Here is a 144,179-nt window from a genome sequence, read left to right as displayed (position 1 = left end):
CATCCTTAGGATGAGTGTAATGGGCACAATTTCTGCTTCCACAGGGGAAGAATGTACCTAAACTTCTTTCTCCCCAAGAACCTGCTCCCATTCTGACAAGTCCTCCAGAAAACTGCCAGACATGCATCAATCACAGAATGGTAGAGGTTGGAAGGGACCTCTGGAGGTCATCTAGTGCAACCCCTCAGCTAAAACAGGGTCAACTAGGCAAGGTTGTACGGGACTACGTCCATTCAAGTTTTGCGTATCACCACATAGAGAGCCCGCAACCTTTCTGGGAAACCTGTTCCAGTGTTTGACCACCCTCACAGTAAAAAAGTGTTTTCTTGTGTTCAGATGCCATTTCCTGGTTGGTTTTTTTTTTTTTTTATTTCTGCTCATTGCCTTTTTTTCCTGTCAGTGGGCACTACCGAGAAGTTTGGCTCTCTCTTCTTCATTCCCTTCCATCAGGAATTTTTAAACTTCCCCTCTGAGCCTTCTCCTCTCCAGGCTGAACAGTCCCAGCTGTCTCAGTCTCCTCATATGAAAGATGGTCCAGTTGATGGTCCATCATATGAAAGATGGTTCAGGAAGGGGCAAGGGGAGAAAGATGACATCTCAATACGAGAAGTGCAAGAGCTGGATGCTGTCTATGTTTATTTATTTTAAAAGATTGATTGAAAAGCCTTTTTTCTTTCCATTACTATGGATTGAAGAAGCCAAATGAAGCTCTACCTTGCTGTTTGTGCATGCTGCTCTACGTACTGTGTTCTAACCAACATTTTTCCTCTGCCCATGTTCATGCTCCTAGTAAGTGATTAAATGTTTTCAACCAAATATAAAGACTGTATTTGTGTGTGTGTATTTTTTTAGTAGATCTGAATCGCTTTAACTGTATTTTTGGCAAACTTCATTCACTTCATCTTCTTGGCATTTCATTATATTTTACGATCACAAAGTCAACTCTCCAGCAACAAAGCGAAACACGGCTCTTTGAAATAAATGTTGTCATTAACAAGCCATGCCAGGCGCAGTGACAGATTTGCAGCTGTAATGAATAACATTTCCCGCAAAGTTCTCCTGTCTGACAGAAAAGCTGTGACATTACTGCAGGCAACAGTGTTGGAAACTAAAAGATTGATTGATGCAAGTAGATAATTGAAACCTCAGTACTGTCACATGGATGTCAACCTAACAACCAAGCTACTACTCTGCGATAACATTTATCATGCAACAACCTCTCCATGAATAACATACACACACAGAGAAAAAAACATGGAATATCTCTTAGTGAACATGAGCTACTTGCTGATAATTTATCCTAACTAACTGATAAATCAAGCCTGGATCTCTAAAACAAAAATTAGTTCAGTTACTTCGGGTATCTTAAGTTCCTGGATTCAGTTCAAAGCTCTTGGCAAATGCCAAGGATATTTAATAGGAGTTAGAGATGAGTAGCAGTGGACCTTTGACATAGTAAGCGATAGCATCATTGTCATGTCTGAGTGCCCGAAGTTAGACACAATAATAAGTTTAAAAAAAGGGTAGATGGGGCACTTAGGGACATGGTTTAGAAGTGGCTCTTGTCAGGGTAGGCTAAGGGTTGGACTCGATGATCTTAAAGGTCCCTTCCAACCTCAACAATTCTATGATTCTATGATTCTATCCATATTTATTCTTGCCTAGATAAGTGACTGGCTTTCAGAGATCCTGGGATTCTGAAAGTTATGAGTAATGAGTACCTATCTACACAAAAATGCTTAATGCGATGCATCTAAAGGATTGGATAACAGTTTTATTATTCATTTCAATGAACTTCATCATCTCATGCTCAAATTTGTTGTCACAGCCAAAATTAATTTCGATTCCCTATTTGAACCTGTCTGTAAGGATACTTTGAATAGTTTTTAATTATTTTTTTTTCATAATCCTATTAAATCTTGCAACAGGTATTTGCTCATTTAAAATAATTTTTCCTCTTTCACATTAACAATTAAAGAATGTTTTTATTATATGTTTTTCTCTCCAGAAAACTTACAAACCAAATAAACTCTAACATACGTCACCTGTGGAATGACAGGTGTAACATGTGGATCCTTTGGTTTCAGTAGGATCACACTGGTTTACATCGTTGAACTGTAATTTATATGTCTACCTAATCTTAACAAATGACTGATGAAAAATACATTTATGTTTACAAAAAGAAAATTAGCATATGTGACATTAGAAAATTACCATGTAGAAAAAGATCTAATGTAGAAAAAGTCACCAACAGAAATTCCAGGTAAAGAGGACCGAAACCATATCTGTAAATCAGAAATCAATTTTTTAAAAAAATTGCATTTTTTGACACTTTTACAACAAATCTATTAGTTAATACTAATAAAAAATTAATTAAAAATACTAACTTGTTATGTTTTTATATCAGAAACTAAGAGTGATTTCCGTAATAAAATGTGTCATGAAATAACACTCCAGATCAGTTGTATAGATTTTACGCTGCTACTGATGCTAAATGTAATATATTTTACCATTTGTCATGATTCTATCATTTATTTACCACTATTCTACATACAGCTCTGACAAGAATATCCCATAAGATGGGTTAAATTGTCAGCCTCTGCTGAGAACCTGGCCTGTCTCTTTCTATTTTTGTCTTTTACTGATTCTCTCTCTTTCCCCAAGTTCCCCTCAGGCTTTTTTCAATCTCCTTAAGTTTTTTTTCTTTCTCTTCTCTCCATGAGCTTTGTTTCAACTGTTCCTACAATCTGTGGACTGATTCCTGCAGTTCTTAAGCATTCATCATGTTCTCAGAAGCAGCTTTGGTTGACTTCACCAGGGGCAGCACAATTTCGCCCGTGGTTATTCACTTTTCCTTACGTCTCTTTTCCATTTCATTTCATTCACTGGAAATTCGATTCAATTTTTTCTGCTCTGGCCTGACTTCTTTCATTCCTGCAATTCTTTTCTGCTGCCTTTATTCTTTGTTGTCTCTCCTCTCCTACGGGCAGAGTAAGAGAAGAGTAGTGAATTAGGAAGGAGTCCTTTGCTTGGGTAGGGCCTCTCAGCTCCAGAGACAAATGCTGCCTGGACTCAGGAAGGACTGAAGAGCCATAAAGATATTTCTTTCAATGACATTTCTTATCTTCTAACTCTAAAAGCAGTTCAGCCATTAAAATATTTAATACAATGTTCAGTGTGCTTGCTTTTTAAGGATTTTTAAATTTCTTTGCTTGTTATTGCTCACTATCTTATATTACAATCAGGGAGTTACATCTGTATTCACTTTGACTCTGTTTATATTTCATTTCATTCAGCAGGTTTTAGTTCATGCTCAGCTAGAAACTTCCCTGAACTTAAATAAAATGTTAGTATTAGAGAACTAAATTTAAAGCTGACAACTGATTTTTTTTTAATTTTTTTTTTAAAAAAAGCTTCTCTTTTTTTGATCAAATATTCATCTAGTAATTTTGCACTGCTTAATTTTCCTGGAGTTTCTGTATGTCAGAAAACTGTCAGAATCTTGGGGTTTTTTTAATGAACAATCTATTTGAGTTAACTCAGATTAAATCTCATAGCAGGGTCGAGGTACTGCTGCAGGGCTCGGTCTCAGCTGGCTTTGACGCTTCGCTGGACGCGGCTCCCAGCTCCCTGTCTGGTCCTATTGTGCACTTGCAAATGCGCAGGTGAAGCGGGGGCCATCCTCCTGAGGCCACCAACTCCCAGCTTTCGACCTCATGGGAATCTCCATTTCCCAACCTGATAAGCACAGACTGTCTCTTCTCCCTCAGTACAGTTGGGGGGTTCAGACTCCTGAAGCTGCAAGGTCTCAAAGGAGATCCGACTGCTGTCTTTCTCGTCGTCTCTGATACTGCACAGTGTGCTGACCTCCTCCCACGGCTCCTCTTCTTGGTGGCAGAGATCCGCCACCAGCAGCACTCAGTCACACGAATCTGCAGGGAAGGTAAAATAGACAGCAACAGCTGAGGCAAAACAGAAGATGCTATGTGTTTTTCTCAGCAAAGGGTAAAAAACTTCCCTTGAACTCTCCTCTCCTCTACAGAGACTCGTTATATGGACCCACAGGATGTGCTGTGGAATATCCTGTTCGTGCGTGTACTTTAATTCTTTAATTTCTATGCAAAATAGTTTCCAAATGGCAAAAATACATGAAACTATGATTGGTAGTTCATATTTTTGAATAGGACACTGCAAGTGAAAAAAAATAATTCTATGCAATTGCTATTGCGTAGCAATATTTATATTTATAAATAATGCATTTGAACACATAGTGGAATAGTCATTAGAAAAGCTCATTTCCTAATGTGTCCCTATCAGAGGCAAACTATGAAAAGGTAAGAGTAGGAATCTGTCCTCTTTGCCTTCCTGTAAAGAGGCTGGTTTGACCTCAGTCTTTGTATTCCCCTTATATTTCAAGTGATTACCCAAATCTTCCACCATCTGCTCATTGCCAGCCCTCAAACTGGTAAAAAGCAGCCAGCTTTCCTAGAACGAAACCATAAAATGCCAAATGCCGTCAGAGATGTAATGCACCTTCATGAAAAATGCAAGGTTATATACCAAGCAAAGTAAGACAATAAAATAAATAAATAAATAACTCTGCCAGAAATTAACTCTTAATGCCATTAAAGTAATGAGGCATAAGGTCAAAGGAAAGGAAACGGGATTTTAAATTAGTATTTTCACTGCGATGATGGAACCACTGCTGAGACCCCTAATCCGTTCATGCTGACAGACCCATTATCTGCAATTATTCTTTATTCAAGTGTAAACCACCATTATGCACGGAGCTGTTGCTGCTGCAATAAAAATTTTAAAAAGCCCTGTACTGTAAGTTTCTGCTGACTTCATCAAGGTGCAGGGGCCCACTGTGAAAATATATTCCTCCATTTGCAATTGTAGCGTGTCTTATTGTGTGCTTCTCGAGAAATGAAAGTAAAACATTTGAAGCCTCTACTTGAATCACAAATCTGCACCTGGGGTTAGGGTCAAAGTTTATTTATATATCTATCTCTATATCCATGTATATAGATAACATTTCTTCTGTAATGAGTGTCTTCACGTAAAGCTCAATTTTTGAAGAAAAGTAAACAGAGATGGATTTTGTGTTTGTGGTAGACATAATGCTTTCGAGAGATTTCAGTTGAGAAGAGCTGATCCTGCCTTCTTCCATCTCCTGCAGAGAGGAGAAACAGCTGCGGGTTGTGCTGCAGAATGAAAGCAAGGCTTCTTCAAATTTTCAGTAAGCTCATTAATTCCCAGACCTGACCTCAAAAAGATAATTATTTTTAAATTGTTTGAAATCAAGGGGCATATTCTATGTGAAAATTATTCACACTTCAATACCAAACGTTTTACAAACTTAGGGGAGATGGAAGAAGTTTGCTTTCAAAGAAATTGCTGGCCCACGTATCTAGCGGAATTGCCAAGCATTACAAAATATATTAAATTTAAAAATAAAATAAAATAAAATAAAATAAAATAAAATAAAATAAAATAAAATAAAATAAAATAAAATAAAATAAAATAAAATAAAATAAAATAAAATAAAAAAAGGAAAAAGAAGAGATATTTTCTTCTCCCTGTCACTCTCACACTCCTGATCATCTACAAGTAGGGTAAAAGATGCTGATCTGGGAGTCCTTTCAGATCTGCTCTACACACTGGGAGTGAATTGGTTGCCCATTGCAGGGACGGATGTCATTGTGGACACAGGATAGAGATGTCACCGTGGCCCACCTGGTAGGATCAGCCGATAGGTGCCGGCAAGAGCTACACTAGGACTCTTTAGGTGGTACTGGAGGAAAACAAATGGAGAAGTAGAATAGAAAAGGAAGATAGCAATGGCTGCAATATGATCCATACCACACAGGCCTGGCATCTCTCCCTTTTCCTCTGGAGAGAGCCTGCTGGCTGCATGCTCTAGCATATGTCGCATGACATAAACATGCCCTATGAATGCTCTAACATATGTGACATAGCACAGACATGTCCTATGAAGCTATTTCAATGCTTATTAGGTGGTTATCCAGGTAAAAACATTTTGTTAAAGAAACCAGAGTACATTATCAGTGTGTTATACTTGCATCTCCAAGATTGGGCTAGTTATGTAGAGGAAGCTCTGAATCCTCTAACCTACCCAGGTTAACCCAAACCACCTGTTTTACGACAAAAGTGACCCTTCCAGCAGAAAAAGGATAAATTCTGCTTTTTCTTGGTCTAAAGCCACAATTACATGTGGATCACGTTTCCAGAAGGACCTGTAAGAATCTGGAGTGGATATTGTAGCTCAAGAATAACAGCTGGCAGCCAGCACAGGGATTTCTCTAAAAATTCATTCTAGTAATGATCAAAAGACTTCATTATCAATTTTGCTGAATACTACTATAAAAATGTATTAAAAAAATAAATCAGAAAAGTCTGCATTATGCCCCTTGTACACATCAAGATGTATTCTAATTTCTGGTCCCACCACTCAAAATTATTTATCTAAACTGGATAAACTAAACAGCTTATGTTAACTTCCTCATTTCTGACTTCATTCCTGTGAAACACAGAAATAAGCACCAATAGGAAAACAAAGGAAGTATAAAAACCATTCCAGTGCAGAATTGTTACCAGGACTAAACAGATATAGGCATGATTATTGAAAATTTATAAAAGTCATACATATTCCAAGCTGTAAAATAGTGTAAGTGTAAACAATGTCAGAAAAAAACACCTACATTTATCTTATATGGCTTCGGATCTCATGAAGAGTACTCTGCCCTGTTTTTAATATTTCTCAAGTCTCTCACAGCGACATTATTGCATTTTTAAATCTGAACTCAAATCCTATAATAATCTATTAGATATAGACTTCCTCCCTGATACCAGAGGTGTCCTGTCTAAGCAGAAGTCTAGCTCATATTAGGCCTATTGTGTAAAGACATATTGCATCAAAATTAATACAGGTAAAAGGATTGTAAGCAACCTCTGGAAAAGTAATAAACTGAACAAGTAAGGCTGCCATTTGCCTGGTTCAAAATTCCAGCTTTATGACACGAGGTTTTAACTTTAAAGTCTAAAGACACAGCCTTTGCCTGATTTTAGCTTTATTGAGTCTGAGGGAAGGGTGAGGATACTAAGAGTGAAATGACCTGTTAATCCTGTTTTCTTGTGCCCAGCACAATGGCAGCCCCAGCAGCAAGACCCTTTCAGTCGCAGAAAGGCACCGAGGCACCTCTGTGGGAAGAATGGCATTCACACACACAAATATGCACAGAGATTGTCCTTGGGTAGAAGCGGTGGAAAGGTGATGCGGGCTTCATGAAGATGGTGACTTACAAATGTTGAGAATTCTCACCCAAGCAGCTTATAACTTAGTCATATGCAGCCATATTTTCACCAAGTCATCAGAAACCCCATCCAAGAGTCCAAGGCATCCAATTTCCTCTGCCAGATCCAAGTACATTTGAGGCACTAAAGATTTTCAACGAAACAAGTAAGAATAATTTAACAAGCAAAGCAACATACGCTTTTCTAAGCATACTTTGGAAAAAAACATAATTTTTTGTGGAACTGCTTCCAAAAAGTTCTGTTCTGACCTGACACTAATCATGGAGGGTTTCAGCTCAGATTTCAGTCTAAGTTTAGCAGAGTTGAAGTAAACTAAACATGGGGCTTTGCACTGAAAAGTGTTAGTCAGCCTTAGCAGGCTGAATCTCTGTTTCTTCTGTCAAAAACACACTATCAAGGTAAGAAACCAGAAGGAGAAAACAAAGATAATTATGCCTAATAATACTTTTGTGCTTCTCAGGCCTTCTTTTCTGGAATATATGGCCCTAAGCATGACAGAGACATTTGGACTGTAGTGTAATGTACAGCCTGCAATTATTAATGTCACCTACTTAAATTTCTTCATCATACAAGGGTAATGGACAGTGGAAATAGGCAGGCTATTCTTACGATGTTCAGTATGCCTGCTTTAAAATATCTACAAACACTATGTTAAACATGATTTTTATTTAATGAATGTAGATCACACCCATCTCCCGAGCACCTTTGCTGACAAGCAAATTGCTTGTACTGCCTTCTCACTGGAAGAAAGGCTATTGCTGTAGTAGCCACGCTGACATGAGATATCATTTTAAAGGGAAATAGCCTGTACAGCAGGTGCACTTTGAATTGTTCAGTTTCATTTTTCTTACATTTCCAGATGATAAAGGCATTGCTGGCAGTGTTAAATGTAAATGATTCGCATAAAGGAATATGAAATTCAGTCCACTTTTTTGCATAATATGATATGATTTCCCAATTCTTTAAGCAATGTCTAAAAGGTCAAGCAAGTGTGAAAATTGTAAAGGTAACTCATGAGAAATAGGAGTAACAGTAGTAGCCAAATGGAAAAACAGCAAAAAGATATAAAAGATGCACTGGGTAATTTATACGCTAGATATAATTTCTGGCAGATTAACTGAGTAATGTATACATGCAGCTCTGTGAAAATGCAGAGTAATCTTTCTGTGAACTTCAAAATTCTTTTTTGAAAACATTTCTGCAATAGTTTTTAAACAATTTTGCAACTGTCTGTTGCATGTTTCCCTCCCAGTCATACAATTAAATTACATTGCATTGGAGCTATTAGTATTGTTCTATATTGAAATGTACAATATGGAAATACATTTTTTATACTGAGGGGTTATACAGTGGAAATAGAATAGAAAATTTCAGAATGTTGCTTTCTTACAGAATTGTTTCTAGTAGAAGTGTTGCACCCTGTCACCTGTGTGACCTGTGGTTGAGTTTTGGACCCTGCGGGGTGTGGTTTCACACAACAGGGATTGGTGACGGTGGCAGGGACAGACTCCAATGAGAGCTTGATGGAGTCGTCACAGCTGTGTTTGTAACACAACGAGTGTAGAACAAACGGAACAAAACTAGAGAAATGACAGGTTTGATGACAAATAAGTGCATGGCTTTCATATTTATAAATTCTTTTCTTAAAGCTTTTCCTATCTCCCGTCATCTCTTTCATTCACCATCACCACTTGGCTATTTCCCTATCAATCAAAACCTCTGGATTGGCTTTGGTTTAGCATCTTTCATCTTTTTCTTGTAGTGCAGTTTGATCTTCTATCCTAAGAAATAGTCTTGTTAACCCATGTCACCTGCTGTTAGATTAGTCACAAATATATTGTAGGGAAGAAGAAAACACAAACTCTTATTCCAAGGACTTAATATTTCATTGATTTTACTCTCACGGTGTAAACTGGGAATATTAAGATTTTAGGGAGCTGATTGCTCAGTACAGCAGTTTATTATTTGCACATCTATGATTTATAGTGCCTTCTTATATCTGCTGTGCTTTTATTATCAGTCATTCTCAGACAACAGCTTTTTCAAAATGCTCTGCAGAACCAGGTTGTTTTCTGAAACACAGTCAGCTGTGGCAGCTGAGAGATCGAATCTGACCAAGACATTTTCCAAATTAACAAACACTGAAGTAGATGCAATTCCAAAGCAAGTTAGAGGCTACTGTGCATGCTAAATATCCAAAAAAAGAATGTGATTTGTCTGGTAATAAGATGTGGGTGAGCCAAGTGAGGGCCCAGATGATGTTTTGCTGCACAGGTAAATGTAGTATGCTGGCCTTCCCTATGCCAGGGCTTCATCATCTAGAAGCACTTGGTCTCCAGGGGTCTGCAGGACGCCTGCTGTCTCCCAGCAGCCACCGGCACACGCTTGGATGCTGCAGAGGCTGCCAAACTTCAGCTTCACCTTCAACTGCTCCTCACCTCATCCATGTACCTTGCTATAGCCCAAAACTCTGGAAGAACAACAGCATGCTGTAAACATCCTTTTAAACATCTTCTTGCTCAGCCATGTGGAGTTTCCACAGCCTGCGCTGCCACATCGGGAGAACGGGCCTAAGCATGAACAATTCCCCCTCTTTCTTGTGAAAATGACAAACCTGCTGAAATTAAGGAACTTCTTTCCACGCCGATGGCCCAGAATGCCTGATAGCAACAGGAGAGAGTGAAGTAACTGTCTGCCAGTAACCTAACAGAACTGAGAACTGTTGCTGAATAGCTGAAAACCGTTTCTTTTCCAAACATGGAAAAGTAACATGAAAAATGTTTCTTTTCTAAGAATTGTATGACAGAAGAAGAAAAACATTTCACTTCACTGTTGTATCTCAGAGGACTGCCCTGATATTAACCATTCTGGCAGCCTTCATACTCTGTGTTCTCATCCAACTTAACCTTAATTATACATTTTAGCTATGCAGCTTTAGAGAGAGGTGACTAAAAGCCATAAATCTTGTAGAACAGCACAAAAAAGGGTACGATTATGTGAGCTAAATACTGCTTGAAAGTATTTGACTGACTGATATTCATTCTCCACCTGGGATCTGAGAGCTTCTTTGAAGGAAGATACAGTCAGTCAATTTGTCTGGCACCCTGTTTTATTCCCCTTCTCCACTTCAGTCTCAGTTGTTTCCACTAGCTGAAGAAATAGAAGTTACAACACAGTTGCTTAATGCCTAGAACAAAAAGGAAAAAAAAAAAATCACTTAAACTTTTTCTTCGTTCCTTTTTGCCCTGCAGGCAATGAGGAAGAAGGGATACCCTACAAGCCCCGCAGGTAACTTCTTTTTGAACCAATAGAGGCAGAGATATAAAATCTTGGTAAAGTCACAGTCTACAGGGAGAAAATCACTCTCTCCTCTTAGAAAGTATGGAAATCCTACTACATCTTCACAAACAGCCTATTCTGGAGCAGTCTTCTAAGAGAATACTCTCTCCCAGGCTTTTACTTTTTGAAATTCCTCCAGGGCACTTCATTAACTTGGCTCTCTCCCCTTCCTGCAATTCATGCATCGATTGCCGTCTTATACTGAATAATTTTGTCCTGTTACATGTTTTCTCATTTGGAATTATCTTCTACCATAATCTGTGTTAGTTTCTGCGAGAATCTGCTGTACTAAATTGCTGCTGCGACACAGTCTTTTTCTTGTTAAATGAAGGTCAAGAACAGACTCATTTGGTTTTTTTTCTAAATGACTCTACTTAATTGTTCTTCCTTAGCACATTGATTCTGTAACGGGATTCCAATTACATCACCTTATTGTGGCACACAGTGCGGTGGATGGCAGAGTCTAGCCTTGCAGGTATCCTCTGGATTAGTGTCATCAATGACATCATCAACGTAACTAGGACACAGTTTTCTACAGCATAGTTCAGATTTACAGCAAGCTAGCAGATCAGGGATTGAAGTTTTGGGGTAATTTTTTTTCAATCATAAGTTTACAATTGGTTTACTTTTGAATGAAACTAACCTGGAAGATGACTCCCAGGAGTGCAGTTAATAATGGATACTTACTGTACAGTCTCAGATTAGAGAAAATCTGCAGTAAAGCCCCCAAGTGATGTGGAGGTCAGGTTCTCAACAGCAACGGGTTTAGTTTCAGATCGTCTTGTCTTGCACCACCCAGCTTACTAATGTAAACACAGGCCTTTTTGTGCAGCTGTTTAACAACGTGGTTAATATTAACTGTTAAATTTAAAAACACAGGTGCTACCTGAACAAAGCTCGCTGTACAATTTCCATAGTGCTTTCACATTTACACATCGGTATTTGATAAGAAAAAAAGGAGAATAAATGAAGCGGTGGGGAAAGAAATTACAGAATCGCAGTTGGGCTCCACCTTTGTGGTCCAGGCAGTTGCTTCTCCCTGTGCAGAGCTCAGTAGAAGTTTAACTCATGAAATAAAATCAGATCCAAAATGTCTAATATTTTATATAAATTGGAAAGGAATCTCATCTCATCTATAAAGAAAGGAGACCACAGGAGAAAAAGGAGCATCCAAACATTACACAAAACTGCATTGTAAGGAGAGAGCAAATAATACATACAGCAAGAGGTTTTTAGCTTCCATGAAGTACACAGTCCAAAGTCAAAACACTTGCAGTAGCCTTTCTTTTGAAATGCCATATTGTTTTCTAGATCAGTGTTACTCATCTACATTTGAGAAAAACACAGGAGAGGAAAATTGAGAATGCAGATGGTGCAGAGAGTTGGTTGGTGGTCCTTTATCAGCTGAAAAGTGAGTCTAAGCCTCTGCAACAATTAACTGTTCGATCAAGTGAAACCCCTTTCATGTGGTAAAATCATTATAATTGCAAATCCTAATCATAAAATCAGACAGTAGGAGTGACTGTCCCACAGAGGACTTTAAATACAGCTTTTAATAAGTGCTATATCCGAATTGCTAAAACCATAAATCATTGTGGTCCCCCCACTGGTCTGGTAAAAAGAAATGGTGAACGTCATGAATATTGTAATAGAGATTTATTTCTAAATCTTTACACTCGTATTTACTTTCTCTCTCAAAGGACTGACAAGCAATATAATAAACAATTTTAATGCTGAAAGGTTTTTGTAAGTAAATAGAGCAGGAAAAACCAAGGACTCTTAGCTGCTCTGAAGTAAAGGTGGAGTTTCTTAAGGCTAAAGGTTTCATACATAGGCCACAAAATTGATGTCATACAAGGAGGATTTGAAAAAGAAAAGGCTTGCTATTAGCACTGCCTCGTGCTGAGATCAGGTCTGCACATGCTTGGTCAAACCTCTAGTTGCTTTTGGTTATTCTGACAACTAACCTATAGACTTGTTTTAGAGACTATGAATACTATTTATCTTTCTTATGGGTGAGATCCCAAGGACCTCTTACATCTTGGAGGGATTCCCATCAAGCTATAAAGAATATTGCTGGTTCAAATGTCTTGAACCTAGAAACTGGCCAAAGGTAAACAGTGAAATTATATAATTGTTAGAATATAGAATTAGAATGTATTTTTTAAATCTGTTACTTGCAATTTAAAATAAATTTATTAAAATCTATGCTTTCTATGAAATCTTATTTATTTGGTTTTAGACAGCATTTAAGAAGTACATCTAGGAACTCATATGCAAACATGTAAAGTAGACACGGTTTCTGGCCTGAAGATCAGTTGATGTAAACGTCTCTTGAAAAATCTAACATGATAATGGGACAAGGGGAAAGAGAGAGCAGAGCCCAGCAGAGCCACCCACCCCAGGTCTCTTTTCCTTAGGTTGGACACAGCTCTGATCGTGATACTACCTCCTCTCTCAGCTTTGGTATTTGACCCTTGGGACCGGTAAGGACCGCTGTGGCATGAGACGTGGGGCGTGCTTAGGCGTGCTCACCAAATTACCCCTGTAATTGCTCTGGAAGCAATTAGAAACTTGGATGCTTGAAAGCACGTGGCAAGGCTAGGCAGACACCACTGAAATCTGGCAAGAAGCTCTCACGGCAGGCTCTGGCCAGGGTAAGTATTTTGAGTTCATCAACGAAGAAGCCATTAGGATCACTAATTAAGAACTTCATTATTGTTTTAAGTAAAATAAAATGAACACTATATTTTGCTTTTCATTTACATTTTTGAATAATGAAACTAGATTTAAAAATTGGCTGTTATGCAACACAGACTAAGAAGATTAGCATAGTTATCTAGAGAGGCTTACAGATGCTGTTTTGTTTCAGCTCTTCGGCAATGATAAATTTTAACTATTTGCAAGTAGTGGCACTCACTTGTCTTGTGTAGCACAATTTTGTTAAACTTGCCAGAAATTCTGAAGAAAAAGGTCAGCTCTATCGCAGCCATTAATGTTGCATTGGGCAGCCCTCTGAGATGACTTTTAATAAAATCTTTAGATGACACTACAGACTCCAGCTGTCAGATTTCAAGGTTAAAGGAACTTAATGTTAAGGGGCTTTGACAAAGGCTTAATTTTTACTCACTGCTCCAATTTAAAACAACAGTCTTCATTCATCTCTCTTTACAGATGTTTCTGTTAATATTTTATGACACTTAACAGAAGAAGGATGTAGATTCTGATACTTTTTTTTTTTTTATGCTTAGTTATATTCATCTATCACTTATTACATTTCAATACTGACTTTGTAAGCACTTAAAAAAAATTCTGGCTTGGCCATCATACTTCCTTTCTGTCTTCTTTTGCTGAACTGCTGTGTTTGCTTTTTCTGAAACAGAACACATGCTTCTAACTGTTGCCACAAAAGACAGAGGAAGTGCCAACCACATTCCGCTTTGTTAGCACCCTAAGTCAAAACCATTTTAACCTGCTGTTGAGATTCCAAGCTATGATATGGAGTTTTTAAAAATGTTACATACACTGTATATTATCTTATCCTGTTTTTGGCTTTTTTTTAAATAATTTCTTGCTTCTCTAATTAAGTGAAAGTAGAGAACAATTGGGAAGCTTGCAGATTACCTTGAGGTCTCAGGTCACTGTCACAAAGGCTTCAAAGCTACTGCGGATATCTGGAACCATAAATCTCGGCTGTTCTTGCAGAACGTTTGTAGTTTTTCAATTTAACTTTTCAAAGTCATGGTAGTCATGTCATTACATAGTCAAAGTCATTACATTTTAAATATGCTTCTAAATTCTAAAGTCTCATCAAGATGTTTTATAGCTTAATTGGGGAACCCGGTGTTGTGTCAACAGGCACAACGAATCTGTTACCATGTTGTTATCGTTGCTAAGTCTAAAAATGACAAAAACTTTAAAAGGTTCAATATGCTCCAGATTTGCTAGGTTACGTTAGAATAGAGGAGAATAACTGTTCTCTTTCTTTCAGCTAGGGATTGCCAAATCCAGTAGCCTGGCAGAGGTGAGGTTGCCGCAGCTCGATGTCCCCAGGGCCAGCCAGTAGTGGGGCTGAGCATGTATTCCCAGTGGGCGCCGACGCACGCATGCACACAATACATGGATACACCTAGAAGCAGCCAGTCTCACAGAAACCAGACAGAAACATTCAGCGCTCACCCAAACACAAACAACACCAATGGTTTCATCCTGTTCCTTTCTCCAATCGAAAGCAGTGAAAACCTATTAGTGGAAAGTATATACATTGCCTCATGCACCCACACACATATAAAAACAGGTCTCTCCAGTAGCTAGTCCAGACTCATGACCTTATCAGTAGCTGACCACCAGGCTCCATGGTCTCTCCAGTATCCAGCCTGGGCCTCTTGGACCCTCCAGTAGCAGTCACACAGACCCTCTGTTCTCTACAGTATCTGGCCCAGACTTATGGGTCCTCCAATATTTGGCTCTCAAGCATCTTACCTTACTCACTGGCTAGCCCTGTTTGATGTTTGTCAGCAGTCACGCAGTGGCCTAGACATCCCCAAAATTCCATGTACCCCAGTGTTGGGTGCTCCGCCCTGGGTGCCTGGGAACCTGTGACCTGATTTTGCTCCAGTGGCTGCACGTAGACCACACACACACACACAAACACATGCACACAGAGTCCCTCATCCAGGAAAACAGGTAGAAATGGAGTTTTATGAGAAGCCACGACCAACTGCAGGCAGCAGGTATAGGGCATGGCCAGACAAGTGCACTGATCTGTCAACCGTTTACACCAAACAAACCCCTGTTATGCCATTTCCTCTATTTTCCCACATTTTTCCCTCCTCAGTCATCCCTGATCCCTCCCTTTCCCTGCCTTTGGTTCCTCCCTAAATATCCCATAAATTTTGTGCAATCCCCTAATGCTCTTTCCCACTTTATCAGCCCACACGCCCCTGCAGTACTTAGGTAATCCCAGGCCAGTGTCTCCCAGGAACTCACAGTGGTCTGGTGCCCTCCCGGGATGCCCTGGGGGGCCAGAGTAAGGGCTTGTGTCTCTGACTGGGTTATTGGTGTTCACCTGTTTGGCACTGTGCTGCTCTGCTCCTTCATGTCTGTGGTGACTAGAAGGCAAGTGTCGCTCCTGTCTTCACAAAGAGCAAGAGGAATCTCTGGGAAACCACAGGCTGGTCAGCCTCACCTCAGTCCCTGGGAACATGATGGAGCAAATAATTCTGTAAACCAAAATATATGAAGGATAAGAAGGTGATCAGGAATAGTCGACATGGATTTATGAACGGAAAACTTGCTTAACCAACTTGATAGCCTTCTACAATGAGGTGAAGAGTTTGGTGGATTAGGGGAGGACAGTGGATATTGTTTACCTCTATTTTATTGAGGTTTTCAACACTATATCCTGTAAAATCCTCATAGACAAATTAATAAAATATGTCTAGAGAGTGGACAGCGTGGTGGATTGCAAATTGGCTGAAAAGCCAGGCCCAGAAGGTGGGGATCCATGGCAAAAAGTTCAGTCTCTAGTGTTGTACAGGGGTCAGTACTGGGGCTAGTAGTACTTTTTAAACTCTTTATTATTGACTTGGATGATGGCTGAGCACACTCACAGGAAGTTTGCACATGATACAAAACTGTGAGGAGTGGCTGATAGACCAGAGAGCTGTGCTGGCATTCAGAGGGTCCTCTACAGGCTGGAAAATTGGGCAGATGGGAACCTCGTGAAGTTCAACAAAGCGAAATGCAAAGTGCTCACCTGAGAAGTAATAATCCCAGACAACAGTACATATTTAGGGCTGACTGGATGGAAAGCAGGTCTGCAGAGGGGGACCTTGGGATCCTGGTGGATCCAAGTTGGCCAGCAATGCAGCCTCAAGGCAAACAAGGCCTGGTCGCGTTACCAAGAGTGTTGCCAGCAGGTCAAGGGGAGGTGATCCTTCACTTCTACTGAGCACTGGTGAGGCCACACCTGGAGTGCTGGGTCCAGTTCTGGGATCTCCCATACAGGAGAGACATGGACATACTGGAGTGAGTCCAGCAAAAGGCCACAAAGATGGCTAAGGGACTGAAGCACCTCTCATATGAGGAAAGGCTGAGAGAGATGAGACTGTTCAACCTGGAGATGTGGAGATTCAGAGAGGATCTTATCAGTCTGTATAAATACTCGATGGGAAGTAATGCAGAAGAGGAACCAGACTTTTTGCAGTAGTGTCTGCTGAGAGCACAAGAGCTGATGGGCACAAATTAAAAAACAGAGTATACTATCTGCACACAAGAAGACACTTCTTTACTGTGAGAATGGTCAAAAATTGTAATTAGTTGCCTAGAAAGGTTATGGAGTTTGAACATCTCCATGGAGATGTTCAAAACTCAACTGGACACGGTCATGGTCAACCTTGTCTAGATGACCCATCTTGAGCAGGAGGTTGAACTAGATCTCAAGAAGTCCCTTTCAATCCACATAAATCTGTGATTCTGTGAGATGAGGCTTTATTCAAGAAGTCTAACACTTTTAAATAATAATTTCCAGCTTCCTGGTGCAGAAAATTGTTACAGACTTCAGAATTCCATTTTCATAATCCAGGTAATTTTAATTCATAATCCATTAATTTTAAATATTGTGGTACTTGCACAATTCAGGCCCATTCCTTTTACAGTGCTACTGAGATTTACAAATTAGTGTACTTTAGACTTTTAACAGTACATATTCCTCTTGGAGAGTCTATGGACTGTGTGGATTTGGTTTTGTATGTATGTACAGCTTTTAGGAAAAGAACCCGTGGTTGAAATGGAGCAAAAAATAAGAAAAGGTGACAGATTGCTTTCAAGAATTGTAAATTTATCTGATAGCCCTCCAGAACCAAAAGCATGAAAGAAAAAGCAAAAAGAGACACAAAGGACTGAAGAAGGGGAAATGTTTACTTAACTGCATTATCCCGGCAACATCCCAAGAATACTCTAAACTGCCACTCTTGAGACCCCTCTGCTTCTCACTTTCCTCACAAAAGTAATAATTTCCTGTGGCCTGCACTAGTAATAGCTTAATATTCACTTTCAATGCATTTACTCATCTCCTCTGAACACTATGTCCTCTCATTCCCACATACTACTCACATGGTTGTTTTTCAGGAATCTCACTCCTCACTACGAGAGCAGAGGAAACATCTTCCTCTTCTGCTTCCCTTCATAGGACAACTATCTAAATCAAAGTTAGCTTTCAGTAATCTGAAAATCCTACCAGTTTTGTTTTGAAATTGTATTGGAACAATTGCAGGCTATCCAGATAGACCAATCTTAAAAGCTATTTTTCTGTCACCTGGGTGTTATTACACCCTTCACTGAGATACAAGAACTGTCCTTACACTTAGCAGTGTAAACTTAGCGTATAGACCACCAAATGCATTGCAATACGAAGCAAAGAAGTTAAACTAAAGGTGCCACTGATAATGAAGTAGTTCACGCAAAATATTGATAAAAAAATCTGGAACTACTACACCTTTTATTATATTATTAACTAATTTCAACTGATTTGTAAGGAAATTTTTTTCTTTTATAAGTCTGAATCAGTATGAACTCTGTACTGTATTCTGCTTGGCAGAATCATGATAAATGCATGACCACAATACATTAGTATAAATGTTTCAACCTAATGGATGTATAATCCATGAACCAAATTTCTTTGAGATATCATGATCTTGGAAACGTTAGATATTAATGGTACCAAGGGAGTTATTATGATCTAGTTTGCTAAAAAGAGCATTCAGATTAATCAGATTCAGGGCCATTCTACTGTAAAGAGTGACTTATACTTGAGCTAATATGATACTCAAACTCCCCTCACATGAAGTTAATTTTGGATATTGCGGAGGTGTATTAGAGACTTTGGGTATATAAGTATGGTGAGGACAGCTACATGCTTTGTATTTTTTAGCTAAAATAACATATGACAAGAGGATGAAATATGAGTATGAGCCATTTATAATTTAATTCAATTACTATTTTGACTTTTATTTTATTCTTTTTCCTGCTGCTTTAAACCATGTTTGGGGAAGTACTTAACATTTTGTCAGTGAAGCAACACTTTATAAATACCACTATAGATTAAAAATTCGTATAATGCATTTAATAACTGATTTGCAAACAGTCTAAGACATGCTTTGTATAAAACCCCTTGCATTACATCAACTGTGCAAGAGGCTGATTTCTGGAAAAGGGCTATAAAACCCTGCAATTATAATCAGGTTATGAATGATGTTCTCACTTAATTACAAATCCTGATTAGGGTCTTCTATGCTAGGTTCTCCTTAATATTAAGATTAAATAATGAGCTCCATAAAAGCTATCCAGTTTGCCTGACCTTTATATAACACGGGGTCAGGTACAGCTTATTGTAAGTATGCCTTTTATGAGTCTGTTAGCTCAATCTATGTGTCGACTGTATTTGAATTCCATTAATACATCTGCTGCCAGAACACAGTCTAATAAAGTAAGAGATGGGCATAGACTGGCAAAAAAGGCTATTTTCTCAGTCTTATGACCTAGAAAAGTATCCTAAGGGAAGGCTACTGAGTAAATTAGGGAATTTTCCGACATATGCCTAGGACGCCTAGTCAGACTCAGAGATGCTTGAATTTAATGCCGAATAAGGAGGTAGTGCAGAAAAGTATAATTATTCATCTATAACAATCCTCTTTATAATTAAAATCTATTTTTAATCCGCTTAAACTCATTGGTTTAATTTTAAGATTCATAAATTTATACGTTTTATGAAACCAAAAAAGTTAATACTGTCATCTATCTACCGGAAGAAAGTATCCTTGGGTATTTTATGAGCATTCATAGGATAATATAAGTAAAAAAGTCATTGAAAAAATGCATATACTCTAATTGTGCCGTTTTTCACAACCATTTCAGTGACAAAGCTTACCTTGCAAAATGAATTGCTAGGTCACAGACTGGCTACAAAGTTTAAACAAGCTCACATGGGATCTGCCTGAAAAGTAGTAGTATTTCATAACATAGAAATATTAATAACACTGAATATTGGGAATAATTCTGCAGAAAATGTAGTGCTTTTAGGTGCAAAATGAACTGCACTATTCCAACATAAATCTCAAATAGTTCTTTTCAAATGCTACTACCAGATTTTTGGAGGATTGAGATTAAAATTGTTCTTGCTCAGTTTCTTAAGATTCTCTGGTCTTGGCTTCTCTCTTCATCAGAAAGAAGTAGCAATTAACGAGTTTATTTGTGAAGTCTGGCCAGCAAAGAGGAAGGGCAACACAAGTCACTGAGCTGCATTTCCCATTAAGTATCATTCAAAGATGTTCAAAACTGCAACAGTTATTTTTTGCCAGTTCATTTTCAGCAGAAATTAAAATATTTGGTTTAAATGTGTTCAATGTTTTCAATAATAATCAAAAAATAAATCTATACTTTTTTCATGATAGCTGGAATTTTAAAAACAAACAAAAACCAAAAAAGCTCATTTGGTGAAGAGCTATAAACTGGCCGTAGCATTAAAAACTTGATGTTAAAAGAATGGGATTCTCAAGGTCCTGTTGCAGAAAGTGATAAACCAAGTAATTCTCTTATTGTACCCAGCAGTAGACAGAAAGTGGCCCAAAACACAAGCTGCCAAGTAAGGACTTGTAAAAAACAACATTTATGATAGCAAGATTGGCAGTAGAAAACATAAAACTGTTTTTCCCATTGATTTAATATTGGTTCAAAACCACTAAAATATGAAAAATTAAAGTGTTTTCATCATGACAACCTGTGCCAGCCATTTGCTTAGGCACAGAATATTCACCGTAACTAAACCTTTTATATCAAAACATATTTGTGGTTGTAAAAGTTTGCAGTGCCTATTGCAATTTTAGCCTGTCGTTCTCAAGATTTATTGTCAGATTTTATATCTTAGCTGAGATGTGTTCTGGAAATCTGATCCTGCTATAAAATTCAGGGAAAAAAAAAAGATTGTATAAACAGACCTTGTACCTGTCTGAATGGTAAAGCTATTAATGAGTTCACTTCTGAAATTTTTACTCACTTTTGAGTCTGTCCTATTTCAAACTAATCTCTGCCATATTCCCTCAGTAATGATTTCGCTTCATTAAGGAACTGTGATTTTGTCCCGAATAATCTTGTGGCTGGAAATATATAATCTGACTTATGATGACATTACTGAGGTTCCTTTCACGTCTTTCAATATGTTTATCCCACCGAAACCTGCAGGAATAATCACATCAGTAAAGCAGCTCACCCCGGAGTTCCATGTCAAGCTGGAGGTTCAGAGGGGATTCTGGGACTGGGTGCCATTTTGATGAATCGCTTGTTGTAAACATTAAACCTGACCCAGGAAAACCTGCCTCTGGAACTTGTTTTCCTCCTCCACAGTCTGTAGTCTGAAAAAACAGACTAGTTACCTGTCTTCTAAACATCTACTATTAGGTGAGATGACTCCTACTTATAAAAAATGAACTGCTTCTCTCCAACCCCTTTTCTCTTAGGCCAGGTAGCATGTCTCCTTTCATTTCATGCTCTCCTCATACCCTTCCCACCTTATTCTCCCTAGCAAACTATGTGCTAACTCAACACCCATATTCAAGGGATTCAGCTTCCAAGTCCTGTGAAACTAGGTTGTAAGCTAGTTCTCTTAAAATCGTTTTTTGGAAACTTGCAGGATCCAGTTTTGGAATTATGTTCTTAAACTTTATAGCGGGTTTTAAGACATTTTTCTGACATTCTACCTGCCTCAGAAAAGCTTAGTCAAGCTTGGAGATGTTCAATAGTTTAAGAAAATCCACAGGTGGATTTAGTGCTGCCATGATCCTATTTACAATTTCCAGATTCAGGGCTGCTAGTGTCACCTGTGCGGCTTATAGGAAAGAGCAATGGCAAAGATGCCACTACACACAAGAGATCTACTAATATCGTAAAGACCCTTTCTGGCTCTCAGCACTGCTCTAATTCTATATAGAATTAGTCTTGCATCCATGTAGCCTGTGATCAAAAATCAGAAAAGGAAAGTAAAACCACTTTGCAACTTACCTGGCTCTGGTGTGTTTGTGCAGACGAAACTCATTTACCAGAAGTAAACCTGAAGAAAACTGCTACTGCAAAGAAATAATTTACTTAGGGTGGTTTTCCCTCATTTTTGACCCCCACCACTTACAGAGTTTTCTCCTCTTTTTTATAATTTACCTGTCACAGAGTAAGCATGCATACAATGTTGAACTACTTTGCACATATACATTAGTTTGCATCCTCCTCTTGCTGCTCATGGGTAGACTGTTTGGCACATCCTAAGTAGTTCAGTCCAGTGACTCAGAGGTATGAACCTCTTCTCAAAAAAGAGGGGAAGCAGGGAGAGGTGACAGTCTTCAAGTCATCTCTTCTTCTCGCAAGTGAAGGTGATGACGAATGAGACCTCCTGTGGACCGCAATATTATCATAACATCTTACTAGATGAGTGAAAGTAAAAGAGATCCTTGAAACTCCGAAGGGGTCAATATTCTTCATGAGTGAATTGATGAAGTAGGTACCGTACCGTGACAAAAACATGGGGTGAGCTTTGAGCACAAACTGAATAAGATATCTAGATAATCTGGGAAAAGCTAAATGCTATGATGTTGAAACTCCTACATGTTTTCAAGATTGCAAATAAGATGCAACAGAGTCTTTATAATTAGCAATCACAGTGGCACCAGAATCAAGTACAAAAAGAGAAGAATGACTATTTGTTTTAAAACAACCTTGCTTAATCATCCTGTGATCGCTCAAAGAATGATGAGACCTTTTAGAAAATCATTACCAGTGCTGTCTTGGCCAGCACCTTAATTAGACTTTCTGTGAACTTGAGAATTTCGGTAAAGGTGACATTTGCATCAAAGGATTTTCCCTTTTGTTTTTCAATGTAAGATCGTTTAAGAGAATACAGATCATTTATGCTGGCATTAAGAGCTTTTCATTCTTCTCCAGATTCCAGGTATCATTCATGCAAATTAATTCATACAGCCATTAAAAAGCCTATTAATCTCTTTAATATCCAAGAGCCCAGTAGCTTAATCATTTTTACCTTTTGCTGTGTTATAAGAACTTGCCAGTTTTCTTGCTATTAACCTACCAATTTTACAATTGCATTGAGGTAAAGCCAGTTCTTCCAGGGAGAAAAGCAAGAGTGACACAGATAAGTTAAATAATTTCCTTCTTAAGTTATTGATCTTTAATTTGAGGTCTACTTAAGTTATGATAATCTTTTTTCCTTCTTGCCGTAAATGACATTTCTGTCATTGCACTTCTGATGTAGGATCTTCAAATAAAATAACAGCCTTATATGAAAGAAGTTTACTTTTGAAAAGAAATTCCAGGCATTAGAACAGAATGGAAACATATTTCCTTCTTCGTATGTTCTGATGGAAATAAATTGTTATTTTGGTGGGAATTATCAGGATGAAAAGGAAAAAAATATTAGACAGATTATATATGGAGGGAAAAGTCGGACACAGAAAGCATCAAAAAGAAAATTTTCAGAGATGTTTGTCATCTTAGATTTCTTCTCTGCCTTGTCTTTGTCTAACACTAATAAGAATAACGCACCACTCTACACACAGCTCTGTTGCATAGAAGAGGTTATTAGTGTCTCTGTAAACAAGGCCTCATTTATTTAAGTGCTTAAATACAGATTTATGAATTTTTCTTTGGGCATAGGGTTGTAAAAATATTGGTTCAAATAAAACATTGTTCTGTCATGGTAGGTGGCTGGCTACATTTTCTGATCATGAGTTCATAGTACTGTTGAAGTTTTGTGTGCTAAAGAAAAGCATTACCTGAAATACATGAAGAGAGATATAATGGGTTATACATATATTAACTAGTGATATACGGCTTCAATATAGCATAATATGAGCTTGAAGTAACTACCTTTATTGTCACAGGAAGATTCATTTAAAACACTGTCCCCTGCCCCCTTCTTGGTAGGTTATGATAGATGAAGATTGCTTCTCAACAGTGTCTATATAAAAGGTATAGAAAATAACTTTAATACGATGATAAACCTCCTGCCAGTGACCTATATGCAGCATGCTTTTTTCTGTCCTTAAGGCTGCTTTACAAGGCTATCGAACCCCTACAATTTCCAGGAGGAGGTTGGTTCACTGTATCCAGACATACCAGTTTAACACAGAAATGATGAGTGATTCATAGCGCTACAGGACATCCCACTCAAATCAAATACCAGGAAGGTAACTGAATGTATCATCGGCATAGGAAGGTTAAAGCGAAAATTGTTAATGAGGTTCGTCATGAAGTTATAGTATCTAAAACAAACTGAGAATGAATATTTGCTTTTTTATACTCTGTTCACCAATATGCTATTCTCACATGAATGGAGTGATGGCATTTTATTCACAGTTACACTAGCATCACAGTACATAACAGTACAAGAAGGCAGAGAACAGTGGAGCACTAGCCTGCAAAAATAGGAGCCCAGATGATTTCACAAACATTACCTTCTTTTTTCTGTTTTTTTGTGGGTTTTTTTCTTCTTTTTTTTTGGGGGGGTCATTCTTGCATAATCCCATTATTGCCATGTTTGAATATTTATCCTCAAAACCTCCCTCTTTGCTCCTGTTCTCTACCTACCCTGCCCTCTCTCAAGAGAGAGAAACACACATCCTCGATCACTTGGCAGCTTGAAGAATGGAGATACAGGGGAATAGCAATTTGCCAAGGGTCAAACAGGATACCTGTCGTGGAGCAAAGAATCATATCCAAGTCTTCTTGGAGCCAGATTAATGAGATAAACATTATCCATTTTCTATGAAGAAGTTTCAAGTAACTTATTTTCGGTGCCAGAATTGTTCTAGCACAAAAATACAGCAGGGCTAGATGCTCAATAATAATATAAATAAGTATAAAACAAAATGAATGCGTACACATATTTATATACCCATACATATATATACACACACACGTATACACACACATAGAAGAAGACAAAGATGTGTTTATTTAAAGAAAATAATGTTAAATAGAGAAGTAACTAGTGCTTCTGAGTCATTAATCCAAATAAAAGTACATCTAAAATAAGACTTAGCCCCCTAATATCAGGCGAGGGCGTATGAATAAATTCCATGTATGTTGATTTAAATCTGTTTGTAACTTGAATGAAAAAGAATGCACGCATTTTGTTTTGTTTTGCTTTGCTTTTAATAACAGTGAATTCATTTATTCATGTAAGAAAAATCCCTCTCCATGCAGTATAATAAAAATAAATAAATTTTGGATTCTGAGCTCCAGAGCGTATCAAGCTTTCAATGGGCAATTGCGTTCTCACCTTCCAAGAACTATAAAAAGTTTTATGGCATATTTGATGTAACTGAATGTGGCAAAGACAAACATTTTGATTTACAGTAATTCCAGTGTTGTTAACCTGTTCAGCATAAAAAAAGACATTGCTCAGATACACACACCAAAAAAAAAAAAAAAGGCAATAAATCAGAAAAGAAAATAAAAGTAAAATTCTATATGTAGTAACAGTCTCCCATGAAATGTTGCCCAAGGCACTAAAGCAAGTGTCGTGTCTGATTAAATAAATGTGTAATGGTTTTTAAGGTTTCTTTTCCAAATGATCCTAAGATTGCAGCGAGACCATTACCTAACTAAGTCCTCTAGGTTTTTTAATCATAGTCTAAAAATCTGATTCAGAGTCCCTTGAAACCTATAAAAAGAAGATAACTGATTTCTTTGGGCTATAGATCTAGGTCAGGATCTTAATACTAACAGGGATTTCATTCCATTATTATTGGTAATTTCCACATATATTGACACACTTTGTCAAATTTTCATAACCCATTGAAATATCTGTGCCATGACAGATATACTTCTGAAGAAATTAGAGGTAAATATTAACGTTTTGGTTGTCATTATGACACTAACATTAAGCCTTTAAGATACCCAGAGAAACAAAAGGAAAGTCGAACTTTCTCATCAGCTTTTTTTCTCTGGAACAATTCAAGAGAGAAAAATGTCACCACAGTTAATAGTGTAAAGTCTCTGAGTGGCCTAAAGCAAAAGGACCTGTCAAAATTGCAATCACAAAAAGAAAGGGTCACCAGAAGGACAAATGTTGTATATAGCTGTATAGCGGTTCCCTGAAAAGCAAGTTCAAATATGCTGTAACTTCACTATTATACAAGTAAATCCAAGGGTTGTTTTTTTTTTTAAATATGGAAACAAAGAATATCACTATGGATATGAAGTCAGTGGGACTTGAATTGAAAATGATTACACAGTAGGCAAGCTACTTACTGAATGCCCAGTTGCAGTATTGAATTTGTGATTAAGCATGAGTTAAAATGAAAAAAATGCTTGTGGAATTTTAAGCTCCCATGGCAAGGAATTAGATTGTTTTCCTACATTTTAATTCCATCCTACCTAATGGATTCACTCTTCTCTATTGTGAAATTCAAAAGACCAAGAAAAGAATGTGCTTTCAGCAATAAGAGAAAAATGTAGAACAAAAAAGCTTCTCCACAAAAATCCAAAAATTCAAAATTCCACCTTGACTGCTTGCGAATAAAGGATTTTACTAAATGGAAAAAGCTGGTTTATCATAGCAGTGGAAGGAAACTGTGTCATTTTAGCTATAGCTGGGCTTGAGAACTCAGTCTGCCCAGTAGCCACCCTAGTTCCCTGTCATCCTGATGGGTACCACACCAGGACACCGGGGCTGAGGCTCTCCTGGGACAGCCCTGAGAGAGGACCCAACAGGGCGTCCTTCCTTTGAGTTCTTAACTGCTCCAAGGTGAAGGGACCAGGAGGCACGGAGACCCGCTTTGTGATGAACGGGCTCACCCAAGGCGCAGATCCCAGCTCTTCCTCAGACTGTGTACATCTGTTAGCTGATGGAGAACTGAAGAATTGAAGCAATTGTGTCACATAAGTACTTTTGCTGTTTTTTTTTCTCTTTCAGAGAAATTTTTGAGATATATTAGGTTGAAGTGGTGGGTCAATCAGAAGCCAACCGCTGTGACAATATCTTTGAAAGACTCTCAGGATCTGACTGGGTAATGTACTTCTGTTGTTCACAGACAAAGCCACTGGGAAACAGAAAGTTTTGACAAGTATTTAATCCAAACATTAATCTACCTTCAAAGTATTTAAATACTGAATTCAGTTATTGATCTAAAATAAATTTCTTTTATGGGAAAAATTATTTCATGTAAAATAGATTAATAACTGGACCAATTCAATGCAAGATAAACAAAGTAATAGCCATAAAATAAAAAGTTAGGAAATTGTGTGACAGCAAGAATTTACCCACAAAAGCAAACTCTGCAGAGAATTTTTTCAGTAAAGACTAAATTTGCCTTGCTATGTGAGGCCATTTAACCCAGGGCCCCAAGCACCCTGAGAGACTGCTGGTCCCCTTCTCTGGGGGTCTGGACACCCATGCCCACAGCCAGGTTTGCTGTGTGGTTGCAAGGTCTGGCTGCTCAGAAGGAGCCAGGGGAAAGATGGCTACCAGTAGCCCCACTGGGCTCCCTCATCACTCAGGCGCTGCATTTCAGCCCCAGCCCTCGCCCTTGGTCCTCGCCTGAGCTGCACTGCAGGTATCCTGGTGCTTCATACCCTTAATCTGGACCCTGCCTCTGACCCAGTGACGCAGCTTCCCAGCTTGACCTGAGACCTGTCTTGGCACCATGGACTTGTCTGGAGATCCAGAGCTTTGCGCAGCCCTGGTCAGTGTCTGCAGACCTGCCCCGCTCCCCAGTTTGGGTACTGACCTCCCTCGATTGCTCCCGCATCAGTGAGGCCACTGCCCTGTGGACCTTGTGATCACACCCTTGCTGTAGCGCTGAGCCTTGTGCTTATGATACAAAACCAAATTAGTTGTCAAGAAAATTAAAATCATAGCCTCAGAATTTTCTTTTTCTTAGAGTTCATGTGCATCCTTAATGATTAAAGCTTTTTTATGCAACAATATCTGATTACACTATATTCACAATCTGCAATTGCTCCTTGACATTCTTCCTTTGCCTAGATACTGTGTTATTTTTCTCCCTTATAAGATAAAATAATTTCTTTGTTGCATCATGCAAACTCTCTGCATTCATACTTTGTCTGAGAAGTTCTTTTTACTAGAAAATCTTAAAAGCTTTCTTTTCCTAATTAATCTTTTTGTTTCTTGTTAAACTTCCTTCTTGCATAAAATAAATTTATATGCACAAAAGTTGCCAAGTTGAAATAGCTGACTGTTCTCATAGTTTAGTGCTTTAATCTGAAATTCCGTCTGAGAATCTATTACTAGATTATTCGATACAAGATATAAGGAGGTGCAAGGACTGAAGCATATGCTTAATTTTGGCCTCTGGAAGTTGGAAGTTAATGCTACTGTTCTCAGCCTGCAAATTTAAAAATATGCTGAAATATTTAAATTTAAGCACACCAATAGGTCTTGTCATGATTATTTGTGTGGTAGTACATAGCTGGCTATCAAAATGGATGGGGGAGATCAAGCTGTATGAATAAAGATTGTTTCCACTGAAATTGTTTCCATCTATATATTTCAATCATAACATGACAGGTTATTTGTATTACAAGCACTTTATGATATTAAAATTAATATATTTAGTTTCACAATTCATTTATCCTCAGTCATACGATGATAAACTTCACCACTATCCAGATTAACAAATCAGCACTAATAAGAACAGAGATCCCAATCCAGTTTATTGTCCTCAAACATGACATCCCCAGAAAGTTAACATATCTGTTTTAAGAGGAAAATACTTTCTGAAAGGGTGACAGTCATAGGCTACATTACACCACTACTAACTACTCTGTAAATGATAGATGTGCTAATGCTATAAAACAGCAGTTGCGAAGATTAGACTTTAGAAATAGTCTGAGTATGCAGCCCCTAGAGAAGAAATTGGAATAACTTAATGAGGAAATTCACAGATAGCAGTGGTGGTGTCCAAGTGTAAGAGGGAATATCAACTTCTTCTAACCAAATGTACCAGACACTTTTGGCCATAGCTGTTACCTCCAGTGCCAGGAAGCCTGTGATCTAATAATGGCCAATCATTGCATTGTGTCGCATTTGGCAATCGCATCCTCTGGTTACAGGTGCCAGTTCTGATTGTTTTGTCCAGTCTCTGGCATCAAAGCAAGATTAACTCTAGTTTCTCTGTATTGCAGAGAAATTAAATATTTCAGTGTGAACTAACATTCTCACGCTCTCCCAAGAAGACGAAGAGGGAGGGATACTTGGTAACAATCCCATATCTTCTTGTTAAAGAACTGCATATATATTTAAAATACTATATGCATCCGGCAGAACCAAGGATTAACAATAGATTAAAATAAATAAATGCAGGCGGTTTATCAACACCCTAAAGAGAAGGCCAATAAATGCTATGGGAACAATGGGTTTCCTGTTCCATAGGTAGATCTAAAACCTGAGAGTTCAAACATGAAAAAGACTGCACAAGCCATCACACTCTGACAGCCCTCTATCATTACTTGAGATCAAACTACATGTCATAATTGAATCTGTTGCAGGGGGAAGTTCAGAAGGGAGACTCCAACCTCCCTGTAGTGAAGCAATGACAAAGATACCCAGCACTATTGCCAGTGCGTTCCCACTTCTCTCCTGGCAGTATAGGTAGAGAAAATCTTTATCAATTACAGCACACAGACAATTGCCGTGCTATTGCCTGACAGCGTGCCAGACACCTTCTCTCAGAGTTCAACCCCTTTCAGTCCAGCGAAGTGAGAGCTCTGATCTTCAGCACTTCTTTTAAAGTTGAATGTCACAGACCAGGTGCACAAGGACTAGATCTCCAGGTGGCAGCTCCCCTGCGTCCATAAATCTAACTGCACTTCTCAAACTAACCGACGCTTTTCTCTCTTGCCACTGTGAACAGTGGATGATTGAAAATGACCAAAAGCAAGCACTTTAGAGCAAAGTGCTTTCTAGCAATTTACCCAAATGTGTACCATCCACAGAGAATCAAGTAAAATATAGGCTATTTGTATATTTTCCTTCCCCTAAAGCCTAGTCTTTCCTTGCATGCTCAGTAATTCCCATTCAGCCTACTTACATCCAACTTTTGGCTGAGACAAGCAGACTGCTTTGCTACTTTTTCCAAACACCCCTTCAGATGCTCCTGTTAGTCACTGCATTGTGCCGTCCCTTCTACTGGGAACTTTTTGAAGCAAGGGTTTGTCTTCTCTCTATTTTCAGCCTTGGCTAAGTAAATGTGTAACTCTGCCCTGCACCTAGAAAACAGCATTTTCCAAGTTAACTGTCTAGCTGCTATAATCTGTCTCCAAATTACATACCTTGGTTTCCTATCTAGCTAAAATTTCATTTTCTGTTTGCTCTCCATTTAATAGTGTCCTCTGAATTTAATGTCAGTAGCAAGGATAGTATTAAACATGCAAATTAAATTGCTTTTAATAATAATTTTTTTAAAATCTTGATTTTACAATTATTGTCTACATGTTTATATCTAGAGTGTTTCCCTCGTTGTGCAAGGCCGTGTTTTAATTATCTAAGTCTTCCTTAAACAGGCATTTATTATGGAATACAATGGTGAGTTAAAACTAAACCAAATTGGATTTCCACTTCTCTGTTATCAGGGACTGCTTTATGTCTAGCAGCTCACACTGTCAACAAGTATGATGCCAATTAGGAGCAAGATGTTCTTCAGTGGCTGAATCAGTCCTATCTTACAGATTTTTCATGAATTGTTCTTTGTGTTATTGTTTCCAGCTTCTGTTTCAGAACTCAAGGGAAATACCTTGTTTGGTATTTTTTTCCCCACCACAGCCCAGCGACACAATCTTCTCTAGATTTTGACTTCTCCATTCAGCTGTTGTCATTACCGAATTTCATGTAGCCTCTAATCATCAGTCCATGCGGGGCCATTGCATTTCTAACAGCAAAGAGGACACAAGTAGGGGCAGGGCAGTTTCTCAATATCCTTAACCTGAAACAGAGAGCTCCAGATTCCCATTTCTTCTTCCTGAGATTTGACATTTTGCCCAGTCAGGGCAGTGACCCCTGGCCTACCATAAAACTCCCACTCATCCCACCCAGTGAACTATATCTCTTTTTTCACATCAGTTCCCCAGATTCTTCACGTCTCCAGTGTATTAATAAGCCCCTTATTCATACTTCACTTTAAAACCTTCCAAGCACCCTAAGGCCTGTGAATCCTCACAATATTAAAATATCGGGAGGGGTGTGTGTAACTTTCTATTTTATTAAAAAACTATATACAAAACCCCATATGTATGTAGAACTTCCTCCTTGTTCCTACTGCTACTTTGTTCAGGTTTGGTTCCCCAGCAATTCACTTCTAACGTCCGGCTCACCACACTTCCCACGATCCTGGCATTTGATGCCAAGATCCCAGTGACAGCCGAAGCCAAGCCCACACTCCTCTGTGGCCCTTCTTGCAGAAACCAAATATTTCTGGCAGGAATATCAAGTAGACTTTTCTTGCGAGGAACCCACACAGCCAGGACTGCAAGAGTTGAAAGAGATGATATGCCCAAAAAAACACCACAAACTGATCTATAGTAATTCTAAACTCATGGAGATTTGGAAAATCTTAAAGGTCTCCAGTCACAGCTGTACCACATCTTACATTAAAAACTCATATACTTATGCACTTTAAAATATATTACTTTGAAAATGGTCTGTATTTTTTTAGAAAAACCTCAGGCCTAGTTGCTGGGTTTTTGAGGTATTGTGCGCCAGTACTAGAAGTCATGTGTATAAGCAATACTACTGGATACATCTATGTGGCTATAAATTCCTCTGAGATCTTTGTCAATAACAGCTAACACAGTTATCTCTGTAAATTTTTTCCACACTATAAAATAAACGTCTTCCCTTACTCCTCAGGCATTTTTGATTATAAAACTCAATTTCTGTTTAACAGATTCCATTAAATCAGGACCATTAGTTCAAAAAGCTACCCTTAAAAAAAAAATACACTCACAACTATTTTGTCCAAATCCACAGGCTTTTTAAGTGATTATAGCCAGAGTGGATTAGTGACTTGTAAATATAGTGACTCAGCTGCCTTTCCTATTTCTCCACCGCTCTGCATTATTGTCACACTCCACTGTGACAGGGTATCATCACGCACATTGGGTTTAGTAAGTGAATCTTGTCAAGTGAGCTTCAGTCATGCCTAAGGCTGAGATGCTTGTTGCAGTCAGCATTCCTTTGGACTGCTCTGTCAGCAGAAACTGGAAGAAAAGCTCTCACTTATGTTCTGAATCTGGGGCACTGACTACCTTGAAACATCAACTTGAGGCTCAAATGCTGCACACTCAAAAAAGGAAATGTTAGTTTCTCTAGTTTTGCTTTTACCTTGCACATATCGCTTTTGCCATAACTTCTCAGAGGCACTTGAAAGGAGGAGAACTATCAACAAGAAATACGTCACTCTCTGAACTGTTGCAGTAAGAAAACAAAAAGAGTAGTACCTATTTCATTGCACTAAATTACTTGTAGATCAACTTCAAAATGCAACTGTTTACTGAAGCATTTGACTAGACATTTCAGTAGAGTGATTCTGCATTTGTTTTAAAGTGAATGTACAGCTAGCAGGGATTTTGGCAATTAAATACACACGGGAATTGCTTGAAGAGTTTGAAAAATATGTGTTAACTAGTTAAACATATAGTGTACTTCATGGACTAAGTTCTCTAATTGGAGTTGTATCCTTTAAACCATTAAGTAGCCAGAAGTCCCTTCCAGACCAGGTCTTTAATTTCTGACTCCACAGATGCTGCATTGCACATGTCAAGGGAAGGGAGGAGTCCCAGAACATGGAGAATTTATTCCTTTCCTTTCTGCCTGCTCTCCAGTGACTTACGTGCCTCAAAGCAAGCAGCAGAAGAACCTGATCCTAAGTGAAAATAGCTTCCTGAAGCCTTCACTTGCATTTTGGTGTGTATATCTATGACACTGAACAGTCTGTCTCCACACATTTACTCTTTTGTTTCTTGCACTTTGTCCTGGTTTGAGGTAAAACAGAACCAATTTTCTGATTTGTAATTTTACTTTTTAGCTGGGCCTCTTCTAACTGACTAAAGTCTGAAATTAACAGCATATTGTTCAGAAACTGTTCAGTCTTAGAGTGATAAGACCTGATTATACCAAGGAACGGTATGCACAGAGGCTCTTGCTTAGACTTATTGCTATAACAACCAAGGTCAGCTAACTTCGCTGTTTGCCCCGTTCGAGGGTCGGAAGCGGAGAAGCGTAGAAGGGTCCCACCTGCAGGAGGAGCAGATGGGACAGGTGACCCAAAACTGACCAACTGGGTATTCCATCCCATATGCATCACGCTCAGTATAAAAGCTGAGGGATCAAAGGGGCAAGGGGGCTCTGGCTCGCTTTTTCTTCAATGGCCAACGTCTGAAGAGGACCCTGTCTGTTCATCTGCCTTTGATACTGATTCAAGCATTCCTGACTCTAGTTTCGAAATTCAGCTCCTGTCGCTGACTCCAGTCTGGGACTTTCCCTGTATCTGCTGGTGACGCGATCGTCATCCTGGGAGCTGGATACAGTTTTGTATATATTGTATACCTTTTATTTTATTTTATTATTATTTCTTATTTCCTTATTTATTATTATTTTCATTAAAGTAGTCTAGTTCTTTTTTCTAAACTCGTAAATCTCGTTATCTCTTCCTCTCTTCTCTGAGGAGAGAGTCGGGGGGAGGGCCATCTGTCGTTCTGATTGGCCAATCTGGCCAAAAACGTGACACACTTTTATGTAAAAAAATTGCATTAAAATGGGAACCTTTCTGTCTTTAGAATTTAATATCCTACTGTGTGATCCTTGCTGAAATGTTCCTCTTCAAATACGGCAAGTGTATGACAACACAAACAGAAGACCATCTTATTGAGAAGTAAGCAAGGATCACTGGTAAAAAACAATACTTGGCAATAAGGATTATGTGTTGCATTTCCTATTGCTCTAACCAATATTTGCACACTTATTGACTGAATTAGGACCAGATTTCAAGAGGTGGCACTAACACAAGGAGAAATGCAGGAAGCAGTTAAACTCTGAAATTCTTTTTAGAGCTTCCAAGTAAGATCTTTGTAAGACAACTTTAATTCTAACTGAATAATGCAGAGCAGTTGCAGAAAGTAAATTATAAATTAATAATCACAAGTCTTCACACAGAAAACTTGATTCTCTCTGTTTCATGTGAACAGAAATAGAAACATGACCTATTTTGCTAGTCAAAACAGTCTGAATAACAAATACTCCCAGTGAACTCTTCACTGATGACATAAATTCTCTGTATAAGAATCTGAAAAATTAATAAAGATTTGCCTTTCCTTAAAGCACACAAACACAACACACACACACTACATATACACTTCAATATGCGTGCATATAAATATACATGAATGTCTTACTGAATTATAATTTAGTAATGGGAAAACCTAAACATCTTCACTGTACCTTCTCCTTCTCTGTTTTATGAAAACTGATGCCTGAGACGGACTGGCAGAGAGTGCAGAAGGCACTCAAGTACAAAATCATTTAATTCAGTCCTTACAGACAATTACACTGTGCTAGGAAATTTTGGGCTGGTTCAGCTGAAACTATGGCCAGTTTCCAAATGATCTGGCATAAACTTCATTCCATCACACATACCTACCCATGCTGTCCCTTATCCCTGGAAGTCAAACTAGTCACAGGTGCCCTTTCCCTTTGCTGCTGTCTTCTCTGTTGACCCCAGAGTCACACAGCCCCTGAAGGACTTAGCAGGCAACTTTCTTCCCTCCATTCTCTCCTTCTTCTGTTAGGCTTGGACCAGGAAAGCCCTGCCTGCTTCCTTTCAGTGGCCAAGCCATGGTTTAATGGGCCTTGGTTCCGCCTTCAGACTGGAGGCCATAAAGGGGTAGAAATTCCCCAAGGTGGCAGAAATTATTTCAGATAACATTTTTGAAAAAGCAACACTTAAAAGGCTAGTAAATATTTTCCTGGAGAACATTTTTAGGCATACAAGAAAATAAACCTCTGGCAAACAGCTAAAACTATTTCACCAACACATAAAATTATATTAAGCTCTGACAGTTGCACTTATGATTATGCAAGGAAATGATTTATTTTTTTAATAAGTAGTCAAGGTTTACTCTTTTCCAGGAGGCACATGCATTTGAATTAGAACACACTAAGAAATCAATTCGTGACTACCAGGTTTTTTATTCTAGAAAATGAATATCATTATATTAATGACATGAAATTAATATTCAAATATTTAGGATTGCCTCCTCTCGTTTTTCAATATTTGGATCAAATAATATGAGGGAAAACTAGGATACAGGTGCTAAAGTATTTGCTTATTACAGTCACTGTCTTATCTATTTCTCAGTCTTTTCAATGTGAGCCCAGGCTCAATTGCCCACAAGCTTATTTATAGCTGTAACAAAAGTATAACTGGCCTTTCATAACAATGTGCACAGAATCATTTTTAGATGTTGTGGTATAGCTGAAATGAGAAAACATACGATACTTCAAGTCTTGGAAATAGCACCAAAATATGAACATACTGTCATTCACTAATGTTTAAGCCTTATGCCTTAGAGATGACCAAGATAAATAGCCAGCACCATGTTAATCTTCAAAAAGAACTTGTTCCTCATGTCATGAAAAATTCTTTCTTTCAAGTGATGACGTTTACCGTGTAAATTAAATCTTTAAAATAATGGAAGAAATAACCCATGACACTGGTGGGGGAAATTAAATTAGAGTCACTAATAGCAGGTCAGCACAGTCCAAGCAGAGGTAATAGAAGTGACCACAAGAATGATAAGCAGGCTTTCACTAGGCTGTGACATCTATCTCCCAGAGACTGTGACAAACATTCATCTGTGTGGCAAGAAATTCACAATTCAGGCAATTCACAATAAACTGCATGTTTATAGTGCAGCCTGACACTGGCAGAGCCAAAGCATGCCAGTTTTTCTCAGCAGGATGCTCTAATTCCGTAATGAAGACCATTAAGACAAGCAAAAATCTTTGACCCCAGTCTCTCTGCTAAATCAATCTGCCACAGCTCCAGATAATCTTTTTACTTTATTTATTTATAAGCATGGAAGATATTTTCTGAACTACTGCAATCCCCGTTCCTTCTAATATCCAACCTAAACCATTCTATGATTCTATGATTCCATGAATATTGCTAAGCTACTGTAATTCTACCCTGGAGCGGTAAAATACAAGGGAAAAAAAAGGTAGTAAAATATAAAGAACAGATTCTGTTTTGGAATTGTAAAAGATTCAGTGTACGCTTTCTCTGAAGACTTTAACATCACTGCAATAGCCATTGGCAAAATAACAGGGTAAGAGGTTAAGGTAAAATGGACCCTTGCATGTCATACACAGTACCTCTGAAATTCAAGGGCTGATTTGTTTCCTAATACCTGAGCATGATCACTGATCTTTTGATGCAAACATAACAATGTAATGAATAACGTATGGCCAGAGAAAATACAGGTTTCTATAGAATACAGGGATAAAGGGTAAGGTCATATTCTACCATCTCTTTTCTCTTCATTAAAACAACTTATTAACACATACCACCATCATTATAAAATACTTTCCGTAGAAATTAAGAATACAGACAGTAGAAGTGCAGTAGGATGACAAATATCAAAGTGCTTGGTAAAGTAAGCAAGTAAATAAATAAATAAACAAACCTTACATCATATGAGTTCAGACAGATAATAAAAGAAGCTGAAAGAAATGCTTGTTTACATTATCCACAGGATATATGTGATCTTAACCTTTTAGTCATTACATTAAAACAAACAGCATATTAAAATGGAAATTTCCCCAGAGTTACTGATTTGCAAAGTGAAATAATGAACTCACTCACAACTACTTGTTTCCATTTAAATGGTGATTAGGCTTACTCAGTGCTAATGATCATTTGGCAGTATTATTACATGGCTTAAAAATCCAGAGGTACAACTACAAGGATAAAATGCTACTAAAAAATGCCAGTCAACATGTTGGTGTTTCAGTAGACACTAGCACTTGCTCTGAGTTTGACATTTCCAAATAGCATCCTGGCACAAAAGTACCCCTTGTGCCAAGGCTCAGGCAGTCTTCAGAGGCAAAGGATTGGTCTCTCCAGCTCCGCAACACCCTTTCTCGCTGCTGAAAACTTCCTCCTGTGGACATAGCGCATCCACGTGCACGCCTGAGGGCTGACCAGGACATGCTATAAACTGGCATTGGGTCCAGACCCCAGGGCTAACAGGACTCCTGAAGAAATGGCTAGCTGAAAATATACAAACAAAATGAAAATAAGACATACTCTGGAGGACAGGCAATACACAAAAAAATGCATTAATTAGTTAATTCATCAAAGCCTAACTTTTGCATTTTCCATAGGCTGTATTTCAGACCTTGCTAACATGCAGATTCTCTTAATTTAATTTTTAAAAGTATTAACTACCAGTTCTAGAAGCCATAAACTTTCTATGTAGTATATACCCTTTTATCAAATAAATATTCTGACAAAAGTAGTGGACTTATGTTCCAAAAAGGGTAAAGGAAAGATGTATCACAGATCTCCATGGTTTCTCAGAACTAACTCGTCTGAACTACAAAACTACTTGAAATAAAGCCCCACCATGCTTCCAGAGCAAAAATAAAGACTATCATAATATCTATTTGAAAAAGTAAGTCAGTAAGGCAACTTTACACTCTTCTACTCACCTATTGCTACAACTAAGAAAATTTCAAGGATGACCAACTGCAGACTGAGGAGCTGCGGAGTCAGTTTCTTCTGGAAAATTCTGGACGTCAGAAGTGAAGCAGCATCAGTGAGAGGGGAAAAACTGAGGACCTCAAACCTTCTCAAATCTTTTAAGACTCGATTTTCCAATGGCAACCTTAACCTAACCCTGCTCCCATTGAAATCAATAGTCATCTGAAAAAAAAACCAAAAACCAAACCAAACAAAAACATACCAAATATGAAGTACAACTAAACACTTTGCAAAATGTATCCTTATTGTGGAATTTGCACTGCTTCCTGAGCCTGTTAATGAATTCTAAGGCGCTTCTAGATGGTCAATATCTCTCCATAACAAATTATCCTGTTTCCAGTAGTAGTCAGCTGCCAGTAAATTTACTACTTACTCATCCTTTACATAGGGGCAGGTAAAGAGCCATGAGGTCAATACGGAGTAATGACAGACTCAATTCATGATCACAACAAAAAAGAGCCCGACATGTCTGGGCCCTGAGGGTACCCTGGGGCCTGCCTATGGCCCAAGACCCCATGTCAGCCCCCAGGGCCAGCAGTCCCTGCCCCAGCCACACCATGGCGGGACCAGTCTCCAGCTCTCCACAGCGCTGCCTGGCCCAGCTATGAGCCCCCCCGAGCCAGTCCCACCCAGGGGTGAGGACCCAGCTTATCCTCAGCCAGGGTTGGAAAGGCCCCTGGCAGCCATGTTACCACACTGACTTCCAGTTCTCCATCCCTTAGGGAGCTACCAACCCCAATCTTTTCAGATGCTGCACTTTTGACACCCGGCCAGGGGCTTAACCATAAAAGTCGTCCTTGTCAGACGACCATTTCCCAGATCTGAGAAGCACTTCTCTGCTGCTGCTCCTCCACAGTTGCAAATTTGCTCCAGGCATCGTCTCCTTCATCAGAGAAAGAAATTAAGGCTGACCCTTCTGTAACCAAAAAGACAGGAAAACAGGCAACATCAGCCCTTAGTCCTTTCCCCTGGGAAGCCCGTAGTAGAAGATAGAAAGAACTTGGATCCCAGAGAGCTTTCTTGGCACCAGAATGAAATGTTTTGAACTTTTTTGCTGGATCCAACATTCAGCACTTGAAATTGCCCTGGGAAATGGCCCCTTAAATTTGCAGCCATTTTGCAGTACTGCAGCTCATGATCTTTGCCTGACAAGAGCCTGCGTGACGGCAGCCCATCAGCAGAACTGACACATGTCAGAATACTTTGGGTAATGCACCACAGGAGTCATAGAAACATCACAGAATCATAGAACGGTTAGAGTTGGAAGTGACCTTAAAGATCACCTAGTTCCAACCCTCCTTCCATGGCCAGGGACACCTCCCACTAGACCAGGCTGCTCAAAGCCCCATCCAGCCTGGCCTTGAACACTGCCAGGGATGGGGCAGCCACAGCTTCCCTGGGCAACCTGTTCCAGTGCCTCACCACCCTCACAGTAAAGAATTTCTTCCTAATGTCTAATCTAAATCTACCTTCTTTCAGTTTAAAACTGTTACCCCTCATCCTATCGCTCCGTTCCCTGATAAAGAGTCCCTCCCCATCCTTCCTGTAGGCCCCCTTCAGGTACTGGAAGGCCACTAAAAAGGTATCCCTGGAGCCTTCTCTCCTCCAGGCTGAACAACCCCAACTCTCTCAGCTTATCTTCAGAGGAGAGGTGCTCCAGCCCTCATCAGAACAGACATGTTGGTGGTCACGAACCAGAAAAAGGCATGATTGCTAGCTTGTTTATACCTGCTGCCTGTCTTAACACAAATTATAGTTATCTAGAAGGACAGGCTGTGTACTCAGACTCCCACACACTTATCTGGGCTTTTTACTTAACAGAAATAAGTTAATAAGCAGGATACAAATATTTAGTCTCTTTATATTTACTTTCCAATGTTAGTTTAAAACCAAGTAAATGTAAGGAGATAAACAAAAGAGGTACTCTTCTGAGCCCCTGGTTCACTTGGGGCATGGAGTCAAAGCAGGCTTGTTTCTAGTCCGTAGTCAAGTGGAGATTTGCATGAAAGCCCTGTGGCTGACCAGAGAGAATTATGCTGTAAGGATCATGTCCCTCTTTCCCTTGAGTGAGAAGTGTTTGTTCTACAAATGTCAAAATACCCCAAAATCCCAAGTCCTGTTCATTTTTGGAAAATAAAAATTTCGATCACAGATTGACCTTCTGGGAGATGGTAAAGAAAAAATACATAATATAAATTAAAAACACTTGGAAATATCTTTCTTGTGTCTCCTTTTCCCCTATATCCAAACTTAAAGCTAAAAATTGAGCAAAACAAAAATATTCCGCCATCCTTATATCATGTCTACCTATTTGACTGTATTTACACTTATATTTACACTTACTTACACTTATGGAGATCAGACTCGTTTTCAGTGAGACTTAGCTAATGATTTCATTTAAAAGTCAACCTAATTCAGTTCCTTATTCTTACAATTTTGAGCAGGCAGCATGCAAAATGTGAATTTCAAGGAAAGGAGATAACCGCGATTTAGTTCATTAAGGTGTAAATGATGCAATAAGGAACAGGGGAAAAAAACAAAACAAATTGACAATGGGACTACGAAATCCTAAAAGATAACCCGCACACTTAAGTGGTGTGGTATATACAAAGACCTGACCCATGCTTTAGACCTTAAGATTTTACAGGCAGCTTTATCTGATCTAACTGTGAGTTGTGGAATCAAGAAATGGTCTGGCTCATTTGTCCATCCTCAGGCATGGGTTCCCACTGCTCCTTTTGGGCTGCGTCTAGACTGTGTACCTAGATGCATTCAGCAAATTCTTTGGTCTAATTTAAAATGATTTTTTGGTAGTTGCTTTCAGACCAGCAAGGAATCTGAATCAAAGCATGACAAGCACCATGAAGAAAAGACTCAAGGGTGGAAGCAGAAGCATGCAGCCAGGATCACATAAGGCAGGATTCCCTTTCCATATGGACATAGCCTTACATCATTATGTGTCAGACCATGAGAGTGCACCGTGAGCGGCGTGCTCTTCACATAGGTCTGATGGATTTCTAAAATTTCTTCAAGGATAGATCCTCAGCACAGAGCAGAAGTTAATAGAGTTGTTGCTGGCTTACACTAGCCTAGAATCAGGCTGATAGCCTATACGTGTGTTTGTGTTTAGGTATTTGTGTATATATTTCTGTAGATCTTTATGATATGGCACATGTTTGTCTGTGTAGGTTTATAAATATGTGCCTATACATATATATACAGATCAGATAGAAGATATACACAGACATTACATACTCTTGAAATCCTTCTGTCCTGCACTAACATCAGACTATTTCCAACATTACTTTGATTTGCAACACTTGTCTCACCTCTAAAGACAATTAAGGAGGAGAAAGCTGCACATTAAGTGGTGCCATTATAAATTCATTTGCTGGGTTTTTTTATTAGCACAGAGGATGATGAATTAATTTGGTATTCAAGTAACGCTCATTTCTGCCTCCAATAAGAGTTCCCTCATAACGCATCATTAGTTAAATATACCATCACAATAAAAATCTAACAAAAAAAAAAAGCCTTTATGTTACTTTAAATAATGAGCCCTCAGAGAAGCTGAATTAGCACTATAAATTAAGTTACATTATGATAAGAATATATTCTTTAGGTAGTGTCGGTTCACAAGAGCAAAGGCCTAGCTCAATTGTTCTGCCTCCCAATTTAATTGTAGAAAAAGAGGAAAAAAAAAAGAAAACCCTTCTCTAGGGCCCACATATACTCCCCCATATACCCCAGAGGGATAAAATGTAAATCATAGATTCTTGTTTCAGTATTAAAAGAATAAATGCCAGCCACCTACCCATGTGTCATTATCAAATTTATTAGTACACACCCACTTGTGTGCCAAAGCCTTTAATAGAAATATTATGTAAGATAACACTGAAGAACACTGGTAATCTACCCAGACGTGAATTCTCTTTTCAGCATAACCAATTGGACATCTTTCCTTCCGCTTGCTTCCTAATCATCTGATAATCTATATAAAAATCACCCTCTTACCCTTTTAACTGGCACCTTCCTGTGGAGCAGCTTTAATTCAGAGAGATAAGTTTTACTACATAAACCTCCTCTAGAATATCAGAAATGTGACCTACCATTTCTACTGTTTGTGCCAGTGACATACGCAAAATGATGTAGAAATTCAGATATATTTCTCTTAGTCATTAGTCAAACTATGATATTATGAAGGATTTTTTCTTGTTCTCGATACTTCACTGTTTTTCCTAAAATTTAAGTCACCAACACTGAATTTTTTTCCCAAATTTCAGACTCCATCAGTCTACAGGTTAGGTAAACGGAACAGTGAATTCTTGTCCTGAACCACAGTGATTTTGACAGAGATTTTCTAGCAAAAAAGTAAAAAATAAAAAATTAAGTTTAGCAAAGAGATTCAATGAGTTTATGTGTTTGTATTTTGACACACATTGATGTAAAAATAGAATCCAGTAACTAACACTGGGAGCACTAAGCACCGAACAAGACCCAATCTGTATACACAGGCTACATCCATGTTAGTCAGTTGAAAACACAGGTATGAGTTCCACCCTGCAATTTTCCATACTGTTAAACAATTAGTGCAGTTTTGGCCCGAGTCAATGAGTACTCTCCTTAGCAATGCCCAGGGTATTTTTAGAGGTGATCAGAGTGGGAACCATTGCTAACAAACCTGTCCACTGTGGAAAGAGATAGGAGTTTAGCTGTGTAAATGCAAACTCCGCCATGGCAGGCCTCCTTAGGACCAGAGAACAATCTCTGGCTCATTGGATTTGTTTCCTGAGTGTAAATATAACTAAAGAATTGCACCAGCAGCATACACCTCCTAATAAATAGAATTGTTCGGGAATTTCCAGTGAATTTTTTTTCTTTAGAAAGCACTGGTTCATTAAAACTGAGACCTTTTGCAGGAATGATCTTATCAGTTTCAGCAAAGATAGAATAGCTCATCAAAATTAGAGACAAGAATGACATTAGCAACCAGAAAGGTCAACAAATGATAGGATATTTACCTGGCATGTGAGATAATGAAGTTCAAGTCCCTGTTTTGAATCAGCTAGAACAAAGATTTGTATTCTCCTCTTATTCAGCCTGCACAACTATTTTGAACGAATAGCTACTTTGAGATGAAGCGCAGCTATTTTTCTCATACTCTATTTTTTAGCTGGTAAAGTTTAGGTTTCAATCCATGGGGAAGGGATTTTTTTAACATTTTCCCACAAAGTTCTAATCATAAATTATATCTCCATCTTTATGTATTCTCTTCTTTGACTTCCACCAAACGCCAACTCAATCATAGAAAGGTTTGGATTGAAGGGACCTTAAAGACCATCTAGTTCCAACCCTCCTTCCATGGCCAGGGACACCTCCCACTAGACCAGGCTGCTCAAAGCCCCATCCAGCCTGGCCTTGAACACTGCCAGGGATGGGGCAGCCACAACTTCCCTGGGCAACCTGTTCCAGTGCCTCACCACCCTCACAGTAAAGAATTTCTTCCTACTGTCTAATCTAAATCTCCCCTCTTTCATTTTAAAGATGTTACCCCATGTCCTGCCACTACACTCCCTGATAAAGAGTCCCTCCCCATCCTTCCTGTAGCCCCCCTTTAGGTACTGGAAAGCCGCTATAAGGTATCCCTGGAGCCTTCTCTTCTCCAGGCTGAACAACCCAAACTCTTTCAGCCTGTCCTCACAGGAGAGGTGTTCCAGCCCTCTGATCATCCTCGTGGCCCTCCTCTGGACCTGTTCCAAGAGGTCCATGTCCTTCCCGTGCTGAGGACTCCAAAACTGGATACAATACTCCAGGTGGGATCTCATGAGAGCGGAGTAGAGGGGCAGAATCACCTCCCTCGACCTGCTGTCCATGCTTCTTTTGATGCAGCCCAGGTTGGGGCAGCAGTTGGCTTTCTGGACTGCAAACACACATTGCTGGCTCATGTTGAGTTTCTTATCCACAAACACCCCCAAGTCCTTCTCCTCAGGGCTGCTCTCAAGCCATTCTCCGCTTAGCCTTTATTTGTGTTTCGGATTGCCCTGACCCAGATGCAGGACCTTACACTTGGCCTTGTTGAAATTCATGAGGTTTGCACAGGCCCCCCTCTCAAGCCTGTCCAGGTCTATCTGGATGGCATCCCTTCCCTGATGACATCTGTTGATAATCACAATATCTCTTAGACATACCTGTAAAATTGCTTCATCCTTCTGGTGTACAGTGTTTTCTTCAAAGTAGGTCATAGTTTCACAACTCCTCAACCCCCTCCAGTTTTCCTTGACAAAGAGTCAGAAGATTCCTGCTCCACTTGCCAGTATTTGAGGCCATGAGATGTGAATGAAGGCAGTCCTCTTTCCTACTTTGCATGTGTCTTCTCTGTGCAGTTTTTTCCTGTCTTATTTTTTTCCTTCTTTTTACTTTTTTTGGCACAAAAGAAGCAGCTTACATCTGTTCTTTTTGTTCTCATGGTTTCATGTGCTCAACAAAAAAAGAAAAAGGCTGAATTTAATGCTTCTGTACTAGATTTAGTGTGCTTTTCAGCCTGTCGTTGAACTGATGAAAGGCAGCAAGACTACACAGTTCTCCCCAACTGAGCTCAGATAGGTTTGTTCTCTAGAGTTCAAGTCTCCTGCCAACAACTCACTGCAGTTTCGAATTATTCTTCTTCCATATTAAATCTCTGTGAGTGGATCAGCCCGTGCCCCTTCTTCCAGACTGTAAATTTGCCAGTTTTAAAGATTTAATAGTAGGATTGCGGCAGTGACAGCTCTATTTGTGTCACACCTTCCTTCCCACAGTTGATAGAGGTCTGGTACTCAGCCGTAAAGTTCAGCTCTCCAACACCTTATCAATCAGCTTCCCTGTGTGACCCACTTCAGGAAAGATTTAAATGAGGTAGTGTGGATTCTTCATAGTGAATGCAATAATTGGAGGGAAGAGCAAGCTTTACATTGTTCCTCTAATACAATCAATTATTTCAATTGATTTTTTAGCTTTGATATTAATTCACAAATGGTACAAAAGGTGGAATCTGTGGAAAGGGGAAACAATTTCTTAAAGAAAATGAAACAAATTCTTCTTTTGAGAATTCTAATGGCTTCTTCCAGGCTTAAAAATGCCCTGTTCATGCCATGAAGCAAACATCATTCGCTGTCACTTTACCTTCAAACCAGCTCATCATGGTCCCCACTGTGAAATTCAAAAACGTTGTTCTTCTCTCCCAGTCTTGAGTTATGCCTGCTATTCCAAAAAATACAGGTGAGAAGGGATAGGGAAAGGCTACAGACTTGCTGAGATATTGATTTCTTTCTCAAGAGCAAAAGAAGCTATCTGGCTTAACTGTTTATCATATAGATTTCCTTTCTGACTGTATTGGTACAGACATTGGCATGTTTAATTTCACTGATTAGGCAGGGCTGCCTGGGATCTGTTAAAAAAAAAATCTGTGGAATTCAGGAAATTCTGGGGTCGGGGAGTGGTAAAAAAGAGGATACTTGGTCCCCAAAAATGGACACGTAGGACAGGGCAAACACAAACTGCAAATTTCTTCTCTCCTACGCTTTCATGATAAAGAGATGACTGTACCAAACTATTTGGGAAAGGAAGCAAGGTCGCTTTTACAGGAACTACTTTCAGACCCACCAACTACTGAGCAGTTACTACTGCTAAAGAATACATGACCATCTATCTCAATAAAGGATATAACAAAACTCTCAATGTTAGGAAATAACACTAATAAGCCAAGCTGTAGCCTCGGGCGCAGAATTCTGTGAATCACACAAAATTTAAATCAAAATCTATTACTTTACTGACTGTTCTACCTATTTTTATGTATTTCACAACCCTTATTAATCAAAAGTAAGTCACTCCAGTTTTACGAGTAGTAAAACAATCAATTTCGCAGATAAAAATACTGAAAGGAAGCAGAAAGTCAGAGAAGAAAACTAGAAAATAAAGCAAACCAGAGAATAACCAAAAGATTCTTATTTAATACACTAAACTCATCTATTTTATCTCCGCCTCTTGCCCATTTCACATTCTTGATTAACCCACTCTGTTACAGTTACAACCTTTGGTCAAGTCCCTGTACACTGTCATGTATTCTTCTCCAAACAAGTCAAGGGGTTTAAACTGTTTTGTTGGGTTTGGGTTTGTTTTTTTTTTTAAATACAGTTGCTTTAATACCATTAATCAAACAACATCTTTTGGAAAAGTTTAAATTTCTTTTCTTGTGAATAAGTGTCCATTTTGGAAACAGAAAGGGGCACAAAGTCAGTTCACAACTACTTTGAAAGTGCAAAAGTTAAAATAATTGAAAATTGATAAAATTTTAAGCCAGCTAGAGGTACAAGGGTAAGGGTGTAAGTTCAAAAGAAGAATCTTGAGGATCTAGATGGAGACATGAAGCAGAGAATTTGAAGGCAGCTAAGTTATGTATTGACCATTTGTCTGAACAGCCATAATAATTTAAGATCTCACAGATTCAGCCTCTGCTTCAAAACAGGTCACTCATTTCCCAGGCATTTAAACCAACTGCTGCACTCCAGCAGCAGGGTTTCTCCAGTTTCCAGTGAGAAATATGGAAGCAATCTTGAACAATTAACTTCAGAATACGAAAGACTAAAGATCCCAGACACAATAAGAACCCAAGGAGAAATCCTTGGTACATCTTGTTCAGTAGACTAGGCATGTTGATGAATCCATTTTTCTGGGAAATATCAGATCAACAAATCTCATAAATTTGAGCTCACTAGTGATTATTTTATTTGTGTGTTTTCAATTTTTCTTATACAAAAAAAACCACCAGGTAACTCATGTCTTGTGCACGTGTCTCTGTAGACATTCCCAGCACTGTGGGGCTGTGGTGCAAAAAGATACATGATCCACTAGTAATGTTAGCTGCGTTGTCCTTGGTGACCTGCTCCTCAAGAAGAATTAACACTTCTCCATTCCACTCTGGTTGTTCCCTCGGTTCCAAGTCTATCCCATACATCTGCAACGTCAGATCTGGAATTTTTTTGTATGCGTGAGAGAAGAACGTGTAAGTTAACATGAGAATGATGGAACAGTAAGGTTCTTTACATAGTTGTATTGGTTTGTATGGCAAGGTTGTGGTAGCAGGAGGGCTACAGGGGTGGCTACTGTGAAAAATGCCAGAAGTTTCCCCTGTGTCCAACAGAGCCAATGCCAGCCAGCTCCAAGACAGGCCTGCCACTGGCCAAAGCCAAGCCAATCAGCAACGGTGGTAGCACCTCTGGGATAACATATTTAAGAAGGGGAAAAAAACTGCTGCGCAACAGCAGACAGAGAGAGGAGTGAGAATATGTGAGAGATACAACTCTGCAGACACCAACGTCAGTGAAGAAGGAGGGGGAAGAGGTGCTCCAAGTGCCGAAGCAGGGATTCCCCTGCAGCCCATGGTGAAGGCCATGGTGAGGCAGGCTATCCCCCTTCAGACCACGGAGGCCCACGGTGGAGCAGATATCCACCTGCAACCTGTGGAGAACCCCATGCCAGAGCGTGTGAATGCACCTGAAGGAGGCTGTGACACCATGGAGAGAGGAACCCGTGCTGGAGCAGGTTTTTCTGGCAGAACTTGTGACCATGTGGGAAACCCACACTGGAGCAGTCCATTCCTGAAGGACAGCACCCCATGGAAAGGACCCACGCTGGAGCAGTTCCTGAAGAACTGCAGCCTGTAGGAAGGACTTATGTTGGAGAAGTTCATGGACAACTGTCTCCCATGGAGCTGGGGAAGAGTGTGAGGAGTCCTCCCCCTGAGGAGGAAGGAGTGGCAGAGACAACATGTGATGAACGAACTGCAACCACCATTCCCTGTTGCTTTGCACTGCTCAGGGGGAGGAGGTAGAGAAATTGGGAATGAAGTTGAGCCCAGGAAGAAGGGTGAGGTGTGGGGAAGGTGTTTTAAGATATGGTTTTATTTCTTATTACCCTACTCTGACTTTTGATTGTCAATAAATTAAATTAATTTCCCCAAGTTGAGTCTGTTTTGCCCACGGCGGTAATTGTTGAGTGACCTCCCTCTCCTGCTCTTGACCCACAAGTCTTTTGTCAGATTTTTTTCTCCCCCTGTCCAGTTGAGGAGAGGGAGTGATAGAGTGGCTTGTTGGGCACCTGATGTCCAGCCAAGGTCAACCACAGTAGTAAGAAACATTCAGTGAAGTTTTACATAATAATTACTGTTGAATCCTTAATTTCTACAGTAAAATTGGTTATGTTTGTATTTGTTTTCTTTTCTGTGGGTTTAACATTCTTCCTGCTCCCCATCCCATAAAGTCATCCTCACTACCATTCCCTACCAGCTACTGGCAGAAGAGAGATTCATAAACAGAAAGCACAGTTCTGCAAATTTGTGCTTGGAGCTGAGAGAAACACTGCCCAAACCACAATGGATGTTTTGCTTTTCCTTTTAACACCACACCAAGCGAGACCTCACATCAACAACTCGGGCAAAAGGAAGGCAAACTGAGCTCTGGTTGGTGATGATGCTGAGAACCAGCCCTTTTGAATAGAGGGTCACTAAAAATGAGCAATTAACCAGTTTTCTCCTCGTTGTTAGGCACTTTGTGTTAACGCACTATTAAGTCCTACATCAACTCAGAGATACTGATTGTATTAATAATCAATCATCGGAAGTCCCTCATCGCTGTTTGTAGTTCTTCTTGAAAACACACTGACACCATCACCTTGATTCCCTGCCTCCATGAATCAATTCTGGCAGCAGTCCCCAGATCTCACCCAAGTGACACGGCCACTTGAGGTGCTGAACAGAATGGAAAGAAATATTTAGAAGAAAGAGGCAAATTGAGAATGACCACACTGAAAGGTCTGGGGTTTATCAAAAGGAATGAAAAGTCAAAATAAAACAGAGCTGTTCTAACCACTTTCCAAACAGAATTCTGCACAGGAGACCCAATTCTGCCTGGTAGGACCACAGAGGAGAAACAAATTTCTGGAAGAAAAATGTATTCCGTGAAGCTCAAAGCATCTCTTCATCTTTTCTTTACTTGAACCCATGTCATGGTTTCAGCAGCAATAGTTCTTCCTAGCCACTTATTTATATTTCTTTCACACAGTGACCCTCATTTCTTCTCTTTTATTGTTGTACTTTGCTCTATTTTGAATCAGTCACATGTTGGATGTGTTGATGTTGGAAAGCCTCTTTTCATGTATTTCACTTCCCTTCAATTTCTCTGGCTGGCTTTGTTATAGAATAGAAACACACAATAGAAAGCTCCCTTGAGCAGGAGTTTTTGACTTGGTTTTCAGAGATGCTAAATACTCACACTTCACCGTCTCTGAATATCATGCCATTTATTACATTTCATGTCCTGGCACAGTGCTGCAAGATGCTCATTCTCTCTGTTTCTCTCCATCACAACACATCTATTCCTCTGGGTTCATTTTGTGGGTTTTTTTGGGTTTGGTTTGTTTGCTTGCTTTTTTACCTGATTCCCTGTTATTTACTCTGTTTATGTGCAATCTATCCATTTAACTTGTCCTTTTCTTTTGACGTTTTCAGTAAAGAAACACTCATATGTTTTTATCATTCTTTCAACTTCTCTCTCCATAGTCCTTTCTATTCCCTTCAGGCTGAACGCAGACACTTTTGAATCTGTTATCATTCATGCACATTAGGACAAAGTCACCTGTTGCAAGTACGATGCACTCTGGAGTTATATGCTGTAGCTCCAAATTTGCACTGCAGTGTGGAGGGTGTGACTTTGCTGTTCCTGCTACAAAGCCTTAGTGATTAGTTAAAAGCTTGTGCTTTTAGTTCAGGAGGCCATTCTGTAGGCACAAGGAAAGGGTAGCACCATACTCCAGAGCAGTCAATGGTCTCTTGCCAAAGGCATGAATTGAACAAAGTGATCGACATGAGTTGCAAAGCAAGAGTATCACTACAGGGCACTGGGCTCAATACCCTTCCAAAGAGGTCTATATCTTCTTGTAGCATTCTCTTATTTTTTCCAGAAGATTTCTGTGATGTTTTGACTGCATGTTCTATTCTGAACCTAGGGAACTTTTCCAGGAGAATGCCTGCAAATAGATAAAACTAATGCAAAAGTATAAAAGTCACTATGATTGGCATATTCTTAGAGCTCTGGTTCAGTCCCATGTCATCAGCCAAGAAGGTAACCATCAGACACACATCTTCACAAGTCCTATAAACAGCAGCAGGCAAAACAGTCCCAACTCAGAGAATTTTTGCTTAATTTATTCCAAATAAACACAAACTTGTAATTACCGATTCCAGTATTAAGAAAAAGAAAACATTAAAAAAAAAAACCACTTAGACAAACACCTTGTCAAGAGTTAATTTAAGCCAATCACCTCTTCTTGCACCTTTCTTGTCTTGATGGCCACTGTTTTTGCCACACTTTCCATTCAGTTCCTCCCAACAGCTTCAGTGAAGTGACAGGCAGCACAGGAGGTTGGAGTGGAGTGTAATGGTTTCTTTCTGCTGTTCTTCATTTCCTAGCAGATTTCTTCTGCTCCTTCATGCTCCTTACTGGGTTTCCTCCACTCCTCTGTACTTTTTAGTATCATTCCATAGGCAACAGTCCTTCAGGAGTGTACCTGCCCTGGTTTGGGCACACCAGCAGGCCACCACGAGGCCACAGCCCCTTCAGGTTGGAGCACCTCCTTCCAAGAGTGCACCCCTGGCCTCATGTTTCTTCAGCAGTCCCTCCTGTCTGTGCGTGTCCAACAGTGTCTCTTCACATTTCTCCCAATGTGACTCTTCACATGTCTCCTCATACGGCTGCTCCCTTTGCGGCTGCTGCTTCTTCTTAAGTATGCTTGATCAGATGTCCCATGTGCTCTCCTGATTGGCTGAGCTTCTGGCACATGATGGGTTTGGGCATGTGACCGTTTCATTTCTAATATAAATAATATCATAGACATGCTTTGCATCCCTTTCCTAAAATTTGCTGAGATAAAAAGTGCAGAAAGTCTCCGGTGATATTAAAATTATCCTATGGGTTAGACATCAGAGTTTGCTCAAATATGATACTGAACATATCCTTTTGTTTACAAATTACAGGCCATAACGTTAATTTCAGGGATGTCTTAGATCCCTGCCTGCCTATGAAGTCTACCTTTAGATCATTCCTATGGATTAATCTTTCCTATGAGGGTAATATAACATTTTGGTGTGAATACGTGTTTCCTTAGTTCTGTGCACATTTAATTTTTCCTTATTTAAACTTATCACGTGCAAAAGAATATAGCAAAAAAAAAAACCCTGAAATAAATGTCCTAATTAAAATCAAATAAAATATGCAAGGAAACAAATTGGGCAAAGATTAACTTTCTGTTCCAAACTCTAATAGTCTCTAATAGTCACTGTCAGCTGTTTCCATGCAGACTTCTCAGAATGAAGCCCAAATCACATTGCGTGGCATTGGCTCTTACAGCAGCAAGTCTGCTATCCATCACTATAGCACCCAGAGCTGTAAACTCAGCAATGGGCATCAGCTTGTCAAATTCTCACAAAATATATCCAGCATCTCTCATCAGTCACAGACTTTGAAGGACAAATACAACAAGTGCCTGATCAAAGCAGTTGAGGTGTAGGGGAAATAAAATTAGTTCATAGTTTCCTACTTTTCACCTTCTCAACTAGGAGAGATTTGTGTGTTTGCAAGATAAACTCTCTGTATCTCATGTTGACTTCGAGCAGTAAGGATCAAAAGGGTCTTCCACACTCAAATATTCTTTACTCTGTTGTTGATAACGTCTTAAGGGGAAAGGAGGGAGGAGGCAAATCAGCTCTTTCTCTTAATCTCTCTGAGTAACTAGATGGAAATCCATACTGAGAAAATCAGTGGACACTTGCTATTTTACATGAGTAAAAATACTATTAATCTGCCATCCTTTATCATACTTGGATGATCATTAAGCCAAGCAGGCAAGCTGTTAATGTTTACAATATCTGATATTCCCCAACAATATATACAGACTAATAGGAGGAAAACAATTCTAATCCTGCCCTATTACCAACAGGGATTAATTTCATTCAAATAAACACGCTTATGAAAATAAAGAAAAATTCCTTCTGCAAACAGCTGGTTAAATTTGACTTTTCTTTAAATTCATCCAAAAAGACCAATTAGATTGGGTGCAGTAATTGTTCTCCCCCTGCTGATGCTTTACTAATTGCCAATGTTGGTGTGTGTAAATACCAATTAAATCTGTTCCGATTTACTCTTTTTAACTGATGTTTAGATTTTAAGGGGAAAAATGGCTTTTAAAATTTATATAGACAGTGTGTGTCCTTTGTGATTTTCACAGTCTGTTCCACTTAACAACAAATGAAGATAAATACCAAGCAAAATCTGTTTGGTGTTTCTATAGAACAAACAGCCCTATTTCCAAGGTGTTACCAAATATCTGGCATTTCATTATCCTTTATTTATTTATTTATTCGCCATTAACTTCTAATCTTCTAGCCCATTTGGTCAGTTGCTTCTGATTTCCTATGTATCAACCACAGAATAATGACAATGACATGGCAAGTGTTATCTCACCATTTTACCTCAGTGTTAATTGCCAGTGATTTGTCGGTGAAGGGTGACAGTAATGACAAAGAGGGTGACAAAGAGGAATGTAATTCAAGTGGCGCTAAAGAAAGTATGAAAATACCTCATTGGGTTTTATGTGTTTTGCTTGACCCAAATAAGCTCCATTCCTTTAAATCATCATTTCAGATTGTTTTCTTCTGACATTCAGAGGCTAATTTAGCAAGCTAGTTTGGTAAGGATAATTGACTAGAGATGTAATAGCGGGTAGACTAAACCAGAGGTGAAATTAAAGGAATAAGGAGTAGAAAAAAAAATTAATTATTACATTAAATTCACAGAGATTAGATTAGAAATAAAACCTGTATGTGACACATTTAGACTTAACTCTGATTAAATGGTGAAAGCTAGAAGGAAGCTGAAAATGAAGTTTCCTCTGTGATGATTGTTTTATTAGGTTTAAAGCAGTGAAGGTCCATCACAGAGGCTTTTGTATTCAGCAGTCCCACCAGTGCACCTCATTCCTGACCGATGGGGTTCAGCCTACAGCAGAGGTTGCCAGGAGCAGAGATTGCAGATTCAGCCAGCTCTGAGATAATCCGCTGCTGAGGGCAACACCGGGAATTGGTGGGCAGCAGCAGAGTGCAGTGATGAAATCAAAGGAGCTTGTTTCACACTGGATCCTTCACAGCTATCTGACAGAAGTCTTTTTTTTTCTTTTTTTAAAGTCTTAGGTCAAGGTCTTTTTCAACTTCCGGTCATTCATTGGGGTTGCAACTGTGCAAGCTGGGTCTGTGCATTAGGGCTCACTGCACCTATTCAAGCAAGAACAGGAGATGGAGACAGAAAAAAGATGCATTAACTTCTTCTACTTACAGAAAGAAGAGCAGAACTCTCCAGTTTCCACGACATACCAAGATGAAAAAGGCTCAAACATTTAACAACTATGCAGCTGTTTATAAGGTTGTGTCTGGTTTTCGCTCCAACTCTTTGTGTTAGTGCATTTCTAATGCAGCCCTCATGATTTGCATTTTCCTAACATTACAATAAATCAAGAATAATCCCACTGAAGTCCTCATTTTCAGATTGGCTACCTCTGTAAAATATTCCTAGTGGAATTGGAAGTCTTCCATAGTGTCCTTACAGCTACTGATAGTAGGCTTGTGCTTTTTTGTTATCTTCAGTGAATCCTTTAGAAGGATTTAGAGCATACCTTTTAGAACAGAACCTAAGATCCCTTCTTCACAGGTTGGATTCCAAAATTAAAACGTTGTTAATATCCAAACCACGTTCCCCATATATAATAATACCTCTATAGTACCACTAGTTATGTGGTAATTCCCAATCTAAGTCAAAATGAATGCTGGTTTCTGTGGTGGGAGTTTGTAAGGCTCTTCCTCAGGGGTTGAGCTATATTATACTGCAGCTTTTCCCGGTATTTGCTCAAACCCTGGATTTAGCAGCACAAAAGATTCGGTATCTTGAGATTGTTCTCATTTACATGCTGGTCCAAACTAGCTAGTAGTCAGTACCTGAATAAGGAAACTCAGTTAGAATAAACATCCCACACCACTTCTCATGTCATATAAGCAGAGGCAAAGTTGTGTCAATGGTAAGGTACAAGGGATGTGCCACGTGGACAAAGCAGGAGCCTTCAGAAGATTTCAGAGTGTGATTGTTACTTTCTGTCTTCACTGTCCTAAAACTGGCTTTAGCTTGGAGTGAGACTGCTCAGCACTGGAAATGAGGGGAAAGAGCATGGTCCAAACTGACATACCGCCCTAGGACATCAAAATACCTTACAGAACAGCCTAGACAAATCTCAAAGACAAGATCTGTGTTTTCTTTTTTCCGTACTTTTCATGTCTGTCCAAGCCAGCAACGTGTCTGTTTATTCTATGTCTTCCGGATTTTAAATAAGAAAGCAAAGATCATTTAGCCAGTCCTAAACCAAGGACTTCAGTGCTCTCTCAAAATCATATTCATAAAGGTATAAATACTGCTATGTATATTTATTACATTGTAATCTTCTCACTGTCTACATTTGCATGTCTGTCTTGCTCTCTCGAACTGGGTTTCCATTTGCAGGAAGTGAGGGATATAACACAAATCCTCAGGATTGTTTTTCATTCTTCTTTGTGCCTTGCACCATCACAAATATTTCTGTACTGCCACAAACATTTCTTTTCTGCCACTGTGTAACTGCTTCTTCTCCTCCTGACATAATTTTATATCTTTCTTAGTATAACGCTTTATTAAGCTGTACAGTGTATTTTCAGGGTAACCATATGCCTTAGTGGACTTGACTTTCTTTGCTACAACCTCATTTTATATTTCACCTTGACAAACGCAACAGAGAGCACTCTGTGGACATCACAGCGCAGAATAATCTCAGATCAAATGTGATGTGTAGTACACAGGAAAACATGCAATAACAAATAAAGGCATTGGTGATTTAGAGGAACAGCATGGGTGATAATCAGGACTATGTCACTTGCTAACCTTGATCCTTTGTTTATGAATTTAATCCCGACCGGTACAAAAGGTTCCATTTGTTTCTCAGTCATCCCTCCAGCAAGCCTGCAGCCCATGTCTACTAGGTAATAGCTTGCAGAAGCTGTCTATGAAATACAATTTTAAATAAGGGAAATCAACATCACATCATATCCCTGGTTTCTTCCTTTCATTTTCACCATCTTCTTCACTCACTGATGAGGAAGGTTAATATTAAACATTGTGTTAATGGTTGTCAAATCAATCATGGTTTTCACTGAGTTATGCTAGAAAGAAGCAACACACTTTATGAGAAATCAGAGAAGGGATGAATGAGATAATGTAAAATCACTTATACAGGCACTCTGGAGATGGAACCCCGTTTAATATTTAATGCAGTCATTAACCTGAGAGTGGAAGGAAGAGGGTAATGGATGGCCTATTGCTTTTACCTACAGGACAAGTTTTTGAAGTGAACCGTCTCCCCTGGGGCAAGTATCACACATGCTGAAAATCTATAAAGAGGGTCACAGATGAAAGAAGTTTGAGCAGCCTCAAAATTCCCTTGTGAGCATCGTGAAAACTGCAGGCAGACCAGGTGGTGAAACTTGCCATACTACACACAGCTGTAGGCCATTGCCATCCAAATGCTCAATTAGTTTATTATGGCAACAGACACACCATACTGGTCAAATAACCAACACATCTGCAGAAACTACAGAAAATAATCAATTATTGAAGAAAACTATCTACAAGTAACATTACTCTCACCTTTTCTTGTTCTTCTCTTTCTTTTTTTTTTTTTTCCCATTCTGCCTAGATGCCCAGCTGTTAGAGATTACCCCTGAGATTGAGAAATCCATGAACTAAATTTAACTATGAGAAACATAGGGGTGCGGGAGGTTGGTTGTTTTGGTTGGTTGTGTTGGGGTTTTTAGGCTGTCTTTTTTTTAATAAAAAAACTAAAAGGCACATTAAACATTTACAGGTGACCTTCTAATTACTGTAAATACTTCCTATGTCACAACAGCACAGCATACAGTATGTTTTATGCAGTGTAGCCAAGTTGCGTGATAACCATTGCAATAACAGTCGGGGCACGTGCCCCAGCATCACAAGGACATTGTACCCAGGTATGAATTTACCCCAGAGCCTCAATGGGCTGTAGTGCAATGTTTTCCTCAACAACACCACTTAGCATGGCACCCATCCTCCCAATCATACGGACTACCCCATCCCTTTGCCCAATAGGAACTGGACAGCATCCAGCCTTGACCTGCATTTCCCTGCCTCTGTGCTAATTAGAGATGCTATCAGGTCCTCCCACCTCCGTTTAAGTGCCTGTTTCTAAGCACACAGATGAAGCAGGGAACTGCTATCATGCTGGACCATCTATTTTCGCAGGTACGAAGAGCCACTGTTGCACATTCTCTTACAAAGAGAGAGTGTGGAGCCTGACGTGCTCGCATACGTGAATTGTCTTCCTCAGCAAAGGGGATATGGTGGGTTCTTCACTGCTGCTCTGACTGATAGTCATGCAGTTGGCATATCTGCAGGTCAGTATAAACAAAATATGTATCTGACCTAAAGGAGAATGGAAAGATTGAAATTTCTCAACAACAGGAGTGACAAATCTTTAAAAAGTGCAGAAATACAGTTTGTTTGTTTAAGTGGGTTTTTTTTCTGTCTGACTCCTAACTTAAAATATAGCACAGGACATACATTGAGCTACAAGGTAAATATCATGTGATATCAAAACCAATTATATTACTAAGTGCTAGCAAGTGCTAGCATTTTATTAATTTTTGCCACAATACCGTATATTGCACTAAACTCTATGTAATAGACCCAGTTCTTCCCTGAGGAACTTACTGCTATAGGGAACAAACATGCAAAAGTCAAGATCATCATTGGTCACATGTTATTCACTATTTTTTGATGACTGGATTAGCTTGGCAAATACTTAAAAAAACACAGTAATTAATGCTACAAGAGAAAGAGTAGTTTTATTAAGAATGGTCTCTTTCTAAAGAAGTTTCTCTTCCACACAATCAAAGACCAAGGTCCTGTATTTTGAAATTTAATTTTTTAAAAAGTCTAGTTAAAAAAAAATATGTATCTTTTTTATTTTATTTACAGATATGAGCAGAATGTTGCTGCATCATTAAGCTCTCAGGATAAGCAGTAAATCAATTTCTGATATGCCTGAGAATCTATACAAAGAAAAACGCTAATGTTGGATCTACCCATGCTTTCACATTTGAAATCTAGCTTGTAGGCAACTCTAAGATATTCCTATGACTTTGCTTCACAAAGGCTCTGGTACAGTTGGTCATCTACAATTTGTATTGTATTCCATGTGAAGAAAGAAGAAAAATCACAGTAGTAGGAGTACAGAGAGGTAGGATCATAAATAAAGCACCTTTGTCTTGTTATGAAAGGGGTTGCGTCATCTTACCCTTAGTGTTGCACCATTATTTCTCACAGGTGTAGTATCATTGCTGTAACACTTTACAGGCAAATAAGAAGGCAAGATACTTGCTACAGGGAAATTACAATCTAAATTAGGCCCATGAACGACAATCAGCTGTGAAGTTCAGAGACAGAAAGAAGCACAAGAGGAGCAGTATTGCTCTCCAGGGACGGTACAGTATTAATGAGTAAATTAATACAGCATGCTTACTCTTAGCTCAATTAATTTATGATTATTAATATAACAACAATATTATGGATACTGTAGCAAGTCAGGTGATAGAGCACAAATGCACATAGCTAAGACAAAACAGCTGAAAATAGGTATGTGCTTTTAGTTCTTCATTCTGTTAAGCAAATATCCTGATACCTATGAAATTCTGTCTTCACCGGTACGGTGACTTAAATGAGTTGTTATCCTGTGCCTCCGACTGAGCATTGTTTTCATGGCTGAGCCTTTCCGAAGGCACTGACTGTATACTGAAGCACCCACTCATTCAAGCGTGCAATGCGCAGAGCCTATTCAAGATATGGATCCATAGGGTGGTTCTATCTCCATTGGACCCAATCTCTGCAGCAGAGAGAGCTGATGAGTTCACCGCCAATATTCATCCAGCTCACTGTTTGAAGACAAGGATCTGAGTGAGTTCATCACACAGCTGCTTTGCTCTTCTGATGTTACGCCAAGGAGTCACCTATTAGAGCTGAAGATTCTGTCTTTCTAATAATTGACATTTTTCTCTCTGATCTTTCAGCTTCTGTGCTTGCCAAACTACATAGTTTACTATATTGGGTAATAAGAACAGCATGTTGAACCACAGCAATACAAAACCTATAAATCATTCGCTAACATTAAGAGATTGTGATTGAACTCAGACATTTTTATAATGGTTAGTGAATCTAAAAGTGGAAAATAGCTGTATTTCTGTACCTGTAATTTTTTCCCACATATGAAAAGTGCTAAAAGAGGCAGAGTTCAGAGCCGGAGGGAAAGTGGCCTTTACTGTGAAAGATTTTTGTATAGTAATAATTAAAAATATATTTAATCACTGGAACAGGCTGATGAATCACAACATTAACAAAATCTTCTAGTAAGGTCAACTGCGTTATCCATACTTATGGGACATTAAGATGAAATACTAAACTCTTAGTAGCTAGTGGGGGAAGGGAAGAGGATAATTTAAAGAACGACAACCAAAGCAGGCTGCTTTATATGCTTTTTCTTAAAGTTGCGCTTGAAATTGATAGTAGTTTCTAATGCTGATAAAGCAGCAGAACTTCAGAGTTTACGCTGCTCTCACTATTTTTTCCAATCCATGGTGAGCTTTGGGGTGTGTGACCATACAGCACAGTGCCAGGAAGCTTTTATTGTTTTGGGATAGAGACAATAACATAGGTGTTTAAAATAAAACAGTGATATAGGACAGTTAATTTTACATTTGATTTTAAAACTAAGAGGGGATGATAGATAGGTAGGTAGATAATATTTATAGTTTCTTTTATGAACTCTGGATGTTATGCAAGACCACGAGCCCTGATGGGATGCACTGATGAGTGCTGAGGCAGCTGGCTGATGTCCCTGTGATGACACTCTTGATAATCTTTGATTGATCTTGGTAATTGGGAGAAGTGCCTGAGTACTGGAGGAAAGCAAATGTCACTCCTATCATCAAGAAGGTCAAGAAGGAGGACCCAGTCAGCCTCACTTCTAGTTGGAGGCCAGTAACAAGCCATGCACCCCAAGTGTCAATACTGGGTTCAGTACCATTCAACATCTTTATTAATGATCTGGATAATGGGCCAGAGCGTTCCCTCAATGAGTTTGATGATAATACAAAACTGGGAGGAGTGTCTGCTATGCCATTGAGAAGGACCTCAACAATCTGAAGAAAAGGGCTGACAGGAACCTCATGCAGTTCAACAAGTGCAAAGTCCTACACCTGAGAACAAACAGCCCCAGGCACCAGTATATAATCTGCTAGGCACCACGCTGCTGGAAAGCAGCTTGGCAGAAAAAATCCTTGGGATCCTGGCAGACAACAAGTTGACCATGAGCCAGTAAATTGTCCTTCCTGCAAACAGAGATAATGGTATCCTGGGTTACTTTAGACAAAGTATTACCAGCACGTCAAGGGAGGTAATCCTTCCCCTCTATTAAGTGCTGGTGAGTTCACTCCTGGAATACTGAGTCCAGTTCTGGGCTCCCCAGTCCAAGAGAGCTATGGAGCTACTGGAAAGATTCCAACGAAGGGCCATGAAGATGATGAAAGGGGGAAAGTCTGAAAGAGCTGGGACTGTTCAGCCTAGAGAAGAGGAGGCTCAGAGAGGACCTTTTAAATTTATATAAATACCTGAAGAGTGGTCTCTTCTCAGTGGTGCCCAGTGACAGTACCAGAGGCAATGGGCACAAACTGAAACAAAAGAAGAAGGTTCCATCCAAACATCAGCATACACTCTTTTATTATGAGGGTGCTTAAAATCCCACACCACAAATGGATTTCCTTTTTTCTTACAACAAAGTTTATTACATGGTATTGATGAAGTTTTCATTATTGGCATTTATTTACAATGTTTTCAGAGATGCCTAAGAAATTGGAATGTCCTGGTGCCATGAATTGCAGTTCCTATTGCATATCCCAAAGACAAGGGCAGTCACAGTAATTAAAAATATCACGTTTATAATAAGGATTATGCTAATACTACATCTTTTGTTTATAGTTAAGAGAATATGATACAACCAACATTTTCCCCAGAGGAAAAAGCAAATAATTTAAAGTAAATCAATCTTTATTCTATCATCCACCAAAAAATGAATAAGAATTGATCATTTTTAATAACAGCACAGGTTCATTTATATTGGTTTTGTCGATAGCAATATATGTCATTATCTCTCTTACATACAAGCAAAGAGTGAGTCTGATGGTCTTTTGTTAGGCTACGAATATTAACCTTTTTAATTGCTTGCCTTGCTACAGCACTAGGTTTTCCATAGATAATTCAAGTAAATAACAACACATTCTTCTTCCCAAATAAAATTTGACATTTAAATAAAAAATATTGCATCCTTCTTTTGGCCAGTAGCAGTATTAAACTAAGATGTGATGCATTCAGTGTAGAAAATTGAAGTATTAGTAAAGAGGACATTAAGTGATCCATATATGCAAAAATAAGAATTTTTAAAAAAAAGCACATAAGTCTTATGCTATTATCTGATCTTTATTTTTTCCAGGGAATAGTTTAGCAATATTTCCAGTATTAACTCTATAACACAAATATGTATGATATACATAAAAGCACATCAAAACTAAAGTACACACTTAGTGTTTGTTTTTAATAAAGCACTTTTAAGCATGTGCTCATGGCCTAAATAAGTTGGGAATAAGCACGAGAAAGACGTAATTAAAATATCTTCACTTATGCTCAAAAAAAAAATCCAGTGGTCCAATAAAAAGAGACAAGAAGGGAGCATATTAAACACTGAGCTACGGGTAATCTTGGTAAATTCACTTTTGAACTCACATTTTATATGCAGTAGGAAAGAGCTTAAGGTTCAGATTATACTAAATGTTTAAGCATCTGCCTAATTCCTTTGGACCCGATGGGAGTTGAACGTGTGCTTCTCTAAAGCAAAACAGGCACACACGTGCATTTTGACAAGTTAGAACCTGTATGGACACATTCCTGTTGATCTTGTGTGATGTGTGACGGAGACTCAGTTTGGAGCAGTCGCTCTAGGATATTCCATGCATTATTATCCCCATTATGGGATTTGCATACAGAGATGAGAGATTTTAGGGATAACACTAGTCCCCAAAGCCCAGGTACATGACAGACATTTAAGCCTTTCCGATAATTACATACATCTGGGCTCATCTATATCATGCTGTACTTTGCAACACCCTTCATTGTATAAGGGGCCCAATGCACCCCATCGTCCACCCTGACACTGATGCATCAGCAGACTTAGCCTAGCAATATTAGCAGCACAGGGGAAAGATATGAGATAGAGTCGGAGAAATAAGCAAGAAGCTACTTCCCACACAACCACATGGCGCTGTGCAAATAACCGTGTAGTTATCTGATCACTTCACTTCTTAAGTGCAAGCACCAGCCTTGCACCTTGTCCTAGGCACACTGATCTGTATTCCTGCACAGCAGCACCCCTGTGGGAAATCACAACATCTCGGACTATTATATCTTAACAACTCCAGACCCACAGCTGCAGCAAGCTACAAATGTCCAGAGACAAAAAGCCACTCACAGTCTTCTGAAACAAAGGGGGGTGGATTGCAGCAGTCCTATTTCTAGATCTAAACTCAGTCCCAAAACGATCAGGCACTAGTTTTTGGAAGGGATCTACACCAGATATGAACAGAACCTGTGGAGCAACAGGTGTATCACCAAGTCCACTGCTGTGGGATGTACAAAACCATTTACTGCTTGGTCTACTTCTGTTTGTCATCTGTGACATCCTAAACATCAGCACAGTCCTCAAGCAGGAAAGTCAGTTGCACCAGAGTACTTCTAGGATATTCTGATCCAGTGTCCTCTGGGAAGGTTTGAAAGTATTCTTTGGTTGTATTCTGACCCTAAAAAATCACAGTACAAGTATTTTATGCACAGTTAGACCAATTTTAGAGGCCAAGGGCAAGGGCAGAACACCCTCATATTTCAGAGTTCTGGTATATCTGTCCCTATACTACACTTGCATTATACTTTATGGATACTGATAATGTGAGAGAGACTGCATGCTTCATCTTGCAGACTAGAGGAAAGGCTTGCTTGACCCTGGAAGATAATTGCTTTCTCCTGGCACCCACAGAGAGAACACTTGTAACTACAACACATAGAGCACTCTCATGCATCCGAAAGACTTGAGGATGTAACAACGATACCAAAAAAAAGGCATTTTCTCCTTACATTCTACCTCCACCTCCCAGTAATTTCCATCCAAGACACAGTTCTGCCTCACCCTGATGGAAGCTGACTCTCTTCATAATGGGACGGAGAAAAGACCTTTTCAAGGTCTTAATAATACTTCTTCTGCCATCTGTTTACCACCCTGCTATCACCTCATAGCACACAAAATAATTGTGCCATGACTAATGCCCGCCTAAAGAATTTCATATATCACTTCCCTTCCCACTCCCCTGCTGAGTCAAATGTTACTGCCCTATCTTACACCCTTCTTCCATGTGAACCCTACCATCTACTCCCACAAGAAGCTGCAGCTGGGTCCATCTAATGGTGCTGCTGGGAGAATGTAATTTCTGCAGGTTTTCACAGGTATCGATTTAAGCTAATAGATACATGTTATTCACTGTAAAAGAAAATTACTATTTTCATTACTAAGAAAACACTTTCCTGCTGTCAAGAGAAAGCAGAAATGGTGTCCTCACATTAAAAGGCTTTTAGGAAGGAACAAGCACTGAACTCTTGTTTGCAGCCTATTTCTTATAAGACTTTTTGTTCTCTTGAGAATGGAAAAGGCCATACTTCCTTCATGCCTGCCCAGATTAATTGGAGCCTACATCTGGAGAATACATTCACATACGCCACCTTATTTCAATAGGGCAAACTCAATTACCCACAGTCCTTTCAAAGGCATGAGATGGGCCTCCATTCCCGGAACCACTTAAAATCATATATATAAAGACTTTCTTGTGGCTTCTCTGGAAAAGGAAGACAAGAAATATGAAAACAGGGATTACCCTTGTTTAGCCCTTAAAATAGCAGAGAGTTGTAGTTATACCAGTATTTTAAAGAAGAATCTGCTATCATTATTATCTCTTTTCGATGTTGGGGATGTTGCTGAACCACTTCTGCCATTGTCACGTTCAAGGTATGTAACGTCATCTATGGTTTGTCCCTGAAATGTGTTCTTAAATTCAAGTCCCAGGGAAGATAGAGAGGGTATTAAGATGGATTTGGGGATGAGGCACGGCCCTAGGAGTGTGTCACATTTCTGCCTCTTCCTCTGCTTCCCCTTATCGAGGCAGTGCTCAAGAGCTGCTGTGCGTTGTGGGCCCTTACAGGCTTTCCTTCTACCATTTGCAGAATGGAACATCCATGCTTCTCAGGAGGTACTGAACAGGCTCCAGCAATGATATATACTGTGGTCTTCCAGGTTGAGAGGTGGCAAATATTCCTCCGGTTGCACTCTTTTAGGAGATGGGCCCGTAAGTCGTTACAGGCTACTGCAAAAGTATCTCAGTGAAAGCTTGCTGGCCCACAAGAGGGACTGGCAGCCTGTAAGGGGCTGCCATGAGGGAAGGAAGCCTGGCTGCTATGCGACATGTGGATGGAGATGGAGGATTACCTGTAGGTGACGGCTGACTCTAATGTATGTGCCCTTCCTGATTGGTGGTCTGGGGTCTCCTTTCTGGTCATCCTGGCCAAACTACATCCTGTTTAGAATGGATATAGAGTCCAGGGAACTGGAGATCTCCAGCGAATGAAAGGCCTAGTGATATGCAGAGATTTCACTTTGACAAGTGGAAGTTTCTGCCATTGAGCTAGTTGAATGTGTTCTTTGGTCTTTTTTGTCTTCCTTTAACTTTGCTCCCAGATCTGAAGGTAATCCTGCTGATCTTCCAGTGCAGCCCTACAGATGCACGGTGTGCCTATGTTAAGAAAAAAGGAAAAAAAAAGAAAACCAACCAAAACCCGAAACACCTCAGATCAACAAAACTGCAATAATTATGTGGAAGAAAAGCTTTTTGTTCTCCACTACCAGGTTATTTTGCGCAGCTAAGGCACAGCCACAAGCTCCCTCTTAATCATTGTACTGTAGGAGGCAGGGACGGTGACATCTGGCTAAGGCTGTCTATTAGTATCCTGACCCCTCAATTTATCCTGTTCAGCTTTAGGGAACTTTACATTACAAGCCAAACCTAAGTTACACATCCAGGCTGCCTCAATAATCAGTGTTCAGAGAAATAACCCTTTCCTCTAGATTATTAATTTCTGGCACCTAACTTGGAATAGCCTCTAACTTTTAGGTACCAGAAGTTGAAGATGAAGAAAGCCCTCAATGCTGTGTTCAAAATTCTCTGACAAAAGCCTTATTAGCTGAAACATAGGTCTGGAGAATTGTACTACTTTAATATTACACAGAGTACTCTGGAGCATTGGATTGGTGTACCAAAACTAGTATAAAACCCGCAGTCAAATCAAAGGACAAGGGATCCTTCAAACCCACCTCAATTTGAACTGAACTATTAACCTCCATTCCTTCTGGGTCCCGATCTGAATTGTCCCAGTTCTTCCATTTACACCAACCCCTGCTGGGATTTTATCACTCATTGCCAGTGCTGTACCTGCTCAGACATATGGTTTAAGGATACCACAAATTACGTAGCAATCTTCCTTGCATCCTTGCAAAACAGTGATGTGGTAGGAGCATCAAAGAACCAAATCTAATGTAAATCTCCAGACAAATGTTCCTCAACAGTGTAAAATATGGAATGCAACCCACGTTCAAAAGCATTACAGAATATGACAGAGCTATAGTACATGTCAAAAAAGCACACTTTGGACATTAAAAATTCTGCTATTTCAACAATATTTTTGTCTTTACACCAAAAGGGGCTAATCTGGTTATTAGGAGCTTGAAAAAGAATCCATTCTTTTTAATATAATCTTTTGTTAGTTAATTAAGGTGCAGAAATGCAAAACAGCAATTATATTCTTCCTTTCTTAAGTAGTATAGCAGAATAACTGCTGAACTTATGTAAATCAGATTCTTTTCATCAGGCGCATATACACACAAAGACTAAAGTTAAGCCCAGTCTGACAAATTCTACATCACGTTGAAGTATAATGAAAATAAGCAGAAAGGAGATTGCAAGCACACCACTAACACTGTTCAGAATGCATATGCAGACCATGCTATATAGCAAATCAATCTAACATGTTAGAACAGTAGGATAATTAACTACAAATTAATGGCCAGTAAAGAATTAGGCACACAATAAGCCAACTTCTCAGCTATGCAAATTGGCACAAATGTAGGACCTGGTCTGCTCTATGCCTCATAAATCATTGCAATTATAGATAGTAAGACTAGAAAGCAACATTCAAAGGTTGTTTCATTTACCCTCTGCCCAATGGTGGGATCAGCTGAACCGATGTCATCCCTCACAAAAGCTTGTCCAGTCTGTTTTCAAAAACACCCAGGAATGTGAACTCCTCAATTTCTCAGCAGCCTGGTCTTATTCTTAACCATGAGATTTCTTTTTCTCAATGTCTAATCTAAGTCTTCCCTGCTGTAATGAAACTCTCCTTATCCTGCAAACACGGATCAAGGAAGAGATTATTGCCTTCCATGTCGTAGACATCTTTTACATATCCTTTTGTCTTTTCCTCTCTTGAATAAATCACCCCAGATTTTCCTGTCTTTCTGCATCAGCCATGGTTTATCTATTCTTTTTGCTTTGTCCTCCAATCTGTCACTAAATTCTTAATCACAGAGAAGAATTACTACAATAACAGAATGCACAGAAAATTCCGCATAGCTAAGTCTGAGCTCTATAAAGGTATAGGCCTTTGATTTGCTAGATCAAGCTCTTTGACTCAGTAGGTTCTTATATATTTTAATCAGAAATAAATGGATAAATACATCTGAGTATTTGGACTTTGGCATCTTCTGATAGCAAGTATTGGATCTGATCCTGCTGTGTTTGAAGGCTGAAATCAATCCAAGAATGCTAACTCAATCTCAGTATGAGTGGGAGTTTAAATACAGGAATGTGCATAAAAGGACATCATTCTATTTTTGCCCCAGTTAGGATAAAAATGCTATTATGTTCATAATATATTTTGATCTGCTTTGGTACTCCGCTTCTTGTGAAGGGGTTGGTTTCCTTGTTATAGACTTTAAAATTCTTTCAGATAACATGTTGTCGCCTGCTGACCCTGATGATGAATTTCACCAGGGTGAATTTCATCTTGGAAAACCAGAAATTTGAATTCTGACCCTTGCTATGCGATAGGAATGTATAATCTCTCATAATCTCAGTCTGCCATAGTGTAAGAACAAGGAAATTAACAGAACTTGTTGATTATACTTATTCAACAGTGCTGTGCCTTTGCAGTAACACTGCAGTATAACTTCAATCACTCCTTTCTGCAAATAAATGACTTTATCAATTGATCAGCTGAAGTCTCATATTGCTAGACGATAACTAATTTTTCACTATGTTTGGTTTTGGTTTTGGTTTTGCCACATTTCCAACTGATGAAGTAATTCCTTCCTGCTTTAAACAAAGTGATCAAGAGGACTGCTCCGTTCACATCATTGATCTCAGAAATAGACCTTGATATTAAAGTCCAGTTTTGATAAATAGGACACCGTGGAGTTTTCTTGAGGGAAGGGATTGAAGGGTATAGCAGTGGCTCCCCTGAAATCTGTTCTTTACAAACATAATTTATTGGCCAAGTTAGCTAGGCCTGATCCTTTTTTTCTAACTTCTTGTTATTGTTCATTTTAGTGCTAACTTTGCACCTCAGTTATCACACAGCTGTGAGTATCTTAAGATACCTTTAATAACTGCCATCAGTCTCCCTGTATTGACTCAAGTAACTTACAATATCATCCTAACCTCCAGCAATTAAAGCCAGGGTGAATACTTCAAAAGCAACATCTTTCTCCTGCTCCCTCAGCTAGCTCTGACTGTGTTGATCTTTCAACAGAGCACAGCAGAGTGCCGTGCTCACAGCAATATTAGCTCAGATCCTGAAAACAGTGAACATTTACTCAGGTTCAGTGCTGGGTTTATTGAATTCACAGTTCAGAGTGAGCCTGTGCAGTACCAGCTCTGTATGGAGCATCATTAAGAGACGTGCATACGCTCTGGTTTATTTCTCTTTGGCCAGAAGAGTATTCCCCAGCTGTAGATTCTGTTAATGTACCACTATGTGTCTAAACTGTCTTTTTGCAGTTCCCAGGTTCTGATGGAACTGAGTCCCAGCACAATCCTTCCTATGTCCATGTCCCGATTCCCTGGGAAAGAAGGCTGGCAGGGGTTTCCACTGGGAAAGAACGTGCCCAGGTTAGAAGCCAAACACTTGCTATGTGTTTATAGGTTTTCCAGGCTGAACAGAGAAGTACTAGGACCGCAGGAGAAATTATCTCATAAGCATAATTTATTCTGTGTTCTTTTGGATACTTGCACTTTCCATGTGATTCTTAATTAAGAATGTTCCTCACTGCAAACACCTCAGCACTATCTGTGTATGCAGTGCCTTTCGCTATCTTTGCTTGAAACACTCCGTGTATTCATCTTATCAAGAATAGCTGTTGCAGTCACACACGTTAAAAAAAAAAAAAAAAAGATTCCCATTGCCTAGGCTCCTAGGCATCTGCATTTCTCCTTTTTTTTCCTGCTTTTTCCCTTCTTTTCACAGATCTTGAGACAGAAGGAACTGTAACAATAGGGTTGTCTGACCTGCTGCCTATAAGGGGTTTCACTGGTTGGATATCTTTGCAATCAACACATAGCTTTATTTAATCTTTAATGTTTTGTTGTAAATGTATGTTCTTAACTTGAAGATTACAAATGAGTGAATGCCATTATTTTCCTAATTCATTCAAAAGGGCTTTGAACCTTTGATTTCTGAGTGCTTTAGATCACCCACTGTAGGTGAGGGCAGCGGGACTGGAATGAATTTATCTTACTGGTTAGAGTAGAATCTGCCCCTGTGACAAAATTTCGCTAATGGGGCAATAGAAATAAAAGGAACGTTCTCTGAAACATCTTACACCTGCAAGGTCATTCTGGAAAAACTTGAATTTTTTTTAGCGTGGAAATTCAGAACTGTATCTCAATATAACCAGACAGACCTTGAACACAGGCAGGTATTTCAGGAGTCTCTTTTAAGATGCAGGGATATTTAACTTGTCAGATCAAGATTCAAGTTAAAAACTGAAACCTCCTCAGAAGGATCACGCAATTCAAAAAATCATAGGTAAAAAAAGTATATTAAGAAAACTTGTTACTATTCCTACCGACTCAGAAATGTTCTCTGCAAAGAATTTCTGGCTGCAGTGTCCCATCTCCTGTCCAAACCAGTTACTTGAATTTCCAGCACTTGTGGGATTGGAGGGGAAGGAGAAAGGGAGAGTGGAAGTTTTATTCTATAGCTTAACAGGGGCATTCTTTGTGCAATTATATTTCAAATATTTTTTGTTATTTCATGGCAAATATAGAATGCTATTATGGATTCACTGCAGTGTAAACTTGAAAGGGACAGTTACATTCAAGTTTGTGAAAAAGTGAGAACTGTCCCAGGCAAACGCAGCAGCCCTTAACCACTTGTACTGATTGTGTAAACCAATAGTTAATCCATCAGCATGAGAGGAGTAGAGGCAGGGGTTAAAGAGCTGCTTCAGTCCCCAGCTGGTTTGCTTCTGCATCTGCCACTCAGGTTGCTGCAAGCATCTGAAGAAACCCAAGAGACAGAGAAGGAGAGGAGAAAAGTTTCTTAACTTATCCAGGACATCCTTACTACTACAGATTCATAGAGGAACAATCCCAGTTTTTGACTCCTCCCTTGACAACCCTGAATTTACCCAGCATCATTACATCTTCTTCAAATTCTCCGCATGAAAACTTCATGAGGATGGTGTTTCAAAGCTTCAAAACATACCTAAGAGAAGCCTATGCTTTGAGGAGGTAGGCTCAAATCCATCTTCCTTGAAGCTGGGTCTCCACAAGGTGAGAATAATGGAGAAACCAGGGAAGGGCCGGGATCTTGCAAGGCAAGATCTTCTGCCCCAATATCTTAAGAATTCAGTCGCCTTCCCCAGCGTAGGTATCTCTGCCAAAGAAATGTACTGAAACATTATGCTCTGTCTGATGCTCTTCAGGTGTGAGTTGCTTGTGTTTGCTGTGTGAGCTTGTGAGATTCATTAATGGCCACTGGTGACGAAGCACTTTGACACCTCTGTCCCTGGACACATTTCAGAGAAGCCAGCGTGTATTATTTGGTTTTCACGGCAGATCCTCTGCAGAAAGAAACTAATATTTGTGAACTCACTGGCTCCATCATGTGTCCTCCAGGCAACACTGTAAAGCGGAAAACACTCCTCAGATTTTTTGCTTTTCTAAGCTTAGAAATGAAAACAACGTCTGTTTTAAAACAAACACTTTGAGTTACAAAAGACTGTGCAGTGCCTCTGATGACTTCACCTGCACTGCCTGGCTGTGAACGAAAAGGCACACCTGTTCTTTATGATAAGAAAATCAACCAGAGCAAACAGACTATCTTTTGTTTTGTTTTATGTTGTCAAAGCTGAACTAGAATTTTTTAACTCACTAGTATTTTTAGAATAATGATTGTAGCTAACAGAGTGAAATGTGGCTGCTAGATTCAGCATTAAGCCTGACTCTATTTCTTTTTCATTAGCTTGCTATGGTTTTGCGCGAGTCACATAATTTTCTGGCTTGGTGTACCTGCAGTTAGCACTTAGTTACATGAGAATTGCGTTTGAAGATATATTCAAACAGGTCGTGATAGAGATTTGGAAGCTTTGGAAGGAAAACTCGACATGCTCTTTCCCAATGGTCCCAAATAAAACCTCTGAAATAATGTCAGTAACAAATAGACAGTATTATTAAAATATCATGTGCCCGGTTAAACAACATAAATTAATGAATATTTCTTGTAGATTTTTATGCAAGAGAAGTGGAATTACTGATTCTTTTCATGAGACATCCTTCATCTCCATGTACTTTAATGAAAGAGAAAGTACAGGAGGCAATTATGATATTTGGGAAATGTTGTCCAGAAGCTATAATAGCTGCCATTTCTGCTTGGTGTAAAATGGTTAACGTAACAACTTACAGGCAGCACAGTGTGGATGCAATTAAGTGTGAGATTCATCTGAATAAATGCAGATGTCAACAAATGTAGATGTATACACCCAGGTTAGTCCCCCCGGGCTCTCTTCGTAGTCATAGGAAAGAAAGCATCTTTAGGGAGAGGTCCTTCCTATTCTGAGACAACCAACCAAACTGTATCACACAAAATACAGATGAAGACTTTCTTCCTATTTCTCTCCAATAACTACAAAAGGAGCTGCAATCACTAGTCAAAGTGCAGACATTGAGACTGTAGTTGTCTAAAGGCAGGTGAGCTGAAATCTGCCTCAAAATTTGGAGTATATACAGATAGGAACTTGATTCACAGTTCTACCAGAAAAGTATTGAGTTATCTTTAATAATTCACTCATTCTGTTGTGCTACCATTGCTTCATTTGCACTAAGGTGATCATGAGATTTATTCATTCTGAAGACCTTTACAGTACTCAAGTGAGGGGAAATATTTAATCGCAAATAATAATGCCATTATTATTGTAGGTGACTCAGCAGGGGGAGTGCCATTTTCATTTCTCTTCTGAAAATGTCTGGTTTGGTTTCAGCCAGGGAAATGCCAAACACGAAATACTCCCTGCATTCACTGCTTACCAGGTTAACTTTCCTCACTGAACATTTCCAGTCCAATCATATCAAATAAACTTCCCCTGAAAATATTAAAAATCATTACCCACATAATGTAGCATTAATCATCAAAATTATTTATTTTGTTTGTGCTTCACTATATTTCTGTACCAGGTCAGTATTGCATTTTCATAGCATGCCTCCTTTCAGCATAACACAGGCATAACAAATAAAAGGCCGGATCCGAAGGCAATCTATACATGCTAATGGAGGTGCTGCATCATTTTTATCCCCTTCCAACAAAACCTCCTAATTATATATTCACCGAGTAACACCATGAAGTACAGGAAGAATGGGAGAAGGGGGAGGTAGAGCCTCTTACCTGGCCTTGAGCCAGGCCTACAGGTATCCTGTGATCTGAGTGTGGAAAACCAAGCGTGAACTTTAGAGTATGTAGTAATTGCGGCAGTAAGTGATTTCAACGTCAGTAATTAGTTTGTCATTTCTTAACATCAGAACAAGAGAATGCTTAAATAAGTATAATAGAATTTTACTTTATAGAAATTTTATATAGCTCTATTAAAATCCATTACGATCCCAGTAACACGTATTCCTGCATCTGACGGTACAGCTTCTACGGCTGGCTCATAGTAAATAGCATTAGTCATTTCAGATGGTATAAACTACCACCCAAAATCTAGAACTGGGTTATCTGAGAGGTGGGACCCTCCAGAATGTTCTCTGCTTTGGCAGCAGGACTGTCTCAGAAGACACATTATCCTAACATTGCACTAAAAAGCAAGAGTGTCATTCTTAAGTCAACACAAAGGCTTGGTTGCTAATAAATTACATATCACTAGAGCAGCCAGTTACCACTCCTAGACTTAAAGGGAAGATTGGATGGCTTTCATCTAATCAACAAGCCTGTGGGAGGAACATCAGGGGAAGGGGAAAAAAAGAAAAAAGAATAAAAATTTGCAATGGCTTGAGGAGATGGATTAGTGTGTTAGTGTGCAAGGAAGAAAAGAAATCACACTGAGCTGAGAGCTGATCCAGGTGGAACCTACACTGAGTAGAAAACTCCAGACTGAAAAGGACAGGAAATTTCCATTTATTTTTTTTTTTAATTGGGAAATATCTACTTTGGAAATAAAAGCTTCTGATAGAAATACACCACTTTTAATTAAGTTCTTGATAGGACAGGTTTTTTTCATGATATAATTCTGGTCAAAACCAGAGGGAAGGAAGGAAGAAGAGAATGAAAATCTGGCAGATGAACTAAGGCGCTCCTCTTAAGTAAGGGAGAGTCAAGTCTCCCATTCCACCCTTTTTGAAGAAAATTGAATCTTTTTCAACCCAGTTAGATGACCTGATCACTTGAGTTTTAGTTACTTTTTGTACTGAGGGGAAGGTAGTTGTGAAAAATAGGGAAAGTCTCAGTAATCTGTAGGAAAAGCATTTCTGACCTGGGTTTCACCAAGCAACAGTAAACCTATCACCATAAGATAGCAAGATCAAGCAGGATCACTGTGCACACAAACTATCAAGAATGAGTTAAAGCCTCTGCTCTTCCACATGTCACGACAACTGTCAAACTCATTTATTTGGGCTAAAAAATATTAATCCTGATATATCCTGGGACGTGGAGGCATTGCATTGCGACGGTGGATGTGTATGTGTGTCTCTTTCAAAACTAGATCGTCTTGTCAGTATTATTTTCTGTCCTAGATTGTTTAGTCACGCCTTTATAAAAATGTTGCACTGACAGCTGTGTCTCTTCCTAGGGTAATTTCCAACCTTTCCACAGAGGTAAGGAACAGCTAAAGAACTGCAATCTTTTAGTATCCTATGGGATTCCCCAACCTCACAAGTTCTCAATTTCTATACAGACGCTTTCGCCTTCTCACCTTGTAGTTAAAATAATTTGGATGGATATTAAAGAATTACATTGTGTTGCATCTTGACAAAAAAATGGGTTTAAGCGTCTTAATGCAGTTTGATTGTGAACAGATTTAGGATTTATTTCTTACCTTTGGTAATTGGGTGCAATTCTTCCTTTTGGCATAGGACTAAAAATATATATTGAGCAATTAGTGAAACTTTTTAAGAAAAAAAAAATATCTGAGAAGGGTAACAGATGAAAACCATCCTTCCTTCTTGACATGTCATAATGGGAAAATCTTTTTTGGGGTGTATCAGCCTGACTTCCTTAGAGTAAACAGTGGGTCTGTCCCAGGTTTCTTTGTTTCCACAGTTACCCCTTTAAATGTGTTTTGAAGAGTGGCTAAATAATAGAGAGACTTATGCAAATCTGTGATTTTTTATTATTATTATTATCATCGCGGAATAGATTTTATCTGAGCTTGCACTAGAAATAAAATTAGAACTCCCCCACCAAGGGAAAAATACAGAGGAATGAAGCAGGAAAACAGCCACATTTTATCTAGGCAAGCAAACAGTAAACCGTGCTCCATTTTCACAATACACTCCTTTGAGAGCCCTTCATCATGTCTGTGCTTACGTACAGTGGTTTCCATTAAATGTTTCTGGAGATGTGCAACATTTAACATCCATACATAAAGGGCCATTAAAGCATTAAGAGCGATGAGGGGCTAACCAGGCAGTTGCAGAACACAAATATCACAGCTTGTGTATCACAGAAATGAAATGCTGAGCATGGTCTAAGTATATGCGTTGGGAGCTCAGGATTTGGTTTTCTGCCTCCTATGAATTTTGTGACTTTTAAATAGTAAGTCCAGGCCAAATTAGTTCACCTGGTAATGACAGCTGTGTGGTGTCTGTAGAACAAACTATAGGAGTTCACTTTGCTTCCATAAAGAGCAGCTCAGTGTCTCATTTTCAAAGATGTATCAAGGGATGTGCCAGTCCCCAAAGAAGGCAAGGACATTTTTCCTACAGCTTTTAAGGCAATTTGGACAGTTTCCAACATATATCAAAGACCATAGAAAGATTGCCGCTGTCTTCAGCCTGGACAGGCTGGTCCTTTGGAAAGGGAATAGGGGACACAAGCCTTTTCGTCTCTGGCCTCTTTACCACTTTCTTTAGCATGCCTTCTCTGTGGTAAGAAAACTTAAACTGCCAAAAATATGGACACGCTGTGTGTTTAGTCAGAATCTGAACTCCATGCTTTGGCCTGCTGGATTGCAACCACAGTTAGGCATGCAGCGCAGCTGGGAAAGGGTGCCTCAAGTGCTCTGCTGTGGTTTGGAGCTGGCAGGAGTGTTCGTTTCCACTCTGGGGTCAACTGATTAGCAATAGATGTCCAAACCTGAGCTTCTTTATATTACTCCAAAAAGGAACCGAGAGATGAGAAAAACTAGAATAGGTTTGAAACAAGTGAATGAGAAGTTACCCACCATTTAAACCCAGGGTTTAGGTCTGGAGGTGACATGCAACGCAAATGTAGTGTATCGTAAGATTTTGGGTTGTTTAGTGCTAGTTCAGCTGTAGTGGGTTTTGAAATCTCTGGAACAAATAGTGTTTAGACATGGGCAAATAAAGGTTTATTGATGGAGTAATTAGAATTATCATAGCTGTAGAAAAATAGACAAAGCACAGAAGCCCTTTCTCAAGCCATTGCAATGTCTCCATATCCAAATTCTGTCTATCTTTTCCCAATGTATTAGCTGGTATGATAAAAACCATTGTCTGCATCCACAGATTTTATCCCATTTTGCCTATGCACTTTGATCTACACCTAATAACAAAACACCAAAACAAACCATGGGGGAAATTTTATATCCTTGTAAAACTACATGAAAAAGTTCCCACAGTACTTCAAAGCTGAACTGTTAAAGAGATATTAAAATAACTACTTTGGGTACATTGTTGCCAAAATACTCCAAGTGTGGAAAAAATAATTTTACTTTCCAACATAATACTTTGAAAGTATGACTACAAACAACTTAAAAACAATGAATTTTCCTTCCAAACTAGATGACTAACTAACAATGTGACTAAGTCCAAGTGATATCCTAGCTTGTTCATAGGTATTCGTGCCTGAAAAGTAAGGAGCAAATATAAATACGTGTGCCAATAAAGTTCACACTTTCTGTCAAAAATCATCTTTCTTTTTTTTACATTGCACAGTACTTCATTTCAACATTGATTTCAGTATTTTTCTTTTGCAGTCTTTAAAAGTTGACAAGTAAGACATTTTATTTTGGGATAAATGAAACACTACACTCAGTTTCTTTTTTGTTTTATTTAAGTAAAAAGTTTCAATGGGTTTTCACTGCAAGTTAGTGAAAAATTTATCCGTTATTGTTGCTGCATTTTCATGTTAACTATCCAGTTTTGTTGAGCAATTTATAACTCTTTAATTGTAGTTCTAATGGCATTACTTTTTAAAAATAGAATTAATTGGAATGCCATCTTAAATTCCATAAATCCAGAGATTATTCATGGATCTAAAGTAATATAACAATTGGTAGTTGAGGGATTAGAGATAATTCATTTGACCGCAATATCAAAGAGTTTCAGGATTCCAATAATATGAAAATGTGATTTTTAGGTGTCTAAACATTCTCTTCATATTCTCAACATGTTCTAGTTTCTTTAGGGGAGTCAGAAAATCTCTTAGAGACTAGCTGTGTGAATCAAGTTGTTTAAAGTAAAATGGCATTCTCTTTCTATAGACATTTTAAGTTTTTCTAGTTGGCCTATAATTATAATCAAAAGCAGAAATGCTCCCTTTGTTCAGAGCAAATTCCAAAATCATCAGCATAAAAAGAAGTGAAAGATGTTTCTATTTCTAGTGAAAGAAAACATTTTAACATCTGAAGAGAATTTAGACTCAGTACTTCACTGTATCGTTAACAAATCATATTGATATTTTAAGGAAAAATATTTTTATTTGGACGCACATTTTAAAAATTCCTCTGATTAGATTAATTAAAAAATGGAAAAATATCAGAACTAATATTTTCTGCTGTCTTTTTCATATTAACGTATATTTCAAATTTTTGTGTGTGTCAAGAAATTTTGAACAGCTCTGTTACCTAACTATTAGGTACAAACAGCATCTAACATCATCTTTTTTACACTGGACAAGGACAAACCTTGTTTTGCATAGATAGTCTTTTCAGTGGTGATAGCATTTCTACCGTAACCATTTGGAGCAGAACGATGTTTAGAATTCCACTTTACCCTAATATATCTGTTAAAAAATTGCATAGATCGCTTCTTCAGATTATACAGAAAATGTGTTCAAAGAATTAAAATATTTGAAATCCTATTGGTGTTGCAGGCTTGCCAGCCCAGTAGCTGCAAGTGGAGGAAGGAAGAGGTCACTTGGGAGATTCTAAACTTGAGAAGCCTACTAAACTATTCGGGTTTATCTACAACCTGCTCACCAAACTTATGCCTACCAAGAAAATGTCATTTTACGTTTATTCAAGGGCAGCATGAAGGACAGAATACTTCTCAGCCAGTTGAGGAATTCCAACAACATTAAAGAGACAAGAAATGAGCAGCAATCATTTCCCTCAGCAGGTTTCTTCTCTGTATGCTAGGCACTTTGCTTTGAATGCAAAAGAGCTTAGAGGTGGGATTTCTGGATAGATACCAAAGGTTATAAACCTTTTGATAAGAAGAGCTTTCAATTAAGCACCTCCTTTGCCTCCATTTTTAAAGGACATTTCTATTCTACAAAATGAAAAGTAGTTACAGTGCAAGTGTGTTTTCAGGAAGGGATTTTTTTTCACAAAAAGGTAACTCATACAAAATGTCACAAATAAAATGAAATACAAAAGGAGTGAACTTGCATGTATTTGTCTGGTCTGAATGACTACATATAATTACATATTTAAACCATATTCTAAATTATAGGTGAAAAAAAGAAAAAATAGGCAGTAAAATGAGAGTTTGAAATTAAAGATTGAGTTAAAAAGAAAAAATAATTAAATGTTTATAGAAAATTTAAAAAGGAAAATTATTTTTCCAGTTCTATGTAGGTATCTATTGAACCTATTGAACAGTAAAAGCAATCATTACAGAAAGTGAAATTTCTTTAACACATAGAAAACTCTGTGAAAATTGCTGTTCTTTCAGCCATTCGTTGGTAGGTTACAAAGTAAAATAACAAACAAACAAACAAACAGCAACAACAACAAAAAAACCTAAACATCCCCCCCCCAAAAAAAAACAAACAAAAAAATCAAAACAAAACCCCACAAACAAACCAGCAAACCCCAGCTTTGGCTAAAATAACCAAAACCAGGCATTAAATTATTTTTTTCCTTTAATATTTTATGGACGGGTAATTTGCTCAGAACTGAAGCAACTGACTAGCTATCACGGTCTGACCTCTCATCCCCAGCATTCTGCATGTGGGGATTTGTCTCTGTGAATAGAGGTAAAAGATTTTTGTCTCCAGCTTTCTACATAGAACTGCAGTAGAAATTCTGTATATAGACCAGCTTCAGCATATTTTAAGCATAAAGGTGCCATGCTCTGGGCAACTCTCCTAGTATTTTCTTCACTATTATGATTTGAAACCACTTTTTTTCTCAGTATAGTTAGAAAGCCATAGAAATTGAATGGTGTTTTCCAAATACTTTGCGACATGCATATTTGCTCCAGATATCACCCCTCATTTGTAATTCTCGGCATGTGATATCTCTTTTCATCGTATCATATAGCTCAATTTATGTCTATACTTTCTTTTCTCCTAAATTCTCTGGAGAGTTCTATATTTTTTCCTCAGCTACAGAAAATGAAGCAAGTTATTAATATTACACCTGCTGCAGATGAAGAAACACTACTTTATACCCATTAATGAAAGCAGTTTAAAGAATTTCATGTTTCGATAGCAGCATATCTCCATTTGTCTTACACATTGGGTTGCAATGACCCGTTTGGTTCAGAACACTACAGTGAGTCTCAGGCACAGAAGGCCACTGGGCTCAAGGAAAGACAAGATAGTATCTGGCTTAGTATCTGGCTGTAATTTAAACTCTGGCAGCTGGCACCCCCTTACATGCTAAATTAAAGCATTTTATAGTGATGCATCAAGCAGATCCAAGGGCAGAACACAGCCCCGAGGAAGCAGCAGCTTTGAGAAATGCAAGATGCCATCTGCAATTGTTTCCTTGTCTTGAAGACAGAGAGACACTCTGTTTTCCCTTTACTCTCCACAATTTCCCAGCACTCTGTGTTTTTATGAAAGCTATCAGCATTAGATACATCAAACTCCATTCACTCCAAGCACCCCTGGATAACTTGCTTATTTCCCCAGCCTCCAGTCTGACTTGCCGGAGAAGGTCTGCCAGCCCAGCCTGCTCAATAGCCATCTCCGCCAGTCATAACACAGCAGCTCCAGATGGAAGACAGGGCAAACATCTCCCTCCAGAATTATCACCAATTCAGTTCCCATCAATCAACCAGCAGCCGGGAGTGAAGAATCATTCGCGGCTTTGCCTGGCTCGCTCGTGCCAAAGACTCAGCACATTAGAGCTGCGCTTTCTTTTGCATCCCGTCTTTGGGGAAGGAAAAGCCTGAAGCCTCTCACAGATTTCCCACATGGCTACTCAGCCCACTGGCTCCAAGCATCACGCCAAACTTAGTGCAGGAGGGGGATTTTGTCTTAGCACTTTGACTTGGAATTTTTAATTCAGAGAATGAAGCTTTCTGGCTTGTCAAGCCAAGCATGTGGTTTACAGGTGAGATCTAGTCAGTCTTTGCCTCCATGCAAAAGACAGAGGAGCGTTACATGTATTATTCTAATGGCAAAGGAGCAAGTGACTGGCAAGCCAAAGGCACATCTGGGCTAACATGTGGGAAGCAAGCACACTGAATAAATGTGATTGCTCATGCCCGTTCTGCAGTTGGTAGGAGTAGTAGGAGTTGGCTGGTGAACTGTGATAATGGTGAGAATCCAGTTTCTGCTCTGTAGCAGCAGACGTGGCAGGAGGTGGCTGTTCCTTGAGCCAAGACAAAAATGGAGAGTGAACAGTTGGAGCACTCTGGCAGCAGAGTTTTGGCACGAAGCTGCACAGCACATGCTACACTGTGCCAGCGTGACCTGCTGAGCGGTGCTCTCAGCCCTCACCTGCATGTGTGGATGGCTGCGGAAGCCAATACCTTGGAGGATATGAAAAAAAAACCTGTGTGGAAAACAAATCCACAGCCTGAATAATATCTTCTAATCTCTTACGAACACAAGCAGCAAACACCAGAGAATACTTCTCTGCTCAGAATTACATGGGCTGGTAGACAGACCCCTTGGTTTCCTTTGAATTAATAACCCTCCGCCCCCAAACAAGGATGTTTGCTTTTACAGGAGGTCACGGGCCTACCAAAGTGGGAACGGAGACCTGTCTGCAGGGGAATGACTGACCGTCGTTCTCAAGAATGACATTCAGTGGCCCAAATTTACCCCTTTATCCTGTGAGCAGGTCTGGAAGTCAAAAGTTTCCTTTTGGGGAATTTTTTTAAAGTATAAGCCAGGCGCTTCTGCCACTCATTCGATAACAAGAGGGAGATGAAACAGACCTACTGCACACATGGTATTTCTATTTTAGAGGCCTCTACTTGATGAAAACTCAATCAAAATTGTAGTTCTGATACTTACCTTTGGCTAACTATGCAATGGTGTCATTTTCCTGTGCTGCCTGGGCAAAGTGAGCAGGATCAGTTTGCATCATTTCAAATGTATTCATCTGTTAAAAATTTGACTCAGATATTATTGGCATTGTATATCTGGGGGAAAAGGAACAGTGAGCAGACAAAAAGAAAATCATACACTGCAGGACACAGGGGAGGAAAAAAATCAACCCGAGAGGGAAAAAAACAGTAAAGAAAGAAATTCAGCTGGGAAATGAAATAGTGCTATATACAAATTATGTATAGAAAGAAAAAGAGAAGAAGGAAATCTACTTCTGTAGGCTAGCCTTTTGTGAGCATCACTTTTATCCCTACCTTCTATGTAGGTAGCAGACCTTGCTTTTGCAGAAAACTGTGCATTAGGAAAAGAAAACTTGAATCACCTATGGGGAAAAAGAGAAAGGCCATAGGGCTAAATCATAGGACTCAAAGATTTGCAACATTGAACTAAAGGTACAAAGCCAAAAATACAGTGGCAAATTCATAAATTCTACATAGTTGCTCCATTCAACATAAGACATTGTTCATTGTGTCTAGTCCTGGGAGATGTTTTATTCACCTAGAAACCTGTCTTCAGTCTGTCCGAAATAGTATTTTAGTTCTAAGATACAGGGATGTCATTAAATAGAGGGCATCTGACATTGCCATAGGGCTTCCCAATTGAAAAAATGCTCTATCAGATGAGGGAATTTTTCATCATTGTATTGTTGCTATCTACAAAAGTTAAATAAAAAATTATACCTTCTTTGCACCTTTTGTACTTCGGAGTCTCCAGGGAAATCAGGCAGATCACAACTGAGTTAAGATTCCAAATTGTCAATCATAAGCAAAAGGGGTTTTCAATATTTTAAGTAGGGAAGTGGATCACTCCCCAATTTTAACCAAAGGAGTGGAATAGAAAAGAAACCCAGCTGGACTCTGACCCTGACCCTCTTTCTGATTTCCCATAGCAGCACCGAACAGATCTTTTGTAACCTATTGACAAGACTCTCTAAGATTTTAATATCCCCTCCTCCACTTCCATCTCCCTTTTTCCCAAACTCATAATCTCTGGAAGCCCACATGCAACTCGGTGATAAAGCAGACTTGTTTGTAGTTTTAAACAATGTCTCTGTTTCCTTAGAACAGTCTTTTGCTCATTCTTAAGCTTTCTTCTCCCAACCCACCCATCACAATTCAAAAATGTCATGTTAATGTTTTATAGGCAAACTCCTGGCTTCTTCATAGGCAGAGCAGCATCCTTGAATAATTTATACCACTATGTTTCTGCTCTACTTTTTTCCTGGACTTCACTAAGCTTCCATGAAGGAGAGGGAGGAGGAATCAAATAATCAAATACTAGCACATATGTGCCTCTGCATCCAGCATTTGTCCTCCATTGTCCCCGCCCCGTGTCCGGAAAGACGGGGAAAAAAATTCTTCTCTCAAAAATGTTAAAGGTTGAATTCAAGTTCAAGACTATCAGGGCTTTCCAATAACAGCTACAAGGATCACAGCAGGTAAAATCAGGTTGAGCAAACACCTGCTTGTCCATATTGTGCTTAGCATCCTAACTGAAAGATGTTTTAGTGAAATATGGGGTGAAGCGGGAGTTTGACCATGCAGGGGTCTCCACCCAGGGTCCTATGTTGCCTCCCAAGCTGTTCTGTAACTTAAACCATTTATATCTTTGCTGAAGCAAATTTAAAAACAAAACAAAACAAAGCAAAGCAACACATATACAAAAAAAACTACCACCACCACCCCCAAAAAAAAAAAAATAAACTGCAAAGGCTGCAGGACTGCTGGATGCTGGAATGTCCTTTCTTCAAGCTGAAACGCAGAGCGATAGAAAAGTGCAGGGGTGGGGATCAGGCTGGAAATCTCCTGGCAGCAGCCACTGATGGGCCAGCTGTGCCCTCCTCCATCTACCAGCCCTCCCTGGAAACCAAATGCCTCCCTCGGCCGGGAGGGAGAGCCGGCTGGCACCGAGGGCAGCCCAGCCCAGCCACCCAGCCCTGTACCGCGCCAGCCTACTGCCTGGTGCAAAGCCAAAAGCCAGGGTGTCCTCCAGGCCAGGGCTAGTGTTTGCCCCTGCCTGTCGCCTTAACCCCCACTGTGCGACCCTCCGTGCAAAGGCCTCAGTTCGCAGTAACTCTCCTGCTTCTGCCAGGCGTTTCGGCGAGGCTGCCACTGGCGTGAGCTGAGGACAAGCCACCTCATCTTGGCATTTTGGATTTATGACCAACCACTCCAAAGGAATGAGCTCCTCGGTCACATTTTCTAAATATAGCTATGAAACCTTGAACTGTATGAACTTGTAGCTTCCTATTTGTTACAGTAGAAACCAAGTGATCAGTGTAAGCCTTTCGGTGCCTAGAGATGTGGGTCTGCCCCCCCAGCTCTGTCCTGTGCCAAAGAGCCTAGTTGTTCAAACCAGGGACACAGAGGTGGCTGCTTCTAATGCCACACAGGGCACATTGTTGCGCCCGCTACAGACTGGTGTACCTAAGCCTTGCTGACCTCATTCACCATGTAAACTTTGAAAAAAGCCTTTTTTAAATTTTATACCGGTATAAAATACTCCTATACCACACAAGGAAATGTAGTCAAACAGATAAGGGCATTTGTGTCTTTGAAAACAAGCTTGGTGGGTTTCTTGGAATTATGTTTTTTTAGCCAAGATCAACAAATGATGTCTAAATTCTACTGGACTCACATGGTGTCACAAGGAGACCCAACCTTTTGGCCTCATTGTCTTGGAAACATCCAGAGAAGGACTCCAGGTATTTGGTTGTCATACACTCTTGACTGCAGTGCCGGTCTTTAGACTATCCCTATAGACATTCTCCCTTGCCGCCTGTCTTTTTATCTCACCTTCATCCACTTAAGGCAGATAAATAATTTTCAGTGTTTCACACTGCAAATCAAAAGTGAGTCTGAAGTTTTTACAGGCGATTCTTAATCTCTTAACTGAACCCAGGAATAGTGTATCTGCAGTAACACAGGGTAAAAGCTTTCATCTGAACATTTGTGAGGTACTGAATTCTGAGTTACTTATGATGGGTAAGAAACAATGACATTTTAAAAGCTAGCTAAAAATGCCACTCAGGAGACTATTTATTAAACTTTCATCTTTCTCTTCTGAAACCAAAATACTGAACTTGGATAACTAGGTGATTTAGCCCTCTCCTTATCAATTTCTCAAAAGTGCAGAGGATATATCTTCATTGCAGTTGTTGAAACTTATGTTAGCCTACCTGATACATCTTTACCAGTTAGCACAGTGTTGCTAACAGTGAGGCCAAAACGTCACAAAACTGCAGAGACTAATTCCATGATACATTTCTCCAGCTTTTTCCGTGAGACTGGTAATAGATTATAGTTTCCTACAACTATTTGGTAGTGGCACCCCAAGTTATCTTGTAATGTAAAGCTTGCTCTGTTATATCCACGCAGATTGAAGTCACACCTTTGCCTGAAGTAGGGAAATACCATAAAGAAAATTGCTATTTCCTAATTTGAAAAAGCCTATTTGAAGTACCGGAAGGTTTCTTAACTGCCTTCACAGCCACAGTAATGTATTCATGTCGAGATTGTGCAACTGTAAATTTTAATTTTAGAAGGACAGAAGTTTAATTTTACTCATAAAATATAAAAGATAATAAAGTAAGGGGTCAGATGGTTTTAGCCTTAAGAAACAGCACCATTATGATTTAGATATCAGTCATAAGTTAACTCCAAATCAATATTTGACACTTGCACTATATTTAAATTATAATGCTGTAAAGTACATTAAGAATTCACTGTTGAGAACACAGTTATTCGACAGATCAGGCTAAAGATGGGCCAATGTAATAAACAATTTATAACTGTTAAGTATGTTTCCCGCAATAAAGTTCCAAAATCCATCCTAAATAAATCTTGTGTAATTTCTCATTGTAACTCATAATTTAGTTATATGAAGAATTAAAGAAATAAATTATGGCTATTCTCTAATACTCTGGATGTTTTATCTCTGCCCTAAAGAATCATTTCACATGATAATTGATTGCTAGAGCCATATCTCTTACCTCAAGGGTGAATAAAAAAAAAATCACAGCATTATTTTAGAGTTTTGGGACCTATAAGAGGATGCGATATGCACTTATCAGACCTCCAGAATCCACAAGTATAGTGAAATCTCTTATCACTGTATGAGGCAGGGATTAGCAAATACGCTTCCTTTATGAGCGTGACAATTGATTAGAGCGAAATCATAGCTACATTGCCTGCTCCTGAAGTGGAGTGGTAAGTGTTTTCAGGAGCCAGACATGCAGTGATATGACCATATACCACAGTGGTGCCAGGATGGGAAGAGCTATTGGGTCACCCTGAAGCTGTTTCATCCTACCGCTGACCTTACATAGCAATTCGTGGCATTACAGGGCTATACAGGGGTAAAGCTACAAGCATGATGGGAAATGAGCTTGGCACAAGAATGCTTCCAATTTTTGGCCAATTCAGTCAGTTTGACACTAAATATTACCCTTGTCAAGCTAAATTAAAATTAGCTAGAATGTTGTGGACATTAGTAACGGCTTTGGTCAGGACTAGGTTTTCCTGTGAGGACAAAAAAGCTTAATAAGCTGCAAAGCGTAAAGGGTAAAATGAAACACCCTTACAAACCTAAAGATGAAAATAGATAACCGATACAAAAAAAAATTAATGTATTGCTCTGAATTCTTTGCTTTGTTCCTCATCTCTTAGTTAAACTCTCCTGAGAAACTGTGTTAACTTACCCAAGTCCTTCGTCTACTTCTGCGTACAGAAAGTCAACAGTACTGGGAATGGGCCTTCTGCTACTGCAACCTAAAGTCTTGTGAAATCTCTCAAATCACAGGAAAGGAGCTGAGCAGGGTATAAACACTTGCTGAAACAAAGCTTTTCGCTGCAGAATTTCCAAGGCAAGAACATTGTCTTGGTTGTGTGTGAGATCCAATGCACACCAGTGACATTTCAGGAATGAGAGGTCTCATCCACATCAAAAGTCAGAAGGATCCCAGTTAGAAGCTGCTATTTTCAAATGGCCGCAGCGAGATGAGAGCAGCTACTCCAGCTGGAGACCCTGCAGCTGGCTGGGGAGTTCTACACACATCCATAGCGTACAAAGAAATACTTCAAGTTTCTTACCACTGTTTGCCTTACAGGTTTGTAAGCAAAGGCAGAGGTTTTTTTAAAGGCAACTGACAGTGACAAAATTTCCTCTCAGTTTTGGTCTCCGATGTGTGTTTGCCTTTTGAGGCAGACTGACCAAGAGCCAGGCTCTCATGTTGTCACAGCACAGGTAGAAAGAAAAAGAAGACAGCAGCCTGCCCTCTGACCCAGCTACAGTTGCAGATTTATACCTTGGTAACACCTCAGACTATAGTCATGCCCTGTATCACTGATTATTTCCTCCTCTAAAAGTCTGGTCCGTTTTCTGTTTCTCGTCTCACAGGAAAATGCCAGATCATTAAAACCCTTATGTCAGGAATTTAGGGAAGCACCACAACTTCTTGTGCCCTACCATCAATGAATTTCTCTTCCCACCACCTCCTCCTACAGAAACAGGCCTGTGTTTCTCTTTCAGGGGAGGCTGTTGTGAAGTTTCTGGTGTAGCAGCTCTCATACCTCATTTCTTCCAAATTCCAGTAACTTATAAATCCAACTATAGTAATATTATTCATTCATAGTTGAGGGGTCCCAAAGATTTGTATTGAGTCATTTTTCATTAACTCCTGAGGCAGTCTGTCAACTGCCATAGGAGTCTGTCTTATGAATGCAATGTATGTGCGTGTGGCAGAGCGACAGTTAAATAAATCAGAGAAGACCTGTGGGCTTCTAACTTGTTACTGCATGTCTCTCTTTCCATAACTGATCTGGTATCTGTCAGGGATGAGAGTGTGGATGAGAGCCACCTTGCTAAGGAGACAGGCAATGCTGATGGTGGAACAACTGGAAGAGGAGAGAGAGTTATTATCGAAGTGTTGTGATAAGAGTGTTGCTTCAGATGACATTGCTCACTTTGGAGAACTGGTGCCTACATTTAGAAGATGAGGTAGGAGGAACAGTGAAATATAAATTTTTGAAACTTTTGATTTTGGTGCAAAGTGATCCAGAACTAAGGAGTTATAGAAGAACATGCAAGTTCAGTTTTCATTCTTTTGGTTTCTAAAGGAGATGTGGAACTGAGATGCTGGTGGTGGCACAGAGTGGGCAGGTATTTGTTTATAAGTAGTTACCTCAGAAAAAAAAAAAACAAACACTTGTGTTGTATTACACTCTATTTTTGGTCATTTTAAATATTTAGCAGAGTAATGGAGCACTTTGGAATACGAACAGTTTTTTCTATTTGCAAATGTAAGTAAACTAATGATAGCATAAAGACATCTGAACAAAAATTTTTAATATCAAGAATAGAAAAAAATAGTAAGAGAAAAAACGCTGAAAAACATGCATGACCAACAAAAACTTTAGCATGTTTACATATTCTTCTAAGCAGAGACATATATCTATCCAGCTGCAGAGGAGATAGGAAATAAAAATAAAACTTTTTTTGATATTGCTGTATATGTATTTGAATTCTCTAGTATACTAAAACACTGAAGTCAGTACATTCAGATATTTATATCAAAGTAACTAGAGAAAAGAATGCAGTACAACATGCTTTTCTTAATAGTGTAAATAGCACAACCAGCTTATCCAAAGAGTATTTTTTACAAATTCAGCAGCAACTTTCTGTTTGATCTGAAATGTCTTACCATTGTCATTTCTAAAGACATGAGCAATTGTAAAAGTATGATAAACACTTCCTATATTTCTTCTGTCTTCTTTTTTTTTTTTTTTGAAGAGTAGCTTTGGGAATAATCTTCAAGGCTCAACTTTTTTTTTACTTTAGAAAAAGATCAGAAAAAATTCTTATCTCTCAGCATAACTAAAAACTCTTTTTACTCTGTGGGAGTTCTAATCCTCCTGTAGTAATATTCGTAAAGAATGGGGGGAAGGGGAAGAAATAAAGAAGTTGCTGTATACGTGTCTTGTCACATATCTGCCTAATTTTAACAGAATTTATTTTTTTGAAAATAGTGGTAGGAACAAAGGTACAATTTCTATCATGTTTTTCAGTTCTAGTGACATTTAGATCCAGGAATTGGCTAAAATTCATTTCTAGGATTCTGAATGTTTCAAATGTACATTTTAATTTTCTCTATACCAAAATATGGAAGGACTGAATTCTTCAACACAATGCAGCTGTGAAGATTAAAATGCCAAAGTACTTTTCAGTGATTTCTCCAGCTTGCTTATACATGCCATTTCTCATATGGATTTTTTTTCTTTTGTATTAGTCTTTCCTGAGACACCTAAGACTGAAAAAATAAATTACATGGACCTGCTAATAGTAAGCCTGGGTAGAACGAAGTATTTTTTCATAGACCCCAGTTCAGTATTTTGTTTGAGTAGATGCCGAGTTCTTCTGGGCAAGCTCTTCCAACAGGGCACTGAGGCAGGGTTCTGTCACATGCTGGAGAACACATCTGGCCCAAATGTTGATGGAACAGAATAGCAGGCACGCAGCTTTCCATAGAAATATACTACACTTCCGTATCGTTTTGATCACTGTGGCACAACTTTTACATGCAGCATTTTTATCTGCTCCAAAATCCATACCCTACAAATAGCTGACCTGTGAGTCGCAGTGACCATGGGAGCACTGAGTGGACATGATACTACAGCACCTTTTAAAGGAGTGAAACGGAAGCACATATGAGACTATAAGGAGCAATCGCTTGAATAAGTCAAGTGCTCCATTCTGTGCACTGATAGTTTGTTGAGTTGGAACCACAATAACATTATGCACTCTGCTGGTTCAGTTCCTTGCATGCTTTAAGTTGCAAATCCACACAAAGAAAATTGCTGCTCATAGTCTAGTCATTCATAGAAGAGGGTAGATTTAGATTAGATATCAGGAAGAAATTTTTCATTATGAGGGTGGTGAGACACTGGAACAAGTTGTCCAGAGAAGTTGTGGATGCCCCATCCCTGTGGGAATGTTCAAGGCCAGGCTGGATGGGGCTTTGAGCAGCCTGGTCTAGTGGGAGGTGTCTCTGCCCATGGCAGGGGGGCTGGAACTAGATGATCTTTAAGGTCCCTTCCAACTCTAACCATTCTATGATTCTATGATGATTCAGACAGCAAGCATGAGATACAACGGACAAAAAAAATGAAAGCAGTACAAGTGGTAGAAAATTCCCTGTTGCCCTATCACGTTTGGTGTCCCTGTGTATGTTCTTGAATACAGATAAAGTGAGGAAAGGTTCTCCAATGGGAGTAGAAAATAAACACTAGGGACTCCCTAACACAGTTCAAAATAATTGCATTGCTCCATAGCTTCCTGAAGAATGCGGAGTTTAAGAAAAATAGAAGTTCTTTCTTTCTGGTTGGACATTTTTAAGTTATCTTTTGTAAGGCCACATAAAATGATTTAGCTCTGAAAGAATAACTGAATTACATAAATAAAACATTACATAAAAGACGTCTCAGTACAATTTATGTGAAGTGAATTTCACAAGGACTGGTCTATTGTAGAAAATTCAACTTATCTCTTCCTGATCCTTTTATTCTATCTAAACATAGAAATTTATGTCAGTTCAAAAAAATCTATTACTGTTTCTCATAACTGAATCCATTATTTTCCCTCCATGATCCATCAGGTAAAAACAAGTGCAATAGATAGCTTTAGCAGAACCTTGAACATAAAAGGCCTCAAGAATAGAATGAGATAAGTTAAACCCATCTAGCTGTGCACTATAACTGGAAATGATAACATTGATGTTTAATTTAAATCAAGTCATAGCAAAGACTTCTGACTATAATTGTTATCCATCATAGAAATAAAATTATCATAAAATGGAATTGGACTTAGAAAGGTATAGTTTTGCTTGTTGCATTGCCTGTAAGCAAATTGAACTCTGTGAAGGTTTATCACCCTTTGCCGCCTTCTTCCTCCAGTCTTTCTCAGTAATGGATCCATTTGACTGCAAAAATATGGAGAGAAAGAGCTGAAAACAAATGATTAATTTTCCACATTACTCTTCATTTCCAGAGCTTTGCTGATTCCATTGCATTGCTAATTTTTCTCTGTTTTGTTCCCCTGCCAGCCCAGGGAAAAAGAGATCCAAAATTAGAGCTCATACTATAGTGGCAGAATTTCACTGGTATAACGGCAGTTTACGGATGGGAAAAATAAGGGAGCAAGTGCAAATACATGGATTTAATCCAGGATGAGGAATCACTGGATCTCATAGCAGCATCTGTGGTTTGCAAGATTGGCCTCAGCTGGATGGCTGATAGTGGCAAAGGGGCTCTACCAGGCACCAGACTTTCGCAGAGCAACCCAGTGCAAGAGAAAAATGAAAGTTCTGGCCCCATAACGTACCTGCCTTCCTGCTTTCCCTTGCTTTCAACTTCTGCTAAGAAAAGAGGGTGCACTGCTCACAGGACACACACCAATAGGGTGGAAATGGTGTTCAGGCTTGAAAGACGAAGACTGACTGCACCTCTTCACCTACAGTACATCGCCTTGGGGAGGCCAAATATGCACAGGCTGCCTCAAAGATGAATACAAAATAAACTTATTTGATGCATTGCCTATAATGAGCTGCACCAAAGTGAACCTACCTCTTGCTTTCAGCCAGTGCTGCTGCTTCTCTCCCACCCTGGGCCAGCACACACTCGAGAGAGGCAGCTGGCAGATCCAACCTCCATTAACCACCTGCGGCTGTGCAAGCACGCAAAGAGAAAACACAAGAGAGAAAATGGCAGGATGTAGCAGCAGGGGAACACACCTGCCAGCAGGAGCCCAGCGTGCCAGGCCACATCGCCTGGAGGCCATCACATGCGTGTACCCAGCTCCACACACAGCTCAGCAGGGTGCAGCCCACGGGCAGCTTCTGCTCCTTTCAGTTAAAGGTGGTTCATGGGGCCACACTTGGTAAAGCGAGCTTGAAACAGCTAATTTTGGTATACAACATGTGGGTTGCTACACACACCCCTCATCCTAGCGTCTCATCTCTCCTGGACACCTTTACAGCATCAAACAGAAAGAGGCCTGTCAGGGGTGCTTCAGAGGAGACATGCAACTTTGGTGCACTATTTCACCATCTCAAGGAGCCTCTTTCGGTCATCTGACTATAGGAGAAATTAAGGAGACAAGGCAGTCAACTTCGCTGGATGAACAGACCTTCTATTCCCCATATGTTGGTTTAAGAAGATATTTATTGTACAAATGTGCTGTCTTCAGAATTACTGGCATCACTTCAGTGGAGCCCTACAAGATCCTGCTGACTTCCACCCAAGGGCAAAGGCCATCACACAACAGCTTGGACCAGTTTGTATAATCTGGAATTCTGAAAACTTTGCTGTTTCCCTGCTGTCAATTTTTTTTCCTGGCAACTCATCTTTGGGGAAAAAAAAAAAAAAAGACCTAGACCCCTGTGAACTGCACACATCTGTGCTTTTTAAGATTGTGTTTCTTTTATCAACACTTCTTTTGAGTTGGGCAAACTCAACTTTTATTCTCAACATTCTTAATGTTTTCAGTCTGAAAAATCATCTTAGAAATAGTGCTTGAACATCAAGGTTGCAAGTTTGACACAGAGATCTTTCCAAATAACAGCATTCCTATTCTTATTACATAAACCTACTCTGTGGGATTTGCTAACCTCATACTGTAAGAGTGTAAAAGAGCTCCTAGCCAGATGAGAGACACATGGATTGATGGAGGTTTGATAATCATAAGTAACATCTTGTTGGGGCCATGAGCCAGTAGCTAGCATGGGTCTCAAAACAAACAGGGATGGTATTACAGCACGAGACTTTGCCTGGGAGTCTCCCAGTTCCTGCCATGCCAATTCTTATCAGGATGAGTTTGGCAAAGCCATTTAACCTCTTCTTCTTTCAGAGCGGATGATTACTTTCCAAAATCGTATGGATGCTATGACAGCTAATTAATTATCACTGTATTGTGCTTTACAAATGTAATTAGTATAAAGGGAGTTAGTAGGGAGAAACACTATGCAGAAAATGAAGGTGAACAGAGACAGAACACTAGAAAGACTCTAAGTGTAGTGAGATAGAAACAGGAAAAAAACAATAAATAAGGAAAGGAGTTTTGAATAGCAAATACATAAGAGATGCATACAAAAGAAGAAGAAAAAAAAAAGGTGCGCTGCCTTCCAAAAGTAAAGGAGGGGAAAAGGAAATTAAAAATTAGAAGCAAGGCACTGAGATGAATGGATCTGAAGTATAAAGAGAAGAAAAGAATAAGATGTAATAAAAGACGCCCAGCCTTTAAAGTAATGAATCTTTTCATTTATTTATACCCTTTTTTGATATTAGAGGAAAATGGTAGCACACTCATACTGAGCTCACACTATGCTAACACAGTACAGCTCTTAATTCCTGAATTATGTTGTTAAATAATTAACTGATGAATCATAAGTAAATAATTGAAACTTGGTTCTCTAAGCCTCACAATTGAAAACATAAAACTGTCACAGTGATATCAGGTTTTAGCAGAACCGATATTGTAGTTAATTAGAAAAAATGGGGGAAAAAAACCGCACAACTAAAATCTGTAGCTGTAAAGACTGCTAGCAGAAGCACCTGGGATCCGTTTCCTCATGGAACAAAAAAAAAAAGAAGGATCATCTATTATTTAAATCTACTGTATTAAAGTTACATCTGGAGAAGATGGAAGCATGGATTCCTAGTTCCCCTGCAAAATACCTAGACCTGCCCTGGGCCTTGCCCTGTTGAAGAAGGTCCATGATTTGGGCAGCGGGACAGGAGAAGCTGTCACTCTAAAAGGCTAAGGGAGTCTTGAGTTCATGTTAAAATATCTTTTCCTCCAATATTCCTCAAACTAAGAACTATAAAACATATCCTTACACTTCAATGGACAATAACTCATCGGTTCCCTAGCACTATTTAACAACATTCAGAGCAAACAGCTTCAATAATTAATAATAATAATTGTGTTTATTCTTGTAAAAGAGGAACAGTAGACAAACTAAAAAGATCACTCTTCACATCCATAAAATAAAATAATTCCTTTTCTCTCATGAACATCCGTTTCATTTTCTGATACAGCAACAGCACATGTACTTCAAGTCTAGGCAAGGCAATTAATTTAGATTCTGCTATGATCACAGTCATGGGATTATTTTATTTTTATTTTTCTTACAATTTTTTTTTAAATCTATGCTCGAAGCACAGATCCTGCTCTGCAGAGCCATCACATTCCTTCACGAGAACAACCTCGTGGAGGAATCAAAAATCTAAGGAACAGCAAATAATTATTCCCATAAAGAAATGACAAAATGCTAGCATGGTTATTGAGCAACATCCATTCCATTTGTTCGTTCTTGCAATCTGCTACTTAAAAAATAAATAGAAGACATTTTATTTTTTAGAAGCCCCCCACCCCTCCAGCTTCCTCATGCTTAGTCTTGCAAAACATTTGCCAGCAGCAAAAATTTTAGGTGTCTTTGAGTATCAGCGCAGGGATGAGAATGTACCAGAATCCCTCAGCATCCCCTAAGAACCTGCACGAGGGAGTTTAGGCTGATTTCACAGCCCCCTTCCCTTTCAGCCATGTCAGCTGGCGCCTGTCCAACAGCCCCCGCTGTGGAGGTCCATCAGCCCCCACCTGGGGGTCCCTCAGCCCCCCGCCATGGGGAGTTCATTTCACCACATCCAGGGCGTGGGCCTAGAACTCGGAGTCGGTCTCCAAGTAGCACTCCAGCTGCCCGTAGAGGTCCTTGAAGGTGGGCCGGCTGCCCGCCTCCGCGCTCCAGCACTGCAGCATCAGCTGGTAGAGCGGCTCCGGGCAGGTCGCTGGCTGAGGAAGCCTGTACCCCGTGTTCAGCAACGGGATCACCTGGTGCCCGGCGATACCTGCAAGCCGAAAGGAGTTCATTAGACTACTCCAGGGGTGCTTAGTGACGTCGCTTGTCCCCGTCTCTTACCCAGGCGAGGCAATGGGATGCCCCCACCCCAGCCCGTGAGGCACACGAGGGCAGAGGTGGCTTCAGCGTGTCCCCTTCGATGGTAACATGCCATAGGGGTCACTGGAGGATCCCAAATCAGCAGTTAACATCCACCTTCAGCATTTCCCAGCCCCCTCACCCCACCTGAGAGGCATAGCAAATGGGTTCAGCCCGGTGCAAGGCTTTCCCTCTCTCACCGGTGCTTTGCCAAAATTTTTCTGACATTTTTTTTGCTTAAATTGTTCCTAAATCCCTCTAGTCTCAGTGACTCCAAAATCTCCCAAGAAAATCTGTCCTGCTGCTGAATTTTCCTCACGTTTAGAAAGTTTTCCCTAACATCAGCCCTAAGTTTCCTCTGGCGCAGCTGTGCGATGGCATCCTGCCTGCTCTGTCACCACGAGAATAAACCATTCCCCTACCCTTGCCATACCTTTATATATTAAGACTATGGCCCCTTTCCCTTTCATTTTTCTACTCTTCAAATTACATCTTGAATTGCATGATCTTTACTTCTTTTCCCTAGATCTCTGAATGCAGTGGCGGGTGTCAAGAAGAGGGGCCCAGACTCTTTTCAGTGGTGCCCAGAGGCAGGACAAGGGGCAAACAGGCACAAACTGTGACACGGCAAATTCCATCTCAACATGAGGAAAAACTTTACTTTGAGGGTGACAGATCAGAGCACTGGCAGAGGCTGCCCAGAGAGGTGGTGGAGTCTCCAACTCTGGCGACATTCAAAACCCACCTGGACACGTTCCTGTGCAACCTGCTCTGGGTGACCCTGCTCTGGCAGGGGGGTTGGACTAGATGATCTCCAGAGGTCCCTCCCAAACCTACCATTCCGGGATTCTGTGTTTTCTCAGTACATTACCCACTGCCACCATGGATCAACATAACCCCTTCTCCTAACTGATTACTGAAGACAAACTCCTGAAAGAAATACCAAGTAAGCAAATAGACACCAAGTAAGCAAATAGACGTGGTAAAAGGACAGTCACAATCCCTAGAGGATGGAGTCACCATCCCTAGAGGTATTTAAGAAACATGTAGATTTGGCACTTCAGGGCATGCTCTAGTGGCAGAGATGGTAGGGGTTATTTTGTGTGTGTATGGTTGGACTAGATGGTCTCAAAGGTCCTTTCCAACCATGGAGATTCTATGATTCTGTGATTTTCTACTGTAAAGTTACAGGTAAACTATGCCTTTGCAAAGGGATAATGCTGGACGTGTTTTCAGACAATACCCAGAACCATGGTGTTACATATTTATACTTGAATATTTGTGTGTGTGCGCATATGCACACACCTATAATTTATATAAGAAAGAGTTGAGGATTTTTGGCTTTGGTGTTTTTTGATTTGTTTTTTTGTTTTTTTTTGTTTTTCCCTAGAATGTTTTCACAGGAGATGGGGGCGGGGGTGTCAAAAAGCAAAATAAATTTTTCCTTTTACAGGAAATACCAGTTTGGGACCCTGTGAAATGTAGTTTTTGGTGAACACGCCACCCGTCAGGCCTGCACAGATGCAGCATAACTTCTTTTTGCTTTAGTTCTTCCCTTGTGTTCTCCTCACCAGCACAAAGAGTCACAGTCAATCGCCTCACTGATATCTTGTGTTATTGGAGCCACAGTTCCTCGAGCATTTCTCACAGTGCTAGGAATAATAGCTGCTCTCATACCATTAAATCTACTTTTGAGGTTGGTGATACTTTATTCCTAATTCTTGTGATCCTTCTCTTTATGAAAACTTTCCGCTGCCGTGGTCAAATATGAGAGAAGGGGGTAAAAACACCCTGACTCATTTTTCAGACATCTTCATCCTGAAATGCCTGTGCAGCACTTCACACATATTCTGTTCTTCCATGAGACATTCCCAAAAAAATAAATTAAAAAAGAAAAAAAAAACAAACAAGGGCGGGATGGAGGACAGAAAAACCTTCCCTTTTTCCACATTGCAAGAACTGGCGTCATTGGTCGGATGCTGGAGGGAAATAGTCAGTTGGCTTAGGTGCCTGTGCAATGCAGGTTGACTCCAGCGAGAGGAAGCTTGAATGGCTGCTAATCACAGCCTTTGGAAAGCTTCCAGGGAGCCTGGGGCAGCCAGAAGGTCTGACCCACTAAATGGACCTCGTCTGAACAGCCTTCTTTCCGTGTTTATAGTTTTAACCCTTCAACATGCCCATAGTACAGGCATTCAACTTTTTTTGCGTGTCACTCAAAGCAAGAAAACATTAGACATCATTCTTTAGGTAAAAGCACTTACCAGCATAAGGCATCTTCCCGTAGGTCATTATTTCAAACAGAAGTATTCCAAATGACCAGACATCTGACTTAATGCTGAATTTGTTGTAGCGGATGGCCTCTGGGGCTGTCCATCTCACTGGGAGTTGTGTTTCATTCCTGGCTTTATATACTTTTTCGTTTTCTACCTGTCATGGGTGAAAAACAAAGCACGCCTGATCTTAGATCTGCTTCAGTAAAGCATTTAAGCACCTGACTAAGCTAAGCATGTGCTTAATCTTATCCTATTTTAGCCAAGCACCTGCCTTTCATGGTATTAAAGCACGCACTTTCTGAAGTCTATTGTTGAATTGGGCTTCACAGTTGAGAAATGCTACCGTTCATCGGAGGCTTTTCTAAAGCATTTATCATTTCAAGTGAGCAAGCAGTGTTGGAGTGGCTCGTGATTAATTATGACCCGCTACTGTGAATTCCGGACCTGGCATGCAAGATTTCAAAAGTCTGTCAGGAGTGGCAGTGTAAGCATCCTCCTGACGCTAGAGACCAAATGGCTCCGCGTCTGGTCTTCAGTAAACAGAGAAGGCAAAAGCAAGAGCTAATGAATTTCAGAACCTTTCTTCTGTGATTTATTGCAGTGTTGAAGGGCCATTGACTTTGATAACAGTCACTTAAGCAGGTTTTGGGGACCAAAGAACAAACTCCAAGTGGTTCAAATTAAATTATTAGCTTACAGTTGATCCAATTAATTCATGTAAAGTGAAGATGAAATACGCATAGAAAAAGCAGAATTATTTGCTGGAAAATTTGTGGAATCATGTCCTTAAAGTTCTATAGCATAGACATCTAAAATTTGTGAACATTTGTTCTCTCTTGAATTCCTAAATGCAGTTTAGTGTACATCAGTCACATCCAAGGCTCAGTCAGGTTTTTCACATGCAAACCCAGACAAATGTGTACAAGATTTTGTTTGTTTGATTGTTTTTAATACAGAAATATATGCTTCCCAGCTGTAATGCCCTACAGTTTTGAAAAGACTGGTTGATAGAGTTTTGTATCTACATACTGATACAGTTGGCAACATGACCATAATACTCATTTCTAGAAACAAAAAAAAATATTTCATTATGCTAATTAATGCATACAGAAACACAGATTTCATTTCTCACACCTATGCCTCTGGGATCTTTGCATGTCACCATGTTAATGCTTTGGTTTAGGAGACATAATATTCCTAAGAACGTCTGCCAAGATGGTTCTATGACAGCGTATTTTAGTAAAGTTCAGTTTTAGCAAGAAATGTCAACAGCTGTAAATTATTACCCTCTCTAGTGAGGACAGAGGAGAAAACATTGCAAGCATTGTTCATTTAAAAATATTTTTTTTTCATGTTAAAAAATGTGCAATCTGAACTTATGCATAACTAGAAGAATCAAAATTAAGCAAAAAGCACTTTCAAAGTCCCTTGATGCCATTGTCAAGCCATTATTCTATACTTCACTGTGTAATGAATCCAACTCTGTTATGAACTTCAATTTCTGCTGCTTGAATGGAGAAAAACAAACGAGAAGCAGAGGGCTTTTTTCTCTGTTTTTCCTTCTCAGTGCAAGAACATAAATCAATAAAAACAATAATAAAACCTTAGAAATTGTGGATTACATATTGAAATCCATAAAATATGGCAAATCAAATCTTTCCAACTCTGATCAAATCATTTTCAGAGGTGGGAAATCTCATTTCTAAACCACAGCTCCTTCCTAGGGTGATCTTGGTCAGGGTTACTTGGCATTCCATGTCCTCAAGGGCTAGAGAAAAAAAGACAGCACAATGGCAAAGAACTTGAAACTGCATCAGATTTAAAGCTCTGAGAGATCACTTTATGAACTCCGCTGTTAGTCTTGGAGAGGAATAAGGTCCTTTTATGAATACTACCTCCACTCACAAGCATCACGGAGGCAGTGGGGAAGCGAACAAGGAGAAAATAGCTATCAATGCAGTTTTATATGCCTTCCGTTACAGGCTCAGGAATATAATTTTGCCATCGTTCCTGTGATCTCTCTCCATGTGGCAGACACTAGTGTTGTGGATAAAGGTTGTGCAGCAAAGGGTATTTACAGCTTGCCAGGCCTCTTCCTTGGTGGCTGAGTGGGAAGCAGACACCGGGATGCCATCTTCAGACTGACTCAAAGGCACAGGGCAGCTTCTAACCTTGCATGGCATAATGCAGGCAGAGGATACAGGTGAACACGTTAGGGGTCCTTTTCTCCCTGGGCATGCCTTTTGCCTGAACCCGGCAGTTCAGAGGCTACAGTTCATCCTTTAGTTGGCCTCTTCCACCTTGTTCCCCCCAAGGTTAGAGCCAATTCACCCTCTCACAACCCACCTTAAGAACTCTTGCAAGTCCAAAGTCTGCCACTTTGTAAACACTGTGTTCGCCAACAAGAACATTTCTGGCTGCCAGATCCCGATGAATATAGTTCCGGGATTCGAGGTAAGCCATCCCGGAAGCCACCTGAGTGGCCATGTCTACTTGATGTGGCAGGAAGATTTGGGAGCCTGCATCTTCTGTTTAAAAAGAAGACGACAAGGATACGTAATATTTACGGTATTCAGACAGAAATAACATAACAGCTGACTGGTTCAAATAGCCAACACAAATCAACAAAGCCATGCAATACAATAAAGTAACAGCCCAACCAAATCACAGAGGTTAGTGAATGACACTACTTAAAGTCATGCAGCTAATTTTGCGATAACTGAGTAACCACGCCCGTCCCACCTTCTCTAAAAGAGTGGACACTAAATGCAGCAGCTGACCTGGCCCTAGAGCTGCTAGAGTCAGGAGCTGCTGACAAAGTCCAAAGCAAAAGGCATTTCTCTACCAATAGCAATGCAGATGTTTGCCTTTCTGACAAGTCCATAACCTGTTCCAAACTGTGAGTAAGAGTTAATGTCAGTACTCACTGAGTGTGGCCAAAGCTGACTAAAGATGGAAAAGCACAAAATTAGCCTTGTTCCCTGTTCTCCAATGATTCTTACTAGGAAATATACCATCTGCTGCCAAGCATAACTCTCATTTTCACTTTCCAGTCCACTTGACTGCTTCACGCTGTTATCTCAGTTGCTGCTACTCAACAGCAGGACTCCTTGAGCTGCTTTCAAGCTGACTGCTTCTCTTGTAGAACTTTCTGAAGCAATGTGCATGCCATTCCCACCACTGTAAGATCAGCAAGTCCCAGAAATAGAGATCTTGCAATCAAAGATCGGCTGTTCAAACAAAGTAGTAGAGGAACTTTGAGCAGAGCAACTTGCCTCCACAAATGAAGGAAAGAGCCTCTTAGGCCATGAAAAACTGTAGGCAAAAATAGTAAGACAGGTACCCCGAAAAAAGGGCGCTGGGGTATTACACATTAGAATTCAAATTCAGGGTCTTTGTGGCATTTTGTTGACAGCTGACCTCCTCCAAGCAAAGAATTTATACCCCAAGGTAATCTAGGTAAGACAAATCAGTGTTATATTCAAGCATCACTGTCACCCAAACCCAACCACAGCAGCACTGAAGCATGAGTGCCTACCTCTGTAGCCTCTAATACTCAAAACGGTTTCAATTTTCTGTTTCAGAATCTTAACAGTATCTGAAATCTGAGTGTTTGCTGCTACATTTATTGGTAATTCTCCTTTCTCATTGAGGATGGTGACTTTTCCTTACTGCCTCTGTGTTAAAGAAATAAAACATTTGTAGCTGGCAGTTTTCTGTTGCTTATTTTTAATTGATTTGTAGAGAAAGTGTGTCTTAGCATTGTTTTGCATAGCCTGCTCCAGTTCTGGCATTTTATCTGACCTAACCTTGCAATCACTCCTTATGAAGAGTGTGAAATTCCATTGTTTACTAATCTATTCTGCAATCTCCAGGCCTTGAATTTCTTGCTCATCTGGATGTTCTGAGATGAATAGGTAAAAGAAATTAATTTTAAATTATTAAATTTGCCCTGTATGTGTATTGTCCTACTTCCTTTTTGAGGCTAAACTCATTGTCATGCTAATCAGGCACTAAGATTATTTACTTCTATTGTTGACTCAGAAAGTCTTTTCCTCTCCCACACATATGTTTAATAGCTGCCTTGACCTTTAAAAGAGAGAGGGAGAAAAATCAGGCTATGTGAAAATCTATGACTTAACCATCAAGAAAATCCATCATCAGGCCACAGAATAATATAACACTCTGAAGTTTTACAGTTCTGATAACTGTCAGGCATCAACATTTATTATTCAGCTTGCTGGACAAAAAAAAATCCACAAGTGACGCTTATGTTGTATTTAATCAGAAAATAACTAAATATGTACAAGTACCTTGCATGAGTACCTGGGGTTTGGAAACTAGCTTATGTGACTCAGTTTAAAAATCCCTCTCTCCACGTTCCCTTTCTGCTCCTTCATCTGCACAGGCTGTGAACTACCTCCCGGTGAAAGCAGACAAGGACGCAGACAGACTCGAGCATGGGTTTGTCATTGCTCTGCTGATGCTCCGGGTTCTCCTGAAACAAGCTTGCTCCAAGAGGCAGAACACAGCAATGTCATGGCAAAAAAAAGGATGACTCATAAGCCTTGTGTTAATGAGCTGCTTCAGTGCAGACTAGGAGTTAAAGCTGCTAAACTCTCCCTGACTCGTTCCCTGCAGGACACACAGGTGCACTGTGTTAGAGGACAAGGACGAGATCCACCCCTAATGGTGCAGTTGCAGCTGAAAGATTATTTCTTCCAGTCTGGGCCCTGTTTGGGATCCCAGATCAGGCTGACCTACTGCCTTTCACACGTGGGCTGAGAGAGGGGAAGAGGCCTCCATTGCCCTGACTGCTGCGGTATTTCTTGGAGGGTTCCTCCCTGTGTGCTGGTTCTGCACTGCTGCTGTGCTGGAGCTGAAGAAGGGAAAGCTGTTAAGGAGGGGCCTCAGTGGATCAGGAGCTGCAAACTGTGCACAAAGACGAAGCACAAGTCCCTTTGGGATCTGAAATGCAAATCATGTATGGTTGTCTCATAAAGATTTATGACTATACCTCCAAAATCCCAGGTTGGGCCAGCCAAAGCGCACAAGTACAAGCACAGCACTGTATTAGTACAATTACAGAGGTTTCCAGACCAGAGCCAGCTCCCATCTGGCTGGTTGAGAGCAGGTCAGAAGAGTTTCCAGCTGTATTGATATGGGTATACATGTGCTTTAGTTTGTTTTAAAGTTTTTTAAAGAAGGAAAAACTACAACAAAAAACCAAAGTTAATATAACTTCCACACTCAAAGCCAGGCACTACTGGTGAATTTATAAAACCTTCCAACGGATTATTTTTTATCCTATAAAAAAATGCAGTGCCTCTATGTCCTGTTTTACTAATATTTTTTGAGACAACTATTGCCCTCATATGAAAAATTTATTAGAAAAAATATTAAAGAAGGCTTAGGGTCTGCACCCTGTTCTAAGCAATCAATCACAATACCTCATATAAGAAAGACAGCCAAATATTCTCATTGACAGATGCCTGACAATAAATAAGTAAATAAATAAATAAGCAACGCTTTCCCCAGTTGAGACCATTGCCTCCATAATAATTCATCGAACTTCAAGACTGCGTCCCTGCCAGAACAAGCCCCAGGTCTAGCAGAATTGATAAAAACACTCATACGTTTATGACAATTTCATTCACATCCAATAACGAGAAGTTTTCACTTGCATTTTTCTCACACTGGTGGCAGCTCAATAACTCTGCATAGCAGCGTTCATCAAGAAGTATCCCAAAGTACATTCACAGGGTGCACAGGGAATTCATGTGCCCATCATTACTAAGTAGCTGTCGCTATGGTGGAGCGTGCTAGTCACTACGCATGAAAAATTAGGGATTTTTAAAGCTGGGAAAACATACCATGCATTTCTAGGAGAGGAAATTTAACCAAAGAATGATCTCTGGACTTTGCCTCTGTTCCAGTTTGACATATTAACCCATAGTGTACACAGAGGCAGCAGCCTTTTGGAAATATTTTCCAGGTTCCTGCAGTGGCTGAGTCTCAAGAATGCTTATCAAGAGCTGTGCACTGACCGCCGGCCGATACAGATCACTTCCAGTCACTGAGCTTTATGCAAGCTTCAAATCTCTTTTCTTATTACACTGACAGCAATGACTTTTCTCTCACCAATACCTATAAAAGCACCTGGATCTCTGCTTCCACCTCTTAGTTCTGTTTATCCCCCTGCGCATAGGCCATCAGACAAGGAGAGATACCACTAGGCTGGGTTTCAACTGGCCATTTTTACGGATATCTTGACGGCTGCCTGCAAACCAACTGACTTTCCACAGTCTCTCTGATGCGGGGCTACAGGAATGAGGGCTCAGCCAAAGATCAGGCTGCAGACACACGCTGCCTACAGCAAGGGCAGCTGCTGTGCATATGCTGGCAACTGATCACTCATGCGTCCCTGAGATGTTGTGCTCTGCACACAAACAGGCCAGTTTTCACCTGTGACTCATCCTGGCTTTTTCAGAGCTACTTCTCCAGTGCAGTAAGTGTTTTCATGCCCAGTAATCATTTCCTGATGTGCCAGGCTCTTTCAAGCAGATAAGCAGCAATCTGCACACAAAAGCACCAAAGATGAGAATTTAAAGGCAATTTGTGCCTTGCTACCTCTGGCCACTAAATGCCTACAGAGCTTTAGATGATCGGGCCCAAGGGTCTTGCAGCCTCTCAGGGCAGTGCCTGGTCGAGCTGTCCCTCTACCAGAGATTTCTTTAGCTGTAATCATCCTTCCACCGAGCCTCACTTCAAAAATGGTTCCACAGAGAAGACGGGGGAAAGCGTGTGTCATGGTAAATGCTGCCTGTGGTATTTCACAGGGCTTTGCTTTAAGGGCTGGATAGAGAGACGGAATTTAGCAGGACAATCACAGTGAACATTTTGTCTTCAAGAGACCATTACAGCTTTGGAGACATTTAGCATCTCAGAGACGTCTTCTAAACTGAAAATGGGTAGCAACACTAGAATCAAGCATTTCTCAATAGCAGGGGTGAACTTAAAGTGCAATCATTATGCTAGTCTGTTTCAGGCTGTACGACTTTATTTTTAATTATTATTTGCCTTCAAAAGAGCACTTTGAAGTGCTGCTGAGATAAAAGCCCTGATGCGATAGGCAAGGGGACAAATTCACAGTGAAAGGCTATCCCTGCCTAGTAATAGATTTCAAAGCTGTTAAGTACATTTTGTGCAAGTGCCTCTATTTCATGTCAAATATGATGACCTATCCTTCTGCATGGTTGTATTTTTATTCTGTCAGGGTATGTTCCCGTCTACTCATAGAACTATGTGGAAAAATGTGGGTCATTATAAAGCAAGAATCAAACTGTGAATGTGATTCTCTCCTGCTTCTCAAATACTTTGGCACGTCAAAAATTCATAAACCTCTTTCTTTCCTCTTTTCTCACCTCCACACACAACAAATAATGTAGCTTTTATATTAAACCAGAGTGTTGTACTTCTATCTTTTATGTTAGTGTATTTACTAAACTGACATCTGTGGCACCCCTTGAAATTAGTTTATAGTCGTTTGCTTACTTTGAAGGTATTCTAGAAGACTTCCATATTTCATCAGCTCGGTAATAATATAAATTGGGTCCTCCAAAGTACAGACAGCATAAAGCTGTATAAGCTTTGGATGTCTCAAGTTCTTCATTATTTGTGCTTCCCTCAGAAAGTCCCTTCGATCCATTGAACCTGAAACAACAGCATTATAACAAAACATAAGCTCAGGTTATTAAAGGCCTTCCTACCAGCCTGACAGTCTTAAGGGAATAACTGAGATTGTTTTCTGTCTTTCAAAGTACATTAGCATCTCAAATCTGCACAGTTCCCACAGAAAACAGACAGAGCAGCTGAAATAAACAGTTAATGAGTGAAACACGCCGGTTGCGCAGGGACAGAGAACGTATATGTTCCAGCCACCAGAAATATAAAGGCCAAAATTAACGTCCTCCAGGCCTCCCCCCGGCAGAAAAAAGTGAGGCTGGAATGTTAACTGATATAATTTAAGCAAACAATTATGTCACAACTAGTTAACAAAATGGCCAGAAACTGAGGTAAGAGGGCCTAGGTAATGAACATAAAATTTCTGACAGAAAGATAGTGTTGCAATAAGAATTTGTTGCACTATTTTTTCTGCTTCAGCAATCAAAGCCTGAAAGCACTGAAATCACTTCAGCATGTAAGGAGTGGATGTGTGCATTTTATATACATAAATACAAATACCTATTTATAATGTTCACATAATATACAAATATAAATATACAGATAGTCTCATAGTCATCTTCAACAACCTTATTAGAAATACGAAAGTATGCCCAGATGTAACAGTGATTTTACACTCCCTTAAAAGCAGAATTATCCTAACAACTAACGATCCCAACTTTTTAAGTGTTGCATAAAGTCACAATATCTCTAGTTCTATTAATATACAAAGTGAGTCAAAGCATAAGCTATGTCAAAGAAACAATACAGAAATGGCACAGGGAGATAAAGTCAGTGGCAAATTTAGGATTAGAGCTCATACATCCTGAACAGGGGACTGATTAGAAAAAAACATGCACAAATAAGGAAGAAAAGCTTCCTCTGTGGATAATCCAGTAGTGTTCGGATATCCTCAGATGTTTGAGGAAGATGGTAAATAACATCTACTTCACAATACTTGTCACAAACAAATGTGAAATTCTCCAACTACTCAAATGTTTCCTCCTCCCAAATCAAAATAGTTTCATTAAGAAAAGATTACAGTGAACATTTGGGGAAAAAAAAAAATAAATCTACCTAAGTCTAGTCTGCTCTATGCCCTGTTCGAAACCAAACTCTTAGTATAAGCAGACTGAGTCATTTGAGAAGCTAAGGCTGCAAGATGAAGAGTCTTTATTTTATGGCTTTTTAACATTAGGTAACCAACAAGGTTCGTTTGGGAGTTTGGCTCTGTTCCAAACACGGTTGTTTAAATGAAGTGAAATGCTGGGAGGATGCTAAATGGCTCAGCAATAAAACTCCATAAGAAAATCTGTTCTACACCTGCCTTGAACGCTGCCTCCTGAAAAGTGCTCCAACCTATTTCCCGAAGCACAGCAATGAGTACATCAGTGCAAGAGGAATGACTCAGAAATGTTTCTGATGTAGACTTTAGGAAAAAACAGCCACTCGACATTGCAACTTGTGAGAGCAAAGATTATTGCAAGGGACAGGTACTCCTCTCTCCGGTGTCCTCATAGTTTCCTTGGCAATCCCACAGGGTCCAATTTAAAAATATTTTACAGGATGCCATTAGGAGCAATGGCGAAAGGCAATGGACTTCCATGCCATCAATAAATGGATAGCAGCCAATAATACATCTCCTCAACAGGTACGGGCTATACCCATTTCCTTTTGTCACTGACAGAGGAAAGTGGCGGCCTGCATGAAAAGTAAATGACTCATACTTAGCCTGGATAAAGCAGAGATTATGACAGTCAGGTGGAAAAAATAATTATCTGTAATGCTAACACTATGTCCCTTTCCTATTTAGAGCAGCACGATCCTTACAGGTTTATTTCAATTTTCCACTAATCCTAGATTTTTTTACAAAAAAAAAAAAAAAAAAAAAGACTAGGGTTATCTTCAAATGGTTTGGATTCACTTTGATACCTATTTAATATTGTTGTCCATTTGCTTACTCTTTTCAAGATATATGTATCGTGGAAATAATCCTAAAGTCTACAGAGAAGCTGCATGGTATGAGGTATTCTGCTTCCAAAGATAAATGCATAAGTGTGACTAGTGATTTAACACCAGTGCCAAAATTTGAGATGTTGATCCTAAAAAGGACGAAGTATTTGCTAACTTGGGGTCTACCAAATCACCTGCCCTCTATGGATCATTATACAGGATTTCTTCACACCATTGAAAATGACAGTCTGATTTGTCCCCATCATCAAAGTTTGCCTACAAGGAATCTCTCAGTTTAATCATGCTATAAACTTCTTCCAACAAACTGAAACCAAGCAACATGTTTTTCGCGTATGACAACTTCCAATAAATTGATCAGGAGGGAAGTATTCTTTTAGCTGAATGGCAGCAATTCGTCCTTTACGCTGTAAAAGTAACTAATAACAACAATAACAAAGCAGTGACAAAAATCAGTAAGTATTTCCTGCATATTTTAAAGAGCATGTGTAAATGTTCAGTTTTACTTAGTTTATATCTTAAAATAGCACAAGTAGCAGATAGTGACCAAAACAAATAATGGGGTTTTTTTAGTTTGTAGTTGAATTACGTGTGTGTTTAACAAAGTATAAGTTTTCAGCTGTAAGCGGTAAACACAGGATGAAGAGCCCGTTACTGCAAGTAGAAACCACTTGATCAAAAAACAACTAGTTAATAGAAGCCTTTACTGAAACAATTATCCCTTGTGTAAGACACCGGTTTGGGAGTAGATTGAACAGTACCTGAAGAAAATACGGTTTTGGCAATTTGCTTTTTGAATGAAAAATGTTTTTGTAAATGTCAAAGCCCTTCTTAAGAATAAAATGTTGGAATATGTTTCTTTGATGTCTTCTATGATGTGATGTTTTTGCCAGAAATCACCTCTAATTTAATCCTATTTAAAGCAGGTATATCAGTTCTGATTACTTTATGAAAATATTTTGTTCGAGAATTGAGGAAGCTTCACATTACAAGATAAACACTGATAATTTGGAAATGAGTTAGAGAGAAAGGTCAGTTATTTTTACATAGTTTCCACTGGCCTAAATGTAAGTGTTCCTTAAATATTTGATAAGCCCCTCCAGAGACTATTTTTTTGCAACCTTCAATGAGCCCTCCCAAATGACTTCAAAGAAACCTTGTACTTCAGAGCAACCTTGTCTTCTGAATAGGTTTATACAAAGTGAACTTATGTACAGAATACTGTGATCTTCTTAAAAAGTTTATGTGTAATAAAGAAATAACATTAAAAGTATAAGTTCTTGGTAACACAAGAGACGGAGTGTAAATTATTCACGTTAACAGGAGAATGAGATAGGTACCTGACAATCCTCAAGCAGCTTTCTCACCATGCAGAAGTGAACTTACAAGTTAGTGTAAGGTTATGTATCAAACTAAACTGAATAAAAGAATTTCTTTGTTCAGAGAAATCAGGGGACTTTACTGAGTGCAAAGCTTTTTACACTGCATATGCACTAAAGAGATGACATATTGAAGGGATGAAAATATTATTAAAACCTTCACCGACAGTACCAACCCAGAGACTATTTTGAGAAAGCCTCCTAAAAAAAAATCATGCTTGGGCAGCTTCCATGCAAAGACAGAAGCTTGAGAGATGCTTTACAATATGATAATGACAAATGCATCTGTCAACTTGAACAGGCATAAGGAACTTTTTCAGATATGATTAATTGGTGATGATAGATGCCTGCTTTGCATGCTGACGGTTGAAGAAGCAAGTTAGCCCAGACAATAGGTTCTAGAGAATCCATCACGCTCAGCATAGGACAAAGTGCAAATCCCTGCTGCAATGATTTCCACTTAAATAGGAAAAACAATGCCTCAGTGAGGAAATAAAAACAGAAATGTGAAATGACATGTTCAGGGACCTATAGCAAGGCAGTGCTGTGCAGAGCCAAGAACAGAAATAGCAATTTCTGGCTTCTAGACCATTTCCCTATTTGCTGATCCCTACACCTCTTTGATGATTGTGGGTCAACAACTCAAGAGTCAGAGATGTTCCTTACGGCAAAGATGTTCTTGTTGTTTTTTCTTTCATTCACACATCTGTCACTACATTTTTGGCTGGTAAAATGTCACAGATGTCTCCAAAGCAGCGTCAAACACTTGTGCACAAATGAGAGGATTATCTGAATGACGGCATCACATTACTTACTGCTTTTTGTTTATAGTCACAGTGATCAACAGATTGGTTCAACAAAATCTATAGTTCTTTCTGCACCTTCTCATCCAGGAGCCTTACATTTTAATCACTGTGGCCTAGAAATACTAATGTTCATCCAACTTTTAAACCCAGCTGGAGTGCTTTTAATGAACTGCTGAAATGTTTAAGTAACTCAGAAGCTTGAAGAAGCTTACCATTGGTTCATGTAATGCAGTTCTTCAGCACAGGATGGATGGTTCATGTTTATGCACCTATATATTCCCTGTGGAAATTTGATCTTTGTAGCACAGTGAACATAGTAACAAACCCACACTGCTCAATGTTTTCACTTGATGCCTAAAGTGATTGTGTACTCAGTCATACCTCTATAAAGTTAGCTTCCTTTGATATTAGGATTACTGCATAAGGTAAGGAGGTGTATAGACATTTGAAAATGCAGTCATGGGATTCTCCTCTGAGGGAGTATTATTTTTAATGTAAACACTAATTTGGGATAATATATAGAAGAGTATTAAAACAAGACTGCATAATCAGAGGGCAAGTAGAAAAGGAAATCCATCATGGACATCCTAGGGAGGACCAAACAGACAGAGCACGGAAGGAGGTACTCTTCAGCTTCTCTGCAGCACAAAAAAAACCCTAAAAACAAAACCAAAAACAAACCCTCCTGCTCCATTGACATTTTCCTCTGGACCAGATCCTACTTTGGAGGTTGCCGGGAGCACAGTGTGAACAATTGGATAGAAGATCAAAGAAGAGGGAAAGTCAAATCTTTGGACATTTATGATTATTTCAGAGGGGATGCAGCAGCAACCATGGCTGATAGGCTGTCTTACCAGTGGTGTGGTCTCCCCTTCCCATGCCACTCTCCCCTGGATGTTTGTGGGAGGAACAATAAGAGGGTGGATTAAAATTGCCAGAAATAATGAGGGGAGAAGGGGAAGAGAGGAAGGGGACAGAAGGGAAAAGGGAAACAAAGACGAGCAGGAGTTGGAAGTACATTACCCCATCTCTGTCCTTCGCAACGGAGGGTACTGTCCAGGGGACAAAATTATACAGTGCAACCTCTGAATATAACACCAGGAAGTGATGAGATGACACAGAAAGCTGGTGTTTATGATTTTTAGCATAATGACTGCCTGTCTCAAACCCACAAATGAGGTTTAGGATAACCAAAAGTTCTAAATATTGTTGTATTAATGAAAGATATTAAAGATAATACTTGCTATTACTTTAACAAAAAGACTCTTAATTATGAGTCTTGTGACTCTTCCTGCAAGGTTAATAGAAATGTTATACAAATATAAATATCACAGACTAATCATTCTGACATTTTGAAGGTCTCTATAATCCACCACTGGCTCTGAAAAAGGACTAAAAAGTCAGGGGGAAAAGTGGTTCTGGATCAATGGATTTCCTCAGTTTTGTTACTGCTGTAAATTCTGTGGAATTACAGAACGCTGCTGGTAGCTGGATTCACCTCCTGCAACTGTAGGCAATTATTCAGGCACCTGGACCTGAGCTAGTTGTCCAGACTTTACAATTAAGGGGGAAAAAAAGTGCTTTAATAGCATATTATTCTCTCATTGTAATGTACATTTCTAATCTATAGTATGATTTATCTGACATGTCAAGTGCTTATTTCTTCACACTAATTATTGAAAAAGCTTGGTATATCATCTAAGATGTTAGATGCCTAAAAATAGGAAAAATGTAGCTAGTACACTACGCATCAATGTTTCTGAAAGAAACACTTGTGAAATTTCCAGTTTGTGTGCAATATCTGAAAAATTGGCTCTTGCTCCAAATGGAATGAAAACAGATTTCTGAATACCCTAATTACTCTCAAGTCAGAAATCACACATTTGCATCAAGTGAGAACTGGCTCTGGGAAATGTCCATCACTGACATCTCACCAGGATTCTGGGAGTTTAATTTTTTCCTACAGGTTGGAAGGTCATCTACCTAAACAAGATCATTTTAAGTCTTTTAGCAGCAATAGATAGAAATTAATGTAAATCCATAAAAACTATCTGAGAAATGGGGAGAGTACCATATAACAAGAAATTATATTTAGCCTTCCTAAAGACAATTAAAAATTGGGTTAATTTGCTCCGTGTGTACCTCCAGAATGGAAAGAAAATACTACGCATAAGAGAAGGCTTTTACTTTAATTCAAGAAGACATAACAAGAGTTAAAGGGAAGATATCAGGTAAATCCAGGTGAGAAATTAGGCCCACAGTCTTATAGGCATACTGATATACCATTGATACAAACTGTCAAACACAGCAGAGGCAGCTTCTCTCTGTGCCTCCATCACAGGGCTAGAAGACTTCTAGTTATTATCTAGTCAAGAACAAGCTGTGTTTTGATTAAATATAAATACTCTATCTCAGCAGAGAAGTGAAATGTAATGGCATATAACAGCAAAGTATTCAGACTGTACATGAACTAGGACAGATTTACACTGCAAAATAATGCTCAACAGAACAACTCAAACTAGCAGAAATCCCTTTGGGCCTTCAGGCCTATAAATTTACGACATACTGATTGCATTATGCTCTTCTATATTGTTTGCGATGTGATTACCTTACTTGATTAACCTGACGCTGCTTGGAAATGAAAGCATGGTTTCACAATTTCTCTGGTGGTAAAGCCATTTAAAACAGAACCCTCTCTATCTCAATCCCCTATATTTGCCAGATCACACTCCTCTGTTGTTATGATGACTTTCTTTTCCAGTGGGTCTACACTGTAAAGTAGCTTAGCAAAAAGACTTTGCTTTAAAATACTTCTCCCTTCCATAGTGTAAAGACAACTGATTTAGACCTTTAAGCCAAGCAACAAGAGAGGACCGTTTTGCAGTGTGTCACACTTGAAGCCTGAAATATTGCCTATGTGAATATTGGAAGCTTCAATCATCAACATACAACATGATGCATTTCTTGATTACTCAGGAACTACTATGTTTTCCATTCACTTACCATCTTTATATTACGATGAATGAAATTATCAGATGTAGCCTTTGCTATAATTTTATTAGTACCAAGCTAAGAATTTATTACTCAGATTAAGGTGAGGGTATTGGGGGTTTTCTTTAATTATTGAAATGTTATTCATCATGAGTAATGATGAGAACAAGCTATGGAAAACCAATGTGCTAATTGATTAGAGCAGCGCACTCCAAGTAGTGAAGAACATTGTACAGAAGAGGGATAATTCCCTAGAGAAGTATACTACAAGGTTAAATGCTTCCATTTGAGACTGTTTGAACTGTTTTTATAGAATGAGATGATAGTTCACAAGTACAGTGATAAGAGATTCAGTATTACCTATACAATTTATCAAGATAGCTTTGAGAATCAAAGTCTTCATTCTGAGCATCACTAAGTGCAATGCACGACTTCTCTATCACAGTATTAGCTCACAAACTCTTCACTACCCAGACATCACATCCAGGTGAGTCTTGTGTCTGCCCTAACTCAATATAACCCACTGTGAAATCAATGAGGCTACTACTGTTGACCTTAACAGGAGGCAGACTACAGTGAAAAAAACAAAGATGGAAAAAGTATTGATTAATCAAGGCCTTTTCCCCAGCTGAACTATGATACTACAAAAAGCATCACAGCTGAAGTGGCTTCTTCCTCTGCACTGTGCTAGCCTGTATGTAAATATTATGTTTATATTCCAGTGCAAAATTTAATTTTTAGCTAATAAATATATTTAAGAAGTCTATGTGATCAATTTTTATTGTTTTATAGTCTTCTGTAAGTGCATTCTCAGGACATCCTATTAGTATAGAAACCAAAAAAAAACCCTTCTTCTTTTCCTGCTCATGTTGTGCTGGAAGTATTTTGATCTCCGTGTGCTTTATCAGCAAGACATTAAAAGGATAATGAATTGAACAACAAAGAACAGATCTCCACAGATATGTTTGGCCTTAAATGTTTGGCAGTCGAAGGGAAGGGGAAGGGGAAGGGGAAGGGAGAAGGTAAATTGCAGCTGGAACTTGCCAGTAGTATTTCATGTATTTCCGGGAAGTCTTGTCAGTTCTAACTGAATCCTTTATTAAAATAGAAGTTTGTTTCAGATAGAACTGATAGAATGTACCGTCCCCATTATACAAAAGGCAAAGCTGAATTAAGAGTTTTTAAATGAGTTATTAAGAGGAGATGAAATGTGATTAAGATAGCTTCCCATTTTTGAATATGCAATGAGATAAACGTCAGCTCCACTTTCCCACTAAAGAAAATAAGTAGAAATGCATGCATTACAATTTGTTCAAATTCTAATTATTTTGTTTGATGAGAAAAAAATCTTTTCCTGGAGTGCTAATTGCCACATATTTTCTTAAAGATGAAAGAAAAGACAATTTCTAAAAGAAAATTTAATGTCACAAAAATTTAAGATAGTTTAGTCTTGTTTTTCATTTGAGCTTCATTAGTTTCCTTCTTTAAATATTGTTTAAGAGATCTCACACTTTAGGAAGAACCCTTCAGTCCTCTGCAATAAAACAGACTTGTCCAGATGTTGGACACAGATGGAAATATTACATTCTTGTCGTATGGAGAACAAAGGCAAGCATCATATTGGGCTGTTTAAACAGAGGTCTAGCACGTCAGAAACATGAAGCAAATCCCTCTCTTTACACACCTAGAGTTGTTCTTCCTGTTAGCATCATACTTGGAAAAAAATATGGTTACCACCTGGAACAGCCCAGTAAAGATCTTCTGAAAAAAATGGGACATCTAAAACACCAGAGCTACACGAAGAATCTCTTAGAGCTGTTTAACCTAAAGAATATAAGACCAAAGAGGATCTTGGTAACAGTTTTCTAGTATGTACAACACTGCTGCAAAGAGGAAGAAAATAATAGGTAGTCTTTAATCATGGTGGGTAACACAAGAGGTCATGGGCTTGTACTGCAGAATGCTTCAGGTCAGACACCAGGAGAAAAAGACTGGTTTGAGAATTGTAGTTTCAGAAGTTAATAGAAATAAGCATATGGATCCCTATGACAAAAGGTATAGGCTAAGTATAGGCTACTGTCTTAGGAAAGAGAAATGGACAAACAGATTTCAAGATGATTTCTGGGTCTCTAGGGAGAAGCAACATTTTACTGAAAAAAGCATGCTGTCTTTCACATGAATTATAGAAGGCTTTTAGTCTGAGCAGTTTTTCTAATTTCAGTTAAGCAGAGAAAAAAAAGGTGCTTATTTGTTTTCAATTGGCAAGTTCCAAAACACAGACAACATCCTGATACAAGATAGCCCTCAAATGCATGCTTAAATTCCTCCCTGTTCAGGAGACCATTCAAGCAGGGCTCAAGAATATTTAGTTGTTTTCTGAATCAAAGATCTGAATCTGGTCTGCTTCCTGAAACATGATCATTAATGCCCAACACAAGCTTTTTCAATTAACAACAACTCATTATATTGATATCACTTTTTAAAAAACCTGTATATCATCCAGGCTACCTTTCTTATCTATGTTGTTCTTGCCATCTGCTGGCAGATATTTTATGTTGTCAATTTAAAATGCACAAATTACTTGAAGTTAATGAAAAATAATTAAGCCAAATGTTAAAAGTTGTATTAGTAACAAGCCTATATTATATGCAAATATTGGGTATTAATGTTGTGTATTAAAAACTTTGAGAAATGTTACTCAATCTGTATTAAGATTAAAGCACTTCTTAAATACAAACTTAACATAGTACATATTCTATATTACCAAAGAAATTATTACAACATAGCATCTAACCACTAAAAGAAATTCTACAGATGACAAACCAGTAGTAAATTGATTACTTCACCTACAGATCAAATGTAGTCATTCAATTCCATACAAGCAATATTGTACAAAAGAGATGGCCTTGCTGGGGTTGGCTCTTTATGTAATACAGATGTTGAATAAGAATGAGTTCAGTTCATAACAGAAACAGAAAACTGTATAAAATTGTAATTCAAAATACCAAAAAATATCTGGACCTTGAGCTTTACTAACTTCCTTGTTTAAGTGCATGGATTTTTAGAATGGTTGCACATATGGACAGGCTCTCTTTTCAGTAGCATTTGAAAACTAAAGGAGCACCCTTGATAACATTTCACATTATTAGCATTTAAGAGTAATTCACATACCTGGTTTTAATGTTTTGATCGCCACAGAGGTGGTATTATTCCACAGTCCTTCCCATACCTCACCAAACTGACCAGATCCTAATTTTTTCAACAATTTCAGAGATTGCCGGTCTATCTCCCACTGATCGACCGTTTTATATGACAAATCAAAAGTAGTAGGAGTTTGTAACTGGTAAAAGAAAATAAATTATAAAGTAATTGAAACTTCTGATAGGTTTTCAACAGTATACACATGTCATTGTTAACGGTGTCATGTACAGTTGCAACTGATATAAATAATGCTTCCTTAGAGTACACACGCGTGATAAAGTAACCTGAGAGCATAAAATACAGCCCACACCCCAGGTACTTTTTGTTAGAAATAAGAAATATTCTAAAGAAAATATCCTGTCATTAAAAGCAAAAATTAGAAATCACCCCTCTAGCAAGCTTTTTGAACAGTGACGTATTGCTTGCCTCAACCCTGTGGTATTGCTCAGTAATTACTTATGGACAGCTAGAGTTATGAAGTTGGAGATTTCATCTCCATATACATTTATAATAAGGTATTCATAAATCATGATTTGGCATATTTTCTCCTCCAGCCACATGATGATTTGTTCAAAATGGCATGGTATTCTATTATTAAGATGTTAGCTTTAAGAATGAAACTGTAGCACTACTCAGAACTTCCTGAAAATAAGCAGATCATCAACATTTTTAAATGGTAGAAGCAGATACGGGGTTAACACTTTCTGACTGGTATCTGATGAGTTAGATAAGAAAAAAATATGCTGCACAATGTAGCATCCACTGTCACCTTTAGGCATGGCTTTCCGAGCACCACGCAGAGGTCACCATCACTGTTCTTACTGTAATAGTCAACAAACTCATGCAGAGTTTTGAAAGTTTTCCTTCTGGTTAGGAAAAAGCCTCTTTCATCCAGCTTTCCGATCAGGTAGTGCTTCACAGATACACCATCAAAAACTGAAAAGATTTAAATATATTCAGTTTCCAAGAACTATAGCAATGGCACAATATAGCTTACGGACAAAACATCATAATTTTCCTAAATATATTTATGAGGATCTTAAAACAAATAATTTTAGTTTCAAAGTTGACAGCTATACAAAATCTCTGACACAAAAATACACGAAGACATCTTCCGTGAGGCAGCTCATATTTTCAATCTTGTAAGGCACCAAAACCAGCCAGGAGCATCTAATTCACAGTAATAATTTAATCAGTTTTTAATATTTCATTTATCAATGCTAACATTCCAAATAGCAGCTGCTAGGCTGGCAGGCATTTTAGAGCAAACAGATCAACCCTCCACACAGCCACGACTCTCTGGAAAGCACTCACATCTTCCATGGATTTTATTGAGTTTTATGCATGTTTGGAATATGTAAAAATCAGGCCAATAATGCTCTGGTTATAGTATCTGATGACTCCCTTTCCATTGAAATGTGTTTCATTCTCATCTATTCTTTCCTAATCAACAAGACCTTTCTCTCCTCACCTCCTGTAGGTTATTTGCGTCTTTTCTTCTGTCAGAGCACTTTTTGGAGGTGTCAGAAAGAATGCTGGAGCTAGACCTGGACCAGCAGCAGGCCAGAGGTGGACAAAAAATGCACTGTCACTCACCTAGTGTGTTATCTAAGGAATATAGGGCTTCTCATTGCTATTTCTGATGGCTCTGTCATATCTGACTTACAGTAGTGGTCTACAAAGCAAAGTGTATGCAACCCAGGGAGAGCGCAAGACAATCCATTGGGGTGTGGAAAAAAAGTATTTTTTGTACCATTAATAAAGAAAATAAAATAGAATATTTTAAAATACTGTTTACTTCGTCTTTATCTCACCTTTTTTAATTTCTTTTTTTTGTGTATGTTCTATAATGTACATAATCTATCAGTATAGTAGTACATGTATATAATATACAGATAAATAAATAAACATATATTGGGGTGAATGATAAAAAATCTTTTTACTGGTAGGGGTTCACAATCAAAAAGGTTTGGAGACCACTGGCTTAGAGATCTCTTCTATAAAGCAACATCACCAGTAGCAATGGCAGGCTGAGCATCATCAGAGAGGGCAGTTCTGAAGAGCTGAAAAGGAATGTAGTACCTCATGTGGGGTGTCATTTAGCATGACGCTCCATGACTGAGGCATCACTGTCCATTTCCAATGGGCAATGGAGAGCCTATGTTATATACCGAAGGGTAACTGATTTAGTTCCTATCAGAGGGGTATCCCACCCTGCAGTTAATGAAACAACACAGAGCTTTTCCATGATGAGTGAAGAGAGGTCTCAAGGGGAGGAGGATGCTCCAGTTGCCATCCTGGTCCTCATCACCAAACATTACACCTTTCCAATAGGCCAGGTGGCTCTTTCCATACCCATCGATTTGGGAGATTACCATTACTGTGCCCTTCTCAGGGCCTTCGTGCAAGATGGAAGCCTGAAAAGCAAAAGACAGGCATAGGAGAAAGGCCTTCTGCTGTTTACCTCCAGTATACCTTTTAGTAGCCAAAATTCCAGCAAACGTATTCACTTTTTAGTCATGTTGACTAGTGGCTATTCTTAGTTAAACTATTTAACGGAAATATGTTTCAATGCTAGAAGCAGTCTCAGTCTGTCACATTTGAAAATCTAGTTCTAAGAAAATCTTATCGCTCCCTCCTGGATATATTATAGCTGATACATCCTTCATATTGTAATACTGCATGAATTTTGGCAATCACTTTGGTTATACTAACAGCAGAATACATAGTTACATATTGTATGCAGAAAAAAATATAGAAAATTATAGGTTGCATGCAATTAACAAAGCTGATATAAATTATAATTTCTCTCGTTATTTAAATGATTAAGTTAAACAGGAAAATCTCTCCTTCCTTGAGTACTGTCAGGTATGACACAAAATTTTTCTACTGTACTGTGCGATTGTCATCCCAGGCCACCAGAGGGCATACAGGAGCTGTCGAAAATATTAGGAGAGTTTATATCTGCCACAGGTAATATTTTGAGAGAGATGATCTAGTAACTTAAAATGCTGCATGAGGACCAGAAATAAGAGTATTTGTAAATATAACTCCATAATAAAAAGATAATCACATCACACTTTTCAAACGCTATTTCTTTTTAATTTAACACCTCATAATTAGTATTTTTTAATTATAAAATGCATGCATATTTTTGTGATGTGTCATTTGGAAACAGGGCTGAAGCAAAACGAAGGAAAAGATTAATTCAGTAACAACAGACTGGAAATGTAATGACTTTTCCAAAGCTCACAGTAAAGTGCATCTGGCCAAATGAATTGCTAATTATGATGAAAAAAAGGCCAACAGGACGACTGTGTTAATCCAGTCTCAGTTGTACATCACAAGTGATAATAGTTTGACTACCTGCTTTATTTATTGGCAGCATTATAATTATTACTTGTGAAGCAGCTAATGTTAATGCAAGAGTTGGTTTGAAGGATGTGCTGTAATTTCTTAAATGAGCCTTGTATGAAGCCTTACGATTGGCAGCATACAGGTCAGGGGGTGATGTTTGTAGATCTGGACAAAATTTCTGCGCTGATACTGTCTTTTCTTGTGATAAGCAGCTGAGGTTAGTGCAGTATTTGACAGGGGGCTGTTCACTTGTAGCCCAGGGCTGAGTCCGTCTGTACGAGTCCTGCATGGCACGCTCACAGAGCTGCAGCATCGTGCGGCCCCTCTGCCCAACACGACACAGAGCACGTGTCACTCAGGGAAGAGCTAGCCATAACCCCCTCGGTGCTTCCAGTCATCCCTACATCCACGCCAGAGCATGTAATGGGACAGGATCACAACTTCAGCTTCACGTGGCTTGACAGCAATTAGGAGTGATGACTGCAGTGGTTTCCTCCTCAACTTGCCCTCCCCAAAAGCATCACCGCTCCCCATTAGAGTTCTTCAGGGATTCACTTTAACAGAAGCACTCCCCTCTCCCTGCTTCCCATCTTCATAAGACTGGGCCATGCAGGAGTAGATTTTGCCTCCCCCAAAATGAGAATAAAATCATTTACTACTCCTTTCCCAGGGCAGCAAAACTCAATTCTATGGTGGCATCAATAGGGTCGACATCTTCACCAAATGAATCATGGAGGAACGAAGGCACCACTACTGCCAGTGTCCCAACATCTTTCATTTCAGCAGTCCTTCCCTAGCACTGACAGCGCATTTCTGCCGGCAGGAGCTGTGCTCCCTCTCCACACCCACTGTGGATGTGGAATGAGGATGGTTTATGAGATCACCCTCACCAGCACAGAATAGGTGCAGTTGTGCAGTTCAGTGCAGCTGCTCTGAAGTTGTTCTCCTGCTAGGGCCATCATTTTGTCACTGCTATCAGTCTGCTGCCTTAAACTATTACCTATTCTTTCCTATGCTGAAAGCCAATCTGGCCTAGAGGAAACCACACAATCTTTTTTTAGGAGCAGGGGAAAAAAATGGAAGAAAACACAAACCATTTACATTGTCATTTAATGCAATCGGTCTTTCAGATACGATTATTCAGTGAGGGGGGGAAGTGGAGAGCCTCCTGGTATCATTGGCAATGACACTCAATTAAGCTGAGCACATCTAAATTATGGCTTTTAATTAAAAAGAGGCAATGTCTAAGATGGCACCAACATGTTTAAAATTTAATACATTTCACACCAGATGCTGGAGTCATCAACATAAAAATCTGTCGACAACATGTGCATTTTTAAAATGGGAAAACCTATTTTTAAAATGTCAAACACTTTAAAATTATAGCAACACATCTCAGTGGCCTATCTGGTTTGATGTGCTTTCCATTTAGCTATTCACAGTTGAGAAAAACCTTTCTGAATATGACTTTTTGTTTTTAATTTAAATAGTCCTTTATCATGTAAATCTTACAAATTGTGAGTTTTTCCATCAAGGCAAGTTAGAAGTGAAAAGTGCCATTTTAATGAAAGGTAGGGTTTCTTTTTCTTTCTTTTTTTTTTTTTTTACTGAGAAGATCCATTTGTCTCCCTCATTAACATTAAGTCGCTTACAGATTGCCCATGAGTATGAAATCAAGCATGAAAGTCATAAAATCAGTTTATGGGTGCTTGGGTAAAAATTTGTCTTCCTTTTCTACTTCTTTTCCTATTTAATTTTATTATACTTAAATGTTAGGTTGGAGAGAGCACCACAGTGTTTTCTTAAAGACCTTAATTCTGAAAGCCAGGTTATCACTCTTCTAGTCATTATCATCTACCCTGGTGTGGAACCAAAACAGCAATAGCAGGTAGAGCAAACCCAAGCAGTTCTACAGAGGATGGGAGCTTGGGGGTCTATTCTTGCTGCACTGAAAAAGTTGGAAACAGAAATTAGGGATGCATTCCAAAATATCAGGTTGTGACTTCTTGCCTGTCAGTGTACCAGCTACCATGGAGAGACAGAAGCCATCTAAGACCTGTTAAAAGAAATTCTCCTGAATCACTGTTCCTCAAGAAAACACTGCTTTTCTGCCTCAGCTTTCAGTGTCTCATAACTCATTCTGATGGAACAGAGAGGAGTCAGAAACACTGCCTTCTCCTTAGCGTCTGGTGGACTAAGCAACCTTCCTTCCAATTAATTCTCCCCACAATACAATCCACTTCATAATTTGCTTTAGAATGCACTAGCTCTCCCAAAAGTAGACATAAGTAATGAGATTATGGACATATAATGTCTGGAGCACTATGTATACTATTAGGTTGGAAGCAAAGAAGCTTGCAGAACACAAACAGACACCATTCAGTCAAGCCTATTCAGTAAGCAGCAAATATTATTTAGCTCTTCAGGATGAAGTATCATGTTGAGGCTAAATTACATTCAAGTCTGGGAAGCTGCTAAAAGACATAGCTGCAGTGGTAAATCATGTCATTAATACTCACTGTCTACACACTGCTTCAGAGTTTATTCTCTTTCTTTTCCTAAAGGAGCACAAATGTTTAATAAATCTGAGATGACACACATATACATGCTCAGAAGACAACTTGTGTTTGTGCATGGAGGGCTGGCTCCTGTAGCTGGAGCCTAGCCTTTGCGTATATTATGTTCTTCAGCACCACTCTTCCCTGCCTTCATCAAACGAACCAGCATGGAAGAAATCCACACTGATGGCTTCATACCTCGCTGCCATCAGTCATCATCAGATCTCCTAAGAAACTTGAAAAATGTCTACCACAAGCTTTTATAATTGAATCAAATATGCTAAATCAGGTAGAATATAGTTTCTATCCATGATTTGTAAGAAAAAAAAATAAACAGCAGCATCAAATCTCATCCTACCACAAATGCTGGCCTAATATTTATTTCCATTCTCTTGGATGTTTCTCTGGGGCACTTCGTAGTATAAATAAGGTACTGCTGCCTTCCTGTTAGAGAAGTATTCAGGATGAAGGGTGAAGAATTAAGATTTTGAATCTTTCCTAGAAGGCTACAATTCGAGAACAACAAAAAGAAATTGCATTTCCACCCCTAGGTGCACAAGCACAAGATTTTTCATTGATTTTTAGTAAGGTGTCGTGTATTCAAGTGCCAGCATTAAGCAGATAATGCAGGCCTATCTATCCTTCCCTGCATAACACCATGCTGTTACAGGTCTCACCCAGTCCTTGGATGAAATCAGTTCACTGATGAAGAACACTTAAAGGAAGCTGAAACGATGTAAGACAGGGTTAAGTTGGCATATAGAGGGAAAGTATTTTGAAAGGTTTGCGGCTATAATACAGTCTTTGGATAAAAAAGTGCACACAGAGGGGTCAGTTCAGTCACAGTTTGGGGGCAGTCTGATTCCTTGCTGGTGTTACTTTTCTTATTGGAGCTTCTTGGCAAGAACAGATTTCCTTGAGGGCAAACTGAAGACTATGGAATGAACTCTCCTAAAACTGTAAATATTGTATTTATTTCATAAACTTCCCTGTATTTCACTCCACAGGCAACATATATTTCTTTGTCTTGGCAATAAAAAACAACCTTCCCGTTAGCAGAAGACGTTGCAGGTGTATATCCTTTCCTTTTGATTTGGAAAGAAAAACCAAGAATGTGTCAAAAGTTCATTAAGCGCTTAACGTGTTTCTGTGTAATGCTCAGAAGATGACTAACACATAAACATCGAGGCAGAAGAGGAGTCAATACGAAAGAATCTGGTTAAGCACAAGACGCCTCTCATTTTACTGACATAACTCTGCACATGACAACTTATGGGTTATTCACGAACATCAAGACCCTTCACTGGCATATGCAACTCTATAGTTAGAGCACATTAGGAAGTTTGGGTGTAGAGCCCTATTGTCTCAGGGACAACATTATACTTTTGACTGACGCTTGTATGACAAGTTTGATAGAAAATGTTCACAGAAACAAACGACGAAAAATCATGTTTATTACCTAATATGGCATATATCTCTGACATGAAAAAGATGACGTACATATATGTAAGTAAAATTATTATCGAATAATTATTTTATAGTCCTTTGGATTCAAATAAAGGACTTCAAATACATTTCAAAACCCATCATCATCGTAAATCTAACTTTTTAGTGATGTTTACAACTAACTTTTCAATGAAATGTGACTGATTCTAAAGTAGAGGTTTGACAATCTTCCTATCGTTTTGCCCCTGAAACAAATAAAAATAAACCTAAGGGTGTGCTTAGCAGAAATCTAATTTTCTTAAACCGCAGATCTGCCAACATGGTTTAATTTTTATTTTGTGTACCAATCAGAATAGTAGTGTACAACCGTAATGTATTTTTTGGCATTTTAATCATGAAAATACTTTCTATTTTAAGGCAGCTGAAGCACTAGAAGTACTAAGCATAAGAAAGTTAATTTCTGTTCTGAGCATATTAATAAACAAAGCCTGTAAAATAAATGTTGGTAAAAACCCAGGTGACTCTTGCCAAGTTTTCTTTATGTATCTCCTGGTAAAGAAATATTATCATGAACTTGATTTCATTTTCATGCCCACATTTTATCATTCTCAAAAGTGAAAAAGTCTCGATCACCTGAGAAATTTTTAAAACATTGCTTGAAAAACTAGAATATACCTGAAAGTGCGTATTTGCCTTTTAGACTTTCGCTTTCTCGAATTAGGAAGGCTCCTGCCTGGTTTCCAGGGTATGACAGTTGTCTCTCGGCATCTGCTCGTCTGACTGGGCCAAAAAACCATCTGAACAAATAAAAAACATTAATTTTACCAGTCAGTGAAACATACCAGGAAGATAATTTAGCTTTTATAAACATGCTGCATATTTACTAAAAGATAATCTGTGCTATGCTAATTAAATTCCAATAGCATGGGAAAAAAAAGCCAACAAGAACTACACAACAAATTTATTGCTAGAAAATATTGCTTACACATTTGAGTGAAATCTGGATTTTACTGCTGATGGAAAGTCCTACTGATTTCTAGGGAATGAGAACTCAGAAGTGACAGCCTGGCCTTATCCCAGGAAAAATTCACCAAGAAATTTTGCCAAGGCTGCTGTGGTAGAAATTGATGCCAAGTCCATTGATGCCACTTGAACTACGGAAAGGTGCAGGTATGTGCTAAAACCTCAACATCTTAAAAGCCCAAAACTGCAGAAGATCCCCAAAGAAGATCCCCAAAACTGCAGAAGGGCTCTCACATTCCAAGAGGGAAATCACCCTGCAGCCTTCCCCATTCCACTGCCACGTCATATCTCAAATGAGTTACTGGCATTTTTCAGCTCTGCTGCTGTTAGACGAACAAAACCAGTATGTCTCTCAAATCACCGCAAACGTCTCAACGCCCCTGTTCTGTAACAACCTACTCCTATCTACACCTTTTAAAACATGTTTTTCCTCTCTCACTAAACCCTGTAGCTTACAAGGACTTGTTCAAGCAATAGTTTTAGTTTGCCCCTCTGAGGGTACTATTTAGCTTTGTGTTGAGCGTAAATTAAATGCAAATAAAACTGAGATGAGTCAGCATTTTCAGCTGGGGCGGCATTCAGCTTCCATCCAACAAACATACAAAGCTCTTTCCAAGATTAGCTCCACCCCTCATTTGAAGCAAATGATGATAAATAGTTATCAGAAATATGCCATTTCCTCATAGGAGAACTCCCTTTAAATTAATCACAGCTAAACCTATTATGCAAACTTTTAAGATAAATCACTTGTGGTATTGCACAACAAGCAGATTGCCTATTCAGCTAACTACTTGATCTGTCAGTTACGAGGGAAAAGTACAGAAGGAGTCATCAACAAACTGCGTTAGTATCTGTAAGGCTTGAAATCAACAGAAGAAATGGAGGAAATAAATGAGAACATTGGGTGACACCTTGGCTGAGCAAACATGAGGAATGAAATATGGGTTTGTATGAATAAAGAGAAAATAAAAAGAGGCAAATGCAGACACCACTGACCTACATTGAATATGCTTTATTAACAAAAGAAAATGAAATCCAGATATTCTGGACTGCATTCCTGTCCTCTGACTTGAAGATGAGTTGGATAAAATAATACTTATTTGGCAAGGAAAGGAATCTCATTAGAAAGCTGGAATTTGTTAGTAATAATTTTAATTAGTCAAACAGGCTAATTAATTCAACTAATTAATTAAATTAATTCATTAATTAGACTGTAGAAAACTAAGTAATCAATAAATGTTCAACTCCTTGACTGAGGTTCTCATCAAAGGAATGAGAGGACAGAGTACAAGTTCAACTCTATTCAAGTCCCAAAGAAAATTTGTCTACTCTAAAAACTGAGTAAGAATGTTTCTGAAATTTCTAAATACAACTGCTCTGAGAATAACATCTGAAAACTAATAAACTACATGATCTGAGAAAAAAATTAACTGATATTTTTCTCCTTGAATTATAGGATATCACTTAGTAATGTCCAAAGTGACTGATTCTCATAAGAGTATATAAAAGGTGTTTAATTTTGTGTCTCCTTTCAGAAGGATTTCATTTTGTACCAAATCCAAAAGAGCTTCCAATTAGCAAGATTGAATGTTATGTTCCGGATAATCAAAAGTATAGTCTTTACATGAGCCAGTATTTGTACATATATTGCTAGTAGCTCATATTGCTAAAGCTGAAAAAATGAGCAACAATACAATGTATGCAACAAGAGTAAATAGTTGGCTTATTTGGGGGATACAATTTAAACCAGTATTACACTTGTGTATGTAAGAACACATCTACAATACAGAATATGGTTTTGGAAAAAACCCAACATAAGTGTATATCGTATTTAGGCATATGTATCTGTTCCTTTGACTTCAAAATATTTCAAATTCTATGTCTATTTTTCTTAGGTTGGAAAAGCTTCATTTAAGTCAATATGAATTTACCGCTAAGGTTTATATGGAGGAGATGGAATATGTAGTTTCTGACTCCAGATAAACTTAGCAGTTGAAAAGATCCTGATTTGCAAAATACGATAGAGCAACAGTATATGACAAGGTAAGTGTAACTGAAGCAGTTATTATGGAAAATGAAACATGGACACATAGTGTATATTACCTCATTTGCCTGACTTTATATGATCTGATTAAAACATTTCAGAAAAATATAATGAAAATTACTTTTAATAGCATTTGAATATGGGATTCTTAGTTCAAAGTCATTGAGTTTGCAATAATAATCATACAGTACTAAAAGCAATACGGGTTGTGACAAAATAACGCCTTAACCTCAAAGCAAATAATTTAATTTCTTATTCACTTTTTTTGTCAAAAGCACATCTGAATTTACAGTACCATTTCCATTATAAATGGAAGTCTAAATTCCTTTTATAAAGCGTGAAGGTTTATTTGAATTTCCAGCTTCAAAAGGCTTAATATTTTACTTCATCCAAAAGTGTGTATTTCAGAGGAAAAAGTACTCTAAAGAGTAATAATGAATCAAAGTAATTGCTCACCATGAGATGTTGTTCTGTGGGATAGGAAGGTCAAACCAAAACAATACCCAGTTCTTAGTAAATCTATTTGGGTTTTATAGCTCAACGTTAGATGGAGGTTTTGAAACAGAACACTTGGAAAAACAGGACTAAAACACCATCCATTGCACAAGTTACTTAACTGGCACTTTCTCTGACTTCATTGTGCTAGATTGGCACCAGAGAGTCCAGGAGAAGGTTGAATTAGCAGTTCATACACAATTTCACTATGAGCTTCAGCTCACAGCCAGACCACTTTGGGTCACAATTATCCATGCAGGATCAGCAGATTACCAGGTATGGCACAGACGAGTGCACTCAGATTTGGGCATAAATTTCCATTTCTAGCAGGAGCTGTCTGGTTAGCACAGCAGTAGGACTCTTCTGTCAGTGAGACCAGGAACATGCTTTCTTGGCCAGCACTGCATCCAACACCCCACTCTTTCTCCCTTTTCAGTGTGGAGAAACAGATCTGCTTTTTGAGGATTGTTTCTAGCAGCTTCCTCAAAATCCCTTGATTCCAACATCATTCATAGCTCTCAGGAATCCCTTCATTAAAAATTCCACACTACTTCCAGGTCACTTCTGGCCACCATATATAGGAGGACTTTGGGGACAGAAAAGATGACCTTCATGCAGATTCGTAACAAACACTGTTCTTATGTGGCACAGATGATGCCCAATACTAGAGTACCAGTAGGGTTTGTTGTGGTTATTCAGAGTGATCCCATCTCTACTGGTCATCAGTTCCACTGGCAGGTTTTTGACCACAGACTCAACAGCTGATGGACACACGTATCAGAGCAGGCTTTATCACGGGATGTTCCCGAACTGTGGCAGTATCATTGCTGACACTTCTACTCCTATCCTTTGATCCTTTTCTTCCAGCAAAGGAAAGTTTGTACCTTTATCAACATAAATGCTGGTGGTTATTCTTGAAGGGCAAATTTTTTAAGAAACTGAGATCACGTCACCTATGCTCACCCCTGCCTCCCCATTCAGCCCAATTTGAATCAGGATGGAGTCACAAGCTCAACAGAAGTTGATGGTTTCACTTGTCTCCATCACTGCCTTTGCTCAGAAGTCCTCTGTCCTCCAGGTTGCAATGCATTCCTGATTTCTGTCTAAATGTCAAGGCCCCGTTTACCTGTCTCAATAGTTCTACTTCTGAATATTTTTTCTTATAGCAGGAAGATATGGCAGGAGCTTTTAATCTGGAAGGTGGAAGAGAGGAAGGGTAACATGGGCTAAAGGTATTGCATGCTGCATAGCCTCTGACAGAATCACTAAAGCAAAGAAAGATAGAGAGGCAAAGTTCTGCAATGCTATACCGCTGGCAAGGTTTCCAGTGCTTGGCAACATGCCTAGAAGAAGATAAAACCCCAGTGGAAAAGCAAAAAAAACCCCACAAATATGCCCATCCAAAAAAGAGTATGCAAAATGTGTATTCTTCCCTTACATTCAATTCCCTCGCGTGACTGTAATACCCCTTCTGATCATGTCACTGTCATCAGTGCAATGCACTCATTTGAGATAGACATTGAAGATTTAACAGAAGATCTCAACTAATCTGGGAACTACAGGAGCTGTTTCTCTCCTGAAATTAACTCTACCCAACACCCAGAATTAAACCCAAACAAAAGGATTCCCAGCCATGGTCCAGATGAAAAAGCTCATAGGGGAAACATGTTTTTGTTGGCCTGCCATTCCTTATACGGTCCCCTGCTTCCCTCTTCCACTGTAGCTTTATGCTCAGTCTCTCCTAAGTCCCAAACACACTACCTCCTAGCTCTAAAGCAAGGCGTATGCTGAGCCTTAGCCAAAGTCCCCGAGTCATGGGCTAGACAAAACACTTCTTGGCAGACATGTATTTCTGTAGACTCGACTTTTCTTGAGCAGACCCTTGCAGCTTTATTGAAACTGGAGCTCCAGTGTTTCATAGAATCACAGAATGGGTTGGAAGGGATCTTAAAGATCAACTCATTCCAACTCCCCTGCCATGGGCAGGGACACCTCCCACTAGACCAGGCTGCTCAAAGCCCCATCCAGCCTGGCCTTGAACACTGCCAGGGATGGGGCATCCACAGCTTCTCTGGGCAACCTGTTCCAGTGCCTCACCACCCTCACAGTAAAGAATTTCTTCCTGATATCCAATCTAAATCTACACTCTTTCAATTTGAGGCCATTACCCTGTGTCCTACCATTACGATAGGTTTGTCACCCTCTTCACCCTAAAACTAAACCAAACCCTAATGCTAACTGTATATCTGGTTTTATCCTCTGCCCTTACTTAGATTTAATATGTACAGGAGCAAAGTCAGAATTACCTCCACAACGTCATATCTGAAATGACTGAGTCTGCTTTAATAACTGGCTGTAGCTGGGATGAAGGGGGATTATTTCAGTTTCTCATTCAAGTTGCAGGACACTGCAAGTAAAATAAGACTAAAGGCAGAGGTCCGTGACATGCTCTGAAGTTTGTGAACACCCAACTAAAAGGGAAAATACTGAAAGCTGAGTCAGCAGTAAGGTATAGCCAGATATAAAAACCGTGATCATTACAATAGGAATGAGGGGGGAAGAAAAGAAAGAAAAATTGCTGAGAAGGACTACATACCAAAGTAATTCAAAGAGCGTGGAGGCATAACAGAAGAAATAGCAGGAAATCAGACACATGAAATTTATTTTCAAAAACAATGAAGACATTACAATGGATATCATGATCCTATCTTGGATCAGCACTTTGTGGCATGAGGGCATCTCACTTCTCATTTTTTCTAAGTTCTTGCAACTGGGATTTAGCCTTTCATGTTAGGGTAAATCTCATGAGACTGCTAAATCTCAGCAGCTGGGAGGATTTGTTGCAATTCCTGTGGTTCCCAACCAGAACTCTCAATTATGGAAGAAATTATGATGACAAACAGATTAGCTGGCCCTCCAGTAGATTAACTGGATTGTGTTAGCTGTGTCTGTACTGCTAAACTATGAGGAAAATAGAAGATTTTCCAGACTAAGAAGAGCAAAGAATTACTGCAATTAGAGCAAAGGTGAGGACAAAGAAAAATAGATACTGTATATATATGCGAACCAAATATATCCCAGTTTCTTCTGCAATGCAGAAAGCTTGTGCAATAGCTAAAACAAATAAAGAAAAGCTTCAACAGTATATAAATCTTACATTTTAAATGCCTCAAAACCTACAGTCACCGAAAGCTGTAGCTGCAAAGTCAAGAACCCCCAAAGCTAGGAGATGGCAATATTAATATTGCTTTCATGGCATCCACTCAGCCATTTTCAGGAAAATCCAGTATGATAGAATCTCTAATTACATGGCTACATCTCCTGCTTCCTACAGTGTTAATATGAATGCTGCTCACTGAATAGTTAGCCTCTATTTTGTTTTGTCATTGAGTAAATGGAGTTTATTTACTGCACATTGTTTAGTCTCTGCTCTCAATACAAGTCATAAAATTACATTAATGGCTAATTTCCTAGCAGCTTCTATTATAGTGTTCATGACTATAATATCCAAATGCTTCACAAACATTCATTAATTTCTTTTTGTGGCACTTTTGCTTGTACAATATTTTTTGCAGTGGAGAAACATCACAGAAAGGGACTAAGGTAGTAAGGCATTATTAGAAGCATTTTCTACTAATTTTGGGTGTCCAATTTGAAATGTCTAGGGCCTGCCTTTCAGGGAATGTAGCATCGCACAGTATGTAGTAGTTTATTCAGAGAGCAATAGCTGCTAGCTTCTGTGTCACAGAAGACAAGGAGAGATGCATGGAAAGCTAAAGAGACCGAGCGAGAGAGAGACCCTCCAGGGTCTTACTCAGTTGCTTTCATCATATGACCATCCTGTGATCGCTGCCCTTACTCAGCACATGGAAACCTGAACAGGCTTGCCTGCGCCACTCTTCGCTGCCGTCATCCATGCGGGACAAAGAGGGCTGCTGAGCCAGCTTTTAATCCATGCCAGGTTTGCAGTCTGCTGTGGGTAAACATCAGCGCAGAAGCAGTGACAGAAGTTTACCAAGGGCGCCACCAGCACGTCCTCGCTGCGCTGAGGGGAAGGCTCCAAGCACTTGCTGGGTTTTCCCCAAATATCAAAAACATAGAATGCAGCTGTCATATTCTAATGACTCTGTTCAGTTACCACATATAAAGTGCAATTTTATTTTCATAGGCTTGGTTAGTTTGAAGCTAATTTTTCTCAGATAGCAAAAAAGCACACATTTTTAATATAGCAATCTCCCCTGCAAAATAGCAAGCCCTTCCTCCAAAGTACATCCGCAAAGGATTTTTTGTATTGTTCTGAGCCACTTTTTATGCTTTCGGGGAGAAAAAGAGGCAGCCTATGACTGGTATCAACCCTGGAAAATTCACATCCAATACGGTAAAGCCTGGAGAAATTATAAGCAACTAAACAAGCTCTTATGATAGAAAATATTAGTCTGCCTTAATTATAAGACTAATGAAGTAATATAATTTCTCCAAGAGCTGACATTTCAAGAAATTAGGAAATATCACTGCAAAGATGAAAGCCTTCCAGATATAACACAGTTAAGAAACAGATGTGCTTTACAAATGATGAACTGCACGCGTGAAGGAGAGCGTGGGAGATGAGCACTGGCTGCTTCAATTTTCCCTTTATAGTCTACAGTGAATCCGACAACAGCTTTGGGGAAAAAAAAAAATAATAAAGCCTTGAGGATGAAAACTCGATTCCTTTCACGAACATTTTCAAAACCACAAGCCTTCCCAGATACTGCACAAGAATCTAAACAGTGAAAGGTCCAGGATTACTCTAGGGCTATTCTATAAGCATGAGAAAATGCTTCTAATAATGCCTTACTACCTTAGTCCCTTTCTGTGATGTTTCTCCACTGCAAAAACAGGCTGGAAAACATAAGATCATGTTCCAGGTGCTTTGGAAACAGACCCCTTCCTCCATACTTCCTTCTACAGGCGTGCCTGGGGTTGTTTTTAATGCTGTCTATCTCATTTATTATCAGATACTGACGGATGAATGGGACAAGGACAAAATTTAAGAGGAAGGAATTTAAAGTTAATGATAACAGAATGCATAAGACACTGCAGGAGGGAGGGAGAAAACAGGAAAGTAAAAATTCAAAGCAGATAGGACCGTAGAATATTATCAAGCAGATGGGGGGAGAGAAGGGAGAAAGTCAAAGCAAACAGGCAACAATGAAAAGAAAATAAAGACAAGGCAAAACTGAGGACTGCATTTATTGCCCAAGGGCTATAACCTGCTGCTGCCTGAGCTGCAGCACCTGCTCAGCAAATGCTGGTTTGCAGCTTATCCTGCTCCCGCAGGGCATGTGTCTTTGGCAGCGATTTCAGTCCCACTTGGGGAAACAATTTCACAGACTATCTCTTGAACTCATTTTGCAGACTAACTCCCACTGTAAGGATTGCTCTCTGCAGATCTTTTCCCTTTCCCTTTCTTAGTTCATCACACCACTCGCTTTTGTACTTGCCAAGAGAATACTTCAACGCTCATTTTCGTCATATATTTATTGACTCAAGGTCGCCACTAAATGTACGGCTTTAAACCTTACTCACCAAAGTACCATCAGCAGGCAGTGAGTCAGACAATCAGTTACGATCAGTTAAAATCTTAACACACTGCAGAAAGTACCTGACTCGAGCAGTATTTGAAACAAAAAAATCATTTAAAATGTATACATATAGTGACACAGCTCAGTTCTGATTACTTATTTACCATAATCAGAAACTGGTTTCCTCCAAGGGAAACTAGAAATTCAGGTTTTCAGGGATGGTTATATAGGTTAGCACACTTCACCTTTTGCAACCACAATGCATTTGCTTCATACGTCAGTCAAGATCTGAGTCATGGGTATTGCTCAGATCCTTGTTGTTGAATAACTTACCACAAACTAAAACGAAGACTGTCCGTATGCGCTGTGTGTGGGACCCAGAGCTTTTGAGTCTTTCCCCAGTGAAATGCAGAATAGAATAAGTCTGGGTTTCTTTCCACGGGGCAAAACAGAGAACACGTGAATAGTTGTGAAAAACTAGTCTCATTCCTACACTATGTAAGCAGCAGAGATCTATCGAAACGACAGAGCAGCATTAGTTTATGTTATGTAGGTATGTAGAAGTCTGCCTGTATGTTTCAAAGTGACTGTCTGTAGCAACACACTCTGAGTTCCACTGTATTTTCCACATTTCGCGATCAACAGCGTGACTTTTCTTTAAATAACCATTAGAATGTGAAAGACACAGTTTTGGAAAATAACAGGTCCCATTTTGCTCTTGGCTTTTGGATAACATTTTGCTAATGTTCTTGTCAACGGATTACAGCTGATTGGTTGGCGTTTTTCCATAAATACTAAATTTATGTTAGACTTGAGAGAGTTTTATTCGTGAGATGGCAGAATGTAAGAGGTGATAAAGAAAGAGACATAGAAGCAAAAAAAAGGAGAAGAAAATTAAGTTATACTTCTCCATATATTTTCTAAACAACATTTTATAGCTTAACTTGTGAAGGTATTCAATGTGAAAATTTTTCAAATTTAAATGTTTTTTTATTTCTGCTTTCAAATGGAGTTTCCATCAAAATATAAGCAATTTTTTCTTTCAATTTTGTTCAGAAAGGATTAAGTTATCTGAAAATAAAATACAACCAAGCAAATCCCTTCATTTTTTTTCAGCCCATGTTAAATATTTTGATTTGATACAAAACTAAAATGAAGGACTCTTCAGAAACATCACTGCATCTATCTTTCAGGAAAAGGGAGCCATTTTTCCTTTCTCTCTTCCCATACTTACTCAATCACGACCATGAGCACTAGGACACAAGTAATACATTCATCTACGAAACAGGGGATCTTCAGTTAAAATAATGCGATTTAAACCTATGTCTCTAACATAATCTTGTTACTATTTTGCTGGAATACACAATCTGCATAGTAATTTGGAGAACACACATATCACTGTTACAACAGAGGTAATCCTTTTGGGACTGAACTACATGAGCTACCACTAAAATTAAGCAGAACCTTTGCGACCATGTCTTTTTAGCAAGATGGGAAATTGCAGGTTATTGCCAGAAAAAAAAATCTTTGTACTTGTAGACTCAAGAACCAGATTTGCCACACTTATATTGCATAGTGTCTTTAAAGAAAGTGGTTTTAATTTTAGTACTCGCTGAAAACTCGATTCTAACACTGATACAGCACAGTAACAGTACAGTAGCTTACTCCACACAATCCCAATGACTGCAATGTAACCATAGCACACGCGTGAAACTCCCACCTACCCAGGCACACTGACTTTGTGTATACCTGAGACCCAAAAGGAGCCCCAGGTTACACTAAGAAATCAAGGGGGAAGCCCAGCTGAAGAAACTGCAGGAGATGAAAACGCACGAGAAGAGGGCAGCAGAGGTGTCAAAAAGGACTCTAAGCCTCTGAAGTCTGTTTTGGTCTAAGAATTATCTTTGTTTTGTGTTACCCCATTGTTTTTGTTAGAAATAATAAACTGTGCCCTCAAGAAAGGGCCTGCCATGGCTTTAGGGACTTTTACAGTAAGTAACTGTGTGGGATTGTTTGGATAAGGTAAAATTCAACAGTGAGTAAGTGTGATAATACCCACCGCAAAGGCAGGCATTTCCTCTTACAGTCTAGAACAAATTTACTGTCTGTCTAAATGTAAACACAAAGATGACTTGGGCACTAGTCTAAAAAATCCATGACATGTGTATAAACCTTTTTAGTAAGTATTTCAGCAGGCCATAACTGTACTGTCATGTGATTCTGTTGTAAGGGATTATGCATAATACTACATTAATAGTTGATAATAGCAGCTGACTGTGCTGGAAACATGGAAATTAATTTGCTGGGAGTCTGATTCAGGATGACAAACCATTGCACCTTTGGCTACTCTGGCACCCTCTCTGGTAATGACTGGGAAGAGATTATTACTCCTGTAGGGACTACTTCTCCTGTAGTATTACAAGGCCAAGCACACAAGCTCCGTAAATTAGCACAGCTCACCCAATACTAGTTTCACCACAGAATAGGAACAAAAGATAATAAACCAGCAACCAAATCACAATCTGATAGAGTTCCTTTGAGGCAATCTCCATAAATAAATCTCATTTCACTATTGGCGTAATTAATTTCAACTTTTCCATTCATTTTCCACAATATTGGTCATCTGCATGCTGCATTAATTAATCTGCTCTGAAGTTCTTCTATATGAGAAAAAAAATGGTAGGTGAATGTGATTTCATATTACTTTTTCTGTGGTGCTTTAGATACGTAAGTCCCTAGTATTTCTCCAATTTAAGAAAATAAAGTCAATCATCAAAATTTGTTCCTGGTATTGGTTTTGTACTTGTATAAGTACTTCATTGCATTTAAAACTTGTTCTAAAACAACTTGTCTTTGGAGTTGATGAAAGGCTACCATTGGATTTAATGGGCACTGCTTTGGGATGTTGAGTGTGAAATATAGACATATAATCACCTCTTTTAAAAAAAAAATTAAAATGTGTTCCTCAGACCCTATTTCTGCTGCACAGAGTTTTCCAAATAGTGCTGTAAAATCTTGCATCAGTGCTAGTACCTGTATGCATTTGTTAACACATACACGAACAAAAGTACTGATATACTGCCATAATATACTCTATAAGTAGCAATAACTCTGCTATTCATAACAACCAAGGAACAAAGTTGAAACCTTGAGGTAGCCTTAATGTTAACATGGTACAGAGAACACTAATAACATCAATTGATTTAACATTAAGGGAAACTCAAAGGGACAAGAAAATGTTCAATCATACCTTCACTTAAACCATTACAGCTTCCAAAAGCACTCAATTGATTTTCTTGAGAAAATCACTCCCGAGAAATTATTTTCTTTTCTCACAGGGAAACTCACCTCAATACAGAAGTAATACAGAAAACCTTGGAAACCAAAAGCCTCCTTTGCCTGCATAGGACACTGGTGGCAGAGCAGATCTCCCCATCCATTTTGTGCAAAGCTGTCTCTTGGACATTCACTTGGACACACACCTCCTCAGCCTGTTGCCAGCAGTCTGAGCAAACTTGTGCCATCTCTCAGGTCAGCTTTCAGTGGAGAACAACCAGGGTGCTCTGGCCCTGGGGGGACTCAGAAAGGAACTGTTCAGTCTGGCACCTCACAGTGACCCCGAGCAAAAGGACAGAATGGTTCTTCCACATGGGTAAAAATTTCTTAAACAAATGGTCTCCCAGTTTTCAGGGTCACCTTTTCAGGGTGACAGATGGGAAGGGTGACATGCTAAAGACACCTCTGACTTCCAGAAGTAGAGCTGGAGCACATTGAACTCCGTATCAGTGTGTATATTATCAGTCCAAGACCCACACAAATGGTTTCTTTCCTAAGAGATCACAACACCCTGTCAGAAAGGTGTGTCAGCATCAAATGCAGTTTCTGGGTGATTTTTCAAACACTTTAGCTCTGTAATAAGAACAAGATCTCGTTTTCTCTTTTCTTTCCTTGCACGTATTCAGAAAACTAATAATATTATTTCCAAGCTAATGAAGTTGTCATTCTGGAACAGCAAAAAACATCATGTGACTTTCTATGGATAAAAATGATACCGATTCATCCATGTCAGTGGCCAAGAATATATACACACTTCCAAACATTCATAAGCCTGTAGGAGTTTGGGAAAAGCGTACAATAAAACGAACAGAAAGCCAAGACTCTCTTTTTTGAAGTAGAGGTAAAGGAGACTACTAAGGGGATTTAGGAGCAGCCACCTCCTCCAGCCACCATGGCGCAGGGACCTCCTGCTCAGTTGCTGGAGCCCAGCCCAGGGACACAGGGTCTCTGCCCCATGCTGAGGGATGTGGCTGCCACTTTCCCATTTGCAGGTTCAACCAGCGGTGAAGCTGAGCATGTGTCTCAGAGACACACAGAGAGGATACTGACACGACTGGTCACGCAGACTGCCACAGACAAGGCGCTGCCTTCAACAGCAACCACGCACAGGACTCACATAAAACACAAGCACAGTCCTCTCCTCCTCCCCCTCCTCTTTGGCTGTCAGAGCTGGAAGGTCACCAGTGATTGCACAGACACACACACACATACACATTTGTGGATCCCCCCTCCAAATACCAGCGTGGCCTGTCTCTCCATCCAACAACCCTGCCCTTGTCCCAGTCCCTCTTACCCATGCTCGCCCCATGCATACCGGTCCCCCCAGCAGCTGGTTTCACGCCACACCCCAGTGGCTGGTGGCCGTGACCACCACCCACTCCAGCAGCTGGCACTGAGACCCCACTCGCTCCAGCAGCTGACACCACAGGCCACGGGCACCTACACCCCGCCTCTGCCTCCAGTTGCTGGCCCAGTACCCAGTCACACCAGTCCCCCCAGTAGCTGGCACTTCGTCCTTACAGCACTCACACGTGGGACAGAGGGTGAGGTTACACAGAGAGGTAGTCAAGAAAGGATTTAATGAGAAGACAGGACACAGTGTGGTGACCAGGCACAGGGATCAGCCAGACAAATGTACTGACTGGCCCCATTTTACACATGAACAGCACCTTTTATACCCCTTTCTGTCTACCCCTTCTTTGTTCCTCCCTGATCCCTTTTCCCTAAACCTTGTTTCATCATTTGACATAGCCCCACAGACACACACACTCCCAACATCCTGAACCCCAGATTTGCATCCTTACCAGTTGCAAAGTCCAAGTTTGCCCGTCATTTCTCGATAGCCCATCAATTAGTGCAGCTGACCAGGATTATTTCTGATTATCGTCTTTGTTGACATTAATCAGTCAGGTCTGGTGCCTCTGTGTGTTTGTCTCCCTCCTTTTCCTTACTGGCAAGGTCCTCAGATAATCTTCCTGAAAAAGAAACATTCCCTCACCCTGCATACCCTTATCAGTGAGCATGACTGAGCAAGCTTGTCCTCATCACCACCTCCCTTCTCACGTGTCCTTCAGGTTTGCCTCTGCACGTTCTTGTATATGGCTCCTTTCACCACATACCCTTATAGGCGCGAAGACTCCTTCCATATACCCTTACAGAGACTTCCACTAACTGAAAAGATCAGTAGTCTTAAAAGGAAGATCATAGAATCATGGAACGATTTGGGTTAGAAGGGACCTTAAAAATCATCTCATTCCAACTCCCCTGCCATGGCAGGGACATCCACTAGACCAGGCTGCTCAAAGCCCCATCCAGCCTGGCCTTGAACACTTCCAGGGATGGGGCAGCCACAACCTCCCTGGGCAATCTGTTCCAGTACCTCACCACCCCCACAGTAAAGAATTTCTTCCTGATATCCAATCTAAATCTACCATCTTCCAGTTTGAAGCCATTACCCCTCATCCCATCACTACACGCCCTTGTAAAAAGTCCCTCTCCAGCTTTCTTTTAGGTGCCCTTCAAATACTGGCAGGCTGCTGTAAGGTCTCCCCAGAGCCTTCTCTTCTCCAGGCTGAACAACCCCAACTCTCAGCCAGAGGGAGGCTTCTTCACAGGAGAGGTGCTCCAGCCCTCTGATCATCTTTGTGGCCCTCCTCTGGACTCACTCCAACAGGTCTGTGTCCTTATTATGTTGGGGGCCCTTGGATGCAGTATGGCAGGTGGGGTCTCACAAGAGTGGAGTAAAGGGGCAGAATCACCTCCCTCGACCTGCTGGCTGCGCTTCTTTTGATGCGGACGAGGATACAGTTGGCTTTCTGGGCTGCGAGTGCACATTGCTGGGTTGTGTTGAGCTTCTCATCCACCAACACCCCCAAGTCATTCTCCTCAGGGCTGCTCTCAATCCATTATCTGCCCAGCCTGTATTTATGCAAGTTAATGCACATGATAATAACAGGACATATCCTGGGTTTAGTTCTGCATCTTTGATAGGAAGCAAAATGAATTGATGGGTAAATCTGTGAGGGTAAAGTCACTGATGTCTGCAGCCTCAGCTGACTCAGGGGCATTAGGGCAGATGGGGCAGACAGGTGTGCTCTGTAAAGAAGGGGTGGGTACCTGAATTTCACAGGGACCTGTGCAATGCTAGTATTTCCGTTAGTGCCTTTTTATTTTGAGTGTGGGGTTTTTTTAGTCACTTATGACTAAGGAATCACCAATCCGGGAAAAATACCCAAACACTTGTTTAAGAATATAAAACTTTTTGCAGAGATGAGAGGGTTTTTTGTGGGTTTCGGTTTATGTTTTTTTCCCAATAGCTTGGTCTTTGCCTACAGACATAAAGAATTGTGCAGTGTCAGCACCTATGATTTTGCTAACAGACTCGACAATAGGTCTGTAATTAGACATAGCAGCGATGCACCCTCTGACACTGCTTATACAACAATTCCAGCCTCTGGTGAAGTACAAAGGGACAAGATCAAAGAAAGTGTATGGGCCCATGCACTTTTCATAAAATCCTTTCTGAAACAGAATAATGGGGCTAGAGGAGCCATTGGTTTGACCTCTTAGGGCATCTCTTATATTTTTAGGACTTAATCTCTTCAGTACAGATATGATCCTACACAAAGAAAGCCCCAAAGTCTTCTATAACCAACGGTGGTTTTTACATGTTACAAAATAGTTCTTCACAGAGATACCTGACCCAGTTTGTTTAAAATCAGCCCAGCTTTAGTACTTCTTAGCCCGGCTGATCTGTTGGTTACTATTTTTCAGTTCTAAACCTGCTCAGAAATCACTCAGCTCTGCACAGCTCTGTATTGTGCTGCGCAGAGAGCCATCAAAGAAAACTATTGAGGAAACAGTAACCATTGTACAATACCTGGTGAATGTTTTTGCCAACAACATTGCTCAGAACCAACTAATCTAGGCTAGCACGCACAGCGCTTATTCCTACCGAGTCTGAAGAAAAAACATCAGACAGCACTATTGAATTATTCCAACCAGTATATGGTCTTTGTTTTTCTAAAAGGCACTGTAAAGGCCACCTGGGTTTCACAGTGCTGTAAGAAAAGCTAACTGGCTATGTTTGCAGGTTTTAACTATATTGTTTCTGGCCTTCATATGATTAATTGTCAAATCTTTCACAACAGGGTAATGGAAACTAGTATGTAATGACTATAATGTATAACGAACACAGTAATTTCAAATAAAGACAAGGTTGGAATTCTTCCTTTTTCAGAATTTGAATAGACAATGTTGTATATTTAGAAAACCACATTGCCAGAAAATAGGTGACCTAAATTAGACAAGTTTGCGTGAACTGCTCATCTACAATGCCATAATTCCTTCCACCTTTCAGAGCAGAGACACACATTTTCTGGGCCTGGGTATACACGTGGATGTGTAAACACTGCTGGCACTTGAAAAAATCTGACATGTCACAGTTCTGTGAACCATCTCCTTTTGTGTTCAGTGTATCTTTGCATATTTAAGAAATGAGCAGAAATGACGACAAAGTTTGAGACGTCCTTGAAGACAGCACTGGAATGCTCAACGACAACTAAAGAAGTTAAGTGATTAAATTCATAGTCTTTTTGTAGTATTCAATCATTTCAGTTCAAGAGAGGCACTCCAAAACCCACATGGCAGTTCCAAACTTTGGGTACTTTAGATGCTATGAACACAAGCTCAAAAAACATCAAAAGCGTGATCTTCTGCCTTTGCAATACACACCTTGTCTCACAGGGCTGTTTTACGTGGTCTTAAAAGTATCAGTCATAAATCCTCTATGCTCTGTGTGTGTGTGTACACATGCATGCACACACAAAAGCACACACATAAAGCATATCCAATGAAAGAAAAGATGGAATTTCAAATGAGTTCACATACAGCCATTTCAATTATTTATAATAAATAAGTATTTTGGGGATAAAGAAACCTTTTCCACCAAAACCTGTAGGAGAATAGCTTTCGTATTTAACGTATCAGGTTCCAAGAATGTGAGAACAAACTGCTATTACTTTGTGTAGTCGTGTCAGCAATGAACAGCTTTTACAAGTTCACTTTGGTACAAGGGTTACTGATGATTCTGGTGGTGTCCTAAGGAGTTTGTACTGTAATAGACGGGAATTATGAGAGAGAGTGAGAGTGCACAGAAACCACAGCAGATTACATTCAGTTTTCTGAGGTGTTCAGCAGAATCTAAAGTTTCGCTTTAAAAAGAGTCTCTAGACATTTTGGCTCTAAATACCACTTTGGAAAATGACCCACATGAACCAAAGAAACCCCATAAGCCTGACTTTGCAGCAAGTCTGAAACAGGTCAGCCCAGGGAAGGCTTTATTGTTCACGTATAGTAACTCAGATTCAGTCAATGTATGAAATAGTTAAAGCTGAGTCAGGTCACAGAAGGTGAAGGAATTATGGAGATTGACAAAAATAACCTACAAGTCACTTCTGCTTTCAAAGGGTTGTTTAAAAAGCTCATTGTGGAATTGACTGGTGAGGTTTCATTGATTAGGTCTGGGGCTCGGTTTCCACCAGCTGGGAAATACCTACATAAGAAATCTCTCTGAAATAAGGAATGTTTCTGAAACTGGCAAAAGTTAAAAGTAATTGCTGTGATCTTCCTTGACCTAATCTGCTAGGAATTTGTGTGGATTTACTTCCCTCAGCACAGCAGCCTTGTGTCAATAATGTTGGCATGAACATATGGAATGAAGCTGACTTTCAATAAACAGCCAAGAGGCCCATCAGGATGGCAGGCGAGAGCCCCCTTTAACTACACTCCACCTTTCCTCTAGAAAAAAAGAATTCATGTCACTCCAACAGTGAGGATTTATTTTTTAATGTTTGCTTCATTAAAATTAATTGTACAGCTGGGCTGTATTTGTTGTCCATAACAATTTACACTATGTGGCTTCCTTGTTTAGTTAAAACAACAGGCAGTAATAAAATAAGGGCAGGTGAATGCGTTACTATGGTTCCTGTTTATAGCGCAGAATAACAGACACAGAAAGAGCACAGAGACAGGAAGGTCACACTCCTGGCCAAGGAAATTTGTATCTTTCAATTCAGATTTTGGCATTAGTTGAATTGTTCTTTCTGATCATCCTTTGCTGGATATGCAAGCTAAATTATGCATTCTTTGCTTTCCTTTTCCTACATGTTATGTGTCTAAACCCAGAAAGAAGAGCATTCCAAAGGCATGGGATGCAGCAGATACAACCTCCTTCAAACTTCCTTAGAAATGAAAAATTGGTCTGACTCATGGTTTTGACTGCTGCCTGTGATGCAGAGAGAAGAAAAGCACCAAGTGCTCTTACAGTTGCTAATTTATCATTATGGTAGTCTGCATCTGCTTTTGGTCAGAATTAAGTAAAATAACATTTTTACAGCAACAGATTTATTTCCTCATGAAGTGAAAGTTCACTGCACAACTACAGTTTGCTAGACAAATTGTTCCCCTCCCCGGCTGCCTTGTCCCACCCTTGTCCCAGGAAGGGCCAGGAGCACACACCTGCCTCCAGAGACACTGGGGACAATCCCTTCACAATCCCTCCACCCTGACAGGTTGTTATTACACAAGGAGTACTGCAGGTGCTAGAAAAGATCAGCAATAAGAAGATGCTTTACTGGTAAATATAAAAATGAAGGGCCTTGTTTCCTCTGTCTGTCCAAAACAGCCAACATGGTAGCAAGTGTGCATTTCTTCAACATATTTAATCTTTTGCAGTACACATTTAGACTACGGTGCCGCAGCAGGCAGAAACCAAGCCATGGATTTACCATTTTTTCCCCTTCTATTCACACAGAATGTTACTGATTTCATCCAAGTCATTCACACTGGAAGGCATCACTCAAGCCAAATGAAGGAAGCAAGAGAAATCTTTTTTGAGATATCATGCAGAAATGCAAAGTATTTGACTGTTGGTATAAGTTACTTGTATTATATAATATAAATATAATATAACTATGTTAATAAAATAGAATATAAAAAAAGTCTCTCTTCAATTTTAGCGTACAATTTCTACCAATAAACTTTGGTCTGAGGAAAGTAACACAGTAAAGAAATTCCATTCTTTCTCAGCTCTGCTTAAACATTCTGATAGCCAAGGATACACAAAAATTCCCTTTGTTATAAATAGTATTTAATTTTTGTTTTCCCCAGACTGGAGATATTGCATATCCTTTCTGCCCTTTCATCCAGTTATTGATCCCCCTTATCAGCACTACCTCAGTCATATTGGATGGAGTCAAAGAGACTCGCAATAAGAAAAACGGTTATCTAAATGAGGACAAGGAAGAAAAGTTTCTCATTTTCCTTCTTACTTTACTTCATTCTCTTTCTTACGAAGGAACAGTTCAAAAAAGCCTTTCGCCGTGAAAAATTTCAGAGACACTTCAGCGAGGAGACAAAATGGTCTGCTGCAGCACTTGTAGAGAGCAAGCAATTACATGGCATTATCATCTGCCAGAACAGACAACACAGATCCAGGTGGACTTCCCGAACTCTAACTGGTTCAGCAATACAGACCACGTCAAAATGTTGATAAAAAAAGGCCCAGATATATTTTGTTGTTAATAATCTTGAAGGCTACAGGCAAAACTGAAATAATTAGCAAAAGAAATTTGACTGCTCTGCATGCATCTTTCAAGCATATATTGGCTAAACTTACAGTGTCCCTGTCACCTCTAAGTCATTCCATGACGTATAGAATATTTCATGTCCCTCTGTCCCTTTATTTAAGTGAATTTATGGAGTATCCATGCATGCATATGAATGTAATTTTTTAAAAAAAAAATATATGTAGAATCACACTGAAATCAGCTGCTAAAGAATATGGGCAGTTTGATTTTCTTCCCAAGCTGCCTAAGAGTCATACCATGAATCAAATCTGTTTCCCAGAACAGCTTAGACAGCTTCTCTTGATTTAATAAGATGGAGACCAGTCCAGAAATAAGCTAAAATTCCCCCTGTCTCTGTAGACACACAGAAGCTAGCTGGTGCTAGGGAATGTGCCTTCAATTAGTTCAAAGGCTGTTGGTGAGCTGTGCCTGGCAAAGCATAAACAACACACTGCAAATGCATGGTATATATGCATTTTAGCAGGTGAACATGTAGTAGAGATTGTAAGTCTTCCATTCTTTGTCAGTTCCAGAATGTGAAGTACTGGTGTAAGTGATGGAAGGATGCAATAAAAACTTTTCCTATTTCCTGAAATGTCTATATCATGGCCATGAGCAATTGGCCAACACCAAAGAAGAGTGCTAATTAAAATCAAAATTGAAAGATGGTGAAAGGGAAGTCTTGGCAGAGACTGTAGCAAGGAATATTCCAATTGGATACAAGGGAAAAAAATCCTCACCATGAGGGTGAAAAGCTTAATGGGAAATGGCCCTAACCAAATGGGTATAACTTTATCTTGGCCATGTTAGGGTTGGGATCACTGGTTCAAATGTCCTTCAGAGGTCCTTTGCAACCTGAGTTAGTCTGTTGTTATACAACAGGATATCTGTGTGGCCTGACGACAACCTTAAGTACGTACTTTTTTGAAGGTCTCTATCTGACATAGCCACCTGACATAGAAGGAAAATCTGAGGAAAGACAACATGTTTAGCCAGGTAAGTTTTAGTACGAAACTAAAAACTTGTCAAACATTTTGGAGGAATGACTTCATCTGAGCTGTAAAATCTCTCCATTTCCTCTTCTGTTACCAATCTATAAAGAAAAATCTTTTGCCAAAACTTGGTCTTTATTAACAAAGGAAGAAAGGTATATAAAAAGTAAAATAAAATTGATTCTGTAACAAGAAAAAACAGGGGTTATGCAACAGTGCACTTTGGCAAAGTTAACTCCGTATTTGATGCTGAAGGCATAGAAAGATAAAAGGGACCTTAAGAGCTGAGACTTTGTTGTATAACTGAGCAAAATTACTTTCAAAGTATTAACAGCAAGCAGAAATCTTAGATGACTTGCAATGACTTGTAATAAAACTAGTTCTTGAAAGAGAGCAAAGGCCAAGCTGAGTTGAATTAGAGCCTACCACCATTTCTCTAGTGGTTCAGAAAATGCCTTCCCTGCAGATTAATTTCTGCAATTGGAAGAATTCTTTTGAACCTGACCATTGAAAGGGTTGTCTGCCTGAATACAGAAACAGAAACAGCTGGTCAGACTCTGGAAATTAAGGTCTTCGGGTTAGAGAGGAATCTTACAGTTGCCCTAAGATGCATCTAGCACAAATCCTACAGCTGATAAAAGACTGGCATAATCATATCTGAGCCAATTTTCCTAGCCCTTGGCAGTACGGTGGGCAAATCAGATCGGAGATGATGTTTCAGGTCCAAATGAGATTTAACTAAAAAGCTGCAACATCATCCCTCTAAAGTCATCATTAATTCTGAGACTAATAATGAATACCATTCCTGCTCTCTCTTTCCACAGTGATAATTTTGGTCAAAACATACCTCTGGAACTGCAGTCAGACCTATTTCAGCAAACGCTGCCTCTAACTGCAACACACATAAGTAACTCTGCATCCGAGGCTGACTCAGACCTTACTCATCCTCACTAGGGAGCCAAGTAACTGATTTTGTGTGATTTCTGCTTTAATTCAGAATATTAAATAAGATTGGACATGTTTTGAAGGGGTAGAAAAACACGGGCTGCATAATTAAACTCTGTGAAAGTTTAACAAATTCCATTTGTATTCTGTTGCTGTATCTACTCTTTTGCCCTTCTCAGTACTTACTCCAGTTAAGTTTGTCCTGAGAGTAGAGATTTGCTTCCAAAGAAGAAACAAATAATGTAGAGGAAACCATAAACAAACTTATCTGTTCGAGACTCATCCATCATTTTTAAGAAGATGTAAAGTTAGCTTTCTGAAACTCTGATTAATTTATAACTGCAGCTGGTTAGGCTGAACGCTGTTTGGGGCAGGGGTCATATCTTTTCACTCTCTGGGAAGCATCTGACACACGCTTACTGGTATACAAATGAAAATAACAAACCATCACAGTGGTAACCAACGTGATATTCCCAGACGCTTCTTAAACAGGTGATTAGGGTATATCAGGGAGGGAACTGATTTAAACCAAAACCCTCAAGACGCTGCCTTTTGCAATTGATTTTCTTGTGACCATAGTGTCTTTTCCTTGCACGCACCAACTAGCACTATGACTGGTAGGACCACTGGAGCTTGCGTGTGGCAGGGTACTACTACCCAAACCCATTTATGCTAACTGAAAAGAGACTGCAGTGTGTGTTTTGTGGGTTACTCACGGCTCAGCTTCAATGCTCTGGTCAGCAGCTATGTAGTTGGCAGGGATGTAGCCCTGGAGCTTGCGGCCAGGACAAACTGACCCCGTTGATAGGAGGAGCCTAGCGTACCACCAGCCCTCGTGGGATGCATTCAGCACTTCAAGCTTATCCCCAGCTCGGAAGCTCAAGTCCTCCTCAGTGCGAGCCTTGTAGTCAAAGAGTGCCACAAATTTGCAAATATTCACCAGATGCTGCTCAGGCAGTGGAGGTAAAGGTTTCTCTTTTATCTTCTCCTCTCTGTCTTTCTGTCCTGGCTGTAAGTCATACCTTACCACAGCAGGGTTGGCAAAGACTTGTCCGACTTTCTCATCCTGCTCACCGTCTCTCCCCGAGAATAAGCACTTGACAAAGGGCTGCAAAAAGGCACAGTGCTTCTGACAAAAGTTTCCCATCCTGTTTCCTTGTGCCTTCCTCTGCTTCTGCTTTTCTTTAGGTTTTCCCTTAGACAAATTTTTGCATCATGAACACTTTAGCTTTTTGCAGGATTTCTTCTCCCCCTCCTCCTTTGGCACAAAATGAAACAACTCCCAGCACAGCTCCTCTCCAAGCCCCACTGAGAGCTCGTTACAGGCAACTCCTGGAGTCAAACCTGAGTATCCAAGTGCAGGAGAACACGTGGAGGGAATTTCTCACTTCCTCTTCAGAACAGGAAAGCAACACAACAGCTGGGCTGGGCTGGGCTGCGTTCCGGGAACAACGGGGGAGTGTGGAGCCTCTTCTCCCACAGCAAAACGATGAAGTCAGAACACCGAAGCAGGGGAGGCTTCTCAACTCTTATAGCTTGGGATGGGTGTTTTCTTATCTCAGATGGGGTCCTGTCATATGATGAGCAGTGAACGTCTGTAAAGTTTGTCTTGGTAATGATTAACCAAGCTGACGTGCCAGTTTCCTTAGCAGTCTCCAACATGGACAGCTTGAATATTTCTTTTTGTTTCCTGGTTTGCGCAGGTTTCAGTTCACGGTGGGAAGCCTTTGCTCACCTGAGGCCGGCAGACGCCCTCACCTGGAGCACACCTGCAGCTTCTGCTCTCCCTCACACCCGGGTGCTTTCCCCTGCTGAGTGCCCGCCCTTCAAACCAGTCCTTCTTACAAGGAAAAATAATAAAAAAATATATATGTGTGGCTCACAGTTATACAGTAATAGATTTTAATTAATTCCTTATTCTGCATTTTAAGGAAACAAAGGCACTAGCTAAAAAATTGCTATAAGTGGTCGGATAATTATACTAATCACATATAAAAATAACAGCTGACTTCCAGTCACCAAGTAAGCTAATGAAATTAAGTTGACCAGTATATTCCCATTTCTAAAGCATCTATAACTGGCATACAGACCAAGCACGGGTGTCTGGACACTGCTATGGCAAAGCAGCCTGGAGCGGTGTGTGCCACATCCCAGCAGTGCAGCCCGAGCTTTATAACATCTGGAAACCACCACAGCCGGGGGGACACGTAATGCCTGGAGCGGTAGCAGGAAGCACAGGGGATAGATAATCTGTCTGCCCCATGAGGTGGCATTTCAGTAAGAGGCAAACTCTTACAGATAAGATATCAA

The 144,179-nt window shown here is 39.4% G+C and overlaps 1 protein-coding gene across 1 annotated transcript; it reads right to left on the bottom strand.

The window, feature by feature from the left end:
• Positions 1 to 90,517: 90,517 nt before the first annotated feature.
• On the bottom strand, positions 90,518 to 143,387 carry FRK (fyn related Src family tyrosine kinase). The gene is made up of 8 exons (XM_063331096.1): positions 142,586 to 143,387; positions 120,518 to 120,639; positions 113,251 to 113,417; positions 112,452 to 112,620; positions 101,966 to 102,124; positions 96,758 to 96,939; positions 94,400 to 94,565; positions 90,518 to 92,049 (listed from the first exon to the last, which is right to left on the bottom strand). The coding sequence occupies exons 1-8, from the start codon at positions 143,014 to 143,016 to the stop codon at positions 91,862 to 91,864; spliced, it is 1,584 nt and encodes a 527-aa protein (XP_063187166.1). The 5' UTR covers positions 143,017 to 143,387; the 3' UTR covers positions 90,518 to 91,861.
• Positions 143,388 to 144,179: the final 792 nt, after the last annotated feature.

Source organism: Chroicocephalus ridibundus, chromosome 3 (genome assembly GCF_963924245.1).
Source record: "Chroicocephalus ridibundus chromosome 3, bChrRid1.1, whole genome shotgun sequence".
In the NCBI taxonomy this organism is placed as follows: domain Eukaryota; kingdom Metazoa; phylum Chordata; class Aves; order Charadriiformes; family Laridae; genus Chroicocephalus; species Chroicocephalus ridibundus.
The sequence above is the reverse complement of the archived record's forward strand: the minus strand, read 5'-3'. Positions and strand labels throughout refer to the sequence as shown.

Bases quoted from the DNA above. Each gene is read 5' to 3' on its own strand.
- FRK (XM_063331096.1), bottom strand. From the start codon at position 143,016: ATGGGAAACTTTTGTCAGAAGCACTGTGCCTTTTTGCAGCCCTTTGTC. The intron at 120,640-142,585 runs GTGAGTAACCCA...TTATTTGTTCAG, and splicing joins CAGAGCATTGAAGCTGAGCC to ATGGTTTTTTGGCCCAGTCA. The intron at 96,940-101,965 runs GTAAGCAAACGA...CTTTTTAAACAG, and splicing joins TCTTCTAGAATACCTTCAAA to AAGATGCAGGCTCCCAAATC.